Consider the following 138,564-nt stretch of genomic DNA (forward strand, 5'->3'; position numbering starts at 1 on the left):
CTCTGACCCTTCACTGTCCCTAACCCTGGCGTCCAATTATTCTCCAAATGTTGCAGTTGGCAGCCCTGAAAGCTCATTCTTATCTGTCCCTTCCTTCTGCCACTGCCTTTGTACTCGGCCTCTGCAACTCTGGCCTGGCCCAGCTCAGCAGCTCCAGAATGCTCTCCGGCTCTCGGTTTTGTTTCAATCCATCCCCTTCATCAATGCGATGTCTTAGGCCTCTGCCCAAACCCTTTCATTGGCCCAGGGCTCCTTGCACAGCATTGCTGACCTCAATCCCATCACCCCAAACACTCAGTCCACACCAGGCAGCTTGCCTTTCCTGTCCCGTCCCCTTCACATCTCCCAGGGGTGTGTCTTTACCCAGCATCCTCTCTCCATCTCTGTCCCTTCTGCCTGCTATTTCACCCTCAGCCCAGGTCAGACGTCCCTGTCCTGACAAGCCTCCTCCCCCCAGCCCTCTCCCTCTTTCCCTCCTGGTCCTCCTGCTCCCCTCCCGCCTGGCTGGGTTCCTAACTGCATGACCCCTGCATCCTGTGTCACTGCGGTCGTGCACGTTGTCCTGGATTACAAATGCCTGGAGGGCAAGGAGGACGGGGCCTGGCACCCACAGGCCAACACAAACATCTGCTGGACGGAACTGAAGGAGGCGCCCTGTGCCGTGAGGCCCTGAGCCAGCACAAAGGGAGATGGAAAAACCACCTCCGCCCCCAGCGCAGAGCTACACTCACCGGCTGCACCCGGTTGGGCCTCCACTGATAGTCCCTATCTCTGGGTCTGTGACCCCACCCTCATCTTGGGCCCAGCAGGAAACAGCCTTAACTCTTTCCACTCCTTTAAGTCTGGGGCTCCTGACACCCATGAGCATCTCTGGGAGTCTGTTCAGTTCCCTCCTCAGTCACCCGGGGCCTAGGAACTGGTCCCCCGCCCCAGCCTTACTCCTCCACCCGCTGTCACACAGGACCCAAAGTCAACTTTGTAGACCCAAGGCCATCACCCCACCTCGATCTTAAAATCCTTCCTCTGCTTCCAGTGCTTCCGAGCCCTGCCCTGCCTTCCTCTCCCCTCTCTGGGGCCCGCACTGTCCCCTCTGGTCCTGCTCGTCCCTGGACCTGAACACTCACCCCTGATTCCCCCGCCAGCGCTCCTTCCTGTGGCTTCACATGCCTTTCCCGGAAACGTCCTCATCTCCCCCAGCACAGAGTAAGGTGGTCCCTGAGGGTACCTATCCGCCAGCATTCCCCGCCATACTCGAAGCTTCTGAAGGCCGGGCACAGTTCACTGGGGTCCCTCGGCCCCAGGCCTGGTTCTGCGTGGAAGCTCAACATGTGAAATGACCCATGCGTGCGGTTACTTGCACATAGGCTGCGCGAAGGCGGTGGCCTTGGCTGCCACGCTCCCCACTGGAGCCCGGGCCCCATCACCACAGCCGGCCAAGCCCAGGGCTCCAACGTGCAGAACAAAAGGATGCAGAGTGAGCCCGGGGTCTGTGCCAGCCGCGGCACTTAGGAGCCGAGCCACCTCGTCACTTCTCCGAGAGTGAGCGTGGCGCGCAGCGTGGGAACGGCCGATGGGGCGCGGGCAGCCCCCGGGGGGACGCGGAGAGCGCAGAGCGCGGGCCGGTGCCGACCGCGGGCGCCGGGCGCTCCAGGGCTGGGGGCGGGCGCGGGGCGGGGGCCGGCGTTGCGGCCGCGCCCTCCCGGCCACTCCCCGGGCGAGCGGGCGGCGGCGGCGGCGGCGGCGGCGGCGGCGGCGGCGGCGACCGGGGCGGCTCCCACACCCGCTGCGCCCGCGCCCGGCCCATGTCCTCCGCGCCGCTGCGCTCGCCCGGCCCGCGGCCGCACAAGATGAAGAAGGACGAGTCGTTCCTGGGCAAGCTGGGCGGCACGCTGGCGAGGAAGAAGAAGGCCAAGGAGGGTGAGTGCGCGGCCGCCTGCCGCCCGCCTGCCGCCTCCAGCCGCGCACGCGCCCCGCGGGACCAGGCGCCGGCGGCCCGGCGCGCGCCCGCTCCCCGCTGCTGGCCCGCGCGCACGCGCCCCCGAATTCCTCCCGACCCGGTCGAGGGGCGCCCCAGCGCGCGCCCGCTCCCCCTGCCGGGCCCCGCGGGACCTTGCGCCCCGGGACCCGCTCGGCTGCCTCCCCGGCGCGCGCCCCCAGCCGGGCCCCGCGCGCACGGGCACCCACTCCCCGCCGGGCCTGCGCAGCGCGCAGCCGCGACCTTCAGGACAGGCTGTCACCCTCCTTCCTTCCTCCTCCCGAGACCTTTAAACGCTGGCGGGGGCCCAGCCGCGAGCCCGCCTGCCCGCCCCCCGCGGCGGCTCATCCAGCCCCTTCTGGGCTCCCGGCGTCGTGGAACGCGCGTCGCCGGCTCCTGCGGAGGGCAGGACCTCGAGCAAAGGTCGGGCGAGCCCCTAGTACGCGGCGGACAGTCTCCTGCCCACCCTTACCTGAGTCGCCATTTGTTTAGCGCCGTTCCTGAGCAGCACCGCCTGCAGGTCGCCTTCATCCGGCCGTGCGTGGTGACCCTTCATTCATAGAGCATCTGTTGACGCTCGCAGCTGGACGGGCACGGGTTGGGCCTGTTGGTGTTCTTGATGCGGTGCCCTGAACGGGGAGAAAGGAAAGGGGGCATGGCAGGCCTGCAGCAGGGACCACAGGCCCCCCCCCTCCCATTTTTTATCCCGTGTGCCCACGAAAATAATTATGAAAAACTACCCAGCTCCTCTTACATTTTTAACTATTTTAGAGGGAACATAACTTCGGGCGTCCTTGTGTTTTGCTTTAAATGCCCTGCTGTTCCCAGGCCTCTGGTGAGGGGAGGGGGCTGCATTCCTGAATTTTCCCGTTGTTCAGGCTGGGAGACCCTTCCCTGGGGCAGATCCCGGCTGAATGAGGGTGAGTCGTCCTTACAGAGAAGGGAAGGGGTGGCTGTGAAAAGGCAGGTGGGGAGGAGAAGCCCAGGGCTGGCCTCAGGCAGATCTTTGGGAAAGCAAGGACCCGAGGGAGAGGCGGGGGATGCAGAGTGGTTTCCTTAACCCTCCTGAGCCTTACTTGTGCCCCGGAAAGTCTCTCTGTACCTCCAGGGAGGCGCATACCCCTGGGACGCATGTACCCCGAGGATGGGACACGTGACCCCTATTAATCCCCCCAGTGTCTTCCCAGGGATGCTCGTGACACATTTACCTCTAGGGGATGGGTGTACCCCCATGCACTGGCCCCCCGGGATTTGTGGCGGGAGGTGCCCCCATGCGTTTCCCACCAGGGATGTTTTTACCAAATTAGATTCTGTGGTTCCCTAAGGCAGGGCCTTGTCACCTTCCTCTCCCAGAGTATTTCCAACACTCCTCTCTCAAGCCTTACATTTAGGGACCCAGACTGGCTTTGTTAATCTCCGTCAAGCCCTGCCTCCTAAATGAGATGATAAATGACAGTCACCTGTGCTTTATCATTCCTGCTGCCTCTCTGATGTGTCCTCATGTCACCACGCAAAATTGGGCTTTTCTTGCCCGATGTGCATAGACAATCAATTAATTATGGCATCAGCTTTTGGGAGAGAAATCAGCTTTATTCTGCAACATTGATCTGCAGGGAGATGGGGCGTGTGCCCTCGCATCTGTTTCCCCAATTCAGGATTTGGGGCAAAATTTAAGAGGTTAGAGGGAACAGGCTGGCACGTGGAAATGTTGGTGGGACAGATTTGTTTGGTAGGCCTCAAACATTTATGGTAAGGTTCTAAACGTTTATGGCAGGGTTCTAAACGTTTATGACGGGGTTCTAAACGTTTATGACGGGGTTCTAAATGTTTATGGCAGGGTTCTAAATGTTTATAGCAGGGTTCTAAACGTTTATGGCAGGGTTCTAAATGTTTACGGCAGGGTTCTAAACGTTTATGATGAGGTGGGGAAGGAATTCTAACACCGGGTCTTCCTGGAATGAGGGACCCCTCACTTCTGATAAGAATCCGGCTTTCAAATTCCAGCCCTGTCCTGGTCCTTGGGTTCCGTGGGGAGGAGGATTTTTGGTTTGAGGTCATTTCAGGTCAAGCTTTCTTCTTCTGTGAATGTGCTGTCTGCGTGAGTGCACATTTTCTGGACGGCGGTTCCCAATCACTGTTGATAGGGATGGGGTCCTCGAACTGGTCCCGGGGGGCCTGCGGTTATACTCGCTTGCAGTCATCCTCGACATAAACGACATTCCCCTCCCAGCTCCTTCAGCCTAGGAAGGAGAGACGGACAAGGCTCTTGCTTTCCTGGAACAAGGACTCAGTCGGAAACAGTAAACCGACCAACAGAACTCTAACAGTCTGCACCCTGAAGAAGATGCAATAGGACCGTCAGAGGCCTGGGGAGACCCCAAAGGGGGATGTTTGGGTTGAGACCAGAGGGAACCTACAAAAGAAATCTTTCACAGAATGGCAAGTAGGTAGAATGTTCCGGTTGATTACAGCTTTTTACAGGTGACGTTTACGTCCTCGTAATAGGAGGAACACAGACCGGAAGTAATGGATTGTCCCAAGGGCCAAAGCAGAGCGCTTCTTGTCCTTGCTTGTGTGAACCAGTGTGCGCCTCGAAAATTCAGGGCCAGTCTGGTTTAATGTCAGTGCACCCCGAATCCGATGGTCAGAAGCATCCTGTGATGGGTAAAATAGGCATGAAAACAGCAGACGGAGCGAGATGCCTGTGGTAGGGCTGTTGTTGCTTTTTGTGTGAGTTCGATGGGTGCCCTGCCTTGGTTCTCCAAGCTTTGGTGCCCGGCACCCTTAGGGGTCCCCCATACAGACAAAAGGCTGCGAACACTAATTGGGCTCAGATGCAGGAATCAGGGGAGGGGCGGGGCTTGGAAGGGCTTAGTGGCTTCCGTCAGGTCTCCTGGGAAGTAGGGAAGGAGTCAGAGGCGGGCGGCCGAGATGGGAAGCCTGGATAATGAGGTCCTGAATAATTGAGAGTTGCCAGGATTCCTGCAGGCCTGTTGCCTTGGCAACTGTGCCATTCCTGGGGTTCCTGAGCCAGAACAGGTCCTGGCCGAGACCTGGGGCCCCTGTGGGATGGTGCTCATTTGCTTACCAGGGAAGGATCAGGAAGAGGGTGCTTATGGCTTCTCTGGGACTGCCACCTGCACAGTGGGTTTCATTTCCTTCTTTGTTAGAAAGTTGAGGGTGAAGTCAGGGTTGTGGCTGAAGGTGAGGCCCCTGTAAGGGGGGGCGGGGGTGGAGGATGCTGGGAGGAAGTCAGAGATTTGGGGAGCCTGGAGGCGTTCGACCCTGCGCAGGCTGGTGGAGCTCGTGGCTGGACAAGGCACGGGGGGGCGTGTGGGGTGCATGTCTTCCATGGGAGATCATTTTAGGAAATGCATCGCCCTGGGGTTTGGATGAACCAACGTAGGAAGTCCCCGTGAATGAATTCACGGCATGATTAAGGCCGACGTTCTACGGGAGGGAACCAAGTCGTGTCATATGGTGGCCCGGTTCCAAAAACGAAACTATGACTAACTGGGCACGGGGAAAAGTGGAAAGGGACACTTAAAAAAAAACCCGGGGGCCGCCTGGTGGCGCAGTGGTTAATTTTGCACGTTACGCTTCTCGGCAGCCCGGGGTTCGCCGGTTCGGATCCCGGGTGTGGACATGGCACTGCTTGGCAAACCATGCTGTGGTAGGTGTCTCACGTATAAAGTAGAGGAAGATGGGCACGGATGTTAGCTCAGGGCCAGGCTTCCTCAGCAAAAAAGAGGAGGATTGGCAGCAGTTAGCTCAGGGCTTATCTTCCTCAAAACAAAAACAAAAACAAAAAAACCCCAAGTTCCCAGTTTGAAGGCCTGGGGACTTTCAGGAGCAACTTATTAAAAGCTGGTTTGGTTTTACTGGAGCTTGCAGAGCAGGCGCAAATGAAAGACTCTGCATGCCAGGTCCCCCTGCTGACGGTGGAGGGGAAGCCCCATAGGTCAGCAGGCCAGGAGGTGGGGTGAGGGGCCCCCCCGTGACGCCCCAGCGGCCTGCCATGTAAAGTCCTTAGAGGAGGGTGACCAGCTCTGAGGCCAGTGAGGCCCTGGATGGAAGAGTCTGGAGAGAGTCCACTGCACCCGTTTGTCACGAGAGGTCCCCGTCTGCACTCAGGCCCCCGCCCCTCTGCCCAGACACCAGTGACCAGCGTTGGGACTGCTCAGAGAGCCGGGACCACCGGAGCCAAACTCCGAGTTTCTGTCCCTCCTTCTTTTTTGGAGAAAGAAAGCATTAAGGAGGTTCCTATTCCCTGATCGTCTTTTTTTTTTTTTTTTTTGTAAATATATTTTTTAGAGCAGTTTTAGGTTCACGTTCCTCATGACTTCTGACGTGGTGTCTCTTTTCCTGTGCTTATGTGCCCTCTGTATCTCTTCTTAGTGAAGTGTCTGTTCAGATCTTTGGCCTGTATTTTTTTGTAAAGATTGGCACCTGAGCTAACAACTGTTACCAATCTTCTCTCTCTTTTTTTTCCTGCTTTTTCTCCCCAAGTCCCCCCAGTACCTAGTTATATATTTTAGTTGTGGGTCTTTCTAGTTGTGGCATGTGGGATGCCGCCTCAGCGGGGCCTGATGAGCGGTGCCATGTCTGTGCCCAGGATCCAAACCAGTGAAACCCTGGGCCGCCGAAGCAGAGCACGCGAACTTAACCACTGGGCCGCGGGGCCTGCCCCCTGGCCCGTATTTTAATCGAGTCGTTTGATTTCTTATTGTTGAATTGTAAAGGTTCTTTCTATATTATGGATACAAGTCCTTTATCAGATAAGGCTTCTGTAAATATTTTCTCCCAGTCTGTGGCTTGTCTTCTGGTTCTCTTGACCTTGATTGTCTTCTAAGCATTTGATGCAGAAATAGAGATAAATGAGCCAGATATTGATTGAGGTCTCATGAACTAGGTCTCGAGAAACCGCTTGGTGGCTGTGAGCTTGACCTGAAGTTTGAAGGTATTAATGTTTTTTTGTGGACCTTAAATAACTCAGATCTCGAAAGTCCTACACCACCAACTGTTAACCCCAGTGACTTCCCTTCTGATCACACGGTCTCTATAGAGTGACCAGCTGTGTAGACGCCGCGCCACCCGCTTAAACAGTGCTCTGTCGTAAGCATCGCTGGACCCAGATGCTGTGTAATTTAGCCCAGCAAGGCAGGAATCTACCCCCGTTTTATAATTGAGCAAACACAACCTGACCCAGGAGACACTTCCCGGCAGTTTAAGCCAGTGGTTCTAGCTGGGGGGGATTCTGCCCCCAGGGAATTGGCAGTGCCTGGGGACACTTTGCACGGTCACGAATGGGGGTGGGGGTGCTATTGGCATCTAGTAGATGGAGGCCAGAAAGGCTGGTGAACATCCCCCAGCGCACAGGTCGGCCACACCCCACAGGGAGCTACGTGGCCCCAAGTGTCTGAGCATCCTGCCGAGGAGGAGTGCCGTGTTTCTCTCCGGAGGTGTCTGAGAACTCCAGGAGAAGGTCGATGGGGAAGCCACTCAGGGCCCTCACCTGTCGGAGTCTGGAAGCACCCCCCAGAGCCCCACTGAGAACCTGCCCTGGGCCCACACCCAGCGTCTGGGGGTCTCAGTTCAGTTTACTGAGGGGAGAGTCCACGTGGCACACGTGGCCGGGCCAGCCGGGCGCAGGGAGGTGTGGTACAAACACAGGAACCAGCTGGTGAGTGGGGGTCCTGGCAGGGGGCAGATTCCCAGATCGGGGCATGGGTGTGTCCTTGGCAGACCACCGCTCTGCGGAGGTAGAGAGCTGCTGTGTGAGAAGAAATGGAAACTTTTTTGTGAAAGCTCAAAGGAAGTGCAAATCAAATCTTCCAAAATCGCACATAGACAGGAAGCGGGTGGCAAGGGTGGAGCGGCCCCCGTCCCAGGACAGCAGAGGGAGGAGGGGAGCTCAGAGAGCCTAGGGACACAGGTGAAAGAATCCTCACCTGGCAGGCCGGGTGGTGGCGGTGACCCGGCCCTGGCCTGTCTGCAGGAGCCTGCGGGCTGGGGGGCAGGGCCAGCCAGGGTGGTAAGTGAGAGGACATACAGCCTGGGCTTGGGGTCTGGGTTCCGGCTGGAGGAGGCGGCCTCTTGGTTGCATGTACAGCATGACTAGGAATTAGCTGGGGGCCGGGGGCCATGGGGCTCCTTGCCAGGGGCCTTGGGGGAGACTCCAGCCATCCCTTTGGGGAAGTGCAGGCAGGTCATAGCGGCTGGGCTGTGGTCATCTCGGGCACGTGGGAGCAGCGGCCCTAGGGGTGACCTCTAGGGGTGATGTGCGAGTGCCCAGCCTCGGTTACTCCGGAACATCTGGAGGCTGCAGTGTGGACCGGACAGGCGTGAACGTGGGTGCAGGCCGAGATGGGTGTCCCTGGGCAGCGCCGTGGGGCTGGAGGACGCCCGGTTCTTGAGACCTGGTGAGGAGGGAGCAGCTGCAGGCCCTGAGGTGGGGCGGTGGCCAGAGGCTGCTCTGAGCATTGAGGAACTTGGCATAAGAACAGATTAGAGGAGGCACGGTTCTGCAGGACCCCGTCCCGGCCCCCTCTTACTCACGGCTGATGCACCTGGGCTGGCGGTAGAGTTTGCAGCCCGGTTCAGGACGTTTGTATAGAGGCCCGATTGGGACAAATAGCGACCTTGAAGTGATTTCTACGTACTGCTTTCTAGCAGATAGCAACAGCCCCTCTAACTTACCTTTAAAGATAAAAATGGAAAGTATTCTTCTTTGTGGCAAGATATAGGAAAAGGATTTGTAAGGAGTTTGGTTTCCTTCGGGCAGGCGAGAGAAGGACTCTGGGCGTTCTTTGTGTTTCCAGCACCCTCTTTGCTCATGTGATCCCTTAGACAACATCCAGGACCCTCAGAAAGTTAACTACATATCGTGGTTAAGGTTGGTCGGACTCCTGACCTATGAGAAGGGAAAGAGAGTGGCTGGTGAGAAGTGGAGTGATGTAAGCAGGTGAGGGACCGGGGTCACAGACACGGTGAGTTCTAGAATGTCCTATGGGAGGAAAAGTCAGTGTAGGTCCTGTTTGGATCCTTTGAGCTGTGGGGTTCTCTGCAGACCCTGCTAAGGAGAGAAAAACGATTCCACGTCTCTTTCTGCACTTTCTTGGTGGGGGCAGCTCTCGGTCCAGAAGGGGCCATCGGGTCCTCTGCGGCTCTGTCCAGCTCCTGTGTTGCAGCATACTCCTTAGGGAGGGGGCTGGAAATCACTGTGGTGTTTTTCCTCTCTCTGGCTGACAGGAAGTGGCTTTCAAGGGGGGCTTGGCGTGGCTTTGTCAAGTTTCCTTTGACTATTATTCTGATTATAATCTTCAAATCCAGCATTTCTCATTGTTTGTTCCACCGTTGTCCGGTGGGGGGGGGGGGCATTTAAGAGAGGAGCACGTACACACCAGCTTGTGCTGCGCTGGGCTCTTTTCTTGGCGGCCTGCTGAAATCTCTCGGAAACTTAGCTTCAGTGGAGGATGGAGAGAGCGGCCCTGGGCCCGGAGTGATGCTGTCCATCACTGCGTGCTGAGGTGGCCTCTTCTAGGAAGAGCGAGCTCTCTGTGGTCCTCCTAGCATCTTGGTGATACCCGTGTGGTCCCAGAGGAGTCAGGTTGCCTTGGCAACGCCACACTCATTAGAGGAGCTCTGCTTTCAGTTCCTGTCTCCACTCCCTGAAATTAATATTTATTGCACATCCCAAAGTTGCTTACATTGCACTCCCCGTCCAGTCACCAAAATAATTAAGGGATGTTTATAAGCTGTAAGTCGGGGAGCACCTGCTGTGTGCGGTTTTTAAAGGCTCCGTTAGATTGATCGCCTCCCATTGTGGTTGGCAAAGGGCAGGTACCCCTAGCTGGCTATTTTCTTGTTTTCAAATACAGGGTTCTGTCAAATAAATGATGTACCCTAAGAAAGCTTGTTTTCTGTTTGCATTGGCTGTACCACTTTTTAGGTTTCAGATGAAAAATTGCTTTACCTCCTAAGGAATGTTTTCATTTGAGCCTCTGTGGGGGCTGAAAAACATTAGTACACTTAAGGACACATTGTAACTGTGTGTTGGCCCAGTGCCATTGCTCTGCTATCTGTAGTAATTGCTGTTGGGATAAGACATCATAAACGTGGGATGCCATCAACTCTGGACGTTTTTGGTGGCTTTTGCATCGAGAGACACTTTAGTGACACAGATTCAAAAGAGAGGCCTTCGGGTTAGAAGAAAAACGGGATGAGCTGAGGTTCTGGCAGCGTCCAGGCTCTGGGGCACGGTACCCGGGAGTCATGTGATCAGCTCTGGGAAGCCGGCGGAGTCTTTTAATTTTCTCCCAACTCTGGGTGTCCCGGCCATGGGGACCCCTTTGAGTCTATGTTTCACCTGTGAGTTTTAAAGCTTTGGGGCCTCCCGTCCATGTTTGTGAGGTGGGGAAGTGGGGCAGACACCTGCTCTGCATTTCCCAGCTGATGGTCTCGGCTCACGTCCTTGCTCCATGGGTCTGTTACTTCCTCTCGCTAAGCCTCTGTTCCTCACTGGGCCTGGTGGCGCTTGCCCTTGGGTGATGTGAGGGTAACATGTGATGAAGAAGATGAAGTCTTATCAGCAATTGGGGCCAGCACTCAGCAAGTGTTAGCTGTTGATAAAACGTTGACCAGCTAGGGTTTTGACACAGACACCAGCCTCTAGAGCTGGTTAGTGGTAGAGCGGGGGTGGCAAGGTAGTCTCCACCTGAGGGCAAACTCAGCTCGATTGATAATGACTGCCTGCCTCTGTGTTAAGAAGGATTCTGAGGCTGCGTCTGGACTCATGGGGGGAAGAATGCTGAGACTAATTAGTCAAGCCTGCAATGCATACGAGAGGGTTCATTGCTGAGTAATTGTCACCCCCAGAATAGAAGCCTCTTCTCACTCTGGTCCTGTATCATTTCAACAGCTCTGGCTGCTGCTCTCCCTTGGTGTTCCATGCAGCAGGGGGTTGGTTGTTGGTAACAAAGTTACGTAAATCCTTTAAAATAGTTGCATTGGAGGACTGTTGGTATCCTCGTTCTTCCCCTGCCTGCTGTGGCCGGGAAGCACGGTGCACACTCACTGGAAGTGTGCGCTGCAGAGATATGCCGCGTCCCTTACGTTTGCAGAGCGGCAGGTGGTTCCGAGCTGGAATGCTGTGTGCCTGGACTGTGGGACCAGCCCGGGGGGGCCTCAGGAGGCGTCCTCGCCCCTTTGGCTCCTGGGTGCTGCCTTCCAGCCTCAGCAGTCAGGGACGTCGTGCAAACCGTGCGGTTTCTAACGCCCGCGTGTCAGCGGTTGAATGCATGCCTCCTTCAGCCTGGACGTTTGGAAATGATGCTCTTGGTTTGCATCTCTGACCTCTTGCTTGCTGGTCACCCCGAATCGGTCAGGGATGTTGGCTTCCCTAAGGAAGGCGTCTGAGTGGTTTATGCCTGTGGTTTTAAAAAGTTAAATGTTTTCATGCTTGCATGCTTGCTTTCATTTGAAAAATTATAATTCTGAAAGATCTGGGTTTTCCTCTGTAAGTTACTGACAAGTTAAAGAGGGCAGGAAGGTTCCTGACTCCCAGGCTCAACCACACAGCCTGCTCGACTCGAACGCTCCCGAAGCAGCTGTCCTCCTAGACGGACCCGCGGCTGCCCTCGGTGTTTGCGCGTCTCACGTCGCGGTGGCGCGCTTTAAATCTGCGGCCGGAGCATCCTCTGAGCAGGCTGGGGAAGGGAACCGTGCTGGGGGTGCCTGCGGTTTATGGTCGGGGTAAATGGAATTTGAGGGGCATCTTTCCCAAAGCTTTATTCAAAGTGTCTTCATCCTCTGTTTTTTCTTTTTCTGAAAATTAATACTATCTTTCAAAGTAAGACCTGAGCAAACCCGTACTTGACATATACAAGCTTAATAGAAGCTCATCTGAGAAGATGTAAGGAAAAAGTTAAAAAACAAACAGAGTGGCATCTCCAGTAGTCACGTTAGTGGCCGAGACTCGGGCCCTTGTGAGGTCCCAGGCACGGGGCTCAACCCCTCCTGCGTTACCTTGTTTAGTCCTCACACAAGCTTGGCGGTAGGTCCCACGTGGTCATTCCCATTTTTCAGATGAGCAAACAGAGGCTGGGAGAAGTGGAGGCCCTCGGTCGCATGGCCAGCCAGTGAGAATGAAACCCTGGCAGGCCGGCTCTTGGTTGCCGCCAACCCCGCTGCACTGGGAGAGCTGTTCAGCTGCGATCAATCTTCCCCGCTGGCTCAGAGTGAAACCGTTGCCATTCCTGGCGTTTAGGATGCGCTCGTCCCCAGTGGTAGGAAGATGCTCTGAAGGAGACAAATGAGATCCGTTTTGTGCTGAATGGACCCGTTGGTGTTTACAGAAAGAAGCCAGGACCCCGGCGGCTGCTCCAGGACTGAGTCCAGATCCTCGCTGGCCTTCTGCTGTCTGCCCAGCTCTTGGCCGGTGGCCTCCCGTCCTCCTTGGCTCGGGGCCTCGCGCACGCCGTTCAGTGTGCTCCGGGGCCCCTCTGCCCCGTCGGCTTAAACGTCAGCCTCCAGCAGGCTGGGGCCGCTCTGTCCGCCTGCAGCACCGTGTCCTGTATGTTCCTGCCAGAGACTGTGGGCTCGGTGCCCGTCCTGCCCCAGCCTGGGCCCCAGGCCTGCTGTGTCCTTGCATCGGGAGCCGGTCAGGAGAAGAGCTCTTTGGCCGTTTAAGGTGGTCTCAGTGTGTTTGCTGAGAAAGCAAGAGGCAGTCTGTATGGGGCAGTGGTTAGGGCCGCGGACTGATCTTGGGGGCCCAGCCATGGGGTTTGAACTGGTCCTGCTGTGCTCTGGGGCTTTGACCTTGGAGAACGTACTTCCCTGCCCTGTGCCTCAGTTTCCTCTTCTGTAAAGAGTACTTAACTCATAGGGTTATTGGGGAATTACGTGAGTTATTGAAGGAAATGCTGTATTTCATTTTCTCCCGTAGAGTGGGAGAAAATATTGTTAGGATTCTGGTACCAATTCCACATCTGGCCGCCAACTATGATTCTGATGGCAATTCCAATAAGTTGTTTTTTCCCCACACCAAGCAGTTCTCCGACACCAGCTTGTGTCCTACAGTTCAGCTCAGTTCTAGCGGGAGATGGCATCAGATCCCGCGGGTAAACGGCCCAGTCTCACACGACTGTGCCCACTGCAGACCCCGATCACAAGTTCAGGAGGTTCCCAGGGCCCCTCCTCGGGTCCTATTAATTTGCCAGAGCGGCTCAGAGGCCGCAGAGAGCATGTTACTTCTAGATGACCAGTTTGTCGTAAAAGGAACAGCCAGATGGAAGAGACGCGTGGGGCAGGGTGTGTGGGAAGGGGCGTGTCGCTCTCCCACATGTCTCTGTGCGTGTTCGCCAACCCGGAAGCTCTCTGCACCCCGTCCTTTGGGGTTTTCTGGGGGCTTCGGTACATAGGCGTGATTGATCAATCACTGGCCATTGGTCATTGAAGGTGATCTCGAGCCCCCTCCTCCCTGGAGGTCCAGGCTGGGACGGGAAGTTTCAACTCTCCAATAACGAGGTTGGCTCCACTGGCAAGCAGCCCCATCCTAGGTGACCGAGGGGCTTTCCAAAAGTCGCCTCCTTAACATGACTAAAGACATCTTCATCCCTCTCTTCACTTAGGTAATTCCAAGGGTTTTAGGAGCTCTGTGCCCGGACCAGGAGGAAGACAAAATATATATTTCTTATAAATCACAATGATCACAGTTTCCAAACACACGTCTATAAGGACTGGTGTCCAGAACATGCAAAGAACTCCTATAACTCGATGATAAAAGACAATCCAAAAAAAGAGTAGACAAAAGGTTTGAACAGATACTCCACCAAAGAAGATGCAGGCTGATATGTATCTGGAACAGACTCAGCATCATTGTTCACCCCAGAAATGAGCCACACGTTCGAACCAGAGGGGATGCACTCCACTCCTCCCAGAACGGCTAAAGTGAGCGGACAGAGACGTGGCGGGGCCGGCGGGGGGGCGGGGCGTAGCTGGACCTCTCATGCACGCGGGGGAGGGCGTTTCCAGGGCTGTGGTCACTTAGGGAGGCCATGCGGTAGTTTCTTTAAAAACATGCATCCCCCCCATGACCCAGCAACTCCGATTTGACATATTTACTCAAGAGAAATGGAAACCTGTGTCCAGAAGAGGATTTGCACAGGAAGGTTCGTAGCAGCTTTATCATAATTGCCCAAACCTGGAGACAGCTCGGGTGTCCATCAACAGGAGGATGGAGAAATGGACGGGGGTGTATTCCCAGGACAGAACACTGCTCAGCACTAACAAGGAACGAAGTGCCAGTTCACGCAACGCGTAATGACTCTCCAAGCGCTGTGCTGAGCAAAAGAAGCCAGAGCCGGAGGAGAGCACTCTGGTGCGGGGTTGGCTGGGGCAGAGCAGGAGGGAATTTTCTGTTGGGAGGAACTGTCCTCTGTCTGACAGGGGCTTCAGATACACAGGTGCATGCATTTGTCAAAACGCATTAAATGTGCACTTCAGAATGTGCATTTCATTGTATGCAAATCTTAAAAGAAAAAAGAACTGTAAATACTGAACTCTAGTTAGTCGTATGGATACTTAGGGGGAAAGTATGTCGGTCTGCAACTTCTTTTGAAATGCGTGCAAATTAAGATGGTGTGGTCGGGCCGAATAATAGCCCCCAAAGATGTCCACACCCAGGACCGGGAACCTGTGACTACATCCCCTTCCGGCTGAGAGGGAGTTTGCCGATGTGGTGAAGTTAAGGCTCGTGAATTGGAGAGGTCATATTGGATTATCCGGGTGGACACAAGGGTCCTCATAGGAGGGAGGCAGGAGGGGCAGCGTGGGAGAAAGAGATGTGCAGTGGAAACAGAGGTTGCAATGGCTTGGGGCAACAAACCAAGGAATGTGGATGTCTCTAGAAGCTGGAAAAGCAAAGAAACAGATTCTCTCTACAGCCTGCAGAGGGAACAGAGCCCTGCTGACATCTTGATTTGAGCTGGTGCAATCCGTTCTGGACTTCTGACTTCCGGAACTATAAGATAATAAATTTGTGTGGGTTTTTTTGCAGGCAAAGAGTTGCCTGGAGCTGACATCTGTTGCCAATCTTCCTCTTTTTGTATTTTTGCTTGAGGAAAAGTCACCCTGAGCTAACATCCGTTGCCAGTCTTCCTCTTCTTGCTTGAGGAAGAGTGTCCCTGAGCTAACATCCGTGCTGGTCTTCCTCTGTTTTGTATGTGCGATGCCGCCACAGCGTGGCTGATGAGTGGAGTAGGTCTGCGGCCAGGATCTGATCCCGTGAACCTGGGCTGCCAAAGTGGAGCACACAGAACTATAACCACTTGGCCATGGGGCCTGGCCCCTCTTCCTCTTTTTTTCCCCCTCCCCAGAACCTCAGTGTGTGCTTGTATATCCTGGTTGTAAGTTGTCCTGGTTCTTCTATATGAGCTGCTGCCACAGCATGGCTGCTGACAGATGGGTGGTGTGATTCCACGACTGGGAACCAAACCCCGGCTGCTGAAGTTGTGAGCACCCAACTGTGACCACCAGGCCATCAGGACTGGCTCTAAATTTGTGTTTTTTTAAGCCACTAAATTCGTGGTAATTTGTTACGGCAGCAGGAGGGGATGAATACAGATGAAACAGTTACAGAAAAAGGTTAGTGGTGGACTCCGGGCAGTGGGTGTACAGGTGTTCACTGTCAAGTTCTTTACCTGTTTCTATATGCTTGAAAACTTTAATGATAAAATATTGGGAAAGATGCCTGGGCCGGGCACGTTGTAAGCCCTCTGCATAGGTGTTAGCGTCCTTCTCATTAGCATCTCATCATCATCAGTACCACTCCTGCCACTTCCCACTTTATCTGTCAAATACAGAAGAGATGCAGGAAGAGAAGACCAGGGCGTGGGCTGGTGGTAAGTGGACAGAAATAATAAAATCTAATGAGACCATCATGACATATTTGGACAGTTGCTTCTGTTGAAGAAAACTTGAGAGGAGAACTCAGGTGAAGGGATGGGAGCCCAGAGCCACAGAGGTGCCGCCCCTGAGTCAGCTGTAATTTCTGCCTGTCGCCTGATCAGGTGCAGGCTGCGAGCATTGGCAGACATGGGCCGGGCGCAGTGCTGTCCTCACGCAGCCTGCGCGTGGCCCCTGCTTCCGGGAAAGGCTGCACTTTGTGAGGGGAAGAGCGTGTTGTAGTTAAGTCTATCTGGAAAACATATTATTAGGATAATGAGATTTTAATGATTTGAAATGTAGTTGGAGCAGCACACAGAATTTCAATCTTATTGTGTGCAGCTGGGCCTTGCTTTTATTTTATTTAATTTTTTGCTTGGGCCTCATGGCAAGGACATGTTTTTAGTTGTTCTTTCTTAGAGTCCTGCTTTTAGGCTGCTCTTAATTTTCTTGTTTAGAAGATCTCTTGAAAAAAAAAGAATATCCTTTTTGCAAGCACTTAGCTGGCTGGATCAGGACCAGAGTGTGTGTGTCGTCACTGAAGGCGATGTCTGTGTGTTTAAGGTTTTGCTGACACTCTCTGCTCATTATTCGTAATTGCCAGGAAGTGGGACAACCCGGTGTCCACCTGCACATGGGTGAATAGCACAATGCGGCCTATCCCTACAATGGAATACTATTCAGCAGTGAAAAAGAACAGAGTACCCATCTACACTACAACGCGGATCAGCCTTGAAAACATTCTGCTCGGTGAAAGAAGCCAGACAGAAAAGGCCACAGATCACACGATTCCATTTACGTGAAATGTCCAGAATAGGCAAATCCACAGAGACAGGAAGTGGATCCGTGGTAGACAGGAGCTGGGGGAGGAGAAATGGGGAGAGGGTACAGCGTTTCTTTGTCGGCTGACAGAAATATTCTTAAATTGATTGTGGTGATGGTTGCAAAACTCTGTGAATATACTAAAAATCATGGAATTGCACACTTTGAAAGGATGAATTGTACAGAACATGAGTTGTATCTCCATCAAACTGGTTCTTTTTTTTTTTTTGAGGAAGATTAACCCTGAGCTAACTGCTGCCAGTCCTCCTCTTTTTTGCTGAGGAAGCCTGGCCCTGAGCTGACATCCATGCCCATCTTCCTCTACTTTATATGTGGGACGCCTCCCACAGCGTGGTGTGCAGAGCGGTGCCATGCCTGCACCTGGGATCTGAACTGACGAACCCTGGGCCACCGAAGCGGGACGTGCACACTTAACCGCTGCACCGCCAGGCCGGCCCCTTGATCAAACTGTTAAAACATACTGTGCTGCTGAGAGTTGGCGCTGAGAGCTTGTCAGATTTTTCCTCCGATTGTAAATCAGCATCTTTGCCTATTGCCAAGGTGGGACCTTTAACCTGGGAGGGGGATGGAAGATCGGGGGCAGCCGTGGGATTGTCGGGTCTCTGTCCTCGTCTCTGTTCATGGTGACAGCTGTCCCCCATCAGGGGCTTTGCTGCTCAGGAGCTGGGCTCGTGCTGTGTGCAGATGGTCGTATCCGATCCCTGTGCTGTTGCTTTCGAGGCAGGTGCGATAGCGTCCTCATCGGGCAGGTGAGGATGGGGAAGCCCGGAAACCGTGTGAGTTTCGCTGGAGCTCGTGCGCCGAGGAGGAGGACTTTGATCAGGTTCTCGTGGGAACCTGAACATTCAACCGATGTTCTAGAACCTCTGAGCCGAGACCGTGGCGGTTAAGCTTTTATCCTGACCTTGACCCTTGGTAAGAAGTGCTGGTTCAAACATACAACTTATCCGTATCCATAAATATGTATTTCACTTAAAAGCGTCATGAAATAATATCTTCTGGTGAGGGAAGCACATCTCCCTCTTCTGTTCTGTTTCATTTCCTTGGAGAACTCACTAACCTGAGTTTATGACCCTCTGGCTCAGGGCGAAAGTTCAAAAGGTTGCTCTGAGAGGTGCCCGGAGGGAAAAGGAGTCGGTGGATGTTAAGGGGCCCGAGTCCTTTGGGGAATCTTATTGTTGGCTCTCGTGTCTGCTGGTCCAGCCTGGCCTCTCAGTCTCGTTGTTAGTCTCATTGTTAGTCTTGGATCATTCAGTCTTCCAGACCTGCAGTCGTTCATCGATGCGTTTGAGCTCCCCTAAGGCCAGGTACCAGGCTGGCGACAGGGGACCAGTGGAGTAGCCCTGTGCCAGATGCTGGCCCAGCCCTCGTGGCGTCGATGGGCTGGTAAGACCCTCCATTGATGCTCCTCTCGCTCTTGCTGTCCTCTGTTTATGCCCCTTTAAGTGATCTTGGCCCCCTTGCTGTCAGTCGGTTGGCTATCCGTTGTGGGTTTATTTCCGGGCGGTCTGTTCTATTCCACTGGTCTGTCTGTCTGTCCTATGCCAGCACCACACTGTCTTGATTACTGTAGCTTCGTTGTAAATTTCTCCCGCTTTGTCCTTCTTTGTCAAGATTGTTTTGGCTTGGGCTGGCCCTGTGGCCGAGTGGTTAAGTTTGTGCACTTCTCTTTTGCGGCCCGGGGTTCGCTGGTTTGGATTCTGGGCGCGGACCCCGCACTGCTCATCAGCCATGCTGTGGCCGCATCCCAAATAGCTCAGCTGGAAGAACCTACAACCAGGATACACAACTCTGTACTGGGGGGCTTTGGGAGAAGAAGAAAAGAGGAAGATTGGCAACAGATGTTAGCTCAGGGCCAAGCCTCCTCACCAAAAAAAAAAAAAAAAGAAAAGAAAAGATTGTTTTAGCTATACAAGGTCCCTTGAGATTCCATATGAATTTTAGGGTGAATTTTTCTATTTCGGTAGAAATCACCATTGGGATGTTGACAGAGATTGCATTGAACCTCAGCCTTGCTTTGCGTACTGTCGTCATCCTAACAATATTGCCTTCCATGAACACGGGGTGAGTTCTGTTTATTTAGGTCTTTCTTCTTTAATTTCCTTTAGCGGCATTTTGTGGTTCTCAGGGTGCAAGCCTTCACCTCTGTGGTGGGACCCGCTCTGGGTCGTCTCTGCCTTTGGACGCGGTTGTGAATGGGCTTGTTTCCACGCACGGCGTCTGGTGAGCCTGCAGCCCGGCCAGCGCCCGGTTCCTGTACCACAGGGCCCCCTCCGTGCCCACCTGCATGGTTCTTCCTACTTTTCCTTGCTGGGGTCTCACCCTTGTGGTTGGATGTCACCGACAACCAGTGGGGAGGTCACGCTCCAGGCTGGGCTTGGCCGATGGGGGCAGGGGGCCGCCTGCAGGAGGGAGACCGGCTCCGGGCCTGGAGTGGGCGAGGTCGGCTCTCCAGTGCCGCCTGGCAGGCCTGATAGAGGCCGGGGGTCGTGGCTGACGATCATTAAGCCGCGGCGGGCCGGCTGGATTGCACGCTATCTCCCGGCGCAGCCGCCCGGTGCACTTGGTGGAAGGAGGCGCAGAGGGCGCTTCTGGCCCTGGTGGTGTCCACTGGCGCGCTGTGCTGGCCACGACGGGTCTGCGGGATCCCGGGCGAGACCACGAGTGTTCGCAGCAGCTCACTGGGTCCCTGGTCCAGGACGGCGTGGAGGGTGCAGCTGGGGAGTTGGAGGCTGAAGCCAGAGTCTGCTGACCGGAGCCTCAGGCTCTGGTCAGTGAGGGGCGAGCAGCAGCCTGATCGGCGACGGCTCTGAGGAGGCAGCGGGGTCGTGCACGGCTGGGTTGGCACAGGGCCCCGCCAAAGGGATCCCAGGGGCCTGGCCTGCTGCCATCTGCCTGCTAGGCTCTGACTGCTTCCTCGGAGCAGCACCGCCCTTGTGCTGCCTCCTGTTGACCCATCGCCCTCATGGCAGCCCTGCGGGGTGGGCCTGTTGCGATCCCATTTCACAGATGAGGGAGCTCGAGGATGGAGAGGAGGGACGTTCTGCCCCCGGGCCCCTTGGCTGGTGCGCAGAGGAGCTGGTATCCACGGCGAGCCTGTGTCCCCAGCCCCCGGGCCGCACTCTGCCTTGTCACCCTGTGTCAGTCACTGTCACCCTCAGCCTCGGTGTCCTCGCCTGTGAAAAGGGTGGGAGGAGGCCTGCCCTGCCGCGAGACACTCGCTGGGAGGGTTCACTCCAGACAGCACCTCGGAGGCTCAGGAGGGGCTTCAGGGGCCCCCAAGGCCAGGATGTGGCGTAAGGACATCTGGGGAGCAGCAGTGAGAGGAGGGAGCCGACTGTGGTTCCCCGGCCGCCTTCTCTCAGGAGCAATGTGAAACCGGAGCGAGTGCTGCATTCCTCCTTCACTTCTTCCCTCCTGCCTTCACTCCTTTGTTCCTTCAACAAACGCTTGGTGGGCAGGCCTTGGAATAGAGCCCACAATGTGCCCAGCACAGCCCCTGCCCTCAGGTGGTTCCGGAACAGTTGGAAGGCAGCCCACACCCCCCCACACACCCCCTAAGGAAGAGGGACCCTCAGAGCATGTGGGGGGCCGGCCCTGGCCTGGGGTCGGGAAAGGCTCCCCTGCGGAGGCCGTGTCTGGACTCCGAGCTGAGGGGTGACCTGGAGACGGTGGGGAGGCTGGGGTATAGGCAGAGGGACCAGCCTGCGGGAGGCCCAGAAGGCTGTGGGAAGAAGGCGATGAGTCATGTGCCCCACCTCCGTGTGTGTGGTGCAGTCCCAACGCCAGCACCCCAGAGCGTGACCTTATTGGGGACCGGGTCTTTACAGAGGTCATCCAGTTAGATAAGGTCACAGGGGTGGTCCGGTGTGAATGGTGTCCTTATGAAAAGGGGATCAGGACACAGAAACACAGAGGGACGACCATGTGAGGACACAGGGAGAAGGTGGCCGTCAACAAGCCAAGAAACCAGCCCCGCCGACACCTGGATCCTGGACGTCCAGCCTCCGGAATTGTGAGGAAATAAACTGTTGGGGTCTGCGTACTTTGTCTGGGCAGCCCCTGGGCATGAGTACAGCCGCGAGGGCTGGGGGGAGGCACAGGGGCTGGGGGGTGAGCGAGGGTCTGGGACCCTCTCTGGCCATGACCATCGGTGGCAGGAGTGGCGCTGTGCCATCAGGCCACGTGGAGCCTGCGCCCTTGCTGGCCTCCTCTTTGAGGCGTATTTGTTGTTAAAGAGGATACCATGCAAGCTAGTCCAGCGACCCGGCTTTGCTGCAGTGTGAGCAGAGGGGAGCGGAGCTGTGCATCTGCAGGGACTTCAGCACGGAGGGGTCGCTGTTGGGGCAGAGCGCGGGCCTGCGCAGCTGTCTCCCAGCGGGCGCTCGGGGCCCTTCCACCCAGAGATGCGAGGCAGCAGCCATTGCTGAGAACCCAAGAAACAAAACCAAACCCTCCCCCAAACCAAGACAAGCGCCAGGGCCTGGGCTTCGCCTGTGGATGGGTGAGGCCTAACGGAGCTCGGAGGGCCTGAGCCTGGAGCACCCACGCAGGTCAGCACGGTTCCAGGCCAGAGACCCCGCTTGCGTTATTCCAGCAGGAAAGGGTTGCCTTGTGTAAGCGTGCCCTAGAGGAGGCGGGCCAGGAGCTGAAGCTGGTGTGACCCTGCCCTTCGAGGTTGGCTCCAGTCCCTACAGCATCACAGGTTGGGGGGAGGAGAGCCAGCCCCACCCCCCACCAGTCAGCTCCGGGAAGACAGTTGTTGGGGTCAGGGCAGTGTGTACCCTCAGCCCGTCGTATCTATCCTGTCACCGGGGTGGGCAGCAAGCTGTGCTTAAAATTGGATGCCTACATACCTGGGGCTCCCAGCCGTGTGGCCGCGGGAGGCACTGCAGGGCTGGGCCCCCTGGCTCCAAGGCTGTGCCTCCTCCTAGAGAAGTGACATGCAGATTGAGTCTCATTTTGCAGGTGAGGAAACTGAGGCCCCGAGAGGGGGTGGGGAGCCAGGTCCCTTGTGAGTGGTCTCCTCACTGTAGGTCCCCACGTGGACTTCTGTGCACGCAGTGTGTGCTGGTGTCAGAATAGACAATGCCCCCACGCAGGTGTCAGCGGTCACCAAAGAAGGGACGCTTTCTCCCTTTTCTCATTTCAGGCTCTGAGCAAGAATTGCAGGTCCATTTCTCAAGGTTAGCGCTGGTCTGATTAAATTTGGGTGTTGTCCACCGTTTTTTACCCATGTAAAGATAGCCGCCAAGGGATAATGTGAGCAGGGTGCACAGGAAGTGGGGCGGCATTGCGAGGTCGATTAGATTTCTCCAGCGGTAAAAGGCCCCCCGAGGCCGCATGCCCACCGCTGGCGTGGCCCTGTTGATTTGTTTTCATTTTCCTCAATGTTAGAAGGATCCAGTTTTAAGTATGACATCTGAGCGCCATGCAAGGAACTTTTTCGACCGCAGTGGGCCCTGGAGATTGAAGCTGGAAATCAGATTCACGCTGGTGCTTCATGCCTAGGACAGGCAGGAGGCCTCTGCCTGGGACGGGCCCAGCCATCGGAGCCTGGAGTGGGTGGATTTTAGTGTCCAAGCAGTTCTGGCCTCAGGTCAGCCTCGGCTTGGCTCTGGCTGGGATTGCCATGCTCCATGCTCCACGCTCCCGCCGTGGACCAGCCCCACAAAGGCTCCAGCTTTGAGTTTCTGTTTAAGTATCATGGGTACACAGGGCCCTGGGAGGGTGCCTGTGTCTGGCTGCGTCCAGATTCCTTCCTCGCTTCTCGGTCATCACCTCCAGCAGGGGATGGAAACTTGTTTGTAAAGGGCTGGAAGGTAAACATTTTAGTCTCTGTGGCAACTACTCAGCTCTGCCGCTGTGGCGAGCAAGCACATAGAAAATGCTAAATGGATGGGTGTGGCTGAGTTCCAATAAAGCTTTATTTACAAAAACAGGCCAGGGGCCAGATTTGGCCCCCAGGGGTTTGCTGACCCCTGACCTATGGCTTAGATTCTGTGCCCTCAATTCGAGGTCTGGTTTTAGTCCTCTTTCTGTCTCCTTAAACTGTTATTTAAAAATACCTACCCCCATCCTGACCCCATGCCCCAATGATGTTCTGCACCGTTAAGACTCTGGTGCTGCCAACTGGTGGGCAGAGACAAGACCCGGGTTGCTTGTCCCCTCTTAGCTTGGTGGTGTTGAGCTGAACAAAGGGATTGATGGCAACACCTCCCTTACCAGTCTCCAGGATTGCTTTAAGAATTAGACCTGACGATGTGTGAGAAGTGGCCTCGTGATCGTCATGTCATCTAAGCGCATACACGTTTGCCACCAGGTGCACGCGTGGAGGAGAAAAGTGGGCAGAGAAGTGCAGACAGGCCGAGGCTGGGCCCAGGCCGGCGTTTACTTCCACCTGTGCCCCGCATGCACCCCTCGCAGGTGCGGTGTCTGCCTTTGGTTGTCTAATCTGTGGAATAAAGTCTCTGGCTGCCAGTGGCTCTTCCTGGTCACTGTTGGCTCCGAGCTCCATCTGTGCTGAGTAACAGCCACGGTGGGAGGACCATTAGTCTTCCACGGCGCTCGAGCCACACAGCCATGAAAGTCCTCCTGCCAGTGAGTGGAAAACGTCTCCTCTGACAGGTGCTGTGTGATCAAGGACACGTGCCTCGTGGCTGCAAATCCCCTTCTGCAAAATATAGATAATTCTTATGAAGGGAGAGGGAGCCCTGGGAGAGCTTTTATGTCACTCGGACTGTTTATAGGCACTGGCGGGGATTAATAACAAAGTGGAGAATGTTCTGCTGGCTCAGCTGCGTCCATATATGGCCTGTGACTCCAGCCCTGGGCGTTTGGCCACCAAGGAATCCTGTAGGCCCAGCCTTGGTGTGCCAGGTGAGTGGTTCCGTGTCTCAGTGAGCACATGAGCAGGGATGGTCCCCAGTGGGCAGGGCTGTGCTGGAACCAGCTTAGCCACAGCAGGAAAAGGGAGAGAAGCAACTGCCCGCATCCCCTCTCGATGGAAGGAGCCCTTTGTGGAGTCAGCGCTGCACTTAATAGAAGCTGCTCACGCCAGGAAGCACCTTGCGTATGTGGATGTTGTGTGTTGGTCCAGGGAGGGGCTGTGGGAGGAGATGGGGTGAACGTCTCTGTTATGGGTTGAATTGTGTCCCCTGCCCCCGCTTCCCCAAAATATGTGTTCAAATCCTCATCCTGGAGCCCGTGAATATGACCTTATTTGGAAATAGGGTCTTTGCAGATGTGAATAAGATGTAAGTTAAGAGGAAGCCATCCCGGAGTAGGGTGGCCCCTAATCCGATATGACTGGGATCCTTGTAAGAGGGGGACAGGAGGGACAGTCGCACAAGGAGTGAAGGCCGTGTGACGATGGAGGCAGCGATTGAAGCGATGCAGCCACAAGCCAAGGACTGGCGCCACCGTCGGCCTTGAGGAGAGGCAGGAAGGAGCCTGCCCGGGACCTATGCAAGAGCGCGGCCTGCCGACACCTTGACCTCAGCCTCCTGGCCTCCGTAACCGTGGGAGAACGGACGTCTGTTGTTTCAGGCTCCCAGCTTGTGGTCATTCGCCACAGCAGCCGCAGAGTTGTCCAGTGACTGAGGGTGTGGGTGGAATTGGAAGGTCGCAGGCGGAGGTCAGGTTAAAGGAATTAGCCGGAAGTGCTACATGAGGGTCCTGCCACCCAAGGGGCGGTGTGGACACTGAACACGAGCGGCAGAAGCTGGACTTGCAGAAATCGTTGGTCGACTGGCCCAGGGGAAGTCGAAGGACTTTAGTCCCCTCTCCTCACCCGATTCAGAGAATCCTGCCATACCCCTCGATCCTGAATACCCCGCCCCTTGGAAACATTTAAAAACTGTATTATGAATTCTGTTAATCATTGAAAAGGCCACAATCTTTTTCTGTAAAGGTCCAGAGAGTAAATATCTTAGACTTTGCAAGCCATCTGGTCTCTATAGAAACGACTCAGCTCTGCTGTCGTGTGGCGAAAGCAGCCGTGGATGGTACGTCAACGTGTAGGAGTGGCTGTGAGCCACTAAACGCCACTTACAACAGCAGGTGGTGGGCCAGGTTCGGCCCCCTGGCCGCACTTTACCAATCCCTGGTATAAACCAACAATTAGAGAAACCGCGTTTGCGTGACCTGTTCTACTTTCTAGAATGTTCTCAGGGAGATGGCCATTTAAAGTAGTCTATTCTTGCTCCCTGTGCCTTTTACAGGGACCCCCTGAATGAGAATGAGAGTCACATGGACAGTGTGGATATGCCATCCGTGACTACCTTCCCAGTGAGAGAGTGGAGCAGGGTCTGGTACCCAGAGTCTCTGCATGCGTGTCTTCTCCCGCGCTCCCTCCTGCTTGGGCACTCAGCCATCAAAACATGTCCTGTGACACAGCAGCGTGATTCACAGTAGCCAGAAGGTGGGAACAGCCCAAATGTCCATCGACGGATGACTGGATAAGCAACGTGTCGTACATCCACACACTGGAACGTGATTCAGCCTCACAAAGGAAGGAAATCCTGACACAGGCTGCAGCACAGACGAACCACGAGCATGTGATGCTGAGTAAAATAAGCCAGGCGCGAGAGGACAAATACTGTTTCATTTTACTTGTATGAGCTCCCTAAAAGAGTCAAATTCAGAGAGACAGAAAGTAGGATGGTGGGTGCCCAGGGCTGGGGGTGAGGGGGTGGTTGGTGTTTGATGGGGACAGAGTTTCAGTTTGGGAAGGTGAAAGGGTTCTGGACGTGGGTGGTGGTGACACTTGTACAACGTCGTGAATGTACTTCATGCCACTGAACTGTCTGCTTAAAAATGGTTAAAATGGTGAATTTAGTGTTAGGTATATTTTATCACAATTTAAAAAAATGAAAAAGTATTGTGCAATATATTACACATACAAAAGAGTGTACATATGTACAGTTGAAAGAATAATTTAAGAAGCACCCGTGGTCCTACCACCCGGCTTGGATAACATTCCCTGTACCCTGAGCCACTTTGTCGCCCCCTCGGGGCCCTCCCCCCCCACCCCCCACCACCTGGAATGTGCTCTCAGCACCTGTCTGTCTCTCCCTGTGGCATTGCCACGTGTGCTCTCCTCTGTGTTGTTTGGCTTTGCCTGACTGTGACCATGACGTGCCTGGAGCCACACTGTGCGCACCCCCCACGACTCGAGGTCACCCGGCCGCACTGCTCGGCTCTGCGGTGCCCGACGCTGGCCCCTGCCTTTGCACCTCTGTGTCGGATCCCGTGCCAGGGGCACTGTCCGTTTGGAGCTCAGGAGAGGGTGATTCAGCGCCTGGGCTGCGGGTGGACTTCCTCCGGCTGAGTTTTGGTTTAGAGGCAGGAGAACAAGTGGCCAAGGGAACTAACTCTGACGCTGGATTGCCCAGCTTCTGCCCGGGCACTGCCTGCCTCCTGAATCTGATAAGGCAGGCCACTCTGCTGTCCGTGCCCCCACTTTCCCAGGCAGGTGGGAGGGCGACTGTGTAAAGTGCCCGGTAGGGGACCTGGGGAGTGCTCAGAGGGGCAGGGGGCATGGGAAGTGCTCAGAAGGGCAGGGGGCATGGGAAGTGCTCAGAAGGGCAGGGGGCATGGGGAGTGCTCAGAGGGTCAGGGGGCATGGGAAGTGCTCAGAAGGGCAGGGGACCTGGGAAGTGCTCAGAAGGGCAGGGGGCATGGGAAGTGCTCAGAGGGGCAGGGGGCATGGGAAGTGCTCAGAAGGGCGGGGGCTGGGAAGTGCTCAGAAGGGCAGGGGACCTGGGAAGTGCTCAGAAGGGCAGGGGGCATGGGAAGTGCTCAGAGGGGCAGGGGGCATGGGAAGTGCTCAGAAGGGCAGGGGGCATGGGAAGTGCTCAGAAGGGCAGGGGGCCTGGGAAGTGCTCAGAGGGGCAGGGGGCATGGGAAGTGCTCAGAGGGGCAGGGGGCCTGGGAAGTGCTCAGAGGGGCAGGGGGCATGGGAAGTGCTCAGAGGGGCAGGGGGCATGGGAAGTGCTCAGAGGGGCAGGGGGCCTGGGAAGTGCTCAGAGGGGCAGGGGGCATGGGAAGTGCTCAGAGGGGCAGGGGGCATGGGAAGTGCTCAGAGGGGCAGGGGGCCTGGGAAGTGCTCAGAGGGGCAGGGGGCCTGGGAAGTGCTCAGAGGGGCAGGGGGCATGGGAAGTGCTCAGAGGGGCAGGGGGCCTGGGAAGTGCTCAGAGGGGCAGGGGGCCTGGGAAGTGCTCAGAGGGGCAGGGGGCCTGGGAAGTGCTCAGAGGGGCAGGGGGCATGGGAAGTGCTCAGAGGGGCAGGGGGCCTGGGAAGCGCTCAGAGGGGCAGGGGGCCTGGGAAGCACACAGAAGGGCAGTGGGTGGGAGCTGGCGGTGGAGCCCTTTGGGATGGGCGCTGATGCTGACAGTTTCTCTTCTCCTTTTTCCGAGCTGCTCGTCTCCACCTGGCAAAAATGCTTGGCTTGTAAGCTTGTAGTTCCATTTATGGGAAAATTAAACACATTTAGGAGTAAATTGAATTAGGGGATATGTGATCATTAGCCAAGTAAATTATTTTTTGAAAAAGTAATGTACCAAGCACGATACAGCACATGGTGGCCTGCTCGATAAATATTTTTTAGAGCAAAGGATAATTTTATGAGCCAATCAAGTGATATGTAATGGGATTATTTGCTTCTGAAGCTAATGAAGTGACTGCAGAGCAGTAACGGCTGCTAAAAATAATGTGTATTTGTAAAAAATTCCAAGACGGGAGAAGAGGCTTGTTCTGGATTTCAGCCAAGAGCAAAGCCCAGAGAGAGCTGGCACAGTGGGTCCCAGGAGGCGTCCAAGGGGGCATTTGTGACAGTGCTGAAGCCTGAATTGATCCGCACCTGGAGCAGACCTGTCTCGGGGATGTGCCCGCTTGGCCAAGTTCAGGAGACCAGGGCATAGAATGGGGCATAGCGTATAGTGTGTCCGAAGTGCCGCTGGGGCCCTTGGGGGGCGCTGGGAGTGGACATCCTTCCTTGCCTTTTCCTGGTTTCTGGTGGTCTGGCAGTCCTTGGTGTCCTTGGCTTGTAGCCACATCACTCCCCTCTCTGCCTCTGTCGTCACCAGGCCTTCCTCCTTCTGTGTGTGTTCTGAGTCCCAATTTCTCCCGTCTGGAAGATACCACTTGGGCCCACCCTAATCCAGTGGGACCTCATCTTAACTTGATCTCATCTACGAAGGCCCTATCTCCAAATGAGGTCACGCTCACAGGTTCCAGATGGACATGAATTTTCGGGGGGATGCTATTCGACCCACGGCACTCTGTGCTTGGTGCCTAAAACCTGCGAGTTCTTATTACCGCTGATGTTATCATGTCCAGAGGTGAGGGGTGATGGGGATAAATGTGAACGCATCGCTGGTCGTGTTGCGTCTTGGTTCCGCTCGCTCTGGAGTTCGTCTTGAAGACCGTTCTTGGTTTGGAAGGGAGAAAGGAGGAGGAGGGGTGATCTTTCTCTTTTTTTGTTTGAAAAAGACTGCGAGGCTTCTGTTTGCACAGTGCCCACAGCTTACAAATTGATGAGTCCTTTTAGATGAAGTTCTGCTTTATAATTTCATCGTGTACAATTTTGCAGCCATAAGATAAACAGCAATTTTTCTGACATATACTCCTTTAAAATAAATGCCAGTCCCTGTCACTTTGGGAAATTTAATGAGCTGGTACAGTGTCCCAGTCTCATTCTTGTTGGGGGAAGAGGTGGCCTTTGCCACAAAATGTGGGTGTCGGGTGTAAATTCAGAAGATCATGTGCTCGACGTCGACTGTATCGATTGTATCGATTGTATCGTATCGGCTGAAAAAAAGATGTCGCACTTCTCTTCCTTTAGAGAATCTCACTTAACTTGTTGGCAGGTGCTGAGGACCTGTCGTTAAACAGATGCGAAGACTGCTGTCATTTGGTTTTAAATAGCACTTGTCATCCTCCTTGTGGTGTGTTTTCTTAGCATAATGAAGGGTGGGTGTGATGTCCCAGGTCGCATCTTCTTCTGCAATGCTTTCTCTACTTGTCATCAGAAGAAACCTCCTTCTTATGTTCTGAGAAGGTAGAAAGGATTCAGAAATGAAAGGTGGCTTCGTGCGTGAGGATTTCGTGGCTGATTGTCATGGGGGCACCTTTAGCTGCAGTATCTGGGGAGAGAGGAGCCGCTTTCAATAGGAAACTTTAAACATTTGAGCAGGAGAAATTTGGACTGAGGCAGAAGCAAAAGAAATCGGTGGTGAAAAAGAAAGGTGGTCTGGAAATCCCGGTGTTTGGGGTGTGGGTGTGAGGAAGTCGGAGTTACACCCGTGGGACTTACCGGGCAAATGTCATCTGTAACGGGCCCATCCATGCCCAGACAAAGGTTGGAATAAGCCTGAGTTCTCTGAGCTCAGGCCAAGGAGAGAGTTAGATGTCACTCAAGAAGAGAAGCCATGGACAATGGAGGAGGTGTCCGGAGCCGGCCCGGGTGAGGGGCTCAGTTCAGTTCCTGCCTTCTCACATACAGCGCGGTCTCGCGCTCACGGTGCTTATGTTGTTCTGTAGTCACCACAAAGCCTGTAGCCCCTGCCGAGCCGGCCTCAGGGGAAATACAGGACTCGCTTCCTGCGTGCCTCTGGTCACAACATTTTATCAACCGATCAATACATAACCTTGTTTTATGTGTGTTTCTGTTTAAAGACACCCTATTTAATATATTACTGATTCATGAACACCTAGCTCACAGCCACCAGCATTATAACTCGAGCCTGACCCAAGCTGACCTAACACACGTATTTTCTCCATATGGCCCGTCCCAGCCTGCTTGCATCTGGAGCACTAGATGGTACTCGCTTTGCTGGGGGCCATTTAAACAGAAAATCACCAACAGAAAGCACAAAAATGCGCAAAGCCTGGCGCTAAATAGACTGTGAAAAGGCCCCTTGTTTACAGCATGAGCTGAAAGCAGGCAGAGCTCACCTTGTTCAGCCCCAGCCGGGAGCGAGCACCCGGGCAGTTTACATGTGTTGCCGCTCTGCGCGTGTCTGCGAATGACGGTGAGCAGAGCAAGGACTGATTTGGGGTTACACGTAAATTTTAGTGAGTCGGGGAATTTGCAAATACAGAATCTGCGAGGAGCCGACTCCGTGGCCAAGTGGTTAAAGTTCGCGGCTGCGTTTTGGCGGCCCAGGGTTTCGCCGGTTCAGATCCTGGGTGCATACGTGGCACTGCTCCTCAGGCCATGCTGACATGGTGTCCCACATGCCACAACTAGAAGGACCTGCTACTAGAAGATACAACTTTGTACCTGGGGGCTTTGGGGAGAAGAAGGAAGAAAAAAAAAGATTGGCAACAGATGTTAGCTCAGGGCCACTCTTCCTCGCCAAAAAACATTAAAAAAAGAATCTGTGAGTAATGAGAGTAGACTGTATTTTGTTCGACAAGCATTTGTTGGGTGTCCGCAGGGTTTCCTCTGACCTCTGCCCTCAGCATCGTGGTGTAGAGGGGGACAGACAGGGATGGTCAAGTTGGAGAAGGCTGTCTGGGGCTTGGCAGTCCCCAGAGTCAGGCCCCTGTGCACGGGCATGTGTGGTGGTCCAGCGCGGTCACAGCTGGCCTGTGATCCATTCCCTCATCCGTGGCCTGCTCTGTGCTGGCGAGCCACAATCACAGAGGACACACTCTCTGCTCTCGAGGGTCCAGCAGTCAGCTTGTCTAGATGGGTCGAGAGGCGGCTTGCTCAAGGTCATGTGAAAAGCTGCCGTTGTCCAAGCCAGCTCAGATTGCCCTGTTGCGACCGAGCTGGTGTGGTCTCTATTACCGCGTTCTGTTTCCCTTCCCAGGCCTTCCCCTGCTCCCTGGGCCTGGTGGGAGATGTTCAGTGGACCAGTGTGTGGCCTCCTGGGGGCGTGGTGCCCCCGTTGATGGACAGGCCTGGGATGGCTTTTTTGGCTCAGGTGGGCATTCTCACTGTCTCCTGCCCACGCCCTGCCATGGAAGGGCAGAGGGCTGCATGGGGGTGGGGCTGGGCTTGGGGAACAGGCTGTTCCTTTCTGTGAAGCCTCCTGGGGATCACATGTGCGACGACCTGGCAGTGCCTGGAAGGAGGCATTAATCTTAAAAGAGCAGAAAGCAGCTCAGTTCGAGAGCGCAGGAAATATTGGTGGCCTTGCATTTGTGAAGGGTCCAGCCGAGTTTCCAGAGGCCGGGGTCAGTGTTCAAGAGCGTTCTGGAACTTCAGCTCCACAGCCCCCGGAGGTCAAGGGGCATGACCTTGAGGAGGGGCAGACCTCCCCTGCAGGGCTGGGTGGCGTCTGTGCCTTGAGACAGACGTGGGGCTGTGAAACCTCACTCAGCCAGTCCTGGAGTCGGGGGGGTCAGAGCCGGAGGGGCTGTGCGGGTTTTCTTTCCAGTGATTTTGCCGGTTGGATTGATTGTGAACTGATCGGGCTTCTGTGGAGGAGAGAGAGGGGCGTTTCTTGGGCTTTTTCCTTGGGTGGCTCTGGGCGGGGCGCTGGGTCTGCCGTCGCATGTGGCCCCCAGAGCACAGGTGGGGCTGAACCTGGCCTGCCGCTCGAGCAGACGGGATGGGGGCTCCCGAGAGATTTGCCTGAGGCCCCAGCCTCACGGAGACTGCTGGGAAGAAAGGAAAGTGGTGAGACAGCAAACATTTTCTGAGCGCCTGCTGTATACCAGGCAGGCGGCTCTGGTGGAATCTGCTCCTTAGTCAGACTCGCCATCCTGGTTCCCCGTTTTTCTGAAATATTTCGCCCTTCAACGTAATGCTTTGATTTTTAGAACTTTGTAGCCACCCTCCATCTCCCCTCGCCTTGTGTTCACAGCGCACATCATCCTCTGAAATACCCTATTTACTTATTTATTGTCTTTTCTCCCGCTTTCATACCGGCCCCTCAAAGGCGGGCCCTTGGTCGTTCCCACCACTGTCGCCAGGCTTGAGCGATGCCTGGCGCACAGTAGGTGCAGGGCGCACACCCTGGCTGGGGACCCCGAGCGGGCCTCCCTTCTTGGTTTTCTCATCCGTTCAGTGGGGATGCTATGAGGATTCTTCCTCTGCCTTGGGGGGCCGTGAGGAGGGTCAAGTGGGATCAAGGATGAGCCACCCCTAATTTACTCTAAACACGCGCCTCCCCTGCGCTCCCCTGCCTGGCCCAGTGCCACAAATCCCCAGCACCTGGCGGGCAGGAGGCGCTCAATGCGCCTACGTGAACAATGAAGTGTCAGCACCTGGCTCTAAGACGCCACCGTGGGGCTCCTGATTCTTTGATGGTTTTTCAAGGGCACAGTGGTTTCCTCTTCAAAGCTGGGCTGCCCTTCCTTTCCTGCCTGACCCTCTTTATCTTTGCCCCCCAAGGATCTGCCTGGCTGACTAGCAGACACAGAGGTGCTGAGGTCACCTCCCCCACCCCAGATGCAGAGCAAAAGGCCCCTCTCCTGGAGCGCTGGCGCCCTCAGGTCAGAGTCGTGCTGCTCCCGGGCTGGCGAGGGCCTCCTTTCGGATGGGGGACGCCCTCGCCCTGCTCCCACTGAAGCCGCGTTGCCTCGGGCACCAGTGCCATTTGCTGTCCTGGCCTCGGGCTCTGTGTTAGTTTTAGTTTGCTAGGCGGCCATAACAAAATGCCACAGCCGTGGAGCTTAAACAACAGAAATTTATTTGCTCACAGTTCTGGAGGCCGGAAGCCCAAGATCAAGCTGCCAGCAGGCTGGGTTTCTTCTCTCAGCTCGCTCGCTGATGCCACCGTGTCCCTGTGGTCCTCACATGGTCGTCCCTCTCTGCGTATCTGTGTCCTGATCTCCTCTTATGAGGACCCCGGTCCTCTTGGTTTAGGGCCACCCATATGACCTCATTTTAACGTAATCACCTGTTTAAAGGCCCTGTCTCCAGATGCAGTCACATTCTGAGCTACCGGGGTTAGGACTCCAACATATGCATTCTGGGGGGACACAGTTCAGCCCATAACAGGGTCCTTTGTCAGGTCGCCCAAACGTGAGAACCATTAAACCAAGATCAGCCTTGGGACCACATTGGCCTTGTGTTTCTTGTAGTTTCAGCCACAGGTCCCTGGTCTTGACTCTGGATGACCCTTGGTTTGCAGCAGGTCTATTGGGGGTGAGGGTGGAGTGGGGCAGGGGTGCCCGGGAGCGGGCATCCTGTGCTGCCTGGGGTTGGGTGGGACCACCAAGCCACCGTGCAGAGTAGGCTGGGCGTGTCCCACGATTGCCAGCTGCCCCGAAGCCCCTTTCCCTCACCCTGCCAGCAGAGGGCCGGCTCCAGGCACCTTCGTCTCTGTTGGGCTCACGCCTCCCTGCGCCCTCCCTGCTTCTGCAAACCCGGGAAGCGGCGGAGGGTTAGGCAAGCAGCACCCGCAGAAGGCAGTGTTTCCCCGCAGGAGCTGGGGCGTGGCTAATAATTCTCATGGAGAAGAGCTAATAGTGCCTCCTGCTGTGCCAGCGCCTTAGAAACTCATTTACCCCATGGCAACGCTGTGGGGCCGGTCATTGTTAGGACGCCCATTTTACAGAGGAGGAGACCAGGCAGCCACAGGTGGCCTGTCCAGGTCACCTGGCTGGTAGGCGCTGGGCCTGGCTCTGACGCCAGCCGGTGTGTCCAGTGGCCAATGAGGGGAGGTGTTCCAGGCAGACGTGGGTGCAGTTCTGCTTCTGCGCCCCCCCACCCCCCTTCCAGGGTCTTCCTCCGTCCCTCCCCCCAGGAGTAGGTGCTGCTAACAGCGGATCTGTGGCCTCTGCTTTTGGTGACCTCAGCTCTGGCTTCGGCGTTGTTTGTCGTGTTTGGTTTCTGTTGTCATGGAAACGGGTGACAAGTGTGTCTTGTTAGCGCCGGTCTTCCTGACGTGGTCAGCGACCAGGAGATGCATCACGGGCCTGTTGTGATGTCCTGTGCGTTCAGGGCTCTGACGGAGAACCAGACCTGTGCCCACTCGGGACCCTCGGTCCGCCCAGCCCTGTCGCCGGCTCTGCGGGCCCCGGGCTGAGATGGGAGACTTACTGAGGCCGGAGTCTACTGTCCCCTTTCTCGCTGAGCCCAAGGAAACGTGTCTTTGGTCACACCGCACGTGCGGGTTCTCCCTTCCTTCCCCCTGTGCGCCCGTGGGTGCGTTTTCCTGGGCACCAGCCTCCTGGCCCTGAAGCCGTTGGCGGTCGGGACAGAAATACTATTTTGTGGTTAGCAGAGTTCTATCACTGAGACACAGTGCGGTCCCCCGGCAGCCTGTTCCTTTGTGGCCTTCCTCAAAGTCTCCCTAAAAGGGCCTTTTCCTTGAATTGCAAGTCATGGTGGCCCGCCCGCCTGCGTGCATAGATGAGCTTGGGGCCTCCTGCCTCCCCGAGTCCCTGCCGGCCTCCTGGCTGCATCTCCAGCGCCTGCTCCGGCCGCACCCACGGCACCAGTGAGTCCCTCGTCTTCTCGCCCATCGTTTTCAGCAGCAGCTAAACCCTTGTTCCTTCTCTGCTTTATGGGGCGTGTTGTTTAGACAGGAGTGGACCCTGGGCTGGCCCTGTGGTGAGGACGTTGGTGGGACGACAGTGCAGAAGGGGAGGCCAGGGGCCTGATTTGTGGACGAAGCATGCTGGGAAGTCTCCATCCCTCGGGTGGGTCAGGTGGGTCTCTGGGCCGAGACGAAGGGTGTTTGGAGCATTTTCAGGGACAGGTTGCAGTCACGGGGTTTTTAGGGGTGTCTGGTACGATGGGTTTCTCTTGAATGGTCTTTGGGTCCGTCTTTCCCTTGTAACCGGCTCTCTGCAGCCAGCATCTGGCTCTTCACGTCACCGCTGGATAAGAGATCCCCTTGCTCTCTTCTTTGGGAGGCAGCTGCCAGCGGAAGGGGCTTCCCGTTGGGTGGTCTGTGGGGAGCGCAGCTCTGCCGTTCTGAGCACCGATCATGGCAGCTGGTGTCATCGCGCTGATGCTCGGTCATCCTGCCTGTGAGGTGGGGACGGTGGTGTGTGCTGAGCAACGTGCTTTGTTTCGTGCAGTCCTCATAACAACTTAATGTTACAGTTGGGGAAACCAAAGTCCAGAGAGGCTAACCGGCCTGCCTAAGGTCACACAGCAAATGGGAATAGGATCTGGAGTTTCGCTGAAGCGCTTCAGCTGGGCCTGAAGGCCGTCTCCCTGGGCCCTGCTGGGGCACTGGGTGAGATGACGCTCATTCACGTGCTCCTGTGGTTCTCACACCGAGAGAGCTCCAAAACAATGCCCCTTGCCCTCTCTGATGGAATAAAGGATGCGTATTTTTTCCTGGGCTCTGCCTGGTACATCCTTAGAGAAATGGATGCTGGTGCCCAGGTCCAAAGGTGACCAGGAGAGGAGCCCTTCCCTCAAGGAGGTCACAGCTGATTTTTGCCTTGGTCGTTCATGTCCTTTTGAGCAGGCTTTTTGTGGGTGCGTGGGGCCTTTCTGGAGGAGACACCAGGGATCGGAGGAAATTGAGGGTACGCACCCTCCCAGCTCGAGGCAGCTCCGGTTCAGGGAGGGGTGCGGAGGGGGAGTGCGGTGCGGTGGGGGGGGGGTTGTGGAAGGAGTGTGGGGAGAGGGGTGCAAGGAGGGGAGTGCCGTGCGGGAGGGGTGTGGTGTGAAGCGGGTTTGGTGTGGGAGGGTGTGCCAGGGGGGTGTGTGGTGTGGGAGGGCTGCGGTGCGGGGATGAGGGCGTGGGGAATGTGGTGCAGGAGGGGTGTGGTGCGAATGGGGGGTGCAGCGCAGGTGGGGGTGCCGTGCAGGGTTGAGGGGCTCCCGTGGGGGGGAGGGAGGGGTGTGGTGAAGGGAGGGAGTGCAGTGTGGGAGGGGGTGCGGGGGGGGGGTAGTGTGGTGCAGGAGGGGTGCATGCAGGGAGGGGATGGCAGCTGAAAGGGCTTTGCGGTTGCTGGAGGGGCAGACCCTGCGGGTCCTCCTGGGCGGTGATGGACTTTGTTCGCGTTGCTCCCTCTAACGAGGGGCCTGATTACTGCGTCCTCCACCCCACCCCTGGGAGAATCCCAGGCCCCTGAGCATGGTTAGGGCTCTGAGAAGTCCTGCAGAGAGACGTGCTTTCAGCTGCGCTTCACCGCTTCACCGTATTTCCTCCCCTTCCTTGACCCTGCCTTAACCCTCCAAGACCTGTGCCCTGGCGTCTGGAACTCCCTTGGGAAGATGTTGATGGAGGCCAAATGGGTATCTCGCTCTTGTGTGGACTGCTGTTTTCCAGTTTTTCTCAGGTCCCGTTGGACTTCAAAAAACTAATTAAAAAGCCGTGCCGATGTGTTTTCTCTGCCTGAAAAATACAGCTGCTGACGCCATGAGGAGGCCCGTTAAACTCTCCGCAAGAAAAGGGGTCCCGCCTCCCAACGCTCGAGGACCGGAGCCGAGGGCGCCCCTGCCCTGTGGCTCCCTGGCCACTGCCCCCACCCCCCAGCCCATGGACCGGCCCCCGCTCGCCCTGCTTTGACCCCGAGGTCTCTTCTGGAATGGCTCTGGTCACCGTGTGTTTGGCGTCTCCTTCCAGGCTTGACGTCTGCTGCGTGGAGGACACGGAAGTTATGATTGGGCTCAAGTTAACGGACGTGTGTTTATCCTGGATGCTCAGCTGGTGGGGTGGACAGGCCCCTGGCTCATTTCTTACTAGTCGTGGGGCCTTGGGCGATTTCTGTAACTCCCCTGAACTTTATGTTGCTCATCGGTGAAACGGGGGTGACGGGGGCCGCCCACTCTCTGCATTGAGGACCGCCATCCTTGCCCGGCACAGAACAGGCGCCCCAGAAGGTGAAGCAGCTGCTCCGGGCTCTTCTGATCCCGGCTGCTGGCTGTTCTGCCTCCCGCCCCTCTCCCTCCTCGCTGTTCACCTCCCCGCAGGGGCCCGAGCCTGGAGAGCGTCCGAGGATTTCTCAGGCGTCCGTGACTTCCCCGTGTCTCCTATTTTGTGGAGAGGACTTTGTGGTTGGGTAGACATGGGTCCAGTGCCAATGTCAGCTCTTGGCCGCCTCTCCTCAGCCACGTCACCTGCTTGCTGAGCCGCCGTTTCTGGTCTGTGCTGGGAGCCCCATCCCAGCTGTCGGGAGCCTGAGGGAGCTCATTAAGAGGATGTGGGGCGGGCGGGCCCTCGAGAGAGGCAGACTTCCTTCCTCCACGGCTCTGGGTCCAGGCGTCTCGGTCTCCACCCACAGGCCACCTCTCGCTGCCCTTTCCGGTCTGGGGATTTCAAGTTGGGTGTGGAATGGGGCACAGATGGAAACTGGAGAATGAAGAGCTGGCAATTTGCTGATCAGGACTTCAGAAGTACCCTGTCTCATCCCAGCTTTTGAGCTGTCCTCCTGCTACAGGGCAACCCAGAGCAAAAGGACACGCCTCCCGTACCCGCTGGAAGCAGGGGGATGGACAAATGGTCCCCTCTCCCCCGACCCTGTAGGGCAGGCTCCTTCAAGACTCGACTCCAAGGTTACCTCCTCCAGGAAGCCTGCCTGGACTGCCACTCATTCCCTCCCGAGTCCTCAGCGTTCTCACATTCCTCCATTATTTGTCTTCTGGATGCGGAGGCCCTTGGGGCAGGGCCTGTGTCTGAGTCCTTGCCCAGCCCCCGGGTGCCAGGCCTGACGTTAGTGGACGTCCAGTGAGGGGTTGCTGGATGGGCAGATGCAAACTGAGGCAGCTCCCATTGTGGTGATTCCATGAAATGTGTGTAAAAGCCAGACTGCTTTTGTTAAGTGGAGGAGATTTAAGGTTGAAAGTGAGTTAATAGGACACCCCTCCTTTTCCCCAGCCCCGGACCCTCAAACCTTGAAACACCAGCTACAGATAAAGAGAGCCAAGCCGTGGACTGTGCCCCTCCAGTTATTTTCTCCAAACACGCAACTTTCCGTGCAGGTGGGGAGGTAGGACGGGCCTTTGAAGTTTGGGGTGGACTGGAACAGAAACATTCATCCCCTGAAGACGGCGCAGAGGCCGGGGAGGGAACATTGCTCTGAGAGGGAGGAGGCAGGTGGGCCTCAGCACGTGCGGGGGGTCACCCACCTACCTTCCCGGGACAGGCTCAGGGCCTGCCTCCTCCTGCTGCAGCTGCGCCCGGTGGCCAGCTGCGCGCAGTAGGCCCTTATCTGTGAGCATCTGCTGAGGACGTTCCATGGTGGGCACTTTACGTGTTCTCTCATTGAGTCCGTCACCCTGACAGCGTGTGGTTGCGATGCATGTTTCACTCAGTTATTCAGCTGACATCGGTTGAGGGCCTACTATGTGCCAGCCCCTGTGCTGGGCTTCGAGGGTCCAGACAAAGGACCCTGCACTCAGGGAGTGTGTGCTCAAGCCGGAGACGAACAGTTTACTGCGACATAAATTAATAACAGGCTGTGATGACTTCAGGGCAGGGACAAGCTGGGTACTGTGCTGCTCACCAGGGGACTTTGGGGTGGGCGCCCGGGAAGGGCTGTCTGGGAGCATGAGACGGGGCCGCCCATCTAAAGCCGGGACGAGGCCTCTGGGAGGTGATGGAGGGAGGTCTGGTCATGTCAGAACGAGTCCCGCGGTTTTGCGCCCCACTGTCCCTTGTGTTGCCTGCACGGCAGCCTGGGTAAGCAAGGCTGACAGAAGAAGCTCCCTTAGTACTGTGACCCTGGGCTTGGGTCACCGGAGCCTCTGGGCAGCAGCTGTCCAGGACACACGGGATGTTGGCTGCACACTGGGCTGGTCCGGCCATCCATGCCTCTCCCCCAGCTGTCACCAGTGTCTGGAGCACTCACCCTGTCGGAGCCCAGTGCCTTCCTTGGGGAGGGAGAGTGCCCGGTTGCCAGGGCAGCCAGAGGTGGGAGGCCTGGCCCTCAGGCAAGCGGCTGAGGACCAGGTGGGCTGATCCTGGCCTTTGGGGCAGAACAGCGGAGGAAGCCCCCGACCCAGCACTGCACCCTCTAGGAAGGAAGTGGGTACGGGATGGGGAGTGTCACATCACTCACGGCCTCCTCCTGGTGCCTCCCAGCTGCCTGCTGCGGCCCTGGCCGGGCTGGTGAGGGCACGTGGGTATTAGCGTCTGGCTGGGTGCTGGGCACACAGGGTGACAACGAAGATGGATGGACTTGGCTGCAGAGCCTGCCCCTGCCTTCAGGCCCCCCACCTAATGCCCTCACTGGACGAGAAAGCAGAGGGACAGAGGAGTCCAGGCTGTCCCTGTGTGCCAAGGAGACCCACCCTGTGGGCTGCCTGGGGGCTGGAGGAGAGGGGCCAGGTGGCAGCAGGTAGGAGGAGGAGCTGGAGGCAGGGCCCCTGCCCACCTTGGTCCTGTAGGCTGAAGATGCCCACGCTCTGTGCTTAGTTAGTGCTTATGGTTTGCAGTGTGCGGGATGGCTGGGAGGGGGTTACGCCCCACGACAAACCCGTGAGGTGGGGAGCATAAGGAATGCCCTGACCCCCATGGGATTCTGGCCCAAGTGCAGGTCCTGGGCTGCCTCTAGGTGCCATACAGCTGTGCAGGCGTCAGAGCCCTCGCCCGTCCAGCTCCAGTGCGGTTTCTCCACCTCGGCACCGGTCCCGGTTTGTGCCGGGTGGTCTCTGCGGGGTGCCGTCCTGGGCGCTGTAGGGTGTTGAGCAGCATCCCTGGCCTCTACACACTAGACGCCAGGAGCACCTCCTGCCTCCGGGTGTGACAACCAAAACTGTCTCCAGACGCTGCCACTGTCCCCTGGAGGGCCGAGCTGTCCCTGTTGAGAACCTTGAGCCAGCAGGAGGTGCCTCCATGGATGGGGGCCTCAAACTGTCCTCCCCCGGGAGTCGGGAAGCCAGGGAAGGGAGCGCCCTGGGGCCCTGGGGATGTGGTGCCAGGGTCTGCCCAGAACACACACACATACACACACACACACACACACACACTCACTCTGCGACCCAGAGGGGGCCCCCTGCTGCTCTTTTTATGTTTTAATAGACTTTATTTTTTAGAGCAGTTTTAGGTTCATAGCTTCTGTTGAGCAGAAGGTAGAGTTCCCATTTACCCCTTGTCCCTGCACAGCCTTCCCTGCCAGCGTGGGACCTTTGTTACAATTGGTGAACCCACATTCCCACATCCTCACCGCAGTCCATAGTCTACACTGGGGCTCACTCTTGCTGTGCCACATTCTGTGAGTTTGGACAAATGTATACGGACATATTTCCACCAGCATAGGATCCTCCAGAGAAGTTTCGTTGCCCTAAAAACCCTCTGGCTCCAGCTGTTCCTCCCTCCCCCCAGCCCCAGGCGACCACGGACCTATTTCTGTCTCCATAGTTTTGTCTTTTCCGGAAGGTCATACACAGTATGCAGCCTTTTCAGATTGCCTTCTTTCACCCGGTAATAGGCATTTAAGGTTCATCCATGCACTTTCGTGGCTTGATGTCTCATTGCTTTTGAGTGCTGAAGAATATTCCATTGTCTTGATGTACCACAGCTTATTTATCCTGAAGGACGTGCTGCTGTTGGCAGGTGTGCGGCCCGGGCTCCCTTGAAGTGGGATGAGAGCTTCAGCAGGGATGGGAGCCTGGGCCTGGCGCCCTGAGGTTGGAGCACTGAGGCCCTGGAAGGCAAAGCCCAGAGAGGGTGCTGCAGGGGGCCGGTGGGGCGAGTGGGACCCGGCTGACCCCGGGATGGGGAAGGTGGAGGAGAGAGCCAAGACTGCTGCCAGTTTCCCCGTGAGGTCAGCCTCGGGGGAGAGTGGCCTCCGTGGCAGGGAGTTGGGTGGACCCGTCCTTATGGAGACTCCTCCTTGAAGAAAGGTAAAAGGGTGGCGGTCCCTGCAGTCCTCATCCTGGGGGCCCAGGCCCCCCGCCCGCCGTCCCTGTCTGCCTAGAAATCCCCTCTGCTTGCCTGGTCCAGGCCTGCAGACCGGCGGGGCTGGTGAGATACAGAGCACAGCCTCCGAGCGCCCAGGGCCACATGCGCCCGTGCGTTTTGAAGGATGCCAGGATACCGCCCCATCTGACCGGCTCTGTGCCGGAGTCCTGAGTGCCTCCCACGCCTGCCAGAGGCCCTCTGTGCACACGCCTTTAGGTCCCTGTGGCATCTGCCCCATTTTCAGGTGGGAACACCGAGGTGGGAGCGTTCACAGACCTGTGCCCTGGAGGAGGGCAGGTATCATCAGAGAGGACACCTGCAAGCGGGATCGGGCCTGGGTCCCACTCTGCTCCATGTCACCACTTCATGGCCCCTCCCTTGGTACTCCGTCCCCGGTGACTTGCATGGCTGGCTCAGTGCCTGCCTGGTCGCCGTGCAGCAGAGCGATGGCTGTGCATGTCACTGTCCCACATAGCCTGGTTACAAGTCTGACGACGACGTTACCCAGTGCTGAGTGCCGCTACAGAGGCACCCAGCTGGTCCTGGAGCGGCGTGCGTGTCAGTGTCCTGGGGCCGCTGTAACAAAGCACCACAGGCCGGGCGTCTTAAACGGCAGAAATGCACTCTTCCCCAGTTCTGAAGTCTGAAATCAAGGTGTTGGCCGGGCTGTGCTCCCTCCCGAGGCTCCAGGTGAGAATCTGTCCCTGGCCTCTTCCAGCTGCAGGGGGCCTCAGACATCGCTGGGCTGGTGGCCGCATTCCTCAGTCTCTGTGTTCACGTGGCCGTCTTCCTTCGTGTCTCTTCTCGTCCTCTTCTTTTAAGGACACCAGTCATTAGGGTGCCCACCCCAATGGCCTCATCTCCACTTGACCACACCTGCAAAGGCCCTGTTTCCAAATGAGGCCACATCCACGGGCGCCGGGCGTTAGGGCTCTGGCCTGTCTTTCTGGGGAACGCACTCTACCCGTAACGCATGGTGAGTTCTTCCAGGTCTTTCTGCTTCCAGAGAGCTGGGGCGACCCATAGAAGGGTGCAGCCGGCTCTGCAGGCCTGGCCTCAGGTCCCCGCTGAGGGAGACGCGTGGCTCTGAGGGATGAGAAGGGGGTGTCAGGTGCACCTGTAGGCGGGTACCTGCACAGGTGTTCAGGAACCGCGTGGCTCTGTTGCTTGTTTGCATTGATGAGGACGTTCATCTGCATGTGACTTTAAAAATTAGAGCTGGTGTCAGTGTAGTTAAACATTACAGCTGGGGAGCGACTGGGGCGTCGTGGAGAGATATAGGGCCTGGTCATGTGAGTACAAACACTGGCTGCTTGAAAGCCGGCGGGCGCTTTGCAGAGCCGCGTGGCGGGGAGCCCTGGGTTGGAGCCCTGGTCCCGGCTCTGACCCTGCGACCCCGTCTGCATCCTTTCTGCAGAGGAGATGCACACGGATTCCTCAGACCGTGAACGGAACACTGTGGGGCCGTGGGAGCCTGATGTCATTTGGGGGGCAGGCAGGGGATCTCCACTCCCAGCTGCTCCTCTGGGGCTTTCCCTCCCAAGGCCGGTCTCCAGGAGCCCCAGTGGGCCATGAAGGGCCTCAGCCTTTGTTGTCTTAGTGTCATCTGTTGAGGGCGGGTGGAGCTGTCTGCACCTGGACGGGCTGGCTGAAGTGCTGCGTTGGCCCCTCGGGTATCTGGGGGCGCCCCCCAAAGCCGCCTGCTTTTGGAAGGTGCCCGCGTGCCCAGCAGGCCGAATTCCCCTTGTGGAGATGAAACCCTGCAGGGGGAGACGGGCCGCCAGGGGGCGCTGTCCACCCGGCGTTTTCCGCTCGCCTCTTCTCACGTTCTCTCCCAACTGAGCGTTTCTGTGGCAGGTGCACGTACAGTCATTTTTTTTTTAATGACTTAATGACTTAATCTCCTTATTTTCTCAGCAGAGCACACTCTGGGCTTCCCCGGGTACACTGGGACGTTACTGATCAGATTAATTAATACAAGTTTTGCAGCGCAGGGACCAGCCGAACTTGCGCCACCAGGCTCGTGTTTCCACTGCCATTTCTCTCTTCTCTTTCTGAAGTGGTTCCTCTCACAGCGTGTTAACTTTCTCGAGCCCGTCCCTCTGCCGGCAATGATCAGCGGATTTCGGATTTCGTCACCTCCCCGCCCTGGGGGGCACATCCACCTCTTGGCTCTGAGGGGCCATGACTGTGGCCGACAAGGCGAGACGTTGGTGTTGTTTTTTTGATAATTCTGAGTTTCTTTGGGTTTTGCTCCCTGCTCCCACCTTCTGCTTCCTCTAGACTCCTTTTCCCTTATCACGAGCTAATGACAGATTTTCACGACTAGTGATTGAAATGGCTTTCAAGTACTCACTAAACACCAGATTGACTGGTGGAAATGTGACAAATGCGCCATTCCAAAATCAAGGAAGTAACACTCACTTCAAAGGATTTGCCATCAGATTAGGATGGATGTGGCCAGGAGGCTCTGATTGCCAGACACTTGAGCTCCAGGGGGCTGGGGAAAGGGAGGGAAAATAGGATGGTCCTTTTGGGGGTCACAGGAAGCTGGCCTCGGGGATGTAGGTCCAGCTGGTCATCAGAGGACTGGGGTGATCGGACAAGTGCCAGAGAGCTCTGGAGGAGCATGCACCAAATGGCTAAATGAGGGCACCCCCGAGCGGTAGCCGAGGTCCCCAGGATAGCCAGTGCCCAGCATCTGTCCAGACAGGCCTGTCCGCCCACCGGGCTGCTCAGCTGTCCTTCACCTCCGGTGGGCGGCTGCGTTTAAATTCTCCTGAGTCACCTGAGAGAGCTGCCAACCTCCTGCGGGCTCCGCGCCTTCCTTCTGCTGGTCCCCCGTCACCCGCGATGGTGGCTGACCCTGGCTCGCTGCTGGCAGACGTAGGGGAGATACTCTGCACGTTTCAGAGTTGGCGTGCTGGGCTGGCTGTGTTGCGGGCACCGTCCAGCTGCCATCCTGGTGTTGCATGTGGAGTGGCAAGCCTGTTATAACTCAGCCTGATTAGTGTCTCTTTTCAGTGCTCAGCGACCATAAAATGCCTGGTTTACAGCAAGTAGACATTGCAACATCTGGATTCTTTGCGAACTCGTGACCTGGGGGTGGGTGGCCCCTTGAGTCATCTGGACGGTTCCTTCACATGGCCATTTGACACCTGGACACTGTCGGATCCCTGAGGCTTTTGGGATTCGGTTTCATTCGCTTCTGTTCAGGCGAGCACACGTCGTGGGGTCCCCTCTGTGTGCAGGGCCTGCGTCTGGGGGCACAGGGGCAATGGGCCTGCCCTCTGCCCTCTAGGAGTTTATAATCCACCAGCGAGATGTCCACACGCCCCTGGGTCGTAACCTCTGGGAGATTAGGGGCTTCTGTGAGCGCATGGCTGGCCCTGGCACCCCGCGTGGGGCCCTGCCGCTGGGGGAACTTGCTGCATGGGTGACTCTCTGTGACGCTCATTCCTCCCTGTCACCCAGTTAGATGAGTTGTCACGACACCCTCGGGGGCAGGTCCTCTTATTATCGCTCTGCAGAGGAGAGACGGTAAAGATGGCAGGAGTTAAAGCCTGTGCCCAAGGTCATGTGGCCGTTCTGTGCCGAACCTCCCAATTCTGTGGGCACTGGCACAGACCCTGGGCCCTGAGGGGTTGGAGGAGGGATCGAGGCCTCCAGAATAGGGCCATGGAAGAGGGGACATTTGCAGTGGACTTTAAAAGTGCGGCGTCTTGGGGCTCCTGGCGTAGCTGCTGGATCTGGTGCTCCTGGAGGGGGCAGAGCCCGAGGAAAGGCACCGAGGTGCCCCGAGCCCTTTAGTGGGGGGCAGGGGGAGGCCATGGTGGGGGTTGGACTTTGTGGGGAGGCCGTGGAAGAGCGGGATGCTGTGTGGGCAGAGGAGTAGCCTGAGGGTCTGTGTCCTGGGGATGAAGTCTTGAGACGCCGTGGGAGGGGCGTTGCAAGAGGGAGGGGACCAGGAGCCTGGGACCTGCAGAGGCTGGCGCGGACGCCCTGGCCAGTTTCGGGCCCCAGGAAGTTCCACCTGCTGTGCTGGGAGAGGTGACTTGAACAAGGTGACCTACTTGCTTTCCGTCTGAAAAGCCGGCCACGTCGTCGCTCGTCCCTGGAGGGTCAGCCATCGTCTGTGAGCGAGACCCCTCCCGTGTCCCGGTTTCTGCTCGCCGGGCGGTTTCTCTGTAGACCTGGCGCTCACCGGCCACCTGGAGCCTTTCTTCCTATTCTTCCCAAGACAGTGCGCTTTTCTGTGGTTTTCACCTTCTTCTGATCATCCCGGGCCAAGGGGAAGGAAAGGACGGTGTCTGGGCGGAGGGAAGTGTCTGACATCGCCTTCTGAGCGCCGGCTTTTTTTATGTTTATCCTTAAGCAACTTCTGCTGTTCAGAGGACCTACTTTCGCAGAAATGGATGGATCGCTTCGTTCTCGGTGGTCTCCGTCTCGGGTGCCTGCGGCAGGTGGCCGGTCCGCGCGCGCCCACCCGCAGGCGAGATTCCGGAATGTGGCTCCAGAGGCAGCTTGTCCCAATAAGCCCCTAATTGCAGAGCAGAATCGCCCCTCTGGGGTCATCACCCTCCGCACGGCCACATCGCGGTAATTGGGTTCCTGGTGACCCACGACGGCCAGGCTAATGTAAGCCTTAATGGAAACTCTGTTTTTTCCACCCAATTAAGTGGGTGGAGGTGGGACGGTTTGCAAGAACAGTCTTTTCCCAGTTCTTCTGACGTTAAGTCTGTAACCTAAATTCTCTAGTTAGCCCTGTTTTGCCTACGTAAACACATTTATAGTCATTCTTTCGTTCTCCGGATGTGTATTGAGTGCTTGTGTGTCAGGTTTTGTGCAGGAGACGATGCCATGGTCACAGGTGGCCCCGGCTTCTCTGTACTTCTCGGGGGTGGGGGAGGGAGGCAGGGACACCCCAAAACTACATGATGGGGGCCGGGGGCTTGTGGTTTCATGTGCACAGGGAGCTGTGGGATCCAGAGGATCGGCTCTGATGCCACCTGGGGAGGGGTGTGCCCTGAAGATGCTTTCCTGACAGATCTGGGGTATGGGTGCCAGATAGAAAGTGAAGGGGGCATTTCGGATGGTGGGGACATTTGGGGCAAAGATGTGACAGATACGTGTGGTTTGGAATGGCCTCGTGGAAGGGGTATATGGAAGCCTGAGAGCTGCATCTGGGTACATGAGACATGGGGTCTGCCCATATAGAGTCTTTGGGTACCACTACAAAGAGTCTGGGTGTTACCCTGGAGCTGGGAGTGGGGGGCTCCAGCGTGCCCTATACCAGGGAGTGATGGCCAGTGTACTGGAAGGACTGATGGTGAGACAGGACTCAGTTTGCAAATGACCGAAAACCCAACTCAAGGTGAATTAAGAACAAACTGGAATTCATTGGTGCATTTGACTGAAAGGACCAGAGGTGGCAAGCCTCGGGTAAGGCTTGATCCAGCAGACAGACAGCACCGCTAAACCCTGTTCTCTCAGCTCTAATGACCCAGTGCCTTCATTTCTAGGCTCTGTGTGGTGGTAAGATGATGGGGCAGCTTCCGCCTGCATCTTTTCTGGGTCAAGGCCAGTGGGAAAGAGTTTCTGTCTTGTTCTGCATTCCTAGTAAAGTCTCCTTGTAGCTGTTGGCTCTAGTTGGGCCCAGCCCATCTCTGACTTGATTGTGTTCTGGGGAGTGCAATGTGCCCGTTGGCTTTCAGTCTTGGATGCCTGCTCCACCCTGGGCCTGGGAGTGGGGCTCCCCCTGGAATATAAAGCTTGAGAATAGTGGCTGGAGGGGATGGGTGCCCACAAGGGAAGGCTGGGTCCTGTTTGATCAGAGTAAAGACGAATGGATGCTGGGCAGGAGAAACAGCAGAGTCCAGGATGGTCACCTGCAGAAGGGGAGAGGCTGGCTTGGCATGGGAAGAGGCCATCCTGGTGAGAGGTCCCCCTGGTCGCCCCAGGACAGGACACGAGATGCAAAATCTGCTGGGCATGATCCTGGTCCAGCATCTTGGTCCCTATCTCTCTTTTCTTTGCATTTGCACACATGTGGGGCCTTTTGCCTTTAGTCATGGCCCCAGGGTCGGCTTGTCATTCACGCGCGTTTTGTGTGGTTGGGGCTGTGCCGTGTGGGTCCCTCTCCCCGATTCCCTCTCCCTGTAGACTGTTGCCATGTCCCCTGAGGCTGGCAGTGCTGCTGCGACATCCCGAGGCTCCCGCGAGTCCCAGAGCTGTTTCTGCCATTGAACCATGTTGCTGGGATGTGGGGACCAGCCCTTTGAAGCCGAGGCTCTCGGGAGGAGCCGGGGGTCTCGGGAGGAGCCGGGGCGGCAGGTGCCTCATTCCTTGTTGCTGCCGGGACAGGCCGCTCTGTATTGGCTCAAGGTCAATGACAGGGGTTCATGGAGAAAGAGTGAAATTCTGGGTGCTCTCCGCAGGCAGGAAGTGGTCTCTGCTTCCCTTTGATCCTACCGAGAGCTGGGAGATTTGTGTTTTTGGGGTCCCGTGGGCCTTGGGTGGGTCAGACCCATCCCTAACCAGCTGGGCCAGCTCAGGTGCGACTCAGTCCTTCAGTGACCTCGTCCGTAGTGGGAGCTTGGCACGATGCTGCGTGTGAGGTGCTGCCCAGTCGGTCTTCCTTCCTGAGCACCCGGGGCTGCGGCACGTGCTGGCCGGGTGGAAACGTGGGCCCTGTGCTCATCTCTGGAAGGAGCCCAGAGAGCGGCTCTGAGGAGCAGGCAGGGTGTGGGGGTGCCGGCTAAGTTCTTCCGCTGCACGTGTGATCCGATGCTCAGCATCACCTGGGAGCTGTTAGTGATGGACGCCAAGTCCCGGACCCTGTCCCCGACCTGCTGGATCCCAATCCTCCCCTTAGCCCGGGGGATCCTAAGGGCAGCAAAGTTTGGGGGCCTGGGCTGAGTGCCTGGGAGGGCGGAGCGGTGGGCACAGGCTCCAGGCAGACTCTGGGTGATGTCAGGAAGGGAGACGAGAGGGAGATACGATGGTGATGGGCCGCTCAGGGGTGTCGTCTCAGAGCCGGTCCTTGGCAGCCTGCAGGTCTCCCATGCGGGGTTCCCCGAGGACGCAGGCTCCTCGGCTCCCTTCACACACCTTTCCCGCACAGACCCGGGTGGCACTCACTTCCCAGTGTCACCCGAGACAGATGTGGTGCATTGATCTGTTCAATAAGCGCACGGAGGAGCAGGCAGATGGGCTTAAAATGGTCCTGAGGAAAGGGGATGCTGAGCTTTTGAGCTGTGTGGAGGCGCCTGCATCCCGCAGAAGGTGCTTCCTGAGCCTGGAGGTGATGACGGAGCTGCCTGGCTCAGATCAGTTCCCCCACTCCCCCATTGACGGCTCCTCTCCTCACCCAGACACGAAGGGCTGTGTGGCCCTCTGTGACTTCCTCAGGGGTGTCTGCAGCAGACATGGGCTACCGCCCTGCAGACCCCCGACAAGGAAGCCCAGGGCGGAGGCCTCCAGGCCGAGGCTTCACCTAAGGCAGAGGGGACACCATGCCTGCCGGACAGCTCCTCAGTCTGGGCATCTCTGCCTTTAGAAACCTGTCCTTGCCCGGGGGCTGAGCCCTTCAGGGCAGGCAGCAGCCTCGGCGCCCCCTCGTCCCTCATGTCTCCTTCCCTGAAGAATTGGCTGCCGCCTCCTTGGGGCCTCCACTGTAGCCTGCACATGCCCATCAGAGCATCTGTTTGTTGTCCGTTCTTTTAGCTTTATTTTTATTTCACAAGTAACGTGTGAATGCAGTTGAGGCAAAGCCTCTCCCCGTCTCCTCCTTTCCCTCCGTCACGCCTCCCTTCCGAAGGTAGTGCTACTCTTGTCGTTTTGGAGCGTATCCTTTCATTCCTTTTTCTATGGATTTAGATGTGTACACACAGAAATGTATAGTTTTGAGTTTTCCGATTGTATTTTTTTCATAAATATCATGCTGTATTGTTTTGAAGCGGGCTTTTTAAAACACACCATGATGTGGACTGCACTCAGTGAGCCGTAAGTTTGTTCCTTCAGACCCTCCTCTGCCAGGGGCTAGGCCAGCTCTTGCGGGGGAAGTGGCCAGGACACGTCCTTCCCCGGTGTCCGCTGCCTGCCCCGGACTCTCCCAGCGCGAGCGCAGGTTGGGTCAGTGGGCTGCGACCCCGAGGCTGGCCGCTGCCTGAACAGGACAGATCCTGAGCTCTTGATGTGCAGTCCGTTACGCCTGCTGACCTCCTTCTGATGTTGCCGTATTGAAATGCTCGCTCATTTGTTTTAACTTGAGAAATGGGTTGGAAACTCGTGCCCCAGCAGAGCAAACCCCATAAATCACGGTGCTCTCTTATTCCTGCTGTCTGGTCAGGCAGTTCGGAAACTCGTCCTCCGCCGAGAAATTATAGCGCGTTAAATGTACACAGATACACCGAGCTCGTTAGAAGGGCCGGCGTCCTCGTGACGGGGCCAAACCCCATTCCTGGGTGAAAACAAACCAGATCTGCCACGTGAGAGGTAAGTGGCTCGCTCTGTCAGGTGTTGCTCCACTTGTCGCTGAAAGTGGGGTTGCTCTTTTCCCATCTCTGGGTTCGGAAGGGCAGCTGCTCTCTCCCGGCCGTTAGCTCTCACTGCCATTACCCCGGGTGAGGTGCTGTCACCCCTCCCTCGAGACCCTGGGAATCGCAGAGTTACCCTGAGCAAGACGCTGTCACCCCTCCCTTGTGACCCCGGGAGTCGCAGAGTTCCTGACCTCCTGGGAAGGGCTGGGCCTCACGTTTCAAGGCCTTTGCAAGCGTGATGCTCCGGAAACAGCTCGCCCCTTTGAATTATGAGCGGTAGCTGCTTCTGATCCCTGTATCCTTGGATGTCAGAAACGGTGGCCCTGCAGCGTCTACCCCCAGCGGTCTAGTCTGTGGGTGTCACTGTTCTCGTTCGGCTCTTACTTGGGCCTGATTTTAACTCCACTGAGCTGTGAGATCTTCACATGAAGTCCCATTTGATTTATTTTTAGAAGAACCGCTCTGTTAAGACCTTTATGGCTGATGAATTTAATTATTCTGATAAATGATAACTTCTGCAAAGAAACAGCCCCTCCGAGCACAGATGGGAGCCGGAGAATTCATAGAAAGCGCTTGCTTCCACCGCGAGGCCCGGAAAGCCTTATTGAACCGAGATTTCATCGGGCTCCCACTTACACACCGAAGTTAGTCCCCGAGCCCCCTCGGCAGCCCGGGAGAGGACCGGGGGTGGTGAGCCGACTCGGAGAGGTCACTTTATCCTCCGCACTTTTCCCGGCAGCTCTGATCAGGGACCACTCGGTGTCTTTGCGTGGGGTCACCTGTAAGTGGAAGTGGGTCTGTCTTGAAAAGGGCTGGCTGAGTGTCCAAAATTAAGGCAGCTCTCCTGCCATTTTCCAGTTCTCCTTTTAGGCGTGGACCCGGTGAAGGGCGGCCGTTTTTGCTCGGGTTTTCTCTTTGATCCTGGTTCAGATGGGCCCCGCTGAGAGTTCTCCTCCTGGTCTTTTGTCCTCTCTGAAAACCAGGATGTGGATGTATGGAGTAAAAAGCCCCCACAGGTGGCAAAGCACGTCTGCTGGGCTGAAACGACACACTTAGAAAAATGTCAGAAAATGGAGATGTCCCTGCTTCAGCCTCGGAGGGCCGCAGTTCACCCCCCGTGAGGCCTCCTCACCCTCCCTGAAGCCCCCGCAGGTGAGCCCCCACCGGGCTTCCTGCACCCCATCTTTGCAGGGGTGCGTTGTGACACCCCCCCCCCGCCCCGCCCCCTCCTTGTGGAGCAAGAAGCTGAGAAGCTTTGGTTTTCCCATTGATGCTTCTCTTCCTGTAACCTTGTAAGCCAGCCCGCTTTCAAAAGTTGTGTTTTCCTAATAATGTCAAAAGGGGGGAAAAAAAGCTGCCTAAAAGCCTTTTTTTTTGGAAAGAGAATGGGCATAAATAAATAAATAAATGAAACCAATGCAAAGAGAAAGATGAAAAGAAATATATCAAAGATGGAAGCGTTGCATTTGGCTCGGGGTCTGAGTGGCAGCCTCTTTATGAGATACTTTCAAGTGGCGAGGTTCAGGTTTCGGTTCCCTGTCCTCCTTTTTATGTGCTTGTGATTCTGGTCAGGAGCGGTGGTTTTTTTTTAAACCCTGCCCAATCTTTGGGTGGAGTGATGGAAAGACAGAGGGGTTTGGAGACACACATGTGGTCATCCATTCGACAGACGCCAGAAGCTGGCATTTATTGAGTGCTTGTTGCATGCCAGCGAGTACTCTGAGGGCTCGTCTCATTTGATCTTCCTAATCTCTCTTTGAGGGGTAGCAGGCCCCATTTCACAGATGGAAACTGAGGCACAGAGCACTTAAGTAGCATGCCCAGGATCACCCAGTTTGCCAGTGGCCAAGCCAGGGTCTGAAACCAGCAAACTGTCTCCAGGGGTCTAAGCCCTTCATTGTGCTACTCCCCAAATGTGAAGACCTACTATGCGCAGGAGCTCAGTTAGTACTGGTGTGAGCAGATGGTCCACTAAAAGAGAGAGTTACATGGCTGTATGCTGTGAGCTGGGCAGAGGAGAGCCTGGGGTGGGAGGGAAGCACCCAGGAGGGCTTCCTAGAGGAGGTGGCCAGTAAGCTGAGCCTTGAGGGTGGGTAGGATTTAGCTGGGCACAGCGAGTTGCAAGACCAGGTAGAACTGGGTTCTGTCCTGACTCCGGGGCTCACTGGTGGTGTATCTCAGGTACCTTCACATCTAACAGAAGCTGGCCCAGCAGGACCCAGCCACTCCCGCACAGACTTGTTAGGAGATGAGATGAGTAGACGGCACATAGTAGGTGCTCAGGAAATGTTAGTGGCCCTCTCCCCACTCCCACTGACAGGCAGGAACATGGACTGGACATTTACTGCCACCTGAGGTGGCAAACTGGTGGCCCCCAGCTGGCCCACAGAATTTGAATTATTTGCTCACATTTGTAAATTTGGAGATTCCACACTAAACACCATATTTCCGGCGACTACAGTCTGCATGTCCCACTCTGCCGCCCTGGGCTGGGCGAGGAGTGGATGTCCCCAAAGGGGCACTCGTGCTAGCAAATGCTCCCCTTGGCTCTCCTCCGACCTGGCCTCCATCCTCTCTCCCTCCCCCTCCTGGCACTCCCCAGCCCTGTGTCCGCTGTGTGGCCCGTGGCCGTGGTGTCACTGCTGGGAGGTGAACTTGGCGTAGTGGGAGCGCGATGACGTCCACTCCCTCCTGGTTGGCTGTTGGGTTTAGCGTGGACAAGGGTGTCCATCTCAAAGCAATGGCAGGCGTTTAGGAACGCAGTTAATCTCTGGCCCCAGGACATCGAGCCCCAGTCCCTTTGAACGCCCGTACCCATTGTGCACACCACATGCCAGCCAATCTTTCCCCGTGACTCTAGACAGCTGGTGTTTCGTATCTTTGAAATGTTTGACTTTCTGAAAAATGGACCAGTACTTGAAAAAGCAGAACATTCCTGGGATTAACAGAAAGCCACTAAGCTGACAGAGTGAGGTCCTGGGGGAAAAGCCGTGGTTCAAAGGGCGCCCCTCCTTCCAAACGTCAGGCTGACCCTCGGAAGACGAGAGTCAGAGATAGACCCGACGCTCCTCAGCACGGCGCCCCTTAGAGAACCCAGGCCGTGGAAAATAGCAGAGTCCCAAAGAGGCATCTGTGGAACCCTCCTGTGGTTCAGCATCGACGTGGCTGCCACATTGGGCTTCTGGAATCCCAGCTCTCATCAATCCCCCGTGTGCTTTGCACAGAGTCCCAAAGTCCCTTTTCTGGCTTCTTGCCATCTTTCAAGGCTGTTTAATTGCTGCCTCCTCCAGGAAGCCTTCCGTGGTTTCCCTAGGATGAAGGAGAGCCACACCCTCCTCTCCATCGCTCCTTCCTCAGTTTGCGTTTCTCTGGAGCTGCTATTTACCTACATCTGTCCCTCCCCTTCGCAAAGCTGGGTCTCTGACCCGGAAGCCGAGCGCTCATGACCTCAGTTATTCCTCAGAAGCCCCTGGGAGGGAGGTACTGCTGCCACCTCTCCCCCTCCCCCAAAGCTATAGATGGGAAACTGAGGCTTGGCTAGGTGAAGGGTCTTGCTTGAGGCCACACGCCAGCATGTGGCAAAGGGAGGTTTGCACCCGGGGCCCTGTGGCCGCAGACCCAGGCTCCCAGCTGCCGGCCCTGCCCTTGTTCTGCTCAGGGCTTCGTGTATAACAAGCCCTTCTGGAATGTGCCGTTGAACTGGAGCCTGGCAGGTCCTTGAGAGCATTTCTCGTTTATTAAGATCGCCAAGTCCTGGGCCCTGGTTAGTGTTATCTTTGATGTTCAAGGGCGGTGTGGAAATTTCTCCGTTTTCATGTGACCCAGTTTCTGTGCTTTGAAAATGCTCTTCCCTCCCCCCAACCTCTGTTTTTGAGATGAGGCAGGAGGGCAGCTGGCAAGCATTTCCCCAGCCTCCGCCCTTCTCATCCGTTGCCTGGCGCACGCCCCGTGTCCGGGGGAGCGGGTGGTCGGTGTGGCAGCTCTGCGGCTTTCTGAGACGAGTGGTGGCTCATGGTGCCGACTCACCTGTGTGCCTCACCTGTGCCCTGAAGCCCACCTGTGGGAGCCTCTGCTTGCACGAAACCAGGTCTTTTGTTCTCACTCGGCCGCGCCCAGCACGTTGCTCCCTGCCCTCTGTCCACCAGGGATGTCGGCCCAGGAGACGGACGTGGAGCCGACATCTTCTGCGCACGCCCGGTTCCCCGATTCACGTACGCACCTTATAGACGCCAGGGCTTTTGTGAAATAGCCCCTCTCCTCGCCTCCTTTTCTGCCTTTGAAAGCTCTTTGCTGGTTAAAATGCTCTGTAACTCATGTAGTAAAAACAGTCGCTGAAATCTGGTGTCTGTTTTCTAACCTGGCCTGGGAGGGGGTCTTTGGGATGTTTTTAGGGAAGTGGGGCAGAGGGGGGTCCCGGAAATCTGCAAGTTAATCATTTACTCCTGAAGGTATTTAACATTTGTCTGCTTCTTGCACAGAGTTAAGGTAAGAATTTAGGGGATAAAAAGATGGCTATGTGTAGGGTCTGTTCTCAGGACGCTCCTGTGGGGTGGGGTGGGGCTAAGACGCCACGGGCCGCCCACGAGGGCTGACTTCCAGGCCGGGATGTTGTTGCGAGAGGGTCCACTGTGTCTTGTCTTTTCTTGTTAGTGGTAAAATATATGTAACATAAAATTGACCATTTTAACCCTTTTTAGGTGTACAGCCCAGTGGTATTCACTACATTTGCAATGTTGCACAACCGTCACACCATCCATCTCCAGAACTCTTTTCATCTTGCAATTAGACACTAGCCCCCCGACCCCCTCCCCGAGCCCCTGGCCCCACCATTCTGCGTCCCATCTCTATGGATTTGTCTCCTCTAAGTACCTCACGTTAAGATGAATCCTGCAGGATTTGTCTTTTTGTGACTGGCCTATCTCACTTAGCGTGATGTCCTCAGGGTTCATCCGTGTTGTGGCGTGTAACAGGATTTCCTTCCTTTTTATAGGTGGATAACGTTCCATTATACGTATGGACCACATTGTGTTGATCCCTCCATCCATTGGTGGACACTGGGGCTGCTTCCACCTTTTGGCTCATGTGAATTGTGCTGCTATAGAGCGTGGGTGTCCAGAGAGCCTACTTTTAAACGTCTTGTGTCAGGCCTTCACTGATGTCTGAAGCCAGCATCCTGGGCCCCACTGCTGTCGTCCTTGTGAGGGATGGAGGGTGGGTCGTCCCCAAGGCTTGGTCTAAAACCAAGTCCAAGAGCCCCCCCGTGTGTCCAGCTCGGGGCTTGCTCACGTTCATTGTTTCATTTAGTCCTTCCGGGGCCCTGATGTTTTGAGGCTCAGAGAGGTTAACGGGACTTGCCTGGCGTTGAGCCACCAGCAAGGGGGTGCCACTAGGCCTGCTGTTCCAAAGCCGTCGTGCCGTGTCCCCTTGCCACTCTAGCACCTGTTGCTTCCAGTGCCTGGATTTGGAGGTGTCAAAGGTTCAAGGCCACTGTGGTGTTGAAAGAGGGAACAGATTTTCACCTTTAAGAACCTTTCGTCTAAGAGGAGAAGGCCTGGGCAGACTGTCCTGGGCCCTTGCCTCTGGAGACCGCCGATGAGGAGGCTGGCTTTGTGGTGTGTGACTCGGGGCCGTTACCCAGTGCTTCTCAGCCAGGGCTGTATGAAGTGGCAGGTGCCCGGGCCCTGCCCCACACTCATTAAATCTGACTTTGGGGCTGGAACCTGGAATCCGGTGAGCAGCTGGGACTGACTGGCGGGAGAAACATGGTGTTAAAAGTCGAAGGTGTCACAACAGCCAAGACATGGAAGCAACCCAAGTGCCCATCGACTGATGAATAGGTAAAGAAGAGGTGGTATATCTATACAATGGAATACTACTCAGCCAGAAAAAAGACAATATTATCCCAGTTGTAACAACATGGAAGGACCTGGAGGGTATGATGTTAAGTGAAATAAGCCAGACTGAGAAAGACAAACACCATATGAGTTCACTCATATGTGGAAGATAAACTAACACATGGACAAAGAGAACAGTTTTCTGGTTACCAGAGGGGAAGGGGGTTGGGCACAAGGAGTGAAGGGGCACATTTATATGGTGACTGACAAATAATAATGTACAACTGAAATTTCACTATGATGTAAACTATTATGAACTCAATTAAAAGAAAAAAAGAAAGAAAAAAAGAAAGTCAAGGGTGTCAGTCCCCAGTCTAACTGCCGGGTCTCGGTGATGCTCCCTGGTGGATGTGACTCCGGGCATTTACCTGGAGGGTCTCTCTAGGGCAGGAAGTGAGGGATTCTTGCTGCCACTGTGGGATCCTGCTGTCCTTTCGATGGCACAGCCCCCTGGACCCTGGGACTGTTCAGGACGCCCTGCGCCCCCAACACACGCACAAGTGGTACTCTCCAGATACGAGGTGGTGGTGCCTCCAACACAAAGCCTCTGGACCCGGCTTGTTCGATTCTGTTGCATAATCTAGGGGTGCTGACCCTGGCGTTACCTACCTTCAGACCGTCAGGATTCCGTCCCCGTGAATGTGGCCATCGACAACAGCATGGCCGTTCAATTCTGGACTGGCCTGTGCACGTGCTGGGAGGGGCCTTCACACCCGGAGTCCAGCGTAGGACGCAGCAGCTGTCCAGGCAGAGGAGGGGAGGCAACCTCGCCCTTACAGCCTCTGTCGCTGTGGTCCAGACCTCGTCCAGTCTCCGCAGCCTTGGGCAGATCTGGAAGCATCCAGAAGCTTCCTCGTCTTAGTCACGTCTTCCAAAGAGCCGTTAAAGCAGACCGGCCGGCCGGGCCTGGTGGGTTTGGGGGAGTGCCTGGCAAGGGGGAGGAATCACAGAGTGTGTTCTTGGCTCGGAGCCTTTCTCCTTGGACTCTTTCTGGGCAACCCGCCATTTAGGAATGTTTGTTAAATGCTTAAAAAACAATAGTTGATTCCTCTCTGTTTCCCCTGCCAACATGTGAGACCACAGTATTTCATTTATACTAACCCGGTTTTTCCCTTTCTCTTTCTGCTCGACAGTGAGTGACCTGCAGGAAGAAGGCAAAAATGCCATCAACTCGCCGATGTCCCCTGCCTTGGCGGATGTTCACCCTGGAGACACCCTGCTAGGTACCGTCGGCTCCGCCGTCTCCCTGTCGTGAGAGAGTCGAGCTCCCATGACGCGCAGCCAGTGTGGGTGAGGCCCCAGAGGAGCGTGTTAGTTCTGGCCTTTGGATCAGACGTCACGCCAGGTGGCACTTGAGAGTCCTGGCTCTTAGCTCAAGGTCATGTTTAGAAAAGTCTGTAGGAAAAAGTCAGTAGACTTCTGCCTCTCTGATTTAAAATAGAAGTTTTGTTATTATTTAGGCGTGGTGAGGCCAGCAGATATGGAGACGGCTGCCAGCGAAAAGAGAGTTTGTTATTCTCACAGTTCTGAAGTGAGGGGGACGCGGTGCCACGCAGGGCCACACGGGGAGGCACCAGGGTGCGTGGGAGGCAGGAGCGGGGGGAAGACATGGGCAGAAACCTTTATTATTGTTTTCATGGGAAGGGGTGGGTGAGGCAGGGTGAGCAGGCTTAGGAGGGGCTAATTTGAATGATTTCAGCGGGTTCTGGGGAGTGGGAGCTGTCCTAAGTTGTCTGTACCTGGTCCCAGGGTGATTGGGTCGCAGGTGTTGGCTGGCAGTGTTAGAGCCCGTGAGAGCCCAGGAAAAGAGATGGCTGGGGGCGTGGGCTCTGGACTGGCTGGTTTGCACATGACAGGAAAGGCCCTCGCAAGGGGGTTGTTTGCTAAATGGAGAATTAGCAAGCACTAGAGGGGTGATCTCTCTAAGTCTGCAAGGGCCCAAGATGTCACAGCATCAGAAGATAGGAAACACGATGAATACAGCCCATCGCTGTGCAAGCCAGAGCTGCCCGAAGGCCTGGGGCTTGCTGGGTGGGACCTGCCAAGTGTTGAAGGCCCCCACACCCATTTCTTGGGACTGTGACACAGTCCAGCACTAATGAGGTTACTCTCTGGACCCATTTTCCTTAAAGTGCGTTTTGGGATCTGATCAACCTGGAAGGCATTCGTGGAACTTTCCACGTATTTCCAAACCCTGGTTCCAAGGCAAGTCCAGTTGATTTCTCTTTTGTGGTTTCCACTCCAAGGCCAGGCCGGCAAGAGCTTGTGGAGAAAAATGCAAACCCAGGTTCGGCCTGGCGGGCCTGCAGCCCAGCGCTGGGCGAGCCCCTGAGGTCCCACGGGGTCCGCTGCAGCCGTCCCGCCCTCCTGGAGGAGCGGAACTCTTCACGGTGCCTTTGCTGGTGGTCTGCAGTCTGGCTGGAGTTGCTGTCCAGGAGGCTGCTCCGGGGGCACAATTTCTCCAAGGGGAAATTGGGGACCAGCCTGTGGGGCTGAGGATTAGCCTGATTTAGAACAAGGTTTCTCCACCTCGGCACTAGGGACAGTCGGCACTGGATAATTCCTCGTCCTGGGCACTGTCCTGTGCTTTGCGGGGTGTTCGACCCACTAGATGCCAGTAGCATTCCCCGCACCAGTTAGGATGATGAAAAATGTCTTCAGACGCTGCTGTGTGTCCCCTGCGGTGGGGGACACAGTCACTCCTGCTTGAGAAGCCTGCTTCACACCAGCAGGGGCGCTAGGAAATAGATTCATGTTAAACGTGCGGCAGGCTGTTGTTGTATCAATAATGCCTTGTACCTGCCTCTCCCTGGGCCCTGACCCTCCTTGTCTTACCATCTTTTGCAAGTAGCTTCTCTTGGGCCTGCGAGTTGTCACTCTTCAGCTCGCTCCGTAAGGTTCTGCTGGCCCCTGAAGCTCATGAGATCTTGATGAGGACTGGCCCGGTCAGCACCTGGAGCTGAGATCTGAAGGGTGAAGGGGTTGTGAATGGGGGGAGGGGATATTGAACAGGGAGCAGCATGTGCCAAGGCCCTGGGGCAGTGGTGCTGAGGCTTGCTGAGCAGCAAAGGAAGGCCAGAAGGGCTGGAGTGGAGCGTGCCAGGGATAGCTGGGGAAACAAGGCTGCAGAGGACCTTGGAGGCCACGTGGAGGTCCTGTCTTTGTTCCCAGCAGAAGTAGGAGGCTGCTGAGGGCCTCAGCAGAGACGTCACAAGGGACCCTGGTGTGGTCCCCTGCGTGTTACCCAGAGCATCCCCCTTGAGTGTCTGATCTGCACAGCTCCAAAAATAGTTTTTCCGTTTTATCAGGTTTTCCTGCTGTGAAACCATTGTCTCTCAAAGCCTTTTCATTCCCACCGACACGGACAGGGTCCCCAGCTCCTTGGAAGTGTGTCTGGGCCCCCGCTTCCGGGTCATCTGCACCCGCACACCCCGTGGGCCCTGGCCCTGCCTGCAGCCCCCCTTCTCTCTCTCTCTTATCTCCTTTTAATTTCTCTGGTCAGTTTTGTTCTCGTCGTGTCTGGCCTCTGTGGGTCTTTCCCGTCTGCAGTCCCACGTCCTCGTTATTACCACGTCTCACTCCTTCCGTAGCAAGCTCGGTGGTCCCCCGATGTCCATGGATCATGGCCAGAACACGGAGGGAAAAACAGAAACAGAGTATAGATGAACACAGTTTGCTGTGAAACATCATCCTTTTTTTGCCATGACTTTCTAATATTTTTGTCTGGCTGTCTCACGTGGCAGCGAGCTTTCTCAGTGAACGACAGCTCTTCCCCGAGGTTGTTATTGGAGGCTGCGGGAGCTTTCCCCTTGGGTCTGACTCCGGCCTTGTGCATGCCCCCCCATAGTTTCTCCCAGAAGATGGGAGTGGTTGCGGTGGCGTTGATGAGGGGCGAGGCCTGGCAGAATGAGGGAGTAGGAGCACATCCCTTTCAGGAAGAGGCGAATGTGTGAGGATGGCCCGTCCACCTTCCTCAAGCCCTTTCCCCGCGGCTGGCCGGCCTCCCGCCCTGGGCTGTGTGCTGCGCGGCTGACACCGGGCGGTCTGGCTCGTCCTCACTGAGAAAATGAGGAGATTCTCTGCTCTCGGTCCATCTCCCCCGATTTGGGTGAGGGAAGTCGGCCACCCCCGGTGTCCCGCTGCTCCCCCTAACGCTGACCCTGACGCTCCTTTGTTCCCGGCAGAGGAGAACGAGGAGCGCACGATGATCGACCCCACCTCCAAGGAAGACCCCAAATTTAAGGAGCTGGTCAAGGTAAGGAGGGGTGTCTTCGTTGGAATGATCTTCTCAGGGCAGGTCTTTTGGGGTGCATGTCCCGGCAGCAAAAGGAGCAAGTCCTGGGGGCTGGTGAAGGGGCCCTAAGGCCAGTCCGGTGGAGGCTGCAGGCCTGGGGGGCTGAGCGGAGCTGGAGGTCAGGCTCACAGCACGGAGCCCCTGCCCGGCGCCCGGCTCTGCACCCTTGCGCGCCGCTGGCCAGACGGCGGGAGGGCCGTTAGTACGACGTGGATGGAGCCGCTCGAGTGGACTCTCACAGCACGTTGCAGTTTGGGTTCAAACTCTTCCTGGAGCACGATCGGGGGATCAGAGGTGGCTCTGAGAAGCAGGCCTGTGGGACCCCTCTGGCCACTCCGGATGTAATTAAGTTAGGGATCTTGAGAGGGGCAGATGGTCCTGGATTATCCCGTGGGCCCGAGGTCATCACAAGTGTCCTTACGAGAGGGAGGCAGAGGGAGATTTGACTGTAGGCCAAGGTGGCAAAGTGAAGATGGAAGCAGGATGCCATGCTGCTGGCTTTGAAGATGGAGGAAGGGGCCACATGCCAAGGAGTGTGGGCGCCTCAAGAAGCCGGAATTCTCCCCTAGAGCCAGCAGGAGGACCCAGCCCTCCAGCACCTTGACTTCAGCCCAGGGAAACTGATTTTGGACCTCTGACCTCCAGGACTGTGAGAGGATACACTGGTGCTCTTGGAGGCACCAAATTTATGGCAGTTTGTCATAGCAGCCACAGGAAACTAAGTCACCAGACTAAGTGTCCTCCCTTCTGCTAACTGCTGCCTCCCTCGGCTGCAGCTGACTGGTCCCCTGTCCAGTGGGGTCGGACGGGGGGCCTTGCTACCTTGCCGGTGTCCTGGAAGGGCCAGCTGCCAGACACTTGGACCTCTGCTCCCGTGGTCGTCCTGCCAGCCTGGAGCACATATGCCTGGAAATGGGCGATTTCTGGAAGGTTCTGCCTGCTGTCAGACTGCAGGTCGCATCTTGAGGCAAGCTGGTGGCATATTTTTCACTTTATCAAGTATTTTCTAAAATAAGCATAAACACAGCAAGCAGGAGGGCAGCACGGGCTGGCCGTCTGTGGCTTGTTAGCTGCCGTGGTGGTGGGGTGGAGGGGATGGATGTAAAATCTTACTTCTCGCCAACTATAGGCTTTTTAAACAGAGACACATGTGGGTGGGCCTCTGCTGAGCTCCGGCTGGATGGAGTTTGTTCTTGTTTACCAGGCGTGGGGGGCTGTGTGCGAGGCCTCGGTGGGTCCCTGAGTCGGGGTTTGCTCAGGGCGGCAGACTGTCAGCCCTCCTTTTCCTGGCTGGAGGAGGAGCTGGTCCCTGGCCAGAGCAGCATGCAGGCACAGTTAGGGGTGAGCTCAGGGGGTCAGCCTACCAGCTGCTCCAGAGCCAGAGGCCAGCACGGTGGCCTGTCCTTGGAGGTGCTGCCGAGCTGGGCCCCCTGACACGCTCTGGACCAGCAGCCCTGCCCACATCACTCCGTGCCTCCCCTCCTCGCTCGCTGTGCTCCAGCCACTGGGCCTCCTTGCTCTTCTGGAGCAAGCTGAGCACGTGCCCACCCAGGCACAAGGTTGAGACGCTGGGCCCCTAATCCCACCCTCACTTCTGGCACTGATTGTAGGTTTGGGGTCCCCAAGACGGCCTGTAGGTTTGGTAATTCACTGGAAAGACTCCCAGATCTCAGTGAAAGCTGTTACACTCACAGTTGTGGTTTATTACGGTGAAAGGGCACAGGCTGAAATCAGCCAAGGTGGGAGGGGAATGGGACAGGTCCAGGGGTCCCTGAATGCTGGGCTTCCAGTTGTCCTCTCCCTGGGGAGTCATAGATGGCGTCACCTATTGGCAGTGATGTGACATTTGTGCAGAGCATTGCAAGCCAGGGGTGCTTCTGAGCCTCATGGTCCAGAGTTTTTATTGGGGGGCCATCTTGTAGGCATGGCGACTGCGCTCATGGCTGACCTGTCTGCATCTCTCTGGGATGTGACACACAGGGTAGGACCCAAAACCCCCACCCCAGGCCGTGCTGGTCCTCTCTGGCTGGCCCAAGGCCCCCACATATGGTTTTATCCAGCGGGGCATTCCGGGGGCGTAGAGGTCACCTCCCAGGGGCCGAGGTGCAGGTCAGATGGCTTTGACGAGGTTAGAAGCATCCTGGGTTTGCCTGTGCAGCCCCTGCCTGGAGCTCTCTTCTCCACATCCCAGTTCTCTCTTGACGTTTCCTCCACAGACACACATTCTCTGGCCCCTTCCCTCCGCCCGTGCCACTCAGTCACCCCACCTCCTGGCCCCCCCCAGTGTCCTTCCCTTGACTTCCCACAGCCTGGAACCATTACGTGCCGACTTGTTTGGTGTTGGTCTGTCTCTCCCTCTGGAATGTAATCCCCATGCAGTCAGGGGCTCAGCCTTTTGCCCCTCGAGTCCCCAGCACCTGGCGGTGTGCCCTCACACAGCATCGTGGCTCATCCCTGCTGGAGGGGCGGTGATGGGGGGGCGAGAGCGTCCACACGGGCTCACACATCAGAACCCCCGAGGGGGCATGCGGCCTCGAGACGAGCCCGGTCTTTCCCCGACCCCAGACCCACAGGGTCAGCGTCTTGGGAAAGGGGCCTCTGGGAGGAGGGACGAGACCTGGGGGCCTGGCAACTTGCACACTGCTGTGGGTTGTCCTGGGGGCCAGTCTTGGTTCAGACAGAACACCTCCCTCCACTTCACCTGCGCCATCCTTACTGGTTTTCGGAATATCCGTGCTGCGCTGTAGACTCTATTAGCCAAGCTTCTGGTGGATTAAATCTGAGTGGCTTCAGCAAAGGCCCCTGTCAGGTCATCTTCAGAGCCGTTCGGCCCAGACACAGTTGTTTGTGGTACGGAGCGTGGCCCGTGTGCAGGCCGGAGCAGGTCAGGCGTGAGGTCTGGCGGACAGGCTGACCCGCTGGCCACGTCCCAGCCTTGGGACCAGCGGGACACTTCTGAGGAAGCCCGTCAGCGGCCTTGTCTTCTTTCTCTGCTCTCTGTCACCTGTGCTTCCTCACCTCTCGTCTCGGCCCCTGTCCTGTCTCCTCTGTGGACTCGCCCACCGACCCTGCTGCCCCAGGACTGTCTCTGTTGAAATGACCACGAGCTGCCCTCTGCCTCCTGGAAGGAAGCCCTGTCTCTGGGTGTGCTGGGTCTTAAGAAGGGGGCTGGCTGTTCAGAAATTCTCTCTGAGCATCTGTTGCGCATGCCGTAGTGTCATGGGGGGAAGGGGTACCATGGGCTCTGGAGTCCGGCTTCCTGGATTCAAATCCAGCTCAGATGCAAGTGGGAGAATGGCAGCACCTACTCCGAGCATCGTCGTGGGGATAATGTAAGACACGATTCCACGTTATTGCTGCCTGGCGGGCACCGCGCTAGGAGCTGGAACGTGAGCACCCACAGGGCGGAGCCGGGAGGGGGTGAATGGGCAGGTCTGGCGTACGCATTTAGAAATGGACACGAGACTCCTGTGGCTTCCAGGGCCTGAAAGAGTTAGTCTGACGTCGTCTTTGCTGGCGCTTTGTCCTGCAGTCATCTCTAGCATCCTCAGAGCGCCCTGAATTCCTTAGCAGGGGACTAGCTTGCTCTGCCTGGGCAGACAGCAGTTTGTAGATGACAGTCTTTATTTTTTTTTAATGATCCTCGAAAGAGGGAATGGCAATTCTCGTGCTTTCCAGGACGAATAGCCAGAGAAAGGCCCCCACATTTGTGAGCACGCTGGTCCACGGCAGGCCGGCTGTGTTGTCCTCAGGCTGCGCATTTCTCCCCACGGGCAGATTTCATATCTCATTTCCCAGCTTATTGGACGAGACCCTTCCTGGTGGTTAAGTTTTGTTTCCTTCCTCTCTTTGTCCCTCTGAACAAAATCAGCTGCATACAAACAGTCCTCCGGGCGGGAGACGGTGCTATCAGAGCCGCGTGGAGATGCCCCTGTGACGTGTTCTGGCACTGCCCCCGGCTGGGATGGCCTCCTGCCTGTTGCAATCAGCCGGCATCCTTGGTGGATTAAGCAGCGATGAGCCTGTTTGGAAGTGATTAAAACATAGCTGTCATAGCTTTGGGGCAGACAGGCTGCAGATCTTGATTAACATTCAGAAGGAACTAACGAAAGAGTAATTTTTTATTCTGGTTAAGGCAAGCTCATAAAACGCACGTGCACAGAGCGCCATGCCAAGGGCATCGTTAATATTTGTCCCTGAGATTTGCCTGCAGGATTTGGGGTTTGCAAATGAGCACATCCCTAAAAATAATGACTGCTGCTATCTTTAAGAAGCCTTTTGTGAAACAGAGGATTAAGATAAATGCCTGGGAAGGAGAGGACAGGGTGACTCGTGGTGTCGTCCAGGAATAGCAGGTGCACCCCCCGGGGGCCTGGGATGGGCGCTGGGTTGCTTCTGCTTCCAAGAGCCGAGCCCTGTGGCCTGTGGCGTGGAATTTGATTTTCATCCCTTTCTGTTTGTTGTTTTGTGTTTCGACTTTGACCAGGTCAGACATCCAGATGTGAGTTTTTCCGTTTTAGTTTCTTCCCAGCAGAAGCATCGTCTCTCGTATGTTTTTCAACAGACTGTGCTGCGGGCAAGGCAGCCTCCAGAGCCCAATGTCTGTGCCCCACAGACCTTTCCGGAAGGTCTGTAGGCAGGTCTGCAGTTTGTTTGAGCGTCCTCCATGGGTCTCCTCCTGTTTCAGGCCCTGGGGAATATGGCGCTGGACCAAAAAAGGCCCAACCTGCGTGGAGCTGACAGTCCCGCTGGGGAGAGGGACATGTCAAGGGGGGAACTGATGTGTGATCCAGGGGCCATGAGGGCTTTGAAGGAAATGGACACAGAAGCAGGATGACCTACTCTTCCGTATGTAGGTGGGGTGGTCAGGGAGGTGGCATCCACGCAGAGGCCTGCCTGTGGGTACCAGGGGGAGAGAGCACTGGGCAGAGGCAACGGCAGAGGGGCAGAGGCCCCGGGGAAGGCACGTGCCTGTATGTGTGAGGCCCACGAGGAGGCAGCGTGGCTGAGGCCTAGTGAGCAAGGAGAGAGGCCAGAGGGAAGACCAGAGTCGGGGCAGGGGTGCTCAGTGGTGTTGGACTCCCGGTGGGGTGTGGACCAGCTCCTTCTGGTAGCTGTGGGGGATGGGCGGCCTGCTCCTGAGTCCTGTGCACCATCACGCGCGTGCCCTCCCAGCGTGGCCGCTGTGACACCTTCACTCCCGACCCAGGGCAGAGACTAGATCACGGTTCCTTAGTCTCCAACTCCTAGGGTGGTGTCTGGCTTATACTAGATGCTTCTGGTTGTGCTGAGGACATCAGGAATGGTAGTGCCAACATCTGTGTAGGTAGTTTGTAGTTGATTAGGGCCACCAACTGGATCAGCTTCCTGAGTCCTCACAGCAGCCCTGCAGGAGGACGTATCGACACCTGCATCCAGAGAGTAATTTTTTAATAACAGCTTTTTGAGATAGACTTCACATTCCATAGAATTCACTGGTTATTCGTATGCTCCCAGAGTCGTTCACCCATCACCTCCGTCAACTGTAGAACATTTTCAGCACTCCAGAAAGAACCCGCAGACCGTCAGCCGTCGCTCTCTGTTCCCCTCTTCCAGCCGCTGGCAAGCGCTCTGTCTCTGTAGAATTATTCTGTCTCTACAGATGTGCCTCTTCTGGATATTGCCTGTGAGTGGAATCACACCACATGTGGTCTTCTGTGTCTGCCTCTTTCACTGAGCGTCGTGTCTTAAAGATTCGTCTGAGTTGTAGCCTCTGTCAGCACTTCGTTCCTTTCTATCAGCAAGTCGTACTGCATTGTATGCATAGACCACATTGTTCTCATCCGTTCCTCTGGGGATGGACAGTCACGTTGCTTCCATCTCGTAGCTATTGTGAGTAGCGCTGCTGTGAACCTCAGAGTACGAGATTTTCTGTGGACATGTGGTTCCAGTTCTCTTTCGTATATACCTGTGAGTGGAGCTGCGGAGTCATATGATAATTCTGTTTAACCTTTCGAGTGACTGCCAGACTCTTCTCCAAAGTGGCTGCACCTTTTGCATCCTTTCAGCGTTCCAGTGCCTCCGCGTCCTTGCCAACGCTTTTTATTGTATGTCTTTTTGATTATAGCTACCCTAGTGGGTATGAAATGGCATCTCATTGTGGTTTTGATTTGCATTTCGCTAATTGCTAATGATGTGGAGCATCTTTTCTGGTACGGTCCATTTGTATATCTTCTTTGGAGAAATGTCTATTCAGATCTTTGCCCATTTTTTGATTGGTTGTCTTTTTATTGTTGAGTTGTAAGCGTGCTTTATATATTCTAGATACAAATTCCTTATCAGATGTATGATTTGCAAAATCTTCACCTGTTCGATGGGTTCTCTTTTCATTTTCTTGGCAGTATTTTTTGAAGTACGAAAGTTTTTAGTTTTGAGTCCGGTTTATCTATTTTTTCTTTTGTTGCTTGTGCTTTTGGTGTCGTATTTAAGAAATCATTATCTAACCCAAGGTCATGAGGATTTACTTCCACATTTTCTAAGAGTTTTATAGTTTTATTCTTACATTGAGGTTTTTGATTCGTTTTGAGTTGATTTTTGCATATGGTGTAAAGTAAGGGTCCAGCTTTATTCTTTTGCATGTGGCCGTCTGGGGGTCCTGGCACCATTTACGGCAGAGACTATTCTGTCCCCATTGAGGGGTCTTGGCGCCCTTGTTGGTATCAGTTGACCGTAGGGTGAGGTTTATTTCTCGCCTCTCCATTCTGTTCCATCGGTCTCGGTGTCTGTCCTCCTGCCAGCGCCGCACGTTTTGGTTACCGTAGCTTTGCACTGAGGTTTGAAATCAAGAAGTGTGACTTCTCCAACTTTCTTCTTCTTTTTCCAGACTGTTTTGGCTCCTTGGGGTCCCTTGATTTTCCATATGCCTTTTAGGATCTGCTTGTCAATTTCTGCAAAGAAGCCATCTGGATAGTGATTAATTTTTTCAAATGGCATTTAGCATTATTTTTTCTGACTACCAGTAATACATACTGCTGAAAACCTGGAAGACAGAAAAATCCAGCAGAAGGCAGGGGTAATTTTTTCTTTAAATTTGTGTCCCTTCAGGCTTTTTCTTTTGTGTATTTGGCTTTTCCTACACAAAATGTGGACTCATTCCTGAGCTAGTAAATGTCTGGGGGCACATTTAGATTGGTACTTTGGGGTAAACTCCTGAAACTGGAGTTACTGTGTCACATGGAGCATACCCAGCAATAGCAACTGATTTTTCTTCCTTTTTTTAATGATGGCTCTGAGGACCAGAGAGGCTCAGTCACTGGCTCAAGGTCACACAGCTAAAACCCCCGTGGAGCTGGGTCTCAAGTGCAGGTACCAGCAGCACGCTGTGTTTTTACGTGGTGGTAGTGGTATTCGTATACGAGGCCGACGCGTGGAATTTGTGATGGCAGAAGGCTGTTTGTGTTCGTTTTCTGTTGCTGTGTGACTAATTAGCAGCTGAGCTGCTTAAAGCGTCGTCTGTTTATCTGCTCTCAGTTCTGTGGGTCGGAGGTCCTGCATGATGTGGCTGAGGTCTCTGCTCAGGGCCTCACGAGGCTGAAATTGAGGTGTCACCGGGCTGAGTTCCGTTCTGGAGGCTCTGAGGAGAAGCAGCTCTCTACTCCGAGAGGGCACCCACCTCCTGTCCACGTGGGCCCCTCCATCTCCAGAGCCAGCAGTGGGGGACCGCTTCGGGCTGCCCCTCTCTCTGTCTCCTTGGTCTCTGACCTCTAGATCCAGTTCAGAGGGTTCATGTGCTTAGGTCAGGCCCACCTGGGCAGTCCTTCTTTCTTGAGGTCAACTGTGTCCTGGAAGAACCGAATTGTGGGGTGTAGTCCCATCCTCTTCACAGTCCCAGCGCTTCTGTGGGCTTGCACACCGAGATCTCAGCGGCCTTTTAAAATGCTGCCTACAAAACTGTTCAAAGCCATTAGCCCAAATGACATTAGGAGCACTGTTAGTAGTCACTCAACTAGCATGTGAGGTGTGCCCTGGGTGCTGTGGGGAGGACGGAGCTGCAGGCGTGGTCCCCGGTCGCAGGCAGCTCCCAGTTGGCCTGGGGGTCAGGGGCCAGTCCCTGATGGCAGCTCTGAGGTGTGGGGTGGCCGACCAGTGTGGATGAGGACCTCAGGGAGGGCTGAGTGGTCAAGGAGGAGGGGAGACGGGCTGGAGCAGGGGGTCCGCGGGTGAGAAGGGGGTCAGCGGGCAGGTGGGGGAGATTGTGGGAACCCGGTGGACAATGAGACCGGCTGAGAGTGGAACCAGATCAGGGGGCTTTGAGGACCAAAACAGGAGTTAAGATTGCTAAGCTTTGTATCTCTGCACTTATTTTTATCTCTTAGGTTTAAATTTCACACTTTGCAAAAGAGTACAAACCAATAAAATCTCATCGAGTGGCCAGAACAGGCCCCTGTGGGGTCAGAGACACGGGCAGGGGTGGGGTGGGGGCTGCGGGAGAGGATTCAGGGGCCCTGGCGCTGGGTCAGCCTCAGCGAGCTCCCACAGGCAATGTTCCAGATCTCTCGTTCTTGGGGGAGAAGCATCGCATCTTTGTTCTCAGAAGTGTGGGATGCGGGCTTGGGCCCCTGGATCACTGGCTGCACAGCAGAGAAGTGGGTCTCTGCGACCCCTGGCCACATGGAGCCTTGGGCTGCAGCTCGGTCCCCCGAGGGGTCACCCAGCCCGTCCTGACCTCCCCACTGTGGGGTTACGTTCTGGATGCCTCCACCTGCCCATGACGTCAGGGGCACACGTTCTCACCTCTGTGGCCTGGATCTTGCCATCTCTTGTGCCTGTCTGCCCCTCGGCCCCCTGTGCACACCCTCCCTGTGCCAAGCGTTTCCTGTCTGTCCTTGGACAGATGCTGCCCAGACAGCTCCGACTCTGTGTGGTTCCTCCGCTCCTTGGACCACGTGATCCCTCATGTCATAATTCTCTGTGGAGAAGGATTATCGCTCTTGCTCCTGATTCCTCTCTCTCTGTGCCGGAGCATGGACTCACCCGGTCGCCTTTGCCCCCACGCCTGGCACGAGAAAGATGCTCAGTAATAGCTGCTGAGTTGAACGTAATGCTGTCACTCGGCTCCAGTAATCCCTGTAAAATCCCTGATGAAAGGACGAGGATGGCAAAGTCCTAGAGCTTTGTGGGATTAAGGCATCTGCGGATCAGGCAGCCTGGAGAGGAGCCAGCTGCTGGGCTGCGGGGTAAAGGTGTGGGGCACACCTGTCTGTGGTCCCCGAAGCCGCCGTCTGCACCTGTGTGACGAGGCCTGGGGATGGAGGGTGGATGACGGGCTGCAGATGGCTCAGTGGGGCTATGTCTGGGGGCCTGGAGGGGGCAGGGCTCCTCCCAGCACCTCAGTGCTGCTTCTAGACCCTTCTCCTCCCTCTACCTCGTTCCCTCTTCCTTCACTGCTACCTCCAGCCCCTGGTGCAGCAGCTTCCTCTTTGCTCCTTCTCACACCATTCTGGTGACCTCATCCACGGAGATGCCCCGGCCGCCACCCCGGCCGCCACCCCGGCCGCTCCTTTCTCCCTCTCCTCGTCCTCCACCCTGCCTCGCCTGCCTGTTCCCACCCTTCGTCCGAACCTTGTTTCTGCCCCACCTGTCCCCTCCGTGGTCCCCACGTCCAGCCCCCACGCCCGCTAGTGTCCACAGTCACTCGTCTCAGAGCAGCTTCACGGCCCCTCCCCTCCCAGCTGGTGAGAGTCCAGGGCCGGCTCTGCCCTGACCCCCCACCTGCCCCTCTCGGCCCCCACGGGCCCCAGCTCCTGACCCGCCCCTCCCTGGCTTCCCAGGTGGCACTCATCTGCACCTCCCTCCTGTCTCTGCGCAGCTGCCACCTCCTCCGAGAGGCCCCCCCAACCCCAGATTCCCCAGTGGCCCCTCCACCTTCTCTGTCCCCAAACTCTGCCTTATTCTTTTCAATAGACTTTATTTTTCAGAACAGTTTTTGACTTAACAGAAAAATGACAAAGATGGGACAGAGTTCTCATATACCCAAACCCGGCCCCCTGTTATTAGCATCCTACGTCTGCACAGTACATTTGTTATATTAATGAACCAACGTTAATACATTATTAGGGCTAAAGTCCACCCTTTATCCAGATGCCCTCAGTTTCTACCTAATATCCATCCGGGACCCCACGTGACCTCTAGTTGTCGTGTCTCCTCAGGCTCCTCTTGGAGTGACCGTTTCTCAGACTTTCCTTGTTTTTGATGACTTTCCAGTTTTGAGGAGGACTGGTCGGGAGTTTTGGAGGACGCCCCCCTATTGGGATCTGTCTGATGTTTCTCTCAGGATCGCGTGGGGGTTCTGGGCTGAGGAGGGAGACTGCAGGGATGAGGTGCCCTCTCTCACATCCCATCAGGCACATTGATGTTGACCTTGGAGCTCCTGGCTAAGGGCACGTAGCAGGTGCTCAGTAAATTGCTTCCTTAACTCCATGCCAGCTTCCAGAGCTTGTGCCAGGCAGTGAGCGCTGGGGACAGAGCCACAAGCAGGATGAACAGAGTTCATGCGCTCACAGAGCTTAAAGTCTACTGGGGGAAATCATTACAAACAAAGATGTGCTCCTATTGCAAACGTGAACAGGGTCGGGAAAGACACTTGGATGCGGTGAGAGCTGTGGGGGTGATGTGTGGCCTAGGCGGGGTGGGCGGTCAGAGAATGATATGGAAGCTTGAAACCTGAAGGATGAGTGAGAACCTGCCAGGCAGTGGGGGGCTGGGGGGACATGTTCAGGGTGGAGGAAAGAGCACATGCAAAGGCCCTGAAGCAGAGAAGAGCTGGGGGAGTCTGAAGAACACCAGTGAGGGGACAGGGGGCTCAGCTGGGGCTGTGGCAAGGGCCCAGGGAGGTGGTCTGCACAAGGGTGGCAGAAGAGGAGAGGGTGAGAGGTGGACCCAGTTAAGAAGTGGGCAGAAGTGGGGTGAGGGGATGAAGTCCAGGCTTCTGAAACTGGTGGATGGTGTCTGGTTTCCTTCTCAGACCAGGAGCAGGTTTGCGGGTGACGAGTTCAGTTAGTGATGCTCATGCAACCTGAGCAGAGAGATGGTGCAGAGATGGGGCTGTACGTTTAGAGGTTTCTGGGATAGGGATGGTGTTGGAAGTCGTGCGGGGACGGGAGCTGGCCCCAGAAGAGAGTGGAGAGCGAGAAAAGAGGGGTCGTCCAGGGCGAGGCCTCAGGAACATGGCTTTGATGGTCAGGAGGAGGAGGAGGTGCCAAGGAGGAGCCCCCCAAGGAAGCTGGAAGGGTGGTCTGAGACGGTGCGGAAGCTGGGCCATCTTGGTGTCTGTGGGTGATGGACGAAGGTGGGAGGAGGGGACAGGGGTGGTCAGGTCCAGCTCCAGGCTCCCAGGCCAGTGCTGTCGGGGAGGGAGGCGAGGAGCTCTGGAATGGCCAAACCGGCTCCGTCCTGCTGGCCTTTTGGGGACGGACGCCTTCGACAAGCCCGGAATGCCACGGGGCTGCTCACCTCATCCTCCCTCCAAACCTCCCTTTAATTTACTTCACTTCTGTTCTTCCTGGGGTAGTGTGTCTGATTTAATATTTTTGAGTTAGTGGGAAAATGGAATAACTGCACAGAAATTTGCCTTGTGGCCAATTCTGCAGGTCGCATCTGTTTCAGAGAGTGACGGAGAACGCTGTGTCTGCGTTAGCGCCTTTCGAAGGCACCACACTCCTGTTCCCAGGAGGTTATTGGCACCGATTAGGTACCTTTATTAGTTTTGCTTGCACAGAAAAGTCACGGACTCCATATATTTTTCATCAAGTCTGTCCAGGCGTCGGTTTCGTTTTGTGGAGAGGCGCCTGACGCAGGGTTGGCCGAATGGAATTCTCTTCCGTGGAAATCCTATTCCTCCACAGATATTTTCACAATTGAGGCTGTCTTCTCTGATCTCACATCAGCCGGGGAATTGAATGGAAAACTTGTTGAGAAAAGCCTTAAGGAAGAGGCTGGCCCAGAGAGTTGAACACATGAGTCCACGGGAAGCCGTGTGCACCCACGTTCACAGTAGCATTATTCGCGGGAGCGGAAGAGCCGTGACCGCCCGCCCGCCTGTCCATCAGCTGAGGAGCGGACAAGCACAATGTGGTCCGTGCCCCCACAGAACAGTGTGTCCACAAGAAGGAAGGAAGTACGGACACACGCCTCAACGTGGGTGAACTTTGAAAAGAAGCTGGGCACAAAAAAAAATCACAAAAGTTTTATATGATTCTATTTATATGAAATATCAAGAATAGGCAAATCCATAGACAGGGAAAATGGTTAAGTGGTTGGAAGAAGCTGAGGGTGGGGGAGCGACTGCTAATGGCTACGGGGTTTCTTTTTGGGGCGAGGAAAGTGTTCTTCAGTTGATTATGGTGATGCTTGCACAACTTTGTGAATATACCAGAACCATGGAATTGACACTTTAAAAGGTGCATCGTGTGGGCAGGCCTGGTGGTGCAGCGGTTAAGTTCGCACGTTCCGCTTCGGGGGCCCGAGGTTCACCGGTTTGGATCCCAGGTGCGGACATGGCACCGCTTGGCAAGCCATGCTGTGGTAGGCGTCCCACATATAAAGTAGAGGAAGATGGGCATGATGTTAGCTCACGGCCAGTCTTCCTCAGCAAAAAGAGGAGGATTGGCAGCAGATGTGAGCTCAGGGCTAATCTTCCTCAAAAAAAAAAAAAAAGTGCATTGTGTGATGTGTGAATTCTGTCTCAACGAAGCTGTTATAAAGAGCTTGTCAGTAACAGGCTGCACGGGATCCCCTTCTCTCCACAGCTTTAGGCTCAGGGTGACCATGTAGACCTCATGGGAGGGAGATTTAATGGCCTGCCTGTATGGCCTCGGGCTGCATGGGGCAGTGCTGCTGACATTTACTCCTTTAGCTCCCTCCTCCCTACCAAGGTGAACAGCATCCTTTCCGCCGGTTGAGAGCGTCTGCATCTACTCCGGCCCGGAGGAGGCCCGGGGCACCGTGTGGCTGCCCCCGGCCGGCTCGCTGTGAATCCCCACGGGAGTCCCGGCAGCGCGGGGTGGGTGCGCGCCCTCCCACTGCCCCTAGGCTGGAGGAGCCTGCCTTCCCATCCTGGCTCGCCTGGCTGCTGGGCCGGCACGCGTCTCAGTGTCCGGCAGCTTTCAGTTCCTGTGCTTGCCTCGGTCCGCGTGGTGCAGGTGAGCCAGGCCATAACGCCCGCCCTCCCCCAGGTTCTCATTGACTGGATCAACGACGTCCTGGTGGAGGAGAGGATCATTGTGAAGCAGCTGGAGGAGGACCTGTACGACGGCCAGGTGCTGCAGAAGCTCCTGGGTGAGTCGACAGGAAGGGCGGCCCCCCCCACCCCCAAAAAAGGGCCCTGGCATGGGGTGGCCCTGGGGCGGGACCCTGCGATCCTCTGCATGGTCACACCGGTCACTTGTCCTGAGAGTAGACCTAAAGCCACGACCCTGAGCCCATAGCTCCAGGTGGCCTCCTCAGGCCCGGGGCTTCAGGTCACTGGTCCTCTCACTGTTTCTCCAGTGAGCGCCCAGCCACGGGGCTGCAGCCTCACACACAGCTTCCAGAAGTGCCTGCTGCTTCTGTGCCGTGGGTGATGAGGCACACGCAGGGCGCCGTTTCCTCTCCAGGTCGGCCCTCCCTGCCGGTCTCATGCCCTAGGTGACCGTGAGCGCCTTCAGGCCCGTGCTGGCTCATTCAGGATGGAGGCTGGCAGGAGGGGGCTGGTCCACAGTGGATGGATATTTTGTGAGTGAGCTGTGCGCTTGAGGGGCGTGATTCGGGGTGGGGAGGAGAGGCGAGGAGTGGAGACTGTGATGGCAGGCAGCTCTGTGCGTGTCTGTCGTTTCGGGACAGTCAAAGCTCCTTCCTGAGCTGTTGTGTGGGGAGCATTCGCACAGTGCCCGGCTAACGGTCTGGAGTCAGTAAGTGGTAGTTAAAAAAAAAAAAGACAAAGAAATGAAGTGTAGGATGGGGGCCGTTGAGTCCCCCGGTGCCTCTGAGGGACGGGCACACGGTCGGGATGGGTGGCCGAGTCCGTGAACAGGGCCCTGTGGTTTCATTACCTATAAGGACTGTGGGCCCCTTTTACAGGAAACAAAACCAGTATTTGTCTGCATCTGCTGGACCTCAGCACCGTCCAGAGACTCTGGGAGGGATGAGCCGGCTGCTGAGCAGTCTCAGTCCCCAAGAAGCTCTGATGTCCTTTCAGGGTCCCCAAATGCCCTGGAAGGGTGGCCTCGGGGACTCTGTCCCCTCGGACATTAGGATGACACACCTCCTAAAGGTCAACAGGAGACCCTCCGCCCCCCCAGCATTGGGAGGGGCTGGCAGATCCGCTCTCTGGGCTCCTTTCTGCTCACGCCCCTCGTCCCTTGATGGGCCCCACAGGCAAGCGCTGTCCTGGTGGAAGGGTCTCCCAAGCAGACCACCCCGAGGGTCACTCCTTCAGGGCAGGGCCAGCGATGGGTGGGATCATGTTTTCCTCCATAGTTATAACAGGGGCTGGGCGAGCTGAGTGTGGGCTGCTATGTGGCTATGTTGTGGGGGTGCTGAGTCAGGGACCTGGGGTTTTGGGGGGCTCCGTTCAGGAGAGGAAGCTACTGCAGGAAAGCATATCTGCCCCAGGGGGGCAGGCAGGAGAGGAGCACTGTCCAGGGAGGACTGGCCCTGGCCCCCGGGCCCAGCACCGGCAGCTGCGTAGACTGCGCTCCTCCAGCCTCGGCTCAGCATCTGCATCCTTCCTCGGACCTGGGTCCCTCCGGGCAGGGTTTGCACGCTCCGCACAGTGGCTCTCACAGACCCTCTCACCTTGGAGGGAAACCTCTGGGGAGGGGACCAAATCACATAACCTGCCCTGAGGACATGGTGATGGATGGCTCACCTGTTGTCTTGTCCTTATTCAGCCAATCCTCAGAAAGTACATATGGGGGGACGAAAGTGTGTGTGTTTTGATTTGGTCATTCCTTCGTTTGTTGAATGAATATGCATTGGCCTACTGTGCGGCAGGTGTGGATCTAGGCTCAGGAGATGCAGTGGTGACAGAGGGAGGGGTCCCCCCACTCCCACCTTCTGGCAGAGGGAAGAAAGAGCAGTATTAGGGGTTGCCTCAACCTAAAACACAAATCAGTGCTTGAAGAGGGTAACAAGTGCGAGGAAGAAAGTCAGAGAGGGTTATGAGGTTAGAGAGTGGCTGGGTTGGGTGGACAGGCTGGGCGGTCAGGGACGGCCGCTCTGGGGAGGGGACATCTGCACAGTTAGTGTCGGAAGAACCTTCCAGACTGTCTTTGAAGAGGTGGAGGTGGACAGTGAGAAAGAGAGAGAGAGAGATGAGGCTGGGAAAGACAGATGGGGTCAGACCACATCCAGTCCTGGGAGACAAAGGCTTTTATTCCAAGTGACAGGAAGTCACTAGAGGTTTTGAGTAGGGCTGTGACATGATCTGAGTTAGAGTTTTAAAAGGTCACATGGGCTTCTGGGTGCAGAATGGAGGGGAGGAGAGTCAGGAGTCGGAGCGGAGAGATGAGGCAGGACGCTGTCACAGCAGCCTGGACACCAGATGAAGTGGCTCCGGATTGGGCTGGAGGTGCGGACATGGGGCGATATTTTGGAGCTTAAAGCTGCCGGAGGCATCAAGGCTGACAGCCGGGTCCATGGCCTGAGCAGCTGGTGGACAGGGAAGCCCTTGGGAGTTGCGTGGAGGGTGGGGAACGAGGAGGTGGCATTGTGTCTGCCGGGGCTGACCCGTCCTACCCAGGTCGGCTGTGGGTGAGGGTGGGGCTCGGCCGCGTGGAGATGATGGTTGGGGGCCCGGGTACCTCACCTGGAGAGCATCTTTCAAATTCCTTATCTGGCTGAACACCGAACAGCCAAGAGTTAACACCTCTATTTGGCTAAGCCGAGGACCCCCATCTTAGAATGAGCTTCCCTGGTCCCAGAATAGATCTGAAATGTATGGAGATTGTTTCATATTATCACAGTTTTGTTATTAAAATGTCGGTCAGCCTTTCGATGTTTTCTATGGTAGTGTTGGTGTGGTCATTCTCACACTGTCAGGTTCCAGGGTGTTCTCGAGGTCAGGAAACCAGACATTTGGGATGCCAGACACTCTCGGTGACCAGAGAAAGACAGTGTGGCTGAGGCTGAGGCTGAGGCTGTCTGAGGGGACTCTAGAGATGGCAAAGCTGCCCCGTCATCAGCCCCCCTCCCTCTCCATGGTAAAGACCGGGCTCCCCTCCGACTCTCAGACTCGAGGGCCTGGTTGTTGGTGGCAATGCTCTTTGACTGAAATAGTCCTTTGAACTGGGGCCTTGCTCCCTGCCTGAAGGAGACACTTTTAATATTTTCCGAAGCAAACTTAAGAGTGTTGCACTCACTTCCATTTTTTCTTTGCAATTCTTTTGCATGGCCCTGTGGCTTCACCCAACCCGTCACTTGAAAAATTGCGTCCCTAAACCTTAGATCTGCCAGCACGTCTGTGGAACTCCTGCTGCAGGATCACAGGAGAAGCTCTGCATTTGCATCAGTATCTCAGCCTTGGTGGCCTGGAAATGATGCCAGCTCCCTCCCAGGAGTCGAGTGGCAGGCATCTTTAGAGCAGATAGCATGTAAGAGGTCCTTGCCTGCCCAAGGACATCCTTCGGGGTTCCCTGTTCAGTGGGCTCCAGCAGCACTTTCTCTGGAGCTGCTCTGGCTCACCATGAGTCCTGCTGTGTCGGTTTTCTTATCTGCCAAGTATAGCGTGAGGCTGGCTTGGCAGGGGCAGCATTCCTTACCGTGGAGTGGCTGCGGTTCCATTCTGTTTGAATATCTCGCGTATGTACTTGATAAGGCGACTCTAACATCTCTTGTATGTCTATGGTCTGACATACACTCTGTTTGGCTGAAGAAAAGAACAATGGAAGAGAATATTCAGATATTAACAGAACATCAGAATGTCTTGCCTGATGTATCAAGGATGTGGTTACGCTGGGGAGATGCAATAGGAACCTCCATGATCACGTGCTCCTGGATCCCAGGATGCCAGGCGTGCCACTGATGGAGGTCACTTTCCAATGGCAGGAGCCAAAGTCAAGTAGGAGATCTGGCTGACTGCCAAGGCCGAAGCTGGCTTCTGTGCGTCTGTAGAGAGAGAAGAGGCCTGAGGACTGGGCCCTGGGCAGTCAGCCATTAGTGGTCAGGAAGAGCAACAGCCAGCACCGGAGTCTGAAGGGTCCAGCGGTGAGGGAGGAGGAGCCGGGGGAGCACTGTGTGTGGGAGGGACAGAGGAGAAGCTGTTTCCAGGAGGCGGCCGTGAAGGAGATGAGGACCGGGAAAGGACCTCTGCCTTTGGCCATGTGACGTTGCCACGTGTGAGTCACCATCGGGACCCCAGCTGTGTCCCTTCTTGAGAGCAGATTCCGGAAGTGGCTGCTGGATTCTGTCCCATGGCAGGTCCTGTGTGTGGGTGGGTTACTCTCAAGGTGGACCATCTGTGGACACAGTGAGGGGCCCATGCTGGAGCGCAGAGGGGACTCCTGTCTTGCTTCCAGCTCGTGGCTCACCCTTCTCCTTACAAAAGTTGGGCCGTTCCTCGTATAATCAGCGTTCACAGCCCTGCGGTCGCCATTGCCCATGTTGGCCTGCCACGCCTGCGAATCCGCCCCGTCCTCCTCTGTCTCTTTCCATGCGAGGAAGAGGGGGGTCCCGGCCACAGCGAAGCCCTGAGCTGCTCCTGCAGCCCCATCAGCGGGCAGAGGGATGCCTGGTGACATGGGCAGCCATGTCCCTTATTTTCTCCCACATGGGGGTCACCCAAGACCCAGCCTCAGGCAGCACCTCTATTTTTGTTATGGGGTGAATTTTGTCCCCTTAAAATTTGTGTGTTGAAGTCTAATCCCCGGGACCTCAGGCTATGACTTTATTTGGAGATAGGGTCTTTAAAGAGGTGATGGAGTTAAAATGAGGTCATTGGGGTGGGCCCTACACCCATGTGACTGGTGTCCTTATAAGAAGAGATTAAGACACAGCCACACAAAGGGAGGACTGTGTGAGGACACGGGGAGAAGACGGCCACCTGCAAGCCACAGAGAGACCTCAGGAGAAACCCACCGTGCCAACACCTTGATCTTGAACTTCTGGCCTCCAGAAGGGTGAGGAAGTAAATTCCCACTGTTTAAGCCGCCCGGTCTGCGGTGGGTGTCACGGCAGCCGCAGCGGTCTGAACCAGCTTCCTCCCCTTCTCCCTCGACTCCTCCTCCAGCCTGGGTGTTGCGGCCACGTTCAGTCTGCAGGTTGGCTGGTGGGAGGGGACAGCGGAGGTGTGCTGGGCTCCCCGCCTCAGAGATCAAGGCTCTGGGACCACCCGGCTCTCCGTGACCCTCCTTTCTCCCCCAGGGGCCCCTGCTCTGCCCTGCCCCTGGCTGTTGAACACCTGGGGACCTGAGGTTTATTTTCAGGGTGTTTGTATGGACAGACAGCTGTGGGTTATTCAGCTAGGACCCGTTAGATGGAGATGGAGGGAAATCAAAATGTATAAACGAGAACCATTTCCATGCCCTGCAGGATGGGTTTCTCTGAGCTGCTTTCTTTAGCCGCCGTCAGTCAATCGCTGCTCCCTGACCTGATTTAGGTGTGGCCGTCTCTGCACTCAAGACCTCTCTTGTCTATGCTCTGGCCAGCCCTAGGATGGTGCCTGGCACACAGTAGGTGCTCAGCAGCCATTAAGTGGGTGAATGAATGAATGAATGAATGGATGAGTATCCGGAGCCCAGCAGGCATTGCTGTATGATTATATTACCCTGACGGGAATATCAGAACCGTGTGTTCTTGTTCTAATGGAGGGAGGGGGGGACATGGGGAGAGAATGTTGAAGTGATGGGGCCTCCAGCGAAAAGGCCTTAAACAAAACTTTGCTGGGGACCACTTGCCAAATGGGAACGCCGTTTGCAAGCAGCCTCGACTCGACTGCCTATGTGGTCTCCCCCGCCCAGCGATGCTGCTGACACTCCGGCAGGTCGGGCTGTGTGGCCAGCGCCTTGTAATCTCCCTCGGTTAAGGACCTCATGACCTTCTGCCACGTGGCTTCTGTCGTTTGGCAGAGGAGCTCTATCAGGAAACAGCCGAGTCTTGGAATAGATGAATAGGAGGGAACCCGGGCATCCTTCCTCGCCTTGCCCCTTAGCAGGTGCGGGGTTGGGCGTCACCTGCTGCTCCGCTCAGGAGGGAAGTGGGAAATGAGGGCGCGAGGGCCGTGGCTGGGTCTCAGTCTCAGTAATTGAATCTTGAGCGGGTGTGACAGCTCCTGTCTGGCTCCTCCAGATTGCTCCCTCTGCGCTCTTGGCAGTAAGATAGTCGCAGGCATCTGTAATATCAATAATCCTTCTTAACGTGGTGTCCGAATTTTGGAGAAACAAGAGTGGGAGAGTAAGAGTGCAGGGCGGCAGAAGGCAGCGTCCTAGACCCTTTTTATTTTCCGCTCGAAGTCCTCTTCCCTCTGGGCACCACTGGCACAGCCTCCTCACCTCCGTCCCGTCCCCAGGGCATCTCCTTGCCTCCTCGCTGCACCTGGACTCATTTTGTCTGTTTTATGGGCATAGAGTGTTCCTGAGTGGGATGGCCACAGTTTCCTCCTGGAGCTCTCCTCCCTCTTTTCTGCTGGAGCACTTCTCTAAGGAGTATGGGTTCCGTGGCTCAGCATCCTGAAACTCCCATCGCTGCGTGAAGACCTGCTCCACCTCGGACCCGGCGGGGGAGGGCACCTCTTTGCCGCCAGTTGACCAGGCGGCCCTTTGTCCCTCCAGCATTTCCCGACACTCTGCCTTTTGCTCTTGTCTTTCTCGTTGCAGAAAAACTGGCGGACCGCAAGCTGAACGTGGCTGAGGTGACACAGTCCGAAATAGGGCAGAAACAGAAGCTGCAGACGGTGCTGGAAGCCGTGCGAGACGTGCTGCGGCCCCACGGCCGGGCGCTCCAGTGGAACGTCGACTGTGAGTCGCCCCCGGGGAGAGGGAGCGCGTCCTCTCAGCTCGCCACGTTGGCATTCATCACCCCGTGTGGCCTTGCGTTTTCAAAACGGGTTCATACTCCTGCTCTGTGAGAGGCAGCTGGGAGAGGACAAAGCCCATCCTTCGGATCTCTGTAGATAAGGGGCTAGGTCACGGCCACCCTTCTTTGTTTCTCCTGTGGGTCAGAGGGGAGAGGCCTTGTTTCTGGTTGGGTGGATCAGGGGAGACTTCCAGAGGAAGGATGGGAGTTTGGTTACGAGACAGAGGCAGCTCTGCCTTCTGCCCAGATGCTAACAGCACCAATGCCAAAATGAGCTGTTTTCCTGATGACCCACCAAAGCAGGTCCTCAGGAGACGACCCCTGCTGGCCTTGGGCACATGTCTCAGAGCGTGCTGGCGTTAGGAATATATGTCATCACAATATTTCCAGCAAAGACCTGAACCCGGAAAGTGAAGAACTCAACCAGGAGAAGCTGGGAGCGTCTTTGTCCCGGCTGCCCCTCTCCCTGGTCCTGGTCCTCGTCCTCAGTGTCCCGCGGGGTGGTTGGGGCGCAGCTCAGAGGCTCTCCTGCTGTGAGAGGCCCCTGTGCTTGGGTGAGACAGCCATCGGCTGTGGTGACATTCACCCCTGCTTTCTTGGCCTCGAGACCTCGGAAAGACCCAGGCCTCCCTCTTGGGCTGCGGGGCTGTGGGTGGGAAGCCAGTGCTTTGTAAACTGGAAAGCCCGGCTCAGAAGCGGTGATGATCTCCACACCTTGGTCCACGTCCTGGAAAAGAGCTGGTGGAGTTGGCGATGGCAACCAGGGACCCAGGCAGGGCAAGCGGCACGTCCAGTGTCCCCGAAGCACCATTTGCCCTGAGACCCCACCTTGTGGAGCCCGCCGAGCGTGCAGAAGGCGAGCTTTTTAAGAGCCGGAGAGAGTAATGCACATGATTGTGGTGGCTCTGTGGCCAGGGTGACCTTTTTCACGATCTTTTCCCTTTTTGTGCTAATTTTCCTCTCCTGCCCATTCTTTCTCCTGTCACCACCCAATTTAGTCCTTTTAAAAACATCATGCTTTTGAAAGTGGTTGCACGGGTCGCCCTGGGCCAACAGGAAAGAAACAGTTAGAAACCATAAATTCACACAGGATGCTCATCAACTCTCTTCATTTTTCCGTGGCCTGTGGTTTTTTCCATGGTTTTTCTCTGAGGTCTCATTTAGACACAACATCTTTGTTGCCTTTGCGGACGTGGGTTCGGGGCTCTGTGCCTCCCGATCTAAAGCGCCTTCTCCCTTTCCTCCCCCCGACAAGCAATTCACGGGAAGAACCTGGTGGCCATCCTGCACCTCCTCGTGTCCCTGGCCGTGCACTTCAGGGCCCCGATCCGCCTTCCCGAGAACGTCTCTGTGCAAGTGGTGGTCGTGCGGGTGAGTAGCAGCGAGGGGCGGCCTGCTCGTGACTCTGCAGGAGAGACCACCGCCCCCCTCCCCCCAACCTGGACGTTTTCCTCCTGTAATCTTTCCGCTTTCTGCTTCTTTTTCCCCCAAGCAGCTACCTCCTACTTTTCCCCCTTGACAAAATGTACGCCTCGCCCTGGCTTCGAGATAAACGATTGGAGCAGGAACAATGGCATTGATTTGAAGAGAGGCAGTTTCAAAGGCATGAGGGAGCTGAGGTTTAATTTTCCACATTTTTGAAAAGAACATTCATTTCCCGGCAAAGCCAAGTAGCTGGGATTCAGTCCTCTTGAATGAGCTGATTACTCACTGGAGGGGGCCGAGTCTGGCCATAGGAAACAGATACCCCAATTAGGGCCGCTCTGCCTGCGCACCGCAGCATGGCCACGGTTCCTCGTGATGTCTGGCTGCGCCTGGAGAAATCTAACCTGGGGCCAGGCTCCTTCTGACGGGGGTGGAGCAGACTTCCCTGGCCGTGTCCCCTTTATTGAAGGGGAGAGACCCTGCCTTAGCTTTCTGTTTGTGATTTTGTCCTGGAAGCGTGTATTAAGCACCTACTGTGTGCTGGCAGTCGGCACTGGCTCTGGGGAAACTAAATGAGGAAAACACACTCTGGTCCGGAAGGAGCAGCTGCCTCCGCCAGCGCGGTGAGGGGACGCTTGGAACCGGGTGTCCCGCGTGCTTGTACTGCTTGAGATGGCCAGCTCCACCCTCTCCTGTGGGTTTTAAACTTATCAGCCCCGTGGTCTCTGCGGTCTGCAAGGCTCTGGCTGATCCTGTGTTTTCCTAAGCCGCCTGACCCTCCCTTACCCCGGGAGCTCAGCCTTAACCTGACGGGCGGGAGCCCCCCGTTAGGCACCAGGCGAGGGGTACCGGCCGTTGGGCCTCATTTGGTTCCCAAGGAGGAAGGTTTGTGGTCGGCAGTGGTGATGACGGGGACGAGGGACCATCCCTATTGTCCTCATCTTGGATGCTCACACCAGGCAGCCAGCCGGGAAAGGCTTCCCAAGGACACAGGGCAACATGGATCCCAAACCCATGGACGTCAGACTCAGGGCCCCGAGCGCCATGCAGCTTGCTGATTGGGGTATTTCCTTTCAGACCTGCGCTTGGATCCAAGAAAATCTTTCGGGTTTGCAGAAAGTTTTACTGACCCGGGCCAGCCCTGGCTGGCGCTTCCTGCCTTGACCAGGGTTGCAGAGGATGCTTCGGGCCACGGCCAAGGTGGAATGAATCGGGGGGAGGAGGTCCTGGCAAGTGGCCGGCCTTGGGCCTCGGAAGCCCTCCTCCCAGACCTTAGAGCTGCCCCCTGCCTTCCCCGTGGCCCCTGGCCTGTCCCTCCACCTCCAGCTTTGCAGTCGGAGGTGGGGAGATGCAAGGAATGTGGCAGTGGAGGGAAGGAATGAGGACAGCGGCCCCATTTACCACCCAGCAGTGCGGCCCCGGGAGAACACTTGACTGCTCGGAGCTGCGGCAATGTTCCCATTAAGCTGAGACTATAGTGCAGACCTTGAAAATACTCAGCGTCATGCATCCAATAGCTTGCCCTGGGCCCGGCACCCAGTAGGCGCCTGATGCACATTCGATGTGTGATGAGTGAGTGAGACGGCTCTGGACTGCCCTCGGTGGGCTCTCTGGAGAATCAACCAGGAGCTTACTTTGCTCCCACCAGTGATGGTGACTCTGCATTCACAAGACGCAGCAGAGGCCGAGCTCAGGAAAGGTGGGGAAGCTCGGATCTTGAGAGGGGTCCACAGTGGGCTGCCCAGCAGAAAGTGAGTTCCCCATCCCTCAAGGGGTTCAAGTAGGGGCTCACGGTGGTGACTGGGTTAGCTGGCTGCCGAGCTCCACCCTGAGGTCCTGTGACATCCAGGCTGCCCCCCAGCACTGCCACCACTGCCCTCCCCTCCCCCCACCATATCTGCGAGGCGCCAGGAGACATGTGTCACACACCATGTCATGTCCTAAGCTGCTGTAACAAAATACCACAAACTGGGTGTCTTAAAACAACAGACATTTATCCCCTGACAATCACGCAGGCCAGAAACCGGGATCCGGAGTCGGCAGGGCCCCACTCCCTCCGAAGGCTCCGGGGGGGGGCATTTGTCCTTCCCCCTTCCAGCTCCCGGCCGCTGTCTGCAGTCCTTGGTGGTCCTTGGCTGGTAGACACACCCCTCCAGTCTCTGCCTCCTTGTCACGTGGCCTCTTCCCTCTGTGCCCATTTCTATTTCTAAGGCCACCAGTCATGGTGGGTATAGGCCCCGCCCTCATCCGTTATGGCCTCGTCTTAACTAATCATATTGGCAAAGACCCTGTTTCCGAGGGCCACATTCTGGGGTTCTGAATGGACCTGACTTCAGGGGCCCTATGTAACCCAGTGCACGTGGACTTCACGCGGAGCTCCCTGTGGTTATGTTCGTTCCTTGTGCTGCTTGCCCGTCCATGGCAGGACGCAGAGGGTCCTTGGGGAGCTGGGGGGTTTCTACTGAGACCCTCACAGCTGCCAGCTCGCAGAGCAATGTGGAGACGAGAGGGTGCAGGAAGGTTGGGGGCAGGTTCCAGCCTCCAAAAGGGTCACTCCCTGTGGTCTCCTGCAGCTCACCCACCCGGGCGTGGCTTCATCCTTTAGTTGTTCCCGAGAGCACACGGCGTCGCCCACCCCGTCAGCGACGTCCTTCCTCCTGTCCTCTGCCTGCCCAGGGGTGTGTATTGACTTCTTCCTTTTGGGGTTTCAGAAGCGGGAAGGCCTTCTGCATTCCAGCCACATCACGGAGGAGCTGACCACGACCACAGAGTAAGTGGACCCACACCCTGCCCTGCGTCAGCCGGGCCCCGGACATACGTGGGGGCCACTTTTCACTCAATGTCCCTCAGCCTTACGATGAAATTTTCACATGAACATCCACCCTCGCTTTCCTTCCTCTGCTCACTTTCTTCAAAGTTTTAATGTTAGGACTGAGCTGTTTGCCACAGCCTTTGGACTTCTCAGTCCTTATGTTAGAAGGTGAGCATTAAGAATGTTGAGACACAGGAGGTGTCCAGAATGGTTAAGGGACCCGTTGTCCTGGTTTGTTTATCCATCTACATTAGCTCCGTCAGAGGGAGGGAGCCACATGGCTAAACTAGAACTTTCCTTTGACAGACAGTGCTGAGCTATCTCTTATCTCTTAGAGAAAGCCAGAGGGCAAAATTTATTTTTTATTTTTTATTTTTTTTTTTTGGTGAGGAAGATTGGCCCAGAGCTAACGTCTATTGCCAATCTTCTTCTTTTTGCTTGAGGAAGATCATCCCTGAGCTATTATCTGTGCCAATCTTCCTCTGTTTTCTGTGGGACACCACCACAGCATGGCCTGACAAGTGGTGCTAGGTCCATGTCTGGGATCCAAACCCATGAACCCTAGGCTGCAGAAGCAGAGCGCATGAACTTAACCACTATGCCACCAGGCCGGCCTCCAGCAGGCAATTTTCAAGAAGGCTAAAAGGCTTCAAATCTATGGAAAATAGCAAATCAAATGGTCTATCTTGCGTATGGTTTTTAGGAGCCTTTACAACACCCTGTTGAGAATCTTTAAAATTCATGGCATTTGTGCCTCTCGACTAAATCTGTTTCCGATGAAACAGAACATTTAAAAATCGATCCTCTCAGCTAACCCACCTGCTCAGTTCGCAAACCGATTGATTACTATGTCGTGAATCGTGTACAGTCTTTCAAACATCGGAGCTCACACGGGAAAGCACTGTAGGCGTGGGAGCCGTCAGGTGAATGAGAGAGACGCTGACATGTGCGAGCATTTGTTCAAGCCCATGGTGGGGACTGGGGGCGGTAGAGGTGGAGGGGGGCCAGGGGATGAAGGGCCCAGCCTGGCGCGGGGGTCTCAGGCGGCCTGCTCGGGAGCAGGAGGAGGGCAGCTCGAGAGGAAGCAGGAGTAGAGTTATGTCTTACCCTCTATTAATGTGTGACAAACCACCCCAGAACCGAGGGGCTTGTCTGGCCACCTCATTGTCTGCTCACGGGGCTGTGGGTCACGGGGCTGTGGGCCGGGCTCAGCCAGGTGGGGCTCCAGCTAGTCTGGTGGTTGGTGCTGGCAGGCGACGGCCTCTGTTCCTCCATGTGTCTCCTGTCCTCCCTGACCGGGCTTCCTCCCAGGGTGTCCCCAGGGTTCCCAGAGAACAAGAGGGCAGCCACAGGCCCCATGGACCCCCACGCGCCATGTGCTCGCATTCTGTGGGCCGGAGCCAGTCACAGGTCATCCCGGATCAGAGAGGGGAGACGAGTTCCCTGCTGGCAGGAGGGGCAGGCAGACCATGGTGGGGACAGCCGTGCAGCGATGGGTGGATGCGGGGCCGTCACTGCAGGGCTCCTTCAGTTCTCTTGGCATCTCCTCCATGTCTGCTTTGGGTGGGCACGGGCTGGGTGGAGATGGGGGCTTACGCATCTCACCACTGGGCATCAAGGGGGCAGGGCCACATGGCGCTTATTTCTCCCTCTCCACGGCCTGTGTGTAGCGGGGGCTCAAGAGAATATTTGTTAAATAAGATGTTAAGTGAGATGGAGCCAGAGGACTTGAGCCTGGAGAGATTGAGGGGTGAAGGAAAGAACGCCCTGCCTCTCAGGAGGGAGCACAGAGAGGAGCTGTGCGTCGTGCGCTGGAGGTCCTCGAGGAGAAGCCGCGTGCCACCCTCGTGGTTGCAGCTTCGTGCAGTGGAAGTCAGGGCCAGCCTGTGTTTCTCAGGATCCTGTAGCATTAGGATTCCCCGAACGTGCATCGAGCTTACTTGCTGACATGTGACCCTCCGGGGGTCTGCACCCCTGCCGTTTAAAGCTTACCATTCAGGGCTTCCAGACAAGCCATTTTCCACATGAACCACTCCCATGATTGAAATACCCCCCAGATGGCCTTAAGGGGCTGGTGTAAACAAAGATGGTGATTTGCTGCTGATCTCGTGCCAGCACTTAGTAACCTGCGTAAGCACTTCTCGTTTGTAATTAGAGCAGGGCAGAATCTATCAAAATGTGACTTACGGGGCCGGCCCAGTGGCACAGCGGTTAAGTTCGCATGTTCTGCTTCAGTGGCCCGGGGTTCACTGGTTTGGATCCCGGGTGCGGACATGGCACCGCTTGGCAAGCCATGCTGTGGTAGGCGTCCCACATATAAAGTAGAGGAAGATGGGCATGGATGTTAGCTCAGGGCCAGTCTTCCTCAGCAGAAAGAGGAGGATTGGCAGCAGATGTGAGCTCAGGGCTAATCTTCCTCAAAAAAAAAAGTGACATGTTTTTATAAATGGCCCATCAACTGGGCAGTTTGGGGCTCTGACTCTCCGGTTGCCTCCAGCGCCCCCTCACGCTGCTGATCAAGCTGGGTTCTGAGCACCCGTCTGACGGCTCTCTCTGTTCTTGCTTGCAGGATGATAATGGGTCGCTTTGGTAAGTAACCCCGGGGGTGGGGTGGGGAGTCTGAGGTTGCAGGGCACTTTGGGGCTGTCCCAGCATTCCCACCGTCACACAGGGGCCGCAGGACCCGGGGTGGGTTTCTCGGCTCCCAGCAGTTCTGGAATCTTAGAGCAGGTGTGCAGTCCCCCGTGGGCCCCGCGCTGTGGGCTTATGGAGGTTCGAGGGGCCGGGTGGTGATAAGGAGAGTGTGGTGGAGGGTGGGGCAGGGGACAGGGAAATGTCTGGGATGGGGCAGATGCTCTCACCGGCAGGGACCAGGGGCCGAGCAGGGACTGGAACCCGGATAAAAAGGAGGGCAGAGATGTCGACCTGAATACAGAACATAATCAGCCAGCGGGAGAGAGTCTCCTTAGGGGAGGTGCTTTCATAGATCGTTTCTCCACCTTAAAATCTCCGGCCTGGCAGACCTCCTTAGAGTCAGGCAGCCGTCAGTCTGGTCCCAGCTGGGTGACCTCTGGCCTGCTCCTTCACCTCTCTATGCCTCATCTGTGAAATGGGACCTTGACGTTGTTGAGAGGATAGCGTGCGATAATAAATGTGCGCTCTGCTTGGCCCTGAGCCCGGCTCTCTTTCTGTGGGGTGGTTATCACTGTTAGTTTTCAGTGGCTGTTCCCAAAGAGCTGTGCCCTGCCCCGTTATAGCCCCAGAACTCATCTTCCCCTCAGCGAGGACGGCAGATAAAGGGACAGCTTGTGGCAGTGTGAAAGCCTCAGGGATGGGAACCCCCAGTGCAGCCGCAGCCGGAGGCAGCCTGAGCCAGGCTCCCTGCTTTGGGGACTGTTTCAAAGCAGATAGCCCTTGACCCCCAAACACGGTGTTCTCCACTGAGTGAGGAGGGAGCAGAGCTGTTGGAGGGAAAAGTGGAGCCAAATAGAAGTTTCCCTGTGTGCCTGGTGAGCCTGCCGCCTGAGCTGGTCCCCTGGGGAGGGGGGGGTGCTACCCCGGAGCCATCTGCGGCCTTCGCCGAGGGGCTCTGTAACCTCAACGTTATTCTGGGGACCGATGGCACACTGCTGCTTGTGTGTAAAGAGAGGATACGGCTGTGATGTTCTCAAAGGTCTCGAAGGACAGAAAATGTAGCAATTACACTCCTTAGCCTTTGTAAGCTGTGTGGGGAAATTCTTAGTCTTCACTATTTTTTTTTTCTTAAGTAGCAATTCAGTTCCTTTTAATGTCTTTATTATTAAAAAAAATAGTAAAAAGGGAGAGAAATGGAACCCCTCCTGTGTGGCTTTGGCGAGGGCGCGGTAGGGGTGGGGCTCATGGGGCGTGTGGGACAGTGGGAGTGACCCGGCCCGGCCCTGGGTCTGGGAGGAGGCCCGTCTAGGGGTGCACCTCTGTCCAGTCCTTTCTGCAGGGAGGGCTCCGACCCCCGCAGGGGTTGTCCACGCACAGAGGTGACGAGAGTGGGGTGGTCAGAGCATTAAGTGTGGTCTTTGGTTTTCTGTGAGTTGTCACCTTTGTGTTTGGGGCAGGCTGGTCCAGGGTCTGGGGAGCCCCGGGAGGATCGGTTCAGTTGGGGGGCTGTGTGCGGCACCCGGAGGCAGAGGGTGAACACTCCCCATCCCCCCGCAGCCGAGTGAGCCATTGCTTTGGGGGCCGGTGTATCAGATGGTGACTCCCTGGGAGGAGGCAGGTGTCACAGTTTGGAAAATGGATTCAGCCGCGTGCTGACCTTAGAATAGTGGGGGCGGGGCCGGGAGCCCCGAGAAGCCCTGCATTGTCCTCCCGTGTTCCTAGGCTCCCAGCTTCTGAAATGCAAACAGGCTGTTAGTGGGCGACAGGCACTCAGTTCGCCCCCAGCTCGCTGCTGCTGATGCCGCTCCCAGGTCCCAGTTACCCCGCCGGCTGGGCAGCCTGGGCACACGCAGCGGGGCTGCCGCCGGCCCTTCTCCTGGGGGAGCCTTCGGTCCCCATCGCCCCATGGCTTCGCTGGGTGCTGGTCCCTAGCTCGCCTCGAGCTGGTTCCTCTGCACGTGGTTGGGGTCAGCCTTCCGCCTGTAACTCCCTTGCTGCTCCAAGAGCATCCCAGATGCCCCCTCTTCCAGCTTCCACACTTGCAGTGCCCTCTGCCTGAAATGCTCTCCCTCTGGAGTCCCCCATGGCTCACGCTCACTCAGCTCCTCCAGCTCTCACTCATCATCACTTAGCAGGGAGGCCCTCCCTGACACGCCCTCCGGCTCACCCCACCCCTGCCCTGCCTTGTTATCTCTTTTCTCATCTCTCTGCTCACTGGAGCACTTTGCTTGCTCCTTGCGTCAGTGGTCACTCACACGGAGCCCTGCCATGTGCCTGGCAGACCCAGGGTGCTGCGGCAATCTGGGGACCCCAGCCCTTCCCTCTTTCCTCTCACACATGGATCCTCCCACTGTAAGCATCCTGTGGGCTGGACCGTGTCTTCCTCAGCCAGCATCCCCCGCAGCCAGCCCTGGGCCGCAGACTTTCCAGGAGCTTCCAGAATACCAGGCAGACCCTCCTTGGCTAATGTCGGCCCGCTGGGCTTCGCAGGGAGTCACGTCCTCAGCACAGTTTCTCCCATGAGCAGTCTGAGCTAGGGAGGGAGGGACCCACTCTGCCCCCACCCAGGGTCCTCCCCTTCCCTGCCTCCGGAGGGCATCACTCTCCAGACCCAGGTGGGAATGGGAGGCCCTTCTCTCCCCAGGGGAGCTGGGGAGCTGCAGCCTGGTCTCCATGGCAACGGGTTTGCTGGCTGCCTCTCCTCCACAGGCGGCGCCTCCCCCTCCCCCCTGGGCTTCTCCCCAGCTGTAGGGAGAAGGGAGGAGAAGCTTTTTTCCTCTTCCCCTCCTGGTCTCCTTATAACCCTGGTCTCTCCCGCTCACATCTCCCCCTTTCTGCCAACAGAGCTTGTTCCAACATTGCAGCTGGATCACACTGCTCCTAGTCACCACCCTCCATGGCTTCTCACACTGTGGGACCTACCCCCTCTTAGCCCCCATAATAGGCCAGCCCTTTCGAACCCACTCTGGCTTTCTTGTGCCTCTCTTTGCGCTTTCTGTTCCCTCTGCCTGGAATACCCTTCCTTGTCTTCTTGCCCCGTCAGGCCCCGGCTCAGATGTCACAGCTCCTGTGTGAAGCCTTCCTTGGTCCCCCCGGCCCTATGTCCATGGGCCCCCGACTCGGGTGCCTTCATGGACCAGGCTGATAAAGCCAAAGAGGGAAGGGGCTGGAATACCAAATGCTAAACGGCAGCTGCCCTCAGACCCCGTGCAGGGTGGCAGCGGGGCATGGTGGGGCCTGGGGCAAACTGGAGGGTCCACACCCTGCTTCACAGGCACGTGGATCCAGGGGGGCACCGTAGGCAACCTGTGGCCACAGCTTCCGGTCCTTCAAGAGAGGCCAGAAACTCAGAACTTTGGGACAAATCTTCCAATTAGAAAGATGTCACACAAACAAAAACAACTTTATTTGGACTAAACTAATCCCTGAAGGTGGAGCTTGGTCCCTTTCCATGTCCTTTCTGGCCTTTTGTGGCACCTGTCCTGTTGGTACCACCTCGGTTTACCCATCTGCCTCCCCAGCTGTCCCCGCCCAGGGGCAAGGCTGCCCTGTGGTTATCTCCGGCACTGTCCCCAGGGCCTGCGGAGGAGATGGGCCCGGGGAGGAGGGGGGCTCTGCCAGCCCTGTGTCCTGCTCTGCATTCACCGGCTGTTTAATTCCCGCACCAGCGGTGAGGCGGGACTGTTTTTATTCTTGCTTTATGAGGAGGAAGCGGGTTTGGGGGGGAAGGGACAGGCCTGAAGCCATGGGGCTTTGAAGTGGCGGAATCTGGATTTGAACCCAGATCCAAACCCGCATCTATTTTCATCCTCGAGGCCGTAAGGGCAGGGGCGCAGTAAGGCTCGCCTGGGCCTGCGCCGTGTGACCGGCCGTGTGGCATTGCCCTGGGCAGGTGAGGTCCCCGGCGCGGGTGAGGTCCCCGGCGCGGGTGAGGTCCCCGGCGCAGGTGAGGTCCCCCGGGGCGGGTGAGGTCCCTGGCACAGGTGAGCGCGCCCCAGGGCGCAGTCCTCCGCACCCCCGTGCGGACTCTGCAGCCCAGCGGTGGCCCAGCTAAATATACTCGGCTGACGTCAAGCGCTCTTCTGCTCCCGGGGTTTCTCTCAAGCTGCATTTAAAGTTTGTATTTTGCTTTGTAAAGATTTAGCTCTTTTTTTCCCCTTAGCAGACTGCCTTATTGAGTATAATCTGACTGAGATGATTATAAAAATAATTTACAGCTGCTGCGGTAGACGGGCGGTAGGGGGTATTCCCCTGGGTGTGGCCTGTGCGGGAAGGAAGTGGGGCGGCCCTCATCCCAAGACAGGCAGGGGCACGCCCCCTCCCTGCGCGTGCGTACACCCCCCACCATGTTCCCTCCCTCCCCACCCGCAGGCCGAGGAGGAGGCTGCTGCCTGGCCTGGGCTGGGGTTGTGGGCTGCCTCCCAGACCTGGCCCTTTAGTGGATGGGGAGCATCTTCCTTTTGGGGCCAGGTCAGGGGAGAAGGGCTGGATGCTTCCTTGGGCGACGTCCTGCCTTCTTCTCATCCCTCCTTCCCTCCCCCCATCACTGCCCCATCAGGCTGGGCGCCCAGGCCCCCAGGGCTCCCTGTTGGGCGTTGGGACCTAGCATGGCTGCTAACAGAGGCTTTGCTGCTGGCCGGGGTCCTCTGAGCATATACTGCCCCCAGGAACCTTGGGGAGACGGGTGGCTTCTTGAGGACAAAAGTTGGGTCCCAGGACTTTCCAGATGCCCTTCTCCCCTCCTCCCCTGCCCCTCTGCCCTGGCGTCGACTCCACTCAGCCCTGTGTCCACCCTGGCGGCCTCATTCCTCCTGCGTGGGGTCCAGGCTGCAGCGGGCTCTGTCCTGCCTCCATGTGGCCACGGCTTCATCAGGCTAAAACTGGGCACCTGGTGCCGCAGTCCTGCTCCTTTCTTAGCCACCAACAGCGTGTTCCCTTTGCCTCCAGTGGCCCCTCATTGCAAAGAGGAGGGGTTGGTTCTGTGTCAATTTGGAGGGCATGGCTGGGCCCCCGACTGGCAGTCAGAGTGGGTTAGGGCTCACCTTGGAGAAGGAAGATGGGCGGGACGCAGAGGAGCAGGCGGCGGGGGTTCCCACAGAGGTGGACACCCCCGAGAGAATTGCTGCAGAGAGGGTCTGGAGCAGGGTCTTCGGGTTCATTCTTTCGTTCTGAGCATGGCTGTGGGCCCTTCAGTGTTCTGGGAGTCAGAGACAGTGCAGGGCTCTGGGGAGACAGCAGTCCCAACCCTCGAGGAGCTCACAGTCCAGCAGGTCATATGCAACACACAAATACACACAAAATGTACTCTCAAATAGTGATTAAGTGCTATAAAAAGTGCACCAGGATAAGAGGACAGAGAGTGGGAGTGGGGCGCTCTTTGAGATGGGGATAGTTGTGGAAGGCCCCTCAGAGGAGGTGACATCTGAGAGCAACCTGAAGGATGTGAGGCCGGTGAACAGCAGGTGCAAAGGCCCTGTGGTGAGCATGTGATAGAGGAGCAGCCGGGAAGCCGGTTGGTGGAGTGAAGTCAGGGAGAGCGAGTGTGTTGGTGGATGATTGTGAGCCTGTTGGAGCCCCCGGGAGGGAGAATCAATTTTATTCTAGAAGTGATGAAAAGCTGTGGGAGAGTTTTAGTTGGGGGTGGGGGGTGGGCATGGGGAATGATCCAGTTTACACTTTAAACGGCTTTCCCTGCCTGCTAGGGAGAATGGATCAGAGGGGCCGGGAGTGGAGGAGGGAGGCTGATGAAGTAGGAGGCTGTGGCCGCCCCTGGGTGAGGGGCCATGGGGCCTGAATGGGGGCAGCAGTATGACGAGCGGGAGAGGTGGTCACATTTACCGACAAGATACTGGTGGGTACGGAGCGTGGAGGAGGGAGAAGCAAGAACCCCCAAGTCCTGGGACGCGATGGGGGCAGCTGTCCCTGTGCTCCCCGTGTATTTCAAGTTAAAAGATGGACCCTGAGTTAGAAGGAGTCTAGAAGCATCCTTTCCTTGGGTTGTTCCTCGTCAGCGCCCACCCTTCGGGTTCTGCAGGAACTGAAAGGGTTCTAGGCAGGCTGAACGTCCCGGGGGAGCAGAGGTCCCTCCTCCCGGGCCGGGTGGGGGTCAGGGCAGCAAGTGCATCTCCACAAACCCTTCTTTCTCCCTGTATCTCCGCGGTCCCCGCAGAGCGCGACGCCTTCGACACGCTCTTCGACCACGCCCCGGACAAGCTCAGCGTGGTGAAGAAGGTAAGCCCGTGGTCGGATCGTGTCTCCCTCCGTCTGCGTGCTCTTTGCAGCATCAACCCCATGCTGGGAAGAGGGTGGGGAAATGTTTAAAATCTGAAATGTTTGCCACTTGGATTGAAGTGTAATTATAGTCAAAAACAGAACTGCGGTGCATAAAATTAGCACCTTTTAACTGCACGTCTCTGCTCCCTGGGTCCCCGCCCGCCTGCTCGCCCGCTCCTGCCGAGTGCATTACCCAGCCAGCGCCCGCGTGGCGGTTCATTCCGACTCGAGGCGTTTTTTAATGTGGAAATGTTTTTAAGCGTGTCAACCTGCTGGCTCCTGCCGGCCTCATTACCGCGGAGCTGCCCAGTAAACAGGCTTTGCCAGCAGAGCTGTTCTGTGCGTGCGTTTGGCCCATTTCCCCTCCAGGCAGGAGCACAGAGGCCAGCCCTGCAGCCGCAGCTCAGGCAGCCTGCTGGCGATTCCGCGGATGGAAAAACCCGAGCGAACCCAAAGCTCTGAGGGTGGGGGCTGGGGAGCCATGGGTTTCTAGGGGGATCTGCCAGGAAGGCTTGTCCCCACCCAGGAAGAACTGAACCTCTCTCACTGCACATCGAGCTTATCTGAGCACCTGCAGACAGCTCATTCCGCGAGGCAGCCTACGGTGGGCGTGCTCCCGCTTTCCTGTGGAATCGGAGGAGCCATCGTGTCTGCCTGAGACCCGGGGGAGAGGGGACGAGAGTTCTTGAATCCCTAGGATGGTTTTCCCATACAGGTATCATAATGCAGGACTTCTCAGAGCCTTTAAGATGCTGATGTGCATTGTAATTCTCCAAGAAAGGACTTAGTAGGAAGCGTTTCCCAAACTCATTTGTCGGTAATGAGATTTGTGTATCTGTTTTGAGTTGGAATGCATTGAGTTCCCGTGGAACCTGCTTTTGGAAAGTGCTGGTCCTGGCTGCGACAGGGTGATTGTTGGCTCTTGGAAGCACCTTCAAAAGGCCGGGGGAACCATCCCAGTGGTCCTTCTGGGGCACAGCCTTCTTAGCACCCTTGGGGCATGAGTGACGGCCTGGAGCCTCAGAGCCTCCCCCTCCCCTCCAGCCGCTTCTGGCCCCAAGGCCCTGACAGAACCCATTCAGCAGAGCCCAAGAAGATTCAAACCTGCTTCCCACTTAGCAGCTGTGCGACCTGAGGCAGAGTCTAACCACTGCCTCAGTTTCCCCATCTATCAGTAGGGCCAGGCCATCTCCACCTCTCGGGGGCACCATGAGAGTAAAATGCAAGGGCCCGGCGCGCAGCCCGTGGTCACAAGATGGTGTGGAACGTGGCAGCATAAGGTCAGCTTTGGTCTTTCAGCGGATGTGATCTTCTTTTTTTTTTGAGGAAGATTAGCCCTAAGCTAACATCTGCCACCAATCCTCCTCTTTTTGCTGAGGAAGACTGGCCCTGAGCTAACATCCATACCCAACCCCTCCTACTGTATATGTGAGACACCTACCACAGCATGGCTTGCCAAGTGGTGCCATGTCCACACCCGGGATCCGAACCAGTGATCCCCTGGTCACCGAAGCGGAAGGTGTGCACTTAACTGCTGTGCCACCGGGCTGGCCCTCAGGGGATGTGATCTTCATTCGTTCTTTGAAACGACATATTTTGGGCCCTGGGGACCCCAGCAGTGCACAATACACAGTCCTTCTGTTTGCCTGACAGCATCCTGCTTCCCGCCTGGCCCTTCCCCACCCCCATGTTGAGAGCTGCTCTGTTGGTGGCTCCCCGGACCCCAGAATAAAAGCAGAGGGCCCTGCCCACAACCCCCAGGTCTGTCCTGGGTCAGCCCCTCCTACTCTTTCCCACCCATCCACATACAGCCTGAGGATCCCAAAGGGTTCCCACCTGTGCACGTGGCCTGGGTTTCTGTGCTGCCCATCGCCCCGACTCCCGCCTCCCGCTTGGCCTCTGCCAGGACCGGCTCCAGTGCGCCCTCCTCCAGGGCCACACCTCTCCCCGTGGGCTCATCAGACCTCCCTCTGTTGCGTGTTTCCCAGCTTTGCGTATCTCTTGATTTCTCTGTCGCCTCCCCTGGGTGTGCCTAATGGAGAACTGGCCACAGGCTCTCCAGGGTGGGGCTCTGTGCTCCCGTCTTTGTGTCCCCAGCACCGAGCAGAGTGCCTGGCACGGAGCAGCTGCTCAGTAAATTTCAGGGGAACGAATAAGGAAGTGACATCACATCCAGGGATGGGAGGGGTGGGGCTGGTATTAAATCTCCATTTAATTTGGGTTTGATTGCTGAGAAGTTACAGGTGACAAGTTTTAAACTTTCACCAGAGAGGAGGTGCCAGTGGCTTTTGCTGTGTATGTCGCAGGCTCCACAAACCCCAGCTTCCCTGAGACAAAGCTGGGATGGAATCTCCATCTACTGAAACGGTGATGGGTGTGGCCCGAGGCAGCCTTTCTCTCTGATCTTTTGTCGCTGGAGGTTACCTATGTTTAAAAATTTCATTATCTTCCCCTGACAGATTTACCCTTCTCAAGGGCCCTGGGCATGCCTCTCGAGGATAGTTAGCACATGTGCATGTGGGTGGTGAACAGAGGTGTGTGTTTCCTTCTCCAGCTGGGATAGATTTAGGCATTATCCCATTAAAACCAAGGGTTGCTGTACGAACAGTCTGTTTTAAACACGAGCCTTTTGTTTTAGCAAACAGGAGGTAATCGAAGCATTCCACAAAACAGAGACGGCCCGTGTCGCCTCCGTTCTGGTGGATGGAGCCGAGTCGCTCACTCATGGTCCGTGTCTCTTTGCCTTGACAGTCGCTCATCACGTTTGTGAACAAGCACTTGAACAAGCTGAATTTGGAGGTGACAGAACTGGAGACCCAGGTAAGGTGTTCTGGGGTCCTGTGTCGTTGTCAGCAGGCTTTCTGATCCCGGGTGGCCGTGTGGGCAAAGCAGGCGCTGTCTGGGTGTAACGAGGATGCCTGGCCGCTCTGGCCTATCCAGACCCTCTGTCCTGGTTTCCTGGTGCTGCGGGAACAAAGCACCACAAGCTGAGTGGCTCAGGAAACAGAAATTGATATCACGGTTCTGGAGGCCTGAAGTCCGAGATCGAGGTGCGGGGGGCTGGTTCCTTCGGAGGCTGAGCGGGGGCATCTGTGTCAGCGCCCCCCCAGCCTCTGCTGGGTTCCTGGCGATCTTTGGTGTCGTTGGGTTGTAGCTGCATCACCCCGACTTCTGGCTCCATCATCACATGATGTTCTCCCCGTGTGCGTGTCTGTGCCCAAATTTCCCCTTTTTGGAAGAACAGTCGTATTGGGTTGAGGTCCCCCCTGCTGACCTCAACTTAACCTGATTACTTCCGTAAAGACCCTATTTCCAAATAAGGCCACACTCACAGGTCCTGGGGGTTAGGACTCCAACACATCCTTTTTGGGGGACACAGTTCAACCCCTGACACCCTCCAAGGTGCCACACCACCTCCACCAAAGGGCCTCTGCATGTGCAGGTCCCTCAGTTTAGATGTTCTAGAATGTTCCGTCCCCCTCTGCTTCTCTCCGTCGCTGTTCTCACACTTGGCGCTGTGGCTGGCTCACTAATGTCCCTCTAATGCATATGCACAGTAAGCATAGAAAGTATGCCCCCTACCCCCACCCCCAAAGCTAAAGCAGCTTCGTGATAAAATATGTTTTGAGCACTCGGCAGGATTAAAGACAAAATATAATTTTTCCCCACGATTAGCTGGGTGCTTGAATTTGGAGTCCTTTGAGTTCTTGGTACAGATTTCTCTACCGCACAGCTGATCCTTCCTAAACCCTGGGGGGATTGCATCCGTTGCTTGCTTTCTTTAACTTTTCTCATTTGCTTTTCTAATTAAAAAAGTAATTCAGGTTCATTGTAGAAATGTCTGAAAATGCAGATAAGTAAAACAAATAAAAATGATTCGTAATGCCCTCCTCAGAGAGAACTGCGCTGAGGGTCTTGTTCCAGGCTCTCTTTCTCCTTGGCGAGCTAATCGGGGACGGCGTGCGTCTGTATTTGAGAGCCGATTGGTCCGTTCTTAATTGGTGTGTTTATTTGTGTGTTGTTCGCAAATACATTTATTATCTTCAGCAGTTTACTGATATTGCACACAGCCTCTGATTGCTTGCTGTTTGGTATATGAACAGTCCAGAAGGAGAATAATTGAAAAGTGAGAATCCTTCTTGCTCTCTCCCCGCAATCTCCCCCCGTCGTCTTCTTGGGAGAGGTAACCAACTACAGTTAATGGTAGGATGTGTGTTTTTCTGCATACTTTATGTGCATAAATGTATTTTTTAAATGACCATAGATCGTACTGTACTGGATAGCTGTTTGCAGTGTGTGTTTTGTTACTCAATCTATTGCAGGCACCTTTTCGTGAGTGTCGGTGTTTCTGTCTCGTCTTTGCTCTGTCGCCTGGGCTGTCTGCATTCGGTGTCTCTAACAGCTGCCTTCTCCTCCACTCTCAGGCTGTGCTGCCCTTGATTAGACGTTTCCCTTACGATGGGCGTTTCCCTCTCTTGTAAATGGTGGTACTGTGAGCATCTTTGCACACAGCTGTGTGCTCCCTTGTCTTTTTCCTCGGCATAAACTCCTAGAAACGGAATCCTTAGACCAGAGGTGGTAACACCAAGGGCCCCCAGGAATGTTTGACCATGTGACACTCTCATCCTGCAGTGGTGACAACTCCTTTTCCCACGTCCTCATCAGCAGTTCCTGACTGTCACTTCCCAGATGGGCCCGCACGCCAATATTAATAGCCAGACATCTTAGGCTGAGATTCTAAACTTAAATTTGCATCGATCTTTATTTACTCGATATCTCCATTTTTTTCCTATCATCACATTATATAAAGTAATATCTTAAAAATATTTTTAACCACTGGTCTACCAGATTGCTGGCCACAGAAATGCAGAGAACTTTTTCTCTTTTGTTGCAAAGGAATCTGGGTATTTTTATAAATATGTTCACCATTAAAGTCTGGATGCTCTGGGAGTCGGAGAGACCCGGGTTTGAATTCCTGCTCAGGTTGTGTGTGTGTGTGCTCGTGTGTGTCTGTGTGTTTCCCCCTGCATTTTAAAGCCGCTCTTATGCTGTGGGCTTATCCTAGCTTATGTTATATATTATCCTATCTGTGTGATTTGAGTCAGTCAGTCAACCTCTCTGAGCTTCTCCCACAAGTTTAAACTGCAGACAGTAGATATTGTTGAGGCTTAATGGAGATAATGCTCTTAAAAGGTGGGCGGTGACGAGGAAGACGGCGATGATGGTGTCTTGGGGCATCTGTGGGGGTTTCCGTTCCCTGCAGAGAGGCACAGCAGATTTCTGAGCTAGGGCACGCCCCGTCTCAGGATCCCCGCTCTGGGGATGTGCAAATGGAGGGTCCCACCCACTCACTGATGAGCCGCCTGTCAGTGCAGCAGCTCCACTTCCTCTACCTCCGGGCAGGTGTGTTCGTCCACGCACAGCTTCTTTTTGCCTGGAAGTGGGTCAGGCTGATGTGAGGGCTGGCTTCTCTGGGCTTGCTGGCTCCGTGTCCCTGGGGGAGAGCTGCTAAACCCTTCTGCTCTCCTTAGGGAGATGAGTAAGCGATTTCTTCACAGCGTGGAAGCAGGAGACTCGTGACACACGGGCAAAGGGTCATTTATCAGTCAGAGCACATTGAACCCGGGCCTGGTACACTGGCCTTGGGAGAGACCCCGCCCGTCCCCACGTCGCTGATCGTGTCCCTCTGCCTCCGGCTTGTTCCTTAGTGCACTTCCCCTTTCCGAGGACAGGCTTCTTTTTTTTTTTCAATTTTTTTTTTTATTGAGTTAATGATAGGTTACAATCTTGTGTGATTTCAATTGTACATTAATGTTTGTCAGTCATGTTGCAGGTGCACCACTTCACCCTTTGTGCCCACCCCCTACCCCACCTTTCCCCTGGTATCCACTAAAATGTTCTTAGTCCAAAGTTTTAAATTCCTCATATGAGTGGAGTCATACACAGATTATCTTTCTCTTGCTGGCTTATTTCACTTAACATAATTCTTTCAAGGTCCATCCATGTTATTGCAAATGGAATGATTTTGTTCTGTTTTGCAGCTGAGTAGTATTCCATTGTATATATGTACCACATCTTCTTTATCCATTCGTCTGTTGATGGGCACTTAGGTTGCTTCCACATCTTGGCTATTGTAAACAGTGCTGCAATAAACATTGGGGTGCACAGGACTTTTGGGATTGCTGACTTCAGGCTCTTTGGATAAATACCCAGTAGTGGGATGGCTGGATCGTATGGTAGTTCTATTTTTAGTTTTTTGAGGAATCTCCATACTGTTTTCCATAGTGGCTGCACCAGTTTGCATTCCCACCAGCAGTGTATGAGGGTTACTTTTTCTCCGCAACCTCTCCAACATTTGTTGCTATTAGTTTTAGATATTTTTGTCATTCTAACGGGTGTAAGGTGACATCTTAGTGTAGTTTTGATTTGCATTTCCCTGATGATCAGCGATGATGAGCATCTTTTCATGTGCCTATTGGCCATCAGTATATCTTCTTTGGAGAAATGTCTGTTCATGTCTCCAGGCCATTTTTTGATTGGGTTGTTTGATGTTTTGTGATTGAGTTGCGAGAGTTCTTTATATATTAAGGATATTAAGCCTTTGTCAGATATATGACTTGCAAATATTTTTTCCCAGTTAGTGGGTTGTTTTTTTGTTTCAATCCTGTTTTCATTTGCCTTGAAGAAGCTCTTTAATCTGATGAAGTCCCATTTGTTTATTCTTTCTATTGTTTCCCTTCTCTGAGAAGGCATGGTGTCCGAAAAGATCCTTTTAATACTGATGTCAAAGAGTGTACTGCCTACGTTTTCTTCCAGAAGCCTTATGGTTTCAGGTCTCACCTTTAGGTCTTTAATCCATTTTGAGTTTATTTCGGTGAATGGTGAAAAAGAATGGTCAATTTTCATTCTTTTACATGTGGCTTTCCAGTTTTCCCAGCACCATTTGTTGAAAAGACTTTCTTTTCTCCATTGTATGCCCTCAGCTCCTTTGTCAAAGATAAGCTGTCCATAGATGTGTGGTTTTATTTCTGGGCTTTCAATTTTGTTCCATTGATCTGTGCACCTGTTTTTGTACCAGTACCATGCTGTTTTGATTACTGTAGCTTTGTAGTATGTTTTGAAGTCAGGGATTGTGATGCCTCCCGTTTTGTTCTTTTTTCTCAGGATTGCTTTAGCAATTCGGGGTCTTTTGTTGCCCCATATGAATTTTAGGATTCTTTGTTCTAATTCTGTAAAGAATGTCATTGGGATTCTGATTGGGATGGCGTTGAATCTGTAGATTGCTTTAGGTAGAATGGACATTTTAACTATGTTTATTCTTCCAATCCATGTACATGGAATGTCTTTCCATCTCCTTATGCCGAGGACGGGCTTCTTGATAGCGAGTGTTTGTGATGTTCACTCCTCATCTTAAAGTCGGGGGCCTTGGTGGGCTGCCCAGGATGGCGGAGGGAGCTGTCACTGGTTTTAAGTACAAATGCGCTCCCTTCTGCAAGTTCTCATTTTGCTCATTTCGAGTTGCTGATCTCTGGAAGCTGACAGCCTCCTGGGCGTCCCGCTCCTCGTGGCTGTCCACTCATCCTGCGTGACGATCGTCTCGGCCGGTGCTGACCCCTAGAACTTTCTTGAATGATGGAGATGTTCTGTCGATGCACCATCTGATACAGACATCACTGGCCACGTGTGGCTGTCGAGCACTTGAAATGTGGCTGGTCCCACCGAGGGGCTGGATTTTGTGTTTTAATTAAAAAACATTTTAAATTTCAGAGTTCTGGAGCTCGGTTGCACAATAGTGTGAATGTACCGAACAAGACTGAACTATGCCCTTAAAAATGGTTAATATGGTAAAATATGCACATCATAAAATTTATCATAATTAAATTTAAAAAAGAAAGCATAAGCCAGTCACAAAAGGACAAATACTGTGTGTTTTCAGTGACATGAGCTCCCTAGGGAGTCAGATTCATAGAGACAGGAGGTAGGATGGTGGTGCCAGGGGCTGGGGGAGGGGGTGGGGGAGTTGTGTTAACAGGGATGGAGTTTCAGGTTGGTGAGATGAAAAGAATTCTGGGAACGGATGGGGGTGATGGTTGCACAACAATGTGAATGGACTTAGTGCCCCTGGACTGTGTGTACACTTAAAAATGGTTAAAATGGTAAATTTCGCCTTATGTTTATTTTTATGCAGTAAAAGAGGGTAAGTCAGCAACAGTCAAACAAAGAAATTTTTAATTTCGATAGGCGCGTGTGGCTAGTGGCTACTACAGTGGACAACACAGCTCCAGACATCTGGAGGCTGGGGGCCTCACAAGTCCTCACTCTGCGGGGGACCAAGCAAGTCTCGGCCCCTAGAGACGCCCTCTCTGTTCTCTGTGAGGGTGGGTGAGGCCCGCCTTCCCGGGGTGGGGGGGGGCGGGGTGCTGGTCTGTGCCCTTGAGGTGAGGCTGTACGCCTGCATCTTGGTTCTCTCCTCCCCTGGGGCAAGTTGTTCTGCCCTCGCTGTCTGCCTTGCTTTGTCTGTAAGAGGAATGATTGCTCCCTGGCCTGGCTCGTTGGGCTGGGGCCAGCAGGGGCTGTCTGCTGAAGAGCAGTCTCTGTTCTAGATTCTCTTTCCCTCTCCGTGGGTGGGAGGGGATGCCGGCTGGGCGGCAGGAAGAGGGGCCGGGGCTGCAGTCCGCAGGGCTTTTCCCCAGGGTCAGCCCCGCCGTTGAGGGCTCAGCTGGGCTGAACGCTCTGTGCTGGGTACACACACACAAAGGCTCAGGTCACCAAGGCTGGAGCAGGTGAAAGTTGAGCTCCCGGAGAGCACAGCTAAAGGGAGGCGCTCAGGCAGCTGACGAAGTGAGCAGGCGAACCCAGACCTGAGCTTAGGGCGCCCTTGGCTTATGGGTTGATCATGCCAGCAGCTCACGCCGAGGGCGCTCACGATGTGCTGGGTGCTCACTGCCCCCACTCCTCTGGATGCTCACGTCAGCCCTGAGAGATGGGAGCCAGTGTTATCCCCAGGGTCAGTAGTTGGGGGACGGGCCTTGTGGCTGAGCTGTCTGGTCCCAGGGACATGGTCCTGTCCACGCGGCTGCACCCAAACTCCAAACGCGCACATGGTCACCTCCAGGCCTGAGCGTGGCACCTTGCACCAGCCCCTTCGCCTGATGGCTGGTCCTTGAGCCTGAATGAGGGATGGGTTATTTCACCCTAAAACATTTTCTTCCTTTGGGTGGATGCAGAGCGTTCACGGCCGTGCGAGGCCCGGGAGCATCACCAATGTTTCTCTGTAGTTTGCAGATGGCGTGTACCTGGTCCTGCTCATGGGCCTTCTGGAAGACTACTTTGTCCCCCTGCACAACTTCTACCTGACCCCGGACAGCTTCGACCAGAAGGTACGTGCTTGGTCTCCATCCTCCGAGGGGCCCAGGCCGTGCTTGCGGGAGCGCACGGCGTCCAATACGCCCTGACGAGTCTGTCTGGAGTCTAGCTGCTTTCTCCAAAAAAGAAAAACTGCTCGACAGATGGTATTGCAATTAGACATAACCTTTAGGAAAAAGAAAAACTGTCGCAGTCCGTGACACTTCAGGGTCGTGTGTGGGAGGCTCTGTTCAGGGCTTTTCTCTGGGACGATGATGTCGTTAATCACTGTGGTCAAACGTCAGTGGAATTGCAAATCCTTCCTCTGTTGGTGCCATGAGTACAGCGTGTCTGGTTTTCTTTGCTGCTTCCTGCCCTTCCCAAATACCATTTTCACAAATCTGGGGAGTGGCTCTGACCCCGGTGTCTCCTGTTCCCCGCTCTTGGGCGATCAACTCGTTCCTATTTTCCCTATTAAGACAATCGGGCGTCTTCTTGAATGTATATATTTTTCATTTCTATGGATTGTTTTCGAGGAAAATTCCTCACGTAGGATTGTTTGGGTCACAGGGCTTAACCTTTAAATTGGGGTTGACGGTTCCACTGTCACCGCCCTTGGTGACCGTGCTCGTCTCTGCCCAGGGCTCCCCAAGGTTCAGCGGTCCTGGAGGATTTAGTGCGTCGCCTTTAGAAATGTGGCGTCTGGACTGTCCGTGTTGCTTTGGACTCGCCGGTGCCAGTCATTTCATTTTCCTGAGGTGCTAGACCCACGCTTCAGGGAGGCAGACAGTGTAGCGGGCGGCGGCAGCCAGAGAACCATCCGGAAATGGGGCCAGAGTTTGTCAGTCTGCTCCCTTCTGGCTCCCGGCAGGCTGTCTGCTCGTGGCCAAGTGTCGTCCCGTCTTGCCTGCTGTGATGGCATCAGAGCGGTTTAGAGAGGGCCTGGCTCATCGCCTCCAGTGTGAATGGTGAGCGAGAGCGAGCGCGAGCAGAGGAAGGAGCGAGGCCATGTCAGGACATGCTGGTGGCTGTGCTGTCCTCCGGAAACCAGAGAAGGACAGTTTGGTGAAGAGGCTCGTGTGGCTCCAGGCCCCGGGTGGCCAGCAGAGGCATTGTTTTGGAGAGATCTTTTCTTTGTTCAAATTAATAAGAACTGGCGAGAAGGGTGAATTTGGCCAGACGGTCCTGAGCTGGGTTTCTTCCTGAGACGAGGCTCGTGCACATGGCAGGGGCGGCGTTGACCCGGCCTGCTTCCCTTTGAGGTGGGCGTGAAGGTCTCTGTCGGCCGCTGCCCTGGCCTGGGAGGCGTGAGGCCTGTTCCATCCGCCTTCGCCCTGTGTGGGAGCCACGAAGGGAGGGCTGCTACGGGCGGCCGCGTCCACGCACTGTTGGCCATTCTCCCTCACGGGGGACCCTCTGCTGCTGGCTTTGCGGGCTGCTGGAGCTCTCGGAGGATGCCAGATTCTGGCGGATCCTTTTCCCGCCTTGTTAGCCCCTGGCCCCGGGGTTTCTCCCTTCCCTTCCCCTCCTGGGGACTGATGGGCATCGTGGCAGCCGCTGGAAGTTCTTCGTGAGTCCATGATATTCATGAACCTCCTGGTCCTCACGACCGCCTCACAGGCGGTGGTGTTTCTCCACTGCGTAGACCTCAACCCGCTTCCGGCTGGCGTCAGCACCCGAGCTGTCGGGTGCCACGTGCAGATGTGGCACGGCGGTGCTGGCACGGCACAGAGGGACCACTCAGCGAGCATCTCCTGGGGCTCGGGCTCTGCGAGCAGCCTTTGCTCTGGCACTAGGCATCTCTGCGGCAGCTCTGCATCTCCTGGAGGAGGAGACTGAGCTTCAGTGAGCAACATCAGAGATGTGTCGTGGGCTTGCGTTTTTAAGCAGTTGCTGGGGATTAAAGAAAATGAGACTGGATGGCTCACCTGTAGGTTCCTTCGAACAAATGAACGGTGCCCTTTGAACCGTCTCAGAGGCTTGGGCACCACCCACGGCTTCTTGATCTGGAGCCACTGTTTGAGTCTTACTCTGTGTTGGCCCCTTTGCTGAGAACCTTGTGTCCGTTGATTATCTTTCTGGAAGATTCTATAACGTCCCTCTCTCTGTGGGGTGGATTGTGTCCTGGGGACTTGGAGGTTATTCCTGGAAGCAAATACCAGAAAGGGCCTTGCAGGGTTGGGATGCTTCCATCTCCCTGAGAAGGAGACGGAATCTCAGGGGGGCTGAGAGACAGCCTAGGGTCGCACGGTCAGCAGGGCAGAGCCCACCACTGTTTTGGAACCTTCTATTATTCTCTCACATGGTCAGGTTTTCTAAAATCCTTTGAATTACAGAGAGAAACGACTTCTGGTGTCCTGCCCGCGTGGCCGACCCCCAGTGGTGGTGTGGGGCTCTGGGCACGGCGTGTGGCTCCCTAGTGGTCTTGGGGTCACACTCTGTGGTCATGGTCAGGGAGGGTGGCCCCAAAGCCTTGTCAGGAGCTCTTTGCTGTTCCCTCTGCCCTGTCGGGTGGGGGGGCCTGGGCTCGGGGGAAGCCCCTCTGCCAGGGCCCGGAGCACTGCGGGGGGCCCTGAGGGCTCACAGTCGGAGGATGGATGGCAGCAACTTCCTGCCTGGCACTTTCCTCACACTGAGCAGAAAGCAGAAGGAAAATCTTGTTTTGGAACCAACACCATTGAGCAGGTGCCAAGAGGGGGGCTTGGATGGGAGTTACCCCCCAACTCTTCTCTGTGGGGCAAGGATGGGGCTTCCTGAGCTTGACCACGCTCGATACTGAGCAGGTTCCGGGAGCCGTCTCTCCTCCGAGGGCCTCGGCCTCATCCGCTGTGTGCCGGACGCGACATTCCCCCCACTCTGCCCCTGCCTGTGCTCGCGGGTGGCTCCTTCAGGCCCGGAGGGGCCCGTGGTGGGCGGCGCTGGGAGCTCAGCCCCAGGTTGGCTGATGGAGTTTTCCATCCGGAAAGTCTTCTTCCCGTTTCTCCCTCCTGGCCGTCCTGTCTCCATCTTGATTCTTGTGAGTCAGGTGGTCTGGATGGTGGTGAGCTGATGGCGGGGGAAGCAGATGCTCTTGGAGAAAGGGTACCGCTTCTCAATCCACACTGGACTGGGTTGAGTCTGGCGCCGTCTCTTGGAGCCCCGAGCCTTTCTTGGCACAGACGTGCTGACCCGTCTCAGTCCTGGAGCCTCCTCTGAAAAGGGGACGTTACAGACCATCCTTTCCATTTCCCGCCCTGGTCCCACCCTCAGGCCCAGCCCTGGGCCGCCCTCCCCACAGCCCTTCCTCTGGGCCCCCACCGCGGACTGCGGGCTGGGTGGCTGACACCCTGCCTGGTGTCCCATTTGGCCTTTTCCAGGGCGGCCCCGGAGCCTCCCGCCTGGTCATTCGCAGCCCCGCCCAGCCCTGGGTCTGCTGGCTTGTCCCCTCAGTGGTCTACCCCCCACCCCGGGCCTCCCCGGGCTGGCTCCTGGTTGGTGCCCGGGAGATGATTGCCTGCTTGGCTTCCCCGAGTGCCCCCGCCCAGTGGGCCCTGGAAGCTTCTTCGAGGTACCCGGAGCTGTAGTGTTTCACTCACTGAGGGTTACTTTGTCAAACATCTTTTTCCTGGTTAATTATTAAACTGCATCACAAGTAAAGTTGTCATGTTTCTGATTGACTTACACTGAAGTTGTGAAAGCGTTCCTGTTTCGAAGGTGCTGGATTCCTGAGAGCCCTCGGGTCCTTTCCAGCTCTGACGTCTCTGATCGTTTACTTGGCTGCCCCCCCCCATCCCACCCCCAGTGGCCTTTGCTGGCGGCAGATGGCTGCTGGCGGTGAGTTGGCTGATGGCCCCACATCCTTACGATTCGGGTGGACTTGAAATGCACAGAGAAGGCTGCATCTGAGACCTCATCAGCCGTCCTTAGCAGAGTGCAAGCTTTAAGCATCCCTGTGGGCCGAGTGTCGCAGATGCTTTCATTCCGAGAAGTCATGCAGGGGCGGGAGGTGTCCCCCTTGCTGTGGCATCCAGCAGGTCGAGGGCCAGGACCACAGCCCTGCTGCCTCACACTTGCAGCCGCCGTCGGTCTGACTTCAGTCCCAGCAGCGTCCTCATGCCTGCCTGGTGCTGAGGCTGCCGCCGCCCCCAGAGCATCCTGTGCTGCTGAGCACACAGCTGTGCACACTCAGCTCTTTGAGGCCCTTCCTGCAGCTCTGTGGTGGGGACAGTACTCAGGGCTGGGTGCCTTTGGGAGGTCACTCGTCCTCTCTGAACCTCGATTTCCTCATCTGTAAAATGGGTCACTGTCACTTCTCATCGTGTGGTTGTGCAGGGGCCTGGGGCAGGGCAGGCACTGGGGACTCAGCCTTCCGGGTCAGGCTCTGTGCCTTCAGCCCTGCACCAGCGCCTGCAGATCACTGGGGAGGGGGTTGGGACCATCTAACAAACGTGTGACGCCCTCAGCAGATGTCTTCACCCTCCTTCTCCCCACCCCAGGCCCTGCCCTGGGCGCCCCGGGTCCATGTGGACGTGGTCGTTCCTCAGGCTCACTCTGTCCACACTTGCCCCCATCCGGTCCTTGCAGAAGGAGAGCAGTGGGTGGCGGGCCAGGCTGGGAACAGCTGCAGACCCCGGCGCTCACTCTTGCTTCCTTGGCAGGTCCACAACGTGGCATTTGCCTTCGAGCTGATGCTGGACGGAGGGCTCAAGAAACCCAAGGCTCGCCCTGAAGGTAGTGACTTGCCCGGGGGCCCTCGGGGACAGTGAGGAGCACGGGAGGGAGTTCAGACTGGGTCTTAGAAGTGGCTGGAAGGCCGATGTGTCTCTCTCGATTAGGTCCCGAGTGTGCCGGGGTCCCCGTGCCTCCTGCCCCATGCTTCTGGTTTTGGGGACCAGGGCAACTGTGCTGGTGGAGCCACAGTGCTGGTTCTTTAGGAACCACTTGACTTGGAGCACGTGGCCTCTGCCCACAGCCTCACGATTTAAGGTCCTCTCCAGGGGCCGGGTCTCAGGCAGGACATGCCGTTTCAGGCCTTGAAAGGATAGTCAAGGCTTCAAGCAGTTTAACGACTGCCGGACTGTTGTCCCTGATGCCCCATGAAGGGCGATGCTCATGAGCAGGACGCGGCACCTTCACACCCCGTTTGGGTCTGAGTGGCAGCACGGAGGCCACAGAGCTGGGGCCAGGGACCGCCTCACTGTCTCTGCCTGGCCCCTGTGTTACGAGATCTGCGTCGGGATCTCAGACTTGAGTCCCCCAGAGGGCTTCCTACAGCACGGATTCTGCCTCAGAGGCTGTGCGATGGGACCAGCAATGCCCATTTCTCGTGAGTTTCCCGGTCCAGGGACCCCACTTGAGAGTCACCGCCCTGCAGCGACAGCGTGAATCCGGGGAAGATGCCCTCGTTACCCTCCACACACGCCATGGGAGGCTTGGCGGCCACCATTTCAGGCCCATCCTGGGACAGAAATTCCATCCTGGGACCATGAAGCTCAGTCCCTTCCCACGTGGGCTTGGTGTCCATCTGCGCTCCCACACCGCCCGCCTGCCATCCAGCTCCTGCACTGAGCTCTGGGAACTTCAAGTTGACCACCCACCTCCTGCCCAGCAAAGGACCCTTGTGAAGGGCAGGTGTCCAGGGACCTCCACTAGAGTCTCTTCCAGGCTCCGCCCCTGGGGCGGGGTGACGCCAGAGTTGGGAGTCTCGGGGACCAGGAGCAGCCTGGCCCAGCCCCCTGCAGCCCTGCCCACCCACAGAGAGCACGGGGCCACCCCCTCTCCCACTGCTGTGTTGGTTTGTTGGCCTGCCGGGAGCTGGAGCCCCAGCCTCAGGCCCGGGGAGCCCCTGGGAGCCCCACAGCGCCCTGGGTGTGTCCACGTGCCCGCTGACTTGATTTTGCCTCTTGAGGTGAGCTGGTGGGCAAGCTGTTTCTCCTCTGTGACCTTGGCCTCCTCCTTTGCAAGCTGGGAAGGCATGAGAGGGGGTTGCACCAGCTCTCTGTGCCTCCCACCCGCCCGACAGGCTGGGGCACACTGGGGCTGGTTACAAGGACAGTTGCTGATCCGTGGCAGCCACTCAGCCTGCCTTCCTCCAGAGGAGATGCCATTTCTTGCTCCCTGCAGGTAATTAATTATCTGCAGGGGAAGCAAGTTGATCATTCCGTGGCGGCCTTTGAACCCCAGGAAGTCAGAGCTCAAAGAGCCTTTAGCATCATCCAGTCCAGCAGGCCCATTTTACAGACGAAGAGACTGAGGCCCAGAGCAGGGAGGTCACTTGTCTGAGGTCACAGGGCAAATGAGGACAAGACCCACGTACCCAACTTGCAGGAGAACAGGTCCACTTTCCACCCAAGAAGGCAGCCTGGACTTAGGGGCCCTGCAGGAGCTGCCGGATCCCGTGGGTGTCCTGCTGTGGGCTGCACCTTGTAGCCGCGCTTGACCTTGAGGGCGCGGAACATTGCAGCAGTCCCCCCCCTGCTCCGCCCCAGGAGACCTGGCGGGGCAGCGGGCCGTCGGTCCTGCACAGGTCGGCCCAAGGGTGTTGGGCCCCCACTGTTAAGTGGTCCCCACACCATGCAGACACCGTTGGTCTCCGGCCTTGTCCCCATGCAAATCCCAGAAGGGATGAAGGAGCATCCTTGTCCTGGCTGTCCCAGGTGCCCCTCCCACGGAGGGTGGCCCGGGGGCTCTCGTGGCAGCCTGTGTCTGGGGGTGGCGCTGCCAGAGCGTCCTGGATATGACGGCCATCGCTCTTTAACCCGAAGCGGTCTGCTGTGCACATGGCAGATGTCCCACTCGTCTCCCGAGTGTCGGCTCCAGGGCTGGGGCGCCGTCACCCTGCCAACGGTGTCTCTGTTTCCTTCTGCAGATGTGGTGAACCTGGACCTCAAGTCCACCCTGCGGGTCCTTTACAACCTGTTCACCAAGTACAAGCACCTGGAGTGACGGACGGCGGGGGCACGGAGACGGCGGGGGGCTCAGAGACGGTGGGGGGCGCAGAGACGGTGTGGGGCACGGCGACAGATGGCAGCAGTGGGGGCTCTGCTGTGTTGCCCTGGCCAGGAGGCACCTCCACTTCCCCTCCAAGCCCGTGGTTATCCTCCGACTGTCCCCTGTCCGCCCCCTCCTGCCCCCCCTCCCCCTCCCCCTCCCCGGCATGGACAGGATCCTTCAAAATGTAGGGTTCAGACACTGGTGCTTCACCTGGGGGTCTGCTGGGCGCTGAGTCACTTGTCGGCCTCCATGCAAAGATGAAAAAGAAAAGCAGAGGCCCAACCCCTCAGCCCATGTGGGGGGCGCCCCGTGTGCTGTGTGATGGAGCAATTAGCGATCACAGGCGATCGTTCTGGGGCGTCTCCGGGTGGGGCTCTCCTCAGAAGTGAGGGTTTTTTAGTAAAAAGCATTTTGCAGTTTTAAAAACTTCCCTCTGAAGTCCCGGAAGGTTTTGATGTGACCAGTGTCCCCCCAACCCCGCATTCCTTTCACTTCCTGCCACTCGGTGCTTTTTTCGTTTCGCTTTTGCACAAACACCTCTACCCCAGGATGACCCCGCCCACCGGCCCCAGAAGGAAGGATTTGCTGAGGGCCATTCTTGATTTCTTGCCATGCCTGAGCTGGGGCGGGAACCGGCTCTAAAATCTGCCTGAGACAGCTCCCTCCAGAACTTTCCCGTCTCAGAGGCCCTGTCTGGGAACGGATGCGTTTTTAGAAATGTAGTAACGGGTGTGTGCTAGTCTGATCCGGCTGCTATGACAAAGTGCCACAGGCCGGGGCTTAGCAGAAATTGATGTCCTCACCGTCCTGGAGGCTGGAGGTCCAAGGTCAAGGGGTATGGGGTTGGTTCTCCTGAGGCCTCTCTCCTTGGCTGGTAGGTGGCCATCTTCTCCCTGTGTCCCCACATGGTCGTCCCTCTGTCCCCACGTCCGAATTTCCTCCTCTTATAAAGACCCCGGTCCTGTTGGATTAGGGGCACCTCAGCGACCTCATTTTAACTTCATCATCTTTTAAACACCCTGTCTCCAAACACAGTCACATTCTGAGGTGTCCTGGGGGTTAGGACTTGGGAAGGGGGACACAATTCAGCCCATGACAGGGGGACACGAAGGGTCCCCTCCCTCCTCCCAGAGCCCTAGCTTTCTGGAGCCCTGTTGGCACCTCCCCTTGGGGTGCCCTGGAAAAGGAATGCTGACCCCTCATGTGGGTGCCGCTCACGGTGGCTCGGGAGAAGAGGGGACCCGTCAGCTTGGCCTCAGGCGGGTCCTGCACTGTGTCACACCCGCCCCCTCCCCACCCTCCCCGGGAGCCCCCTGCAAGTCAGCCTCCCCCTCCCCTCACCAGCATCCACCACCACAGCCCATTCTCGTCTCTTTGATTTCCACCTTCCTGCGGTGGATCAGAGCTGTTGAGTAAGTCGTTAATATTAAATTGAATACCAACGCTCAAGATTTAGAAAACAGTTTAATATTCTGTCTCAGCTCTGGCTGCTGCTAGGCTGGGGATGTTTCCAGAATAGCCGTTCTGATGGAGGTGGTTTCCCAGCAGGGGGAAGAAATAATTAAAACGGCATTACACTGTCTCCTGCGGGATGCGGTGACATTAAAGAGCCGCGGTGACAAAATAGCTGGGGCTGGAACGTTCTGTGCTGCCTTCCTAACACACAGAATCACAGCCACCCGGAGCCGCCGGGGGGCCGGTCCACCTGCCTCGCTCACGGGTGGGCTTGGCGAGAGTGATGTGGATCCCTGGGGGCCACGGGGGTGGGGGCGGTGGGTGACAAAGGAGACAAGGTTGGGATTGGAAAAAACACAGCCTGGGGATTTTCAGCGCAGGTGGGCAGCCGTGAAGGGCAGGAAGTGGTTACTCAGGGTGGGGGGGGCTCAGCGTCCCGGGGCAGCGAGCCCATTCCAGCCCTGTGTTTCCAGTAGGAGAGTTAGAGAATGAGATAGACGGGCGCTGTGGCCTCCGCCTCGGGCTGTGTGTGTCTCATTTCCGCCCCCTCGCTGTCCAGTTTGAATCAGAATTCAAAGCATGCCCTGGACGGTGCGTCGACGGGCGGTTCCCAGGGAGAAGGCAGGTGGACTCTCCATGGCAGTGATTTCCCCCTCTTGTCATCGGCCTGTTGTCCCTGTTGGCTTGGGGACAGTGATTCTCTGGATGTGAGTTCCGGGGTCTGGGACGTCTCCTCTGTAGGGCGCCCCACGCTGGGGCATCTACTTGGGGCAACTTGAGCAGCAGAGGCCGCTTTCCTGGGACACTCACTGGGGGCCCCTTGGATGTAAACGCTTCCCTCTTAGTCCTTAACTGAGGAGAGTTCTGGAACCCGCTTCCCTCCACAGACCCACGTTTTCAGTAAATTGTTTTTCCCCGAAGAGGGACCCTCGTCCACAGGAACTAGGTGAAAGCAAGATCATTGCGCCTGTGCGGCCCCAGCCCCGCCACGCGGACGCCTCGGGGTCTCCAGGGCCTGAGTGGCCGAGTGGGCCAGGGCCGTGAAATGCTGACCCCGCTTACCCTTCTCGGTGTGGCGTGTCTCTGAACCCCAGCCCCCCGCTGGCCTTGGGGAGCCTGCCTGCAGCCCTGGTTCCCTTTTAACAGCCACACGGTGTTATGCAGGCACTGAGCCCGGAGCCCCACGCACCCCGTTGTCCTAATTGGATGCGTCAAAGAGCTGTGTTGTTTTAAAACGACTGAATCCTTCCTTCGCCTCCTTCGTGTGCCAGTGTCATCGTGTCTTTTTAATTGTTTTAAGCAATGTTTACTTTGGATTTATGGATGTTAAGTAAAAGCCACTAAAACCCTGGCCGTGTTGTCGCCCGGCTGACCGCGGGAAGCTGACACTTTCATTTGCCCTGTGGGCCAGCCGGACGTCGCCTAAGCCAGGGACACGAGTTGGGACAACGCCATGTGGTGTGGACAGTGTGCTGTTATTTATTCCAATAAAGAACTCGCGAGCACGGGCCGTCTGCTGCCTGTTTGGCTGCCGTGTTTTCTGCCACACATTTCACCGTCGTCACTGGTTGTGCCAGCCTCATGCCTGGTGCGGGGGCCACGTGATTCCAGCACAGTCCTGCTCCCCAGGAGCTTCCAGTCGGACAAGGAAGTGGCGAAGGAGCCAGCTCACAGCCCTGTGTGGGGAATGGGGCCCTGGGTGGGCTGAGGCCGAGGTTTCATAGGCAGGAGTCATGAGGAAGGAGGGTGGCAGAGTCGCAGCTGCAGGCGAGTGATGATAAAGACCGGAGCAGGGCCGGCCAGCCCAGTCGCCTGATTCCAACGGGGAGATGCCCACAGGCAGTGGCCCAGGCTGGATAAAGTGCCACCATAGTTGGGTGGTCTCCTCCTTACCCTTTGGGGCCGAGGGACCCCTGGGCCCTCGATGGTGGCCAGATGGTCATCCTCCTCGCCTGCCCTGCTGTAAACCTTCCCTGCAGGAGTCCTGCGAGGCTTCAGGTGCAGCGGACTTTTCTCTACGAAATGTTAAGATTGTGACTGTTAAAATATGGCTGACCCAGAGAACAACGCAACAATGCTATATAAAAAAATACTAACAGTTACAAACTTGCTGGAAAAACCTGCGCTTTGGGGAAACGCACGGGTTCAAGTCTGGCTTTGTTCCCGTGGGACCGCTGGCCAGTGAATTAACCCACACTCTCCAGAGTGACCGCTCACCAGATTCACCCCTCCCTTAAAGTCAGCCGTCCTCGATGGGGATGGTTCTGCCCCCACGCCCTCATCTGGCGATGTCCTGAGCCAGTTTGGGTTGTCACACGGGAGGGGATGCTGTTGGCACCACATAGGGGGTGGAGTCCTGAGTTGCTGCTAAACGTGTCACAGTACACGAGACAGGCTCCTCTCCCCCAACCAAGAGTCCCCTGGCCCCAGTCACCCCCGTGCTGAGGTTGAGAGACCCTGCTGTAAATGCCAGTTCCTCCAGCCGGCCTGTCTCAGCCTGCGGTTTTACTGGATGGGTTATCTGTTAATATTGATGAGAATTAAGCATCGTCCCCTGTGACGTCAGCCCTTTCAGGCCAGCCTTGGCTCCTAACCTCCAGGGGTCTTCTGGTTGGTCCTGTGTAGGGGACATTCACCGAGGGCCTGGTTCATCCAGGGGGCCAATGGCACAGGCGGGCTGCTGCCCTTGAGCCATGGAGAGAGAGACAAGCGCGTAGATAATTCCCAGGGGGAACAAGGATGAAGGGCGGGTCCAGGGCGTGGCCGGGGACAGGGTAAAGCTGTTTGGGGAGGAACAGTGAGGACCTTCTGGAGAAGGAGGAATGAGAACTGAGAGCTTCAGGTGGACACAGAGTGGGAGGCCGTCCCTACACACTCTAATCCTGCAACCTTATACAAGTCCTTTCATCTCCATTCGTCCTGATTGCCAGCCCGCCATGTGGGTGATTGACACCCCCCAACTCCCCTCCACCCCCCCCCCCCGTGATCCGCACGCCCTCAGGAAAGACTCCCAATCCAGCCATCCCTTCCCCGGGGCCTCTGCTGGGGGCTGGGGCATCTCCACTTCAGGCAGGGCCCCTTCCTCCTGCCAGTCTCTGGGGACTGTGACATTACCTGGCCGCTTGCCCTCAGCAGAATCTGCAGAGTCTGAGGACCCCTGAGGTTGTCTCGTTCAAGCCTTTTCCAGGCAGGAGGCACGTGGCACTCACAGATGGTCACGGCCCCTGGCGGGATGGGAACTTGCTCCTCTTTCTGCAAGGACAGTGTCTTGCCTTTGGGAAGCCCAGCTTTTGTTGGGGTTCGTTTTAGGTGGAAATCCACTCTTTGGCATATGATCGGATTCAATAAATCGTTATTGTCCTCACCAGCTACCAAGGTCAGGCTTTACCCTGGGACAGGGTGTGGGGACTCCCCTGCACCCAACACAGTAGGAACTTGCACATTCGTTTAGTAAATACTTACTGAGGGCCTACTGTGTGCCAGGTGAGGTCCAGGGGATGCGGTGGGAGGAGGGCAGACACAGCACTGCCTCGGGAACTGGCAAGTGGAGGGGTGGAGAGAGAACCCGGCAAGGAGGACGTGAGAGATGCAGACGGCAAGTTCTGGGAAAGCACTGAGACAGTGCTGTGTGGTGAGCTAGGGGTAGGTGAGGAGACGGCAGAGGATCTGACCCAGACCCGTGACTCACCCAGCCCTCGGCCCCCCAGACTTAGGAGGGCCCTGTGGCCCATCCCAGCAATGGGCCGTGAGCAACCGTGACACATACAATCTGACATTTAAGCCACGTGACCACATCTAAGTCCACATCTCCTTTGTCCACACTCGGCGTGCTTTTCCACACGCCTTGCAGGATTCTGATGTCCTACCCGGCATATTTGGAATGTGGCTCTAGATTTTCCCCGTATCCATTGTTGAATGTACTGACAAGGTGAGCCTGAGACATTGTGCCAGATGCCAGGAAGAGCTACGCAGTGAATGACAGGGACACGCCCAGGGACGTGGGCGCTCTCTCTTAAAGGGTGTGTGTCTCGTGGACAGTCGGCATGGAAGAAAGAAGAGTGGCGTATAACACGGTGAATTCAAAAACTCCGTGTGTTTCTAGTGATACTGAGTGAGGGTGGAAGCGGGCACCTCTTTTTTTCTTTTAATGTTTTCTATTTATATGATTTCGGACTTAGAGGAAAGTTGCAAGAATAGTACAAAGAGTTCCTGTATTTACCCAGATCCCATAAATGTTAACCTTTACCATATCTGCTTTATCCTTTCCACTTTCTCTATATACATAAAATAGAGATTTGTCTGTCCTCTGTCTCTCTCTCTCTCTATAGAGAGACCTATCTGTCATCTATCTATCTGTCTATCATCTATCTATCTGTCTATCTGTCATTTATCTATGTGTCTATCATCTGTCTATCATCTATCTATCTGTCTGTCTGTCTATCATCTATCTTTTATTTACCCATGTGTCTATCATCTATCTGTCCATCATCTATCATCTATCATCTATCTATCTATCTATCATCTATCATCTATCATCTATCTATCTATCATCTGTCTATCATCTATCTGTCATTTATGAATGTGTCTATCTATCATCTATCTATCCATTATCTATCATCTATCTATCTGTCCATCATCTATCATCTATCATCTATCTATCTATCTATCTATCATCTATCATCTATCTATCTATCATCTATCATCTATCTATCTATCATCTGTCTATCTTTCCTGAATCTTCGAGACTAAGTTGCATGCATTATGCCCTTTTATCGCTAAATACTTCAGTGTATGTTTCTTAAAAACAAGAACCTTTCTTGCGTAATCTCAAGACAAGTGTCATTACCAGGAAACCACAGTGAAACAACAGCATTATCTAATCTACAAGCCTTAACTATATTTTTCCCATTGTCCCAATAATGGCCTTTTACCGAAAGAAATGCGTTGCAGTCTTGTCACGTCTGTCCAGTCTCCGTTCACCTGGAACACTCTTTCAGTCTTCCTTTCTGCTTCGTGACACTGACACTGACGAACACAGGCCAGCTATTTTCTAGCCTGCCTCTCAGCCCGCGTCTGTCTGGCGTTTTCCTCGTGATTAGATTCAGCCTGTGCGTTTTTGGCAGAAGCTAGGCGTTCTTCTAGGGATCCTATCAGTAGACGTGGCACGTTGACTGGTCCCATTTCTTGGGACGTTAGTTTTGATCGCTTAGTTAAGATGATGTCTGTCATGTTGTCCACTGAGAATGGAACCTTCTTCATAATTAATAAGTGTCTCATGGGAAAGGATTTCTGTTTTTGGAGTCACCTTTCCGCTAGAAGTAACTAGAAAACTGGGCAAAATACAGGAAACAACTATTTCAGTCATCAGGCACGAGGCAGGGCAGGTCTGCAATCCTTAAAAAAGGGTCAGCCCCCCATTGTCTAGGGTTTCTCCCTGAACATAAATCCTGGACTGGGGTGCGTGGGGTGGATCTCAGAGCCCGGGGGTCTCCCTGGATTGAGGAGACAGAGATCAGAGTTCGAGGAGGTCAAGGTTAAGAATAAACTTTAAAAGGATCAGAATAATCCACAATTAAGTGCCTCCAGAAAAATGCCAACACTATTTAAAGGAAAGCAACAAAATTTGCCCAATAACATAAAATCCCTCAGATCTAGCACTATGTAAAAAATTACTAGACATTCCAGGCAGAAAAATGTGATCCATAATCAGGAGAAAATCAGCCAATAGAAGCAGACTGGAAATGGCAGAGACGATGGAAGCAGCCTTCTGCAGGACAGCCGAGCTCAGCTTTTTAAAAATATTAATGTCGTGGAAGACTGTTCTAGATTAAAAGACTCTAAAGGAACGTGACAGTCAAATGCAACCAAGTGGATTATGTGATCCTTATTGGATCCTGGAGTAAAAAAAGTAAAACAAACAAAAAAGCAGTAAACAGCATAACAATACCTGGGGAAATTTGCATATGGATGAAATGTTAGAAAATATTCTATCAGTGTGAATGTTCTTGGGTGCCATGTGGTACTACGTTGTGCAGAAGAACCTCCTTGTTTCCAGGAGATAAATTCTGAAGTGTTTAGAGATGAAGTGACACGATCCCTGTAATTGTTTTTAAATGGTTCAGAAAAAGAAGGAAAGAGAAAGCCAGTGTGATAAGGTGTTAAACAAACAAACCTGTCTTGAGATTTTGGGATGTAAATATAATTTACACACTTTATATAGTTATACAAATATAATTAAACTCTGATATATAACTGTAATATAGTCGTGTAGTATATAGTTTCTTATATAAACTTCGAATAAAAAAACCCATTGTAGGGGCTGGCCTGTTGGCGCAGTGGTTAAGTTCATGTGCTCCACTTCAGCGGCCTGGGATTCGCAGTTTCTGATCCCAGGCGTGGACCTGCACACTGCTTATCAAGCCATGCTGTGGCAGAATCCCACACACAAAATAGAGGAAGATTGACATGGATGTTAGCTCAGTGACAATCTTCCTCACCAAAAAAAGGACAAAAAAATGCAACTCAAATGCATCTTCCGCATTAAAATATATATTTTTTAAAACCACTGTATTGAGAGATATATATATTCTGTGAGTTTGGGTATTCAAAACTGAAGCATTACCAGGAAAATATGACCCCAGGAGATGTGCTACAGGGTATGTATTTGTGTGTGTGCAATTGGACATGCACATATGTAAACATGTGCATGTATGCATGTGTGTGCATGTACATATGTGCATCTGTGCATGTATGCATGTGTGTGCATGCATCTATGTATGTGCATGTGTGTGTGCAATTGCACATGCAAGTGTGTATGTATATAGACCTCAGCAAGGAAGAAAATATGGGGAGTGATTAGAGTCCTCATTTCTACAAGTGACCATGAGCCAGTAATTCTATTTCTAACTCTCTTCTACCATTTTTTGTGACCTGTTGGCTTTGCCCCCAGCCAGAACCTCAGCTGATCACTTGTTACCTTGAGGGGCACCCAAGTCTTCCTTTGAGGAATGTGAGTCTTTCTCATCCTGTCACTGTGGGGTGGCGGTGGCTTTGCATTAATTTTTACCACACGATATCACTGTTCTAGGAGGCTCCCCAGGGACTCTCCTGGGTCCCAGCTGGCCTCCACGCCCCGGCCGTGTTACAGCCCCTGCTCTTCCCCCTCACGATGAGGCTCCACATCCCCATCCAACGTGATGACCCTCTTCCTTTGCCCGTTGGTCCAGCAGCAGTAAGACGCCCACATGGCCAGGTGGCCGTTGTGTTTTTCCTGGTGGCAGTGTTCCTCTCTGAGGCACTAACACCTCTGACCTCGCTCAGCTCGCGTCCTCAAGGCTGACCCTGAGTGAGGCTGTGACCCTGCAGGACCCACTCCTGGGTCTTGCCAGCAGGGCCGGACCACCATCAGTAACCCGGCTGGACTGCTCTTTTGTCAGTGGACATTGGTGTTCCTCCCTGAGGCCGTAAGGAAGGCTTGAGGAAGAGGTGGCAGTTCCAGTCACCTGCTCCTGCCGTTGCCCTGTGTCTTTGGGGCACGTCACTCCCCTTTGACATGGAAGGCCGTGACACACAGAGTTTTAAAGATCAAATGATTCTCAGTACCTGATGGACAACTCAGGCTTCCTGGTCACTTGGGACCCCACGGCCAAGGATTTGGCCTGTCCTGGGCCCATTAGCAAACTGGGAAGCTATTTTTCAAAAGGAGAATAAGTATTTGCCATAGACTGAATGTTTGTATACCCCCGAAATTCATATGTTGAAACCTAAGCCCCAGCGTGATGGTGTCAGGAGGGGGGGCCCGTGGGTGGTGATGAGGTCACGAGGGCGGAGCCTTCAAGAATGAGACAGCATCCTTGTAAGAGGCTGGGAGAGCTCCCTTGCCCTAGTCACCACGTGAGGACACAGCGAGAAGACAGCTGACTGTGAACCAGGAAGCAGCTCCTCGTCAGACCCCAGACCTGCCAGCGCCTTGATCTTGGACTTCCCAGCCTCCAGACAGTGAGAAATAAGTATCTGTTGTTTATAAGCCACCCCGTCTGTGGGGTTTTGTTACGGCAGCTTGAGTGGACCAGGACGGCGTTCTAACAGGAGATGACACAGCTTTGTCCCAAAGTTCCAGGGCCTGTCCTGTGCTTCCTCCATCACTCTCACCGCACAGCCTCCTGGTCCACCTCATGTACTCTGAGCCCCCACTGGACCTGCTGGGCCACCAGGGCTCAGCGTTACCGGTGCGGGTGCTGCTTCCAGGACTGGCTGCCGACCCTGCTCTGGGCCCCTCACGGCTGGGAGCCTTGCAGCTCACTCCGTGAATGGTTGCAGCTGCCCCAGGGGTGGCTGTGTTGCCCGCCAGATGCAAGGTGCAGCAACTTAAATTTCATCTGGGAGGTGTCACCCCCATGTTCCCGGCCAAGGAGAGCCCCAGGGAGTTCACTAGGGAGCTAGCCCCTGAATTTGCATGCACATGTTCCTGCAAGGCAGCTAGGACAGTGTTCCCCACAGGGCACCACGCTGGTCCACTACACGGACGACATCAGGCTGACAGGACCCAGTGAGCCAGAGTGGCATGTAGGCCACGTCAGAGCTGCCCACAGGTGTGCCACGAGTCGGGGGTAGGTTCCAACCGTGGCCCTTCCTTTGGCCCTGAGATGGTCCAAACCCCCAGGCTTGCCATTTCTGGCCACAAGCAACTTTATCTCTTCATCCAGGGTGCTATACAAATTCTGTCATTTTTGCATATCCCACGATGCAATACAAGCAGAGATTCGGACGGTGCTCGTGCGTGGGGCTTACCCTGCCTTCTTGTGAACAAACCTGAAAGATGGGAGCTGTACCATTAATAGCCAGCTGCTGCCGCCAGGCATGCGAGTGGATCCTTCTGGACAGCCAGCCGCCGGCTGAGTGCAGATGCGGGAGAGCCCAGCAGAGATTGCCCGGCCAACTCACAGAATCACATGCTAAATAAAATGGCAGTTGTTTTAAGCTACTAAGTTTTGGGGTCATTTGTTACATAGCAAAAACTAACCGATACACCCACCCCCCCATAGATGAATGAGGGCTGCCCGTTGGCCTCTGCCATTTTGAAATGACCTCAATTCTGCTGAAACTGGGGCAGCCGTCCCATCCCAGCATCTCCCAGGGTCATTCCTGGGCTACAGAGCACACGGAGCCACTGCACTGCTTTTCACTGTGCCCCAGAGTTCCCCGGGTCTCCCCAGGGGAGATGGGCATATACGGCAAACCCACCCAAATATCCTTCTCCATTATGCCAGTGTATTGCTCCACCCTGTTTTCGTTCCCTGTGGGCCAACGCCAAGTCTGCCTTCGGAGCCGACCTAGCAGGCAGGTTAGAGTCACTCCCGGCTCCTCCCGCTAGTGCCCCTGGATTCACTCTCTCCAGCAAGTGCCTTTCTATCAGGGAAAGCAGCCCCGTCTAGAAGCGTGGCTCTCTCTTCCCTGGCCCGACGCCCCAAACCCTCTCCTGAACATATTTCTCTTTTTTTGCTGACATAAATTAGCATCTTCAATTTTTTAAAAAGATATAAGCCTTCTGCTCTTAGCTTTGACTTTGTGCTTGTCCTCTGGGAACTCGCTGTAGTTACGGGTCTGGGGGCCAGGAGGGGTGAAAGACGGGGAATGAGAAGAATTGGCATGGCCCTTGCAAAGCAAACACATCAGAGGAGGTTTCCTGGAGGGGGACAGCCTCTCCCGGTGGCGTGGCAGGCAGGGCTGCTGCCGCCAGGGTTCACCCAAGGCCCCGGGGGCTGGAACTCAGCTGCTCTTTCCTTCTTAGGGTCCCTCAGTTTTCCCAAACAATGCCCTGCCTTTCCCGTAGGAAGCTTGGTGAGGCAGCGGGTTGAGTGTGCAATTCTGCACCACATGGCATTAGATTGCGCGTCTGATTTTCAGCTACACCAGCGCTGCAGCCCCAAGAGATACGGGATCCTTTTAGGGCCATTGCAGGTCCTCCTCGGTGCTCTAAACATACCTTGAGCGGAGGGTTTTAAGCCCCGACATTGCTCTTTTCTTTTGAAAACTCTTTGGTGTGAGAAGAAAAAGCAAACTCAGCTGCCGTCCTGGAAGGCGCCAGGCCCCTCGTACCGCGAGCGGCGGCCGTGGCGCGGTCTGCGAAGCTGGGATTTCACAGGTACTCAGTTCCAGGCCCTCCCAGGTCACTGTCTCACCACCATGTGCCACGACCCACTAGAACTCCATTCTCTAGTGGTTACTAGCTCCTCGCTGCCTTTAAACCAACTGCAACAAATACCCTTGTTCCCAGATTCCCATCTCTGAGGATATGTCACCTGCAATGATTTCTGGTGTCAAATCCTATATTAATTGGGATTCAGTTGCAAATAACTGGGACCACTTTAGCGGCTGAACCGGAAAGGAACCTCATATAGGAACCCGGACGACCACGCAGCCGTGGGGAGCCCGGAGGAGCAGGCTGGAGACGGCCCGGAGCAGCAACTCTTAGACTCAGACCCCGGGGCTGCCTTCCTCCTCCACGAGTGCGGAGCTGCTGCGTGGCTGCTGGCTCCAGAAACTTAAATTCCGAGCCAGATATTTTCATTCACCTCTTAGATCCGCGCTCGCTGTTTTCCATCTTGACCTCTCTGGACTGCAGATGGGCTTTCTTGCCCTTGGCTGCCATTGGATTTGGCCCATGGGAGGCCCTGGCAGGAACAAGGAGTGTGGAGGAGAGCGAGGTCGGGACTTATTCCTCTGGCTCTGCCCCTCTGCTGGGCCACCACGGGCTGGCCGAGTCCTTTACCAGAAGCCACAGCCCCCAGCGTGGCCCCCTCTTAGAGCTCCAGTCATCCTCTTCCTGGGCTCTGGAGTTGGCTCCCTTCTCTGCTGCTGTAGGCTTTGGGGTTGCCACAGCCCCAGCCTGTTGCTAGTCTTGGGGTGCAGCACTGTCTCTTCGGGGTCCCCTTAGCCCTGCCCCAGAGCCCCTTTATTAAACACTCTTCCGTTTCTGTATTTGACTGTGCCACCTCTTTGCCCCTGGGACTCAGGGCGATGCACCTGCTTGGCTGTGATCCAGGGTTTGGAAGGTGCCACCAGGATGGTGGGATCCAGTGCTGGGCCATGCCCATCACCCCTGCCCCAGCCAAACGGACATCCGGGCCTGGCTGCTTCTACCCACAGCCTCGTCACAGACGCCAGTCCTGCACGGAGGTGTCAGCATGGCAGAGACTGAATCACACGCCTCTGTGTCTTCCTCTGTACTTGGGGTTGTAATGGCACCTGCCTCAGAGGCCAGTTCCAGTAAAATGAAAGCCCTTAAAACTATGTCTGCTTCCTCGTCAGTCACTCTGTTCACATCAGCAATAATATCAGAGGGACTCTTCACCATTTTCACAGCTTCCCGTGAACAACCCCACTCTCCTGCTCGCTCACACCCCGTGTTCCCACTTCCCACCTGCTCTGGCCCCTTTCCGGCCTGGTCCGTCAGCAGACAAAGAGTGGTTATCTTCCTGGTCACTCAGTGCTGTCACCTGTTGCTATGAAAAATCACAGTTTCAGCCTGGCTCGTGACGATGCAAGCTCGAGAGGGCAGCCTGGGTCGGAGATGTTCTCTGACCATCCTGCTGTCCTGGGATCTCTCCTTGAACTCCTCTAGGCCTTTGCACAGGCTGTTCCCTCTACCTGGAACATACTCACCCATCGTCTTTAACTGCCAAACTTCTACTCATCCGTCAAAGCCCACTTCTCTGGGAAAACCTCCTGATCTCCTGGGCAACAATAGTCATCAACATTTACCCATGGAGTCCACTTTGTGCCAGGCATTGTTCTAGGTGCTGGGACAGAGGAAACCTTCAGGGCTGGGGTAAAGAATCAGAGAGAGGATTTGCTTTAAATAAGGCAGTTAGGGAAGGCTCCCTGAAGGAGGAGGCATTTAAGCTGATGATAAGGATGAGGATTCAGCCCTTTTAACAGCTGGGACAGGAGTTCCAGGCAGAAGGAACGGTGAGTCGGGAAAGCAGGGAACAGAAAGGCAGTCAGTGTGCGTGGGAGGATGTGAGGGTGGAGAGGCCGGGAGATGAGGGTAGATATAGGACTCATGGGCTGGGCGTGCAGCCTGGATGTTATTTTAAGAGCTCTTGGACACCACTGGCCTGTTTTGAGTGAGCTGGGATGTGAAGTGTGTCCTCTGGTTGCTTATGGAGGACAACTCAGGGGCAGGAAGTGGGTGTGAGGAGCTGGCAGCGGGTTCCAGCTGAGGGGCCCCTGTGGGTCCAGGTGAGAGGAAGGGGGGCCTGGCTGAGGTGGGGGCGTGGAGGTGGAGGGACGACCTGGGGGCAGAGCTGAGAGTTTGCTGATGGTGGGATGGGGGGGCCTTGGGGACAGTGGACGCACAGTCTCTGGCCTCAGTGGCCGGGGGCTGGAGCTGCCATTTGAAGCTGGGAAGACTGGAGAGGAACTGGCTTGGTCTGTGTGTGGGGAGGGGAGAGGGAGAGAAGGCAGACATGTTAAATTGGAGCTGCCTGCGAACCATGGAGGAGGCCAGGAGGTGTGGCGGGCTTGCTGGGGCCCTGGGGGCAGATCTTTTCCGGTAGGTTCTGTGGTGGCATGCTTCCGAAGCGAAGCCTTGGGCCCTGAAGCTCAGTGAGGAGGAAGCTGCCTGCAGACGCCCCCAGCAGGCCCCGCAGAAGCCACAGGCCTGGAGGAAGTGAGCAGCTCGGCCCCCGCCTCTGGACCAGCCTCTGCAGACCCCGCTGACCCAGGGACCCCAGCACCTACTTTCTTTCAGAGCCCGGGGACCACCATTCGAGCAACGTGGCCTTCACTTCCTCACGTGCAGGAAGCGCCAGGTGAGTCGTCCTGGCGTCTGTGCCCGTGGGAGCCCTCGGCCGCCAGGGCTTCCTGCCTGTCCGTGGTTCTGGGAGGCCGAGCGCACACAGGGAGGGCTCCTGGGGGTCCGGAGAGCACAGTCTCAGCCGAGGGAGCTGGGCAAAGCAGCGCCCTGAGCCCCGTGCCTCCCTCCCCGAGGCCAGGACAGGTAGAAGGGGCCAGGTGAACAGGTTTCCAACAGGTTTCCCGTCCCACTGCGTCCCTTCCCAGAGCTTCATCCGATGGGTGGAGCAGAAAGGCCTCCCCTGGGTTCAGATGAAGAAACTGGCACCCAGGGCGGGAAGGGACTGCGGGGGCTGCTGATGGCTGGAGGCGCTCCCAGCTCTATCTGCTCTGCTCCCTGTGGCGAGCATCGAGTCCAGCCCCTTCTTGGAAAGAAGCATCAGGGCCGGAGAGGGGAGGGGGTTTGTCCAAAGTCACACAGCCAGAATGAGGAAGAGCCTGCCCGGAACCCAGGCCTCCCAACCCCCAGGCGGGCTTTTTCCTCCTCTCTGATCACATCCCTCAAACCGGATCCTGGGGTCCGAGAGGAGGATTGGGGATTTAGGGCACGAGGTTGGCTCAGAGTCACCCCCTCCCCAATTCAGGGCAGAATTGCCCCCCAGTGTCCCCAGGCTGGCTGCTGGTGTGATGAGGCGGCCCCAGCGCTGGGAGTTCCTCCATCCGACCGCGGCAGGGTGCCCTGCCACTTTAGCCCAGCCTCCCCGGGGGCTGGAGCTGACCACTGTCCTCTGCCGCATGACACCCCTGCCCCAAATGTCCATTTGGGGCTAGAAACGCTGGGGAAGACCCAGGGGCTGAAGGGGGAGAGAGGGAGGGCAAAGCAAAGCAGGGGAGGAAGTGAGCCCCGGGGAACAGGAAGGAGGCCGGGCTGGGTCTGAGTCTGCCCGTCCCAGGCCCGGGGCCAGCCTGGCACCCTGCCCTTAGTGAGGATGCTGGACCTTCCCAGCGAGCATGTGCCTGGTGCTTCACAGGCATGAGCCCCAAGACCCCTAAACCGCCCCGAGAGGCTGAGGATGATGAGCCCCACTGCAGAGAGCTGTGTTCAGAATCGGGGGCCAGGCAGAGCCAGGCCACCCTCCGAGAGCCAAGCCTGCACAGATGGGCGACGTTGCCACACCAGCTCCAGTCGGCTCACTCCAAGGCTGGTGGAGCTGCTCTGTGGTCGTCTGCCTCAGGCTCAGGGGCCCAGAGGAGACAGGCCCGGTGCCCACCAGGAGCTCACTGTCTGTCGGTCTCATCCATCCGTGTGTTCCCCTGTACCAGCCCCATAGGAACCCACCCAGGCCCACCCTGGATTTGCCCCTAAGCTCAGCCTGAGGGTTTCCTGGGTCTGCCAAGCTCTGAGGAGTGGGCTGCCCCCTCCTGTGTGCTGATGGCAGGGGCCGGGGGGCTTCCTGTCTGCTGTGGGAGAGCGGTGAGCTGGCTGCTCTGCCCCAACCAAGGGGGCACCTTTGCTCTGCCAAGCCTTTGCTCAGGCTGTGCCCTCAGCCGCACGCCTTTCTCCACCCCAGTGGAGGCAAGGACTGGCACCCTGCATCCTTCCCATCGGGGTCCTTGTCCCCTTCCCCAGGCAGCGCGGTGACTTCTCCACCCACAGCCGGCTCCCACCTGCTCCCGTGCCTCCTGGTCAGGAAGAAATGACACCGAGTGAGCATGGGGCTACTCAGACTATGACTGCCTCTGTCCCCTCCTCCCCCAGGGCCAGCCAGGGAGAGATGGAGGCCGAGTCCTTGTACAACCTGCTGCAGCTACCCCAGGCGGGCCCACCGGTGGAGGAGGAGCTCCCACAAGGTACGAGGCTGCGGGCTGGGGCGTGGTGGAGGGGGTGGGTCTGCATCGCGAGGACCAAACAGGCCGTGCCAGGGCACATGCGATGCTTTCCACGGCATCAGCTGAGCATCCAGTTCTGTTCAGCCTCTGCCTAGGCCTTCTGCTTTAAACCTGACTCTCCTTACCCCCTTGCCTGCTTCTGGAACCTTCCACAGTTATCCCCATGCCCCTCCAGGTTGATGGTGATGTTGGGGATGTGGAGGGTACTAATTGCTATGTGGGCCTACTATGTGCTGGTATGTGCTAAGCACTTCTTATATGCGGCATCTCATTGATTGCTCTGAGGGTGGGTGTTATTATCTCCTTTGTGCACATGAGGAAACCGAGGCACAGAGTAATGGAACAGAGTAACAGGTGACTGTTAATAAATGGTGGAGCCGGGATTCTGAACCCAAGGAGGGTGGCTCCAGAATCCAGGCAGTCCTGGGGAGGTCTGCAGAGATGTACCTGCCATCTTGCAGAATGGAGAGTCTATTGACCGGCTCCCTTCACACCTGCGGGTCTTTTAGAAAAGAGGGCAGGCATAGGGTTGGGGAGGTTCAGTGAGAGTGGGCACCCCTGTGAGCGAGGCTCTGTTCTGAGCTTGGGGAGCTTGTGGCCACAGCCCCTGAAATCTCCCTCCGCGGAGATGCTTTGAAAGGAGGATGGTGACAGGTGCCCAGAGCTGTCACCACCGTGTTACAGAAAAGAAAGACAGCAAAGCAGGAAGCAGCCCAGGGCCCCCTGGGCAGGGCTCTGAGTGAACTCACTGGAATTCAGGTAGCCTTTAAAACCGAAGTGTGAAGACGGGGAAAAGTGTGAAATACTCTAATTGACAGAGCAGACGGGGAGGCGGGGCGCCCGGCCCAGCGGCCTTCCTGCCAGGTCTGCTCTGCTGCTCCCTGTCGATGGATGGCTTAAGACCTGAAGGCATCATGAAGAAAGCTGCCGTCCCCGCGGTCGGCCTCAGTTCTTTGAAAAAATATTTATTTTTTGTTTTATGGTTTATTTAGAGATACTTGAAGTTCTGGCAGGCAGAGCTGGAACACGGGGTGATTCAGAGTGGCAAGAAATCTGCTCCAGGGGGGCGGGGGCGTTGTGTCACCACAGCCGTTCATTCATTCATTCATTTAGTCACTCACTCGTTCACTGCCTCCCTCCCTCACGCCGCTCTCCAAGGCCGTCCAGCGCCCCGCTTTAGCCACCCCTCTCCTGTCAGAGGACACGGGGCTGGCAGTACGCAAAGATTTTCAGAATGTCTAGGAAAAGTCTCAGCCGGGTCATGTGAAGACAGAGGCCATGCATTTTGTGAACTTGGGCAACAAAATACCCACTCGGCGACTCAGTTTCCCCCACATCCATCAGAACAAGATGATCTCGTGGGTCCCCTCAGCCCTGACATTTGGTGGGTTCCATGAGTCTAAATGTGGGGAAGCTGCTGATCCAGGTTCTGGGGCTCCGAGAGCGAGCCAGGGCGGCCTCTGTGTGTCCACGCCAGGAGCCGGACAGTGTCAGGTGGGCAGTGGGGATCCACCGGGGCCCCTTGCAGCCCGGGAACCTGGGCTCCCCTGAGCTGTGGCTTCCTCTTATGTAAGTGGGTAGAATTGCCAGATAAAACACAGTTAGGGGCCGGCTCCATGGCCAAGTGGTTAAGTTTGTGTGCTCCAATTCAGCAGCCCCGAGTTCACCAGTTTGGATCCTGGGCGCAGACTTACACACCGCTCATCAAGCCATGTTGTGGCAGCGTCCCACATAGAAGAACTAGAATGACCTACAACTAGGATACACAACTATGTACTGGGGCTTTGGGGAGAAAACAAAAGAGGAAGACTGGCAACAGATGTCAGCTCAGGGCCAATCTCCCTCACCAAAAAAAAAGGATACCTTTAAAAACAAATCCCTTAAAAAAACAGTTAAATGTGAATTTCAGATAGACAAGAAATAGTTTTTGAGTTTATGTTCCCAAAATATAAATATTGCAATGTCTGAGGATGAGCTGGTGCTTATGACGGAAAGGAGGAGGAAGGGTGTTGGGGGTGTGGCAGGAACAGTATGAGCAAAGCAAAGAGGGGTGGAAGACGGGGCACGTCCGGGAAACCCAAGTCACCGTGGACGTTTGGTGCTCAGGGTGTGCGTGCATGCATGGTGTGTGTCTATGACTGTCTGTATGTGCGAGTGCATGTGTGTGTGTGTGTAGGTGCGCATGTGTGAGAGTACACGCGTGTGGTGTGTGTGTGAAGCAGCGGGACCACAAATTCCACTTGCAGTCATGATGCCAGCCCCACGGGGACCTGTGGGGACAGAGCTCCTGAGCCCCACAGGTTCCACATGCCAGTCATGCTCCCTCTGCTTCCAGGACAAAAGAGGAAATACGTGCCGCCCACATCGAGGAAGGACCCCAAGTTCGAGGAGCTGCAAAAGGTAGGCGGCCTCTGGGGGCGGCGTTTCCTCTTCTGGGGGTGGGGCTGACAGGTGCCCCGCCCCTCCCTGACCTCAGGCCCTGGGCTCGGGAGACCTGCTGAATGGCCACCTGAAGGAGCGTTTATTGAGCGCCGACTGTGTGCCCCATGGCGGCTGAGAGGGATCTGTCGTCACCTCCATTGCAGAGAGCAGATAGCAAGGCTCGGAGAGGTGACGCGACCTGGAGGAGGCACAGGGCTGACCGCCACAGAGCTGGGTTTGACCCAGGCCGTCCGCCCCAGAGCTGGTGCTCCTTCACTGGCGCGACTGCCCAAGGCAATGGACAGCTGGAGAAATGGGCAGGAACAGGCGCGGGTCTCCCGGTGAGGCTCCCCATGGCCACAGGACTCTCTGGCACAGGCTCGGGGCCTCCACTTTCCTCTGCCCTACTTCTCTAGCCTCCATGTGGCCTTTCTGTGGCCTCCTCCGGGGAGGCCTCCTGGCCTGCACCACCTGGCCTGGACCCATGTTCCAGCCCTCCCTTCCTCTCTCTGTTTCCCTCGCTCTCTCTGTCCACCTTTCCCACCATTGGGCACCGGGACACGGAGTAGAGTGGTCCCTCCTGGAAAACCTGGCGGGGTGCCGACCCATGGTCTCAGTTTGGGTTCCTCTAGATGCTGCTCCTGAGATAAGGACGTGGGTGCAAGTGGTTGAGCTGGGAGGTGATCACAGGAGATGAGGAAGGAGAGTGGGAGGTAGGATGCAGAGGGAAGGAGCCACCGGGGCGAGTGATGGAGCAGGTGACAGGGGTGGGAGCTCGGGCCTGCTGGGCACCTGGGAGCCAGCGTGGAGCAGCGCCTCTCGGATCCTCCCGGGTTGGTGGGTGGGCAGCCGGGTGTATATCTGCCAGCTCCCGGTTAGCTCCCGCCGCTCCCTTAAAGGGGTGGGACACTATGTCCCCGGTGTTTCTGGCCCGTGGAGCACAGAGGGACCACCCTCGGGAGCGTGCAGAGGGAGCGGTGCTGTGCACCACCACCGTGCAGTCTGTGGGACGGGCAAACACCAGCAGCCCATGTTACCAAATCCTTACACAGGGAGAAGTGGAGGGTCTGTGGGAGCCCAGAGCAGGTCCCTAACTCAGCCTGTGAGATCAGGGAGGGCTTCCCAGAGGAGGTGGTGTTTGACCTGGCCTCGAAGGATAGGTAGGAGTTGGCAGGTGGCAGGAGGGCATTGCAGGCTGAGGGTAGAGCTGAGCCAGGTGGAGGACCAGGCGAGAAGTGGCCCCGGGTCAGCTGTCCCCTTGGCACCTGCAGGTGCTGATGGAGTGGATCAACACGGAGCTCCTCCCTGAGCACATTGTGGTCCGCAGCTTGGAGGAGGACATGTTCGACGGGCTCATCTTGCACCACCTTTTCCGTAAGCAGCTGCACCCTCCACAACTGGCCGGCAGGCCCCACAGGCAGGCTCCTCACCAGCCTCAGCCTCCCACCCTGCAGAACTCGAGGGGCTGCAGGTCTTGCTTTTTCTCTGCCAAACCGTGGACTCTGCTGCCTGCACACTGCCTCTCCAGCATTTATGGAGCGCCTGCTGTTTGTAAGCTGCTGGAGATAACAAAGAAACCCGTGTCCCGGCCAGGGGCTGCCCTGGGCTGCTGGAGAGGAACAGGCCCCTTGGGAGACAGCCCTGTGGTAGAGGTGGGCTGGCTCCTGCTGGGGGCTCCTGTCTCTGTCCAGAAGGTCCTTGTCACCTCTCCCTTCGCTGGTGCACAGTCACGTGCCTCCATGGCTATTTTCTGCACGAGGCAGTGAGGTCCTGGAGGGGCGGTGGGCCTGACTCTGGCCTCAGCCAGCCTGGGGCATGGGGCCAGACTGTGTTTGGAGCCCTCTGTGGACGGGCCACAGAACAATCCTACCAGCCACCGCTGATGCTTCCTGAGCACCTGCCACGTCATGGCACGGTTAATCCTCTGGGCAACTCCATCCCCATTTTATAGATGAGGAAAGTGAGGCTCTGAGAGGCCTAGTGACTTGTCCAAGGTCTCAAGGAAGAAAGCAGAGGAGTGAGGAGGCTAAGCTTTAACCACTAAGCCACACTGCCCTGCAGAAAGGAAGTGCACAGAGCTGTGCAGAGGGTTAGGGGCTGGGACATAGGGGGCGCTGAAGTGAAGAGGGCCAGTGGGGGCAGCTCGGAGGGCGGGGGCTTGCTCAGGTCACACCACCTGCATGCCCAGGTGAGGAGGGGACAGTGCCCTTACCCCCTGAAGGCTGGCCAGCCTCCTGGAGGAAGCCCAGGGGCTGTGGGTCCCTCTGACCCGGCTCTCTCCCCGCTCTCCCATCCTCTCCACTGGCTCACTGGCTTCTCTCCACCCCCTTCTGACCCCTCCTGCCCTCTGTTCTCAGAAAAACTGGCCGGGCTCAAGCTGGAAGTCGAGGAGATCGCCCTGACAGAGGCGAGCCAGAGACGCAAGCTTGCGCTGGTGCTGGAGGCCGCCAACCGGAGCCTGCAGGTGGAGGAGCAGCAGGCCAGGTGGAGCATGGAGGGTACGTGGGGCCCCTGCCCAGGGCTGGGGTCGGGGAGGGCCAGGGGCTCCGGGGTACCCAGCAGGTGCGCTCGTTCCCCCTCAGGGGCAAGTACAACCCGGGGGGCTAGAAGGGGCAGCAGCCTCAGGCAGGGAGGACTCACTTCTGTATCCACAGGTGTCGCTGCCGCAAAGCCCGGCCCGTGGGGATAGACTCAGTTTTGTCACCGAGGCAGCTGCTATGTTTTGAGCTCCAAGCACCACCTGGGCCCAACTGTCCCCTTTCATCACGGAGTTTTATCTGCAGTGCCAGCCAGAGAATGGAGAGCATGAACCCCCGCAGACCGCCCCCCGCCCCGCCCCACACCGCCCGCAAACAGTTTAGTGTGAATTTCCTGCTGTTCCATCTCTGCATCCTCCCCATTTACCAGATGAGGAAACAGAGGCCAAAAGAAGTTAAGAAGCTTGGGTGGCAATGACATAACTGTTTTCAAGCCCGCTTTTTATTGGGCTCCCTGCCACTGCCTTTGCCACTGTGCTTAAATTCTCACATTCGATAATGCATGTTTATAATGTTGACCCCGAATTAAGTCCCATTCAGCTGAAATCTAACCGCTGCTCTCCCAGTGCCCTGCTGTAGGACAGGACATTTAGCGTCTCCAGCCGACATCCCTGTCTAAACCCCATGCACAGGGCGGTGCGCCCTCGGGCTGTATTCACAGAGGTGGGATGACTGCGGCAACGTGTGGCTCTTTTCATGTCTGAATATCTCTCCAGAATCTGCCTTCAGAGGGCTCGACGCAGGCCTCCTTGTCTGCAGAGGGTTGCTGTGATGGTGACGAAAGCTCCATGTGGCCCCAGGATGGTGGCCCTCTCAGCTCTAACCTGGTACCCTCTCCTCTCCCAGCCATCTTCAGCAAGGACCTGTTGGCCACCTTGCATCTCCTCGTGGCCCTGGCCAGGCGCTTCCAGCCTGCGCTGCCCCTCCCAACCAATGTCCAGGTGGAGGTGATCACCATGGAGGTGAGGGGCTGGACGTGGGGGTCCCTGTGCACGGGCTGGGAGTCTCCGGTCCGCTTCACCATGCCCTGGATTTGGGGGTGCTGCGTGGGGTGGGGACCAAGCCAGGCCGTGTTCTCGGGAGCCTGGAGAAATGTCAAATCCCGCGAGGACGGCAGTGGGGCGCTCGGCTGGAGCTGTGGGTGGGAGGTGCTGAGTCCAGTGGAGCCGGCAGGGGCTCAGTGGGGCCACGGAGAGATTGGTGGGCCAGCCAGTCCTGCTGACATCATCAGATGGCATCTCCCTGGGGTGTTAGGAAGGTCCTGGCTGATGCAACCACATCGCAGGGGCTAAGTGGCCATCTCTTTGTGGCCTTTCGGGAGCCTTCACATCAGTGAAACACAGCCACAGCCCTTGTCACTCACTCACTACCTGATGGCTGTGACGATGGTTCCAGGGGGCCTTTATGGGCTTCCCCACCCCACAGGGCGCTCTCTCTCTAGCACGTGCAGGACTGCGCTATAGTTAATGCCCCAGGAGTCCACGGCTTCTCTCTCAGACAGATTCTCAGCACCACAAACAGGTCCCCCCACCTTGCCCCCGTTCCTCCCTCCCCCACCCTCTGAACAGCAGGGCCTCCTACGTAGGGCTTACCTTTGACTCACCCCAACAGAACAAGCCAAGTTTGGCCAAACTCAGGTGAATTCATTCTTACTTTTTCCAAAACCATTGATTAAGATTCTCCACTCAGCAGTTTCATGGCTTTGTTTATACTTCTTATGTAAATCAGAGGTGACTTTATTTCTTCACTCATTCGTTACTCATTCATCCATCCATCCACCCATCCATCCATCCATCCATTCATCTATGCATCCATCCTTCTATCCATCCATCCATCCATCCATCTATCCATCCATCCATCCATCCATCCATCCATCTATCCATCCATCCATCCATCCATCCATCCATCCATCTATCCATCCATCCATCCATCCATCCATCCATCTATCCATCCATCCATCCATCCATCCATCCATCCATCTATCCATTCATCTATCCATCCATCCATCCATCCATCCATCCATCTATCCATCCATCCATCCATCCATCTATCCATCCATCCATCCATCCATCCATCTATCCATTCATTTATCCATCCATCTATCTATCTATCCATTCATCCATCCAACCTTCCACTCGTCCATCCATCCATCTGTCCATTATTCAGACCAACACATGTTCATTGACCCCCTGTGAGCCAGGCAGTGGGTGAGACTCTGAGGACGCCTGGGGAACAAGGCAGGCATGGCGCCATCCATGTGGGGTTCAAGGCTCATGGGGAAGGAGGACAATTAAGTCGAACCACTGTGATGAAGGCTGCCCAGGAGGACGCCCTGAGGAGGGCAGGAGGCAGAGTACACGGGTCCCCCTGGGCTGCGTTGGCCACCACAGGCTGTTAGCAGCAGTGTGAGTCCCAGAGTTTTCCCAGGTTGCTCAATTCCTTCCTTTTTTCTTTCTTAGCGCACCAAGAGTGGCCTGAAGTCCGAGAAGTCAGTGGAACAGCTCACTGAGTGCAGGTGAGGGAAGGACCGGGGACCGGGCAGGGCTGGGCTTTGGTTTTGGGGGAGGTTGGCAGTGGGCCTGAGGTCGGCGGAGAGAGCAGACCTGCCTGACCCTCGTGGGAGGGGCCTCACACTCTGCGGGTCCCCTCGGCCCTGTTGTGGCACGCTGGGGCCCTTCCATCCTGCTGGGCCTCGCAGGGCGGGCCCCTTATGGACCATTCGGCAGGCCCACCTCCACAGCTCATTTGTCCTCTGCAGAGCCCAGCAAAACAGGCAGACTGGGGTCAGAAGGGGCGCTTGCCCTCAGTCACAAGGTCACCTCACAGCCACTGGGGGCCAGGAGGGACCCAGAAGTGCGGTCTTTGACCTCGATGCTGTGCTGGCTCCCTCAAGCCCGGCGTCCCAGTGCTGCCAGGCAGCCTCGGCCGCGGCGGGGAGGGGCTGTCGCTGGGAGGGGCCCTTACAGCCCGACAGCAAGGCCCCTCGGGCCTCCCGGTGCCGGGGGCGAGGGCACCAACACTTATTGAGCGCCTACTGTGTGCGGGGTGGGGGACTGGAGTGCCCAGGTCAGCCAGCTGCTGGCTCTTCGTCTGTCCGGGCGAGCAGGGCGCCCGGCGGAGCTCTGCCGATGAGCTCAGGCCTCCAGGCGGTGCCGGCTGGGTCTTTCTGGGTCGGCCTGAGAGTGGGCTACTTGCAGGACAGTGGTGGCTGCTCCTTTCTTGTCTACACTGACTGAAGGCCTACTATGCGCCAGGCGTTGAGCTGTATGCTTTAGCTCCCCTGGCTCATTTAACCCTCATGAAGCCCAGCCGGGTGGAGTAGCTTGTCTTCAGCTCACAGGCTTGGCAGTCGGCCCCACCTGAGCTTAAATCCTGGCTCCGCCTTGTGTGAGCTGTGTGATCTCAAGCAAGTCACCTCCACTCTCTGAACCTCTTCACTCCTCTGAAAAATGGGGACCCCTTCCTACCTGCTGGGGCTGCTGTGAGGGCTGGAGATGATGATGTGAGGGGGGCCCTTCCCCTCCTGCTCCCGCTTGACTCTGAGGCCTTCCAGTCTGTGGCTCCTGGATGTCCCCTGGGGAGGGTGGGCTCCAACTACTGCGACCGATGACAAGTAACCACTGTGGCCCAAGTGAGTGAGCTGAGCGTCGCAAAGGGCGGGAGGCAGACGACCCTTGCTGGCCCCTCACACCTGCGGGTCCCGTGCACACACCGGCCCCTTTAACCCTCCTGAGGACTCCCCGGCAGGAAGCCTCGTTCCCGCTGACCCAGTGAAGCTGTGGCTCCCGGGCACCCGGCCCCCGAGCTGCTCGGCGCTGGCTCCACAGAGCCTCAGGCCTGAGAAGGGGTTTCAGGTACTTGGGTGGGAGGCTGTGGATGGTGCTCATGACGCCACATCCCTCCCCCTTCGCGGCTCCAAATCTCCCCTCTCAGCCCTGTTTCTGGACAGGAAACCCCGTGGGGCTCCCCTCTGGCACTTGGCTGGTGTCGCGGGCAGCATGGAGGGGTCCGTCCCTCCTGGCGGGCTGCTGACGCGGAGCCCTGGGTCCAGATTCAGGCTGCCTCGAGGGCCACGGGCAAAGGGGCCCGGCTCTCCCAGGAGAGCGTGGCCGGCTGTGGGCCCAGACCCTCGCTTTGGGGGGCCGGGGCTGGGACAGAAAATTAAACAGCAAAGTCAGAGAAAAATGGCTCAAAAACAATAAAAATGGAGTGAAAGAAGCCAGACACAAAAGAGCACGTACTGGATGATTTCGTTCATGGGGATTTCTAGAACAGGCAAAAGTAACAGACGATGAGAGAAATCCCAGCAGCAGTAGAGTTTGTGGGGTCGCGGTGGTGGGATCACACACTGGGGGTGCTCACTAGGGGGGTGAGCACGCAGGTGTGGGTCTCCGTAACATGCACAAGCCATAAATTTAGCATTTGTGCATTTTATTGTGTGTATAATATACGCCCCATTAATCTAAAACAGCAACCACAAAAACAACCAAATCCAGACGTTTCTGGGAGTGGCCGCCTCGGGGAAGGGTCGGCCTGCTTCCCACGGGGTCCTGCTGCTTCTGGAGACAGACGTTGGTCTCTCCGTCAGCCTTGTGTGGTTACGTCCTGTCATATCAAGAAACCATAGGTCTGAAGACTTTTTTTAACCATTTGTTTGCTTTTTTTCCTCTACCATTTTCCCTGCAGCACAGAGCAGGACCAATCAAAGAGTGAGTACTTTTGTCACTGAAGGAAACCTTTTTCTACTGGATAAGTGTGAAAACAGATGTGTAAAGATGAAGGGTTAATTGCTGGGGGTTCTCTCGCACTTCCCCTGTGGTCTGCTATTCGTATCTCAGCCTTCTTGTCTATTTGTCCCTCCTTCTCGCTGTCCATCCACAGGTCTGGCTCTTCTTTCTCATGACACCGCTCACACTGGGAGAGAGATTTGTAATTCCCATTGCCGATGACGGCGCAGTTGTTAAGTGTGGGGGCTCTGGAGCCAGGTGGCTGGGTTCAAACACTCGTTCTCCCGCTCATTATCCACGTGAGCTTGGGCAAGTGTCCGTCTTAAGCTGTCTGTGCCTCAGTTTCCTCATCTGTGAAATGGGATCAATAAGGGCACCTGCCTCTTAGACTATAGTGAGGGTTAAAAGATAATTTGTGAATATGTTTAACACAGGGAATGCTTAATAGTGATTGTTCAATAATGTGACTGCTGCTTTTCTTTTTGTTTTTGTTTTTTTGAGGAAGATTAGCCCTGAGCTAACATCTGCCACCAATCTTCCTCTTTTTTGCTGAGGAAGACTGGCCCTGAGCTAACATGCGTGCCCATCTTCCTCTAAGACTACTGCTTTTGTGACAGAGCTCTTCAACAATCAACTGATCCAGCCATTCCTTCTTTCATTCATTCATTCCTCAGTCAGTCGGCCTGGCCAGCTGTTCATCAATCCATCTATCTATCTATCCAACCATCCATCCATCCACCCATCCATCCATCCATCCACCCATCCATCCATCCATCCACCCATTCATCCACCAACCCATCCATCCATCCATCTATCTATCTATCCATCATCCATCCACCCATCCATCCATCCATCCACCCATTCATCCATCCATCCACCCATTCATCCATCCATCTATCTATCTATCTATCCATCATCCATCCACCCATCCATCCATCCATCTACCCTTCCATTCATCCATCCATCTATCCATTATCTATCCGTCCATCATCCATCCACCCACCCATCCATCCATCTACCCTTCTATCCATCCATCCATCCATCTATCTATCCATCATCCATCCACCCATCCATCCATCCATCTACCCTTCCATCCAACCATCATCCATCCATCCATCCATCTATCCATCATCTATCCGTCCATCATCCATCCACCCATGCATCCATCCATCCATCCATCTACCCATCCATCCATCCATTATCCATCCATCCATCCACCCTTGCATTATTTTTCCTCCCTGCAGCCCTCCCTGCTTAGGACACACAGCTGTCTGGGCAGGAGGTTCTACCAGGGCACCTCGTCTTCAGAGGTGGAAATAATGACCTGTGAAGGGCTTCTGAGAATGGGGGCTGAGGGATGCTGAATGGGGGCAGGAGGGAGAGGGGAGGTGCAAGGGAGGCTGGTCAGAGTCTGCGTACGTGTGGGGAGGGACATCAGAAGCATGTGGGGGGTGCCCTGGGAGCAGTGTTATTAGGGGGCAGCATGAGGATGGGTCACACAGTGAGGGGCGGGACACAGGGCAAGGCCTTCTCCAAACCGTTGCCAGCACGTTCATGCTGTTCTGGCTAGTGTCATCTGAGGGCACATTTGCCCTTCATCTCCCAGGTCCTTCAGTGACACAGTTTCCCTGACCATAGGCCATGAGGTCAGGAAGGGACCACTGCTGTTCCCTCCGTGTTTACGGGTCTGTGGGGCATTTACTGTGCATGATGCTAACTCATGCTACCTTTCCTCCTTCACTAACAAGGGAACCGAGGCACAGAGAGGTGACGTGACTTGCTCAGAGTCACACAGCTGCAGTGGCAGAATCCAAAGGCAAATTCTTCTACCCAGTTTGGGTATTCGGTGTCTGCGGACCAGTCTCCCCAGGGGAGGCGCGTTGGCTGCAAATAGCAGGAAGGCAGCTTGTGGGAAAGGGCACGAGCCCGAGGACTCGCGGCGTCAGAGGCTGGACGAGAGCCTAGCTGCTAAGATGCTCCCTCTGTTCTCAGACCCCGTGGGCATGACTCAGCTGCTGCTGGCGCTGGCCTTTGCACGCTGCAAGCTCAGACACTCCGGGAGGGCTCCATGCCCTCATTCTGCCGATCGGGGAACGCTGGGGAGGAGACCTGTGGGCTGAGTGTCAGTCCGGGCCTGGGCCCTGCGCAGCCACCTGTGGCAGCTCCCGCAGACCTGTGGGTGGAGCAGGAACCAGAGAGGAGGCAGGGCAAATTCCTAGAGGAAGGGATGGCGGCCAAGGCGTCCACTGCAGAAAGGATGAGCATTTATTGAAATCCTGCTGTGTGCCCGGCCACCATGCTGAGTGTGTTATCTGCTACCAAGTCTGATCTTTGCAACAACACCACCTAGTAGGTATTATCAGCCATACTTTACAGATGAGGAAACCAAGGCACAGAGAGGGGAGGCAATTCCCCCAGGGCCACACAGCCAGGGGAGCACTGAATGTTTGGTTTGATATATTTATGGTGGTTGAGTTTGGTGACTCAGACCCAGGCCCGTTTTTTAATTCAAGAACCTTAAGGTAAAACCACAGCTCCCTCCAGACTACTTGGGAAACTTTTGTGGAGAAAAAGTCCCCGTTCGGCACAGAGATCATGGCATCGTAATGGGGTGTTTGTTGGCTCTGTCTGCAGAGGACGTGTTTGATGAGTTATTTAAGCTGGCTCCTCAGAAGGTGAACGCCGTGAAAGAGGTGAGCGCGATCAACACCCCCCCTGCTGCCTTGTGCCCGGGGTGGGGACACAGGGGAAGGCACGGTCCACGCTGTGCACCCACTGTGCGCTGGCACCTTGCAGGCTAGGGGCTTCTGTCTCCATAAGCGGGAGGGTCACGAACCCGAGCCCTGGGCCTGAGGGCATCGTCTTTCCTTGGGTAGGCCATCGTGAACTTCGTCAACCAGAAGTTGGACCGCCTGGGCCTGTCTGTGCAGAGTCTGGACACCCAGGTAGGGACTCGGCTGCAGGAAGGGCCACAGGGCGCGGGCGGGAAGAGGGCCCCGCAGGCACCAGGAGCCGGCCACCCCCACGGCCTGCAATGTGTCACCTCACGGAGACTTGGGGTTTGCTCTCCAAGGGGAGTGTCGCTGGCAGCAGCGTCGCCACCCAGGGCCACGGTGGGGACCCCGTGAGGTGGGGAGAGTGGGAGCACCTTACAAATGGGGTGATCGATGCCGCTGTTATTACTTTTCATTGCTGTAAAGTACCCGCTTTTCAGCTCTTTTTTCAAAATCACTGGTGGACTAGCAGATACCAGGACTCACGGCCCGCGAGCTGCCTGGGGGCAACTGCGTGCGTGCCCGGTATTTATTGGTTGTGCGCTGTGGGCCAGGCTCTGCCGTAGGTGCCGATGTAGCCCCGCGTCTGCAGGGTCCCCGAGCACAGCCCACCGTGGCTGGCCCGCATCCGGTCGTCCCGGGGTGGGAACAGGACCTCGGCAGTCAGCCCTCCACAGTGTCCGCGGCCTTCCTCGAAGGCGCTGGGTCCTGTGAGGCTCCCTCGACGCAGCAGGGGGCTGGGGAGCCGAGAGGCTAATTGCCTGCCTGGGGTCTTCGGGGGACAAGGGGCCTGCTGGACGCGGCGGTGTGGGTCTCAGGCCCCCTGGGTTCTGGACACAGCGTAGGGGGGAAGGAGAGGGCAGACCTGGTCCCAGATGGACGGAATGGCTTATGACCGTCTTAGCCGGAGCTCAGACAGACTGTGACATCAGCCAGCGAGGAATGGGGTTGACACGCTTCTGTATCTGGTAGCTGAAACCAGGAAAGCCCTCACTGTGTGCCAGGCCCTGAGAAGAGCTTGGCATACATTAACTCATCAAATCCTCCCTACGCCCTGAGGTGGGAACTGATTCTATGCCATTTCACAGATGAGGACACTAAAGCACAGAGAGGTTAATTAACTTGTCTAAGGTCACACAGTGATTAGTGGTCGAGGGGATTTGAACCCAGGCTGCTGAGGCCAGAGTTTGTGCTCACGACCCCTTCACATGGTGG

At 56.0% G+C, this 138,564-nt stretch overlaps 2 protein-coding genes and 1 long non-coding RNA gene across 7 annotated transcripts in view; 2 read left to right on the forward strand and 1 right to left on the reverse strand.

The window, feature by feature from the left end:
* Positions 1-1,696: 1,696 nt before the first annotated feature.
* PARVB (parvin beta) lies at positions 1,697-111,712 on the forward strand. Of its 4 annotated transcripts, none has more exons than XM_070599843.1 (13): positions 1,697-1,917; positions 56,101-56,190; positions 59,152-59,222; positions 72,473-72,575; positions 79,088-79,228; positions 80,542-80,657; positions 83,423-83,481; positions 86,093-86,112; positions 92,327-92,388; positions 95,182-95,250; positions 101,709-101,810; positions 106,413-106,485; positions 108,623-111,712. In XM_070599843.1, exons 1-13 carry the CDS (start codon positions 1,803-1,805, stop codon positions 108,697-108,699), a joined length of 1,098 nt encoding a protein of 365 aa, XP_070455944.1. In that variant the 5' UTR covers positions 1,697-1,802; the 3' UTR covers positions 108,700-111,712. The 4 variants fall into 4 exon arrangements, with proteins under 4 accessions (XP_070455944.1, XP_070455947.1, XP_070455945.1 ...); XM_070599846.1 differs by lacking the exon at positions 1,697-1,917 and adding an exon at positions 2,137-2,398; XM_070599844.1 differs by lacking the exon at positions 1,697-1,917 and adding an exon at positions 34,108-34,164.
* On the reverse strand, positions 110,652-115,532 carry LOC103557937 (uncharacterized). Its single transcript, XR_546595.2, has 3 exons — positions 115,134-115,532; positions 112,096-112,217; positions 110,652-111,878 (listed from the first exon to the last, which is right to left on the reverse strand). It is a non-coding gene; the product is annotated as an uncharacterized lncRNA (long non-coding RNA).
* Positions 115,533-122,187: 6,655 nt separating this feature from the next.
* PARVG (parvin gamma) overlaps positions 122,188-138,564 on the forward strand; it is a 26,045-nt gene continuing 9,668 nt past the window's right edge. Inside the window, exons 1-11 of one of the 2 annotated variants that reach the window (XM_070599848.1) lie at positions 122,188-122,445; positions 122,957-123,017; positions 124,760-124,851; positions 127,226-127,290; positions 128,583-128,685; positions 129,669-129,809; positions 130,695-130,810; positions 132,308-132,363; positions 134,535-134,557; positions 137,210-137,268; positions 137,452-137,520. In XM_070599848.1, coding sequence (XP_070455949.1) covers positions 124,776-124,851; positions 127,226-127,290; positions 128,583-128,685; positions 129,669-129,809; positions 130,695-130,810; positions 132,308-132,363; positions 134,535-134,557; positions 137,210-137,268; positions 137,452-137,520 — 708 coding nt within the window. In that variant the 5' untranslated portion in view covers positions 122,188-122,445; positions 122,957-123,017; positions 124,760-124,775. Of the gene's footprint in view, positions 122,446-122,468; positions 123,018-124,759; positions 124,852-127,225; positions 127,291-128,582; positions 128,686-129,668; positions 129,810-130,694; positions 130,811-132,307; positions 132,364-134,534; positions 134,558-137,209; positions 137,269-137,451; positions 137,521-138,564 lie in introns of those variants that run through there. The other variant, XM_070599847.1, reaches the window with a different exon arrangement.

The sequence above is a fragment of the Equus przewalskii genome, chromosome 29, assembly GCF_037783145.1.
Source record: "Equus przewalskii isolate Varuska chromosome 29, EquPr2, whole genome shotgun sequence".
In the NCBI taxonomy this organism is placed as follows: domain Eukaryota; kingdom Metazoa; phylum Chordata; class Mammalia; order Perissodactyla; family Equidae; genus Equus; species Equus przewalskii.

Coding starts and splice junctions, on each gene's coding strand:
- PARVB (XM_070599843.1), top strand. CDS start 1,803: ATGTCCTCCGCGCCGCTGCGCTCGCCCGGCCCGCGGCCGCACAAGATG. Junction 86,113..92,326: donor GATGATAATGGGTCGCTTTG/GTAAGTAACCCC, acceptor CGGTCCCCGCAG/AGCGCGACGCCTTCGACACG. Junction 95,251..101,708: donor TGACAGAACTGGAGACCCAG/GTAAGGTGTTCT, acceptor GTTTCTCTGTAG/TTTGCAGATGGCGTGTACCT.